Genomic DNA, 144179 nt, shown 5'->3' with positions numbered 1-144179 from the left:
GACCCTTGATTATCACTCGATACAGCACTGCTAAAGCTACTGCGATCTACTGTACATTAATGTTAGCTGTGCACATGGCTTTTCATGTGGAACAGGAAACAGTTTAACGTCTTGGCTTTCTTCCTGACAGCTTCATCAGGAGTTGGGAAAGGGCAAGAGCTGGTGAAAGTATGTGAAACTCCTATCTGGTAACCTGTCTGTGTAAGCAGACTGGAAGGAACCAGCTAACTGTAATCAATACGTTCCTGACTGAACTCCAGATTTGACTCATATCATAACTACATATCTGGTTTCCTCAGATGTGCAGATGCCAACAGAATGAGGCATAAGGCAAGGAAATGATAAGAATTGCCTTTACTTACCACATGGCGAGCTCCATTGTTCTTCTGGCTCACTTGCTTTCCCTGGTCCAAATAATCCTGCAACAAGTCTCCGATCTCCGAATTGGCGTGGCAGTAACCATAGCCATTCTGATGACTCACTGGGTAGCTGTACCCACCGGTGCTATAGTTACAGCCGTTACTATAGTGATGTGGCACAGTTATAGCTCCAGGGCGATTCTTGCTGTGATGGCCGGGCGCAAAAAGACCATTTCCATGGTGCCCTAGGCCGCACTCCAACTCGCCGCCATTTTTCTGGTTGTCAGTATTGATCTCGTTTGCTCCTCTTCGGGCCTGAACTTCATTGTACAACTGAAAAATGAAAAAAGAAAAAGAAAACATAAACAACTTCCTGCACATATTCTACACAACTACATGCAAAACAAAGCTCAACAACAGGAACACGTCTTATAATTATCACAAAATCGTTACAGCCTAACCTATATTTGTGATTAGCACTTGGTATTCCACTTTGCGTAACCATCTGTTTCCCATCGCAACCTTTAATACTCCTTTAGTATCCGCTTTCAGACTGTGTATGTGTGAGTGAGTGAGAGTGTGTGTGCGTTCAGCATGTCTGTTGGCACGTCAAAGTTTAATTAGCTTGTTAACATTTGTCTGTATCATTGCTCCAACAAGACCATGACGTTGAGTGAGTCGGTTCGCTGCCAACGGTTTATTATGGTGCACTAGCACACACACACACACACACACACACACACACACACACACACACACACACACACACACACACACACACACACACACACACACACACACACACACACACACACACACACACACACACACACACACACACACTAATAATCTGTAAACAAAGCTATTAGCATGGTCACACACCCTGACAACGATGTCATGTTTGAGTTTGACAATTTAATTTTGTCCGAGACCTTACCTCTTCGATTTTCTTCTGGATGTCCTGCAGCTGGTCTTCCCACTCTTGCATCTCTGAGTCAAAGTTGTCCATCAGATCCGGCCTCTCCTGGCCCCAGCCCCGGCCACTGTGTTCCAGCCCACGCTCCAGATCAATGGCTGCCATGACGCAGGCCGTTCAATACCCAGAGGCCCCTTTAAATGTCAATTTCCCCTTTCTCCTGTTTCGCTTTCCTGTCAGTGGTCTATAGAGTTGGAGGGATCGATGGCCTGGAAACACTATAAAGACAGATACATAAGGGGGAAAAGAGGGTTGGCATACTTTCTAAAAAGAGGCAGAATAAAACATACTACAGCACCAGTGGTAATAACACCTAACTGAGGTTAAATTGCAGCAAGTGAAACCTATTCATCCCAATGAACTTGGGGTTTCTTGTTACTGGTCTCTGTTGTTTAAATGACTTGTACTATTGGACACTTTCCACCCTGACAAAGGTCAGATATTTATGGTCCTCTCCTGTTGCATTCTTCAAAATTCACAGGCATGTTAGCCTACCTATGCAGCACGTGTGGACAAGAGTGTCGCATGCCCGCTCTTGGTCACTGTGACCTCCAGCCTGCCCGCCTCGCCACACAGGGGAAAGTAACTCAACACAAACTGTTTATATGAAGGGTTCAACATCCAAATGTCCTCTGTACTGTGTCTTTATCTCAGATGCAATCAGGGTTGCCTCCTGAAATGCATCCACAAACACTGTTTATTTGGTTAACATTTATTAATATCATGGTTGGGGGGGGGGGAGCACTAATTGCCTAACTATTATTGCAGCCCCCTGGCTTTTTTGTTGTTGTTGTTGTTGTTGCCATCATTAAATATGACATGTACCCTGGTCGAAATTGCCCGAATGTACCGTCCACTCCCCTCCCACCTCTTATGCAAGTGTAGAGATATTAATAATCGTGTAACTACGCATAGTAAACTGCAGCCGCATGGTCTGTGCGCATGGGAGAGTAACGGAGAGAGTCTATGTCAGAGACAGAACCATAGTAGGCTAAATCACAACCCAAATTTGTTTAAGAATTTAAAAAAATGAAAAAGAAAACGTACATAACGCATATGTATATATCTCCATAGGGTTAAACATGCCGGTGGACTGTTGCCATTCATGCCTTCTAAATTTTAAAGTTATATACAATTAATATAAAACTATATCGTCCCATATGGCATCAATGCATAATTATTTACCTAAATAATAACCGACTGCCCTTACCTCTCTTAACTCAAAAGTGTTCACTGCTCCAGTATAAATCCTCAGCCTGCTCTAGTTCCTGCGCGCTGTGCGCTCCGGGCTCTCCAACGGGTTCACTCCCCACGGCGCCTAATTGTCAAGTGCCCTCTCTCCGGTGCGTCCCCCCTCTCGCTTTTCCACCGCTGCGTTACGTAAAACCCCGCGGACTGGATTTGAAGCGCTTGGTGTCGGGGTTAACTCCGGAGCGTTGAGCTGAAGGGTAAACAACTTCTGTTCCAGCCGGGGGTACCCAGCCTTTATACCGCTCCGCACTGTTTACGTGCGCGCGCCATTGGAGCCAGGATCGGATATCATAATGTCAAATTTATTCCAGCATTTTAAGTCTCGATGGGACAACTGTCGTCACCAACATCCTGGCTATAATTACCGGGGCTCACGGAGAGAGGGAAAGTGTTTACATAGCTATTTCAGCTGCTGCGGTCTCTCGGCCAATGGGCTTCTCTGTTGCTACTCTGCTTTAGGATGCTCGGGCAGATTTTGTCTTGTGACCATGCCCCACTCAGACCACTGCAAATCATTTTTTCCTGGGGATGCCAAAATGGGTGTGTGTGTGACACCGTGAGTAATAATGTGTCACACAGTCACTAATATCTTTATTGGAGGTAGTCACGAAGAGGAAACTGCCAGGTGGATGACTGGCATGTCTGGCAAAATTTCACTTTTTTCCTTTTTTTTTTAACTTTTAAAGTCATTACACTTCACATAGTCTTAACATTTATATTGTTTTACAATATTTTCTGGCATATTTATGTTTCAAAAGAGCAAAATATGTGAAATATCACAGTGTCCTGGAGTAACCCGAACATGCGCCCGTGTTCATCCCAGTGTGGTGACATCTTCAACAGTTGTTGATTTGACACACCATCAATTACTAATGCCTGCCTATAATCAGGGGTCGCACTGGGACTTTTGGGGGGCCCCCCCTTAGACAAGATCTGACATTTGGCACTCATGATCATCAGAGTTCCTTCCAGTTTGAACCCCAGAGATCACCACCATTATTCCTGCACCTGTTGTGTTCCCTAATAAATGACCAATCCTCACAAGTTAATAAGAGGGGATGAAAACAAACTTTATCCTTACTTTACCTTGAGGCAACAACTGCCGGATGGTACAGCAAGTGTTTTCCTGAAAAAACAAAGACGAGGCCACCGCTATCATAATCCTTTAAGACCTCAGATATATTTAGTAACAAAGTTAAAACAGGACATAAAGCTATATGGAAATATAATTTAGGTTTCCTCCCTTATAGCCTTTTGACCTTGGAGCTGAAGTATTGCCTCTGGTCCAGACCCTAGAGCCCGCCCTCTCCACAGAGCTGACAATTGGGTCTGATATCAAGTCCTGTCATATTTGCTGAAACTGTCACTGTATCCCGATAGTATCAAATCAGACAGATAATCTGTGAAAACAACGAATCAGAGCCAAGCTGTCTCTAACCCAAGTCAATGACGGCTTGTGTGATCAAACTGGCGGTGATGTACGTTGTTTTATCACCACGTCTTATTTACATTCTGTGTGAAATAACTCATGACACAAAAAAAAACATTGCAAATATAGTACATGCAAATTAATCACATGAAGAAAATGCCCCCAGTGTGTAAAGGCCTTTACTCTCAAAAACAGTGCAAATAACTGTATTTTCCAAAATATCATAATATTCCTTTTTAGACCGACATCTCATCCGACTAAAGCCAACATGGACGAGAGGTCCTATAAGTACTTCGGAAAATGGACATGAGCATGCTCCATAGACTCTTGAGTTGAAGTGATTTTGATACTTCACCTATTTTATTCCAGGTCTGTGTCACAGCAATCAGGGCACTTTGTTTATATGAACGGTGTTTATACATTGCCGTGACATAGAGCCAAATTAAAATCAGCAAAATACCAATTTAACTGCTCCTTATCTAAAGAATAAACCTTTATAATCAAATTATTATTGGTTTAGCCAGACTTATATCCTGAAACTATGAAAATGTCCAAACACAGAAGACATATTATATGCCTCTTTGATGATTGCTGCTATGCAACAATCTTGACCCTTATAAAATGTTGGTAATTATTCAATTCCTTTCTTTTTTTTAATCATCATTATTGACATATTTTTGCCGTACGCTCTGCTGCACTACAAACATCAGATCTGGGACACATTGATAGGATCATACTCGGTTTTTATAGGACCGGGATAGAATCAGCTACAGTTTTATTAAAAAGTAATAATCTTCCACAGTTACAGATTGTAACTCACCTTCTTAAGGGACTCATTTGGACAGTGATGTGTTATGGATGATGCAGACTCCAGTGTTGAATCTAGCCACACTCTCTTGAATGTGCCTGCAGCCTTGGCAAGTGCTGGGCTTTTCCTGTGCTTTTGGTTACCTTGGCAACAAATGATGCGGGGAGGAAAGAAAAACAACAGAGCAAAAGAAACAAACAAACGAGGGATGATGTGAATTAAGGGAGGCGTACATCACAGAACAAAGAAAAGAGTAAAAAGAAAGACTAGTTTAAAGATGGTGGCGTAAGAGAGGGAGGAGAATAGCACAAGTATGAGGATGAGCAAAATGATGGGCTGGAACATCTGGGCGGAGGACGAGTGGAGTGACAAACCCGGAGGTTGGATTAAGTGAGAAAAGGGAAGAAACAGAATCAGCATTGAACTCTTTGAGAAACTTTATATTCAACTCGTAAACCTTTTATTTATATTTTGTCTCACCGACAGTGGCTCCTCTGTATCCCTGTCCTCGAGCCTCGGCACTTCCAGTCTGTCTATGAAGCTCTGCAGTTCTTTTCGGAAGGCCTTCATCTGAGCGTTAATGCGATACAGCAGCTCATGTTCCCTGATCCTGCCCCCCTCTTCCTCTCCACCCTCCTCTCCTCTCCCGTACATCAGGTCGCCGTTCGAAACGTAGACCCTCGCCTCTGAAATGATAGTGGCCGTGTCTGCGATGAGCCGGTCCATGGTCCGAACAAGCCTCTCCGCCTCCAAACGGATGTCACTCATCTGCTGCCTTTCACGCAGGCTGCACCGGCCACCAGGCAGGAAGCGAGCCAGGGGGGAGGAGGCGGCACCCTCGGGCCCAGTGGGGGTGTAGAGGCCCCGTGTTGGCGTCAGGCAACGGCTGCTTCCGTTATTGTTCCTGACCTCATCTGAGTCACTTTCCCCACCTACAGGACCCTCGCGTTTGCGGTGCGGCGGGAGGAGTCGGGAGGAGTTGGAGTCCTCGTCACTCTCGCGGCGACCACTTGTCGCACCGCCTGCATCGCTCTCTGCGTCGCTGTCCCGTGGGCTGGGCCGCAGGGAGAGGTGGGAGGCAAGGTCATACCGCTGCATGTTGGAGAGGAGCACACGGTTCTCGTACTGCAGCTGCATCACCTGAAGAAAGATAGATGTGTTACAGTGATAACAGATTTATCAGATTTTTACAAAATAGGACATACATGGCAACATGGCTCTATGGATGGTGAAGTCAATTCATTTTTTCCAATACTTTGGTTTATGGCCAAATAAAATAATGACCTTCCCGTGAGCTTCAGCTGTATTTAGTGTATTTAGTGCTGATTTGAAAAAGATAGCATGCTAACATGCTACATTAAGATGAAAACAGATTATATCTGCTAAACTTTGACGTATTAGCACTGCAATTGGGAGCATATTAGCATGCTGATGTTAGCATTTGGCTCAAAGCACCGCCGTGCCTAAGTACAGCCCATGGGTACAGCATCACAGAGCAGTTTCAACAGCTGGACACTGTTTTGTTTTTTTAAAGCAAAAGTTGAGTTAGTTACTGGAGTAAATATTGCATTTATTGCATCAGTATAATGATAATAATAATAATCAATAAGGAAATTTGCCAATATTATCAATCAGCTTGTAATACCTTGCCACTTAGGTCATTAATCTGTAGCCTTGCTGCCTTTAACTCCTCCTGCAGGGCTTCTGCCTTTGCTCCATCAATCCCTCCGCCTCCTGCACCTCCCCCGTGCCTGGATCCTCCCTCGTGGGTGCCGGCTTTGAAGCGTAACTTGTTCAGCTCAGCAGTCACTCTCTTGTTTTGATCTTCAACATCAGCTAGGTTCCTCCTCAGCAGCTCTGCTTCGTCTTCCACCAGCTGCAGCTGCTGTCGGAGCTCCGTCAGATCATCACCAAGGCCTCGCCCCGAGCCTGAGCCACCCATGGCTCCGCTCCCAGAACTCCCCGCGCCCTCTCCTTCACCACGGAGGTCGTCGAGCTCGGCCCTTAGCCCACGGTTCTCAACCTTTGGAGGGAGAGGGAAAAGAGCTCAACACTTGTGACGCCCACTGAGTTATTATTCCCTTAATTAACCCAAGTAGCATTGTCTTCTCTTACCTCCAACTCGACTATTTTCCTCCCCAGGATGTTGGCCTCCTCCTCCACCAGGCGGAGCCGCAGCTTCAGCTCTGACTCGCGGGTGGTGGGTGGACCCCCGGCCTCACCTTTAGGATGGGTGCTGTCCAGTTCACCATAGAAGGAGCGGTACTTCTGCAGCTCCTGCTCTAGACAGTCCTTCTCTTTGTCAATCTTGGCCGTCTTCTTTCTCATAAGCACTGCTTCCTCTTTGATGAAAGCTATCTGGCACTTTAGGTCCTCATTGTCCTCCTGGAAAATAGAGACAACACAGACTTAAAAATAGTCGAGTGAATTTAAGTAGAAACGGTTCAAACCTAATCCCAAAGTTCAAAGTTGGTCACTGCGATAAGACTTATAGACGGAATGACTTAAGAGTCTTAAGAGTCTTTCTAAGTCAAAATGTTTGGACGTCTGACATCTACTAAGCCGAAAGTAATTTCTGGAGCTCTGCAAACTTTCAGCTTTCACTTAAAAATAGAGCTGGAAAAACAAAATGTTTGACTGGGAGAACATTTTGTGAGGGACAATGTGAGTTTAACCAGCAGGATCTGTCTGGAATTCATATGTATATTCATGACAAGACTTCTCACAAATATTCACCAAGGTGGACAAAGTGAAACAGCTGATGAAAGATTTCTTAACTTGTAACGAACTCTCACCTCTGTCGGAGTCTGTGCTGATTTCTTCTGGGTATCCTTGCTTCCTCGTCTCTTTTGCGACTATTGGAGGACAGTAAATTGAAAAAAATGTTTGTTCAATTTAGTTTTGTTTTGTGTACACGTGGTGGTGCATGGTTTACAGCTTTTTGGGGGCTATGATGACTTTTTCTTTAATAGACTGTAAGTGTATCCTCACCTCTTTGGTTTTGTCTAGTTCATTCTGCAGGGCTTGTTTGGTCACTTCCACCTCGATGAGTTTCTGTCTCAGTTTTTCATTCTCCTCCTCCGTCTTTGTGCGCTTCTCCTCCACCTTTTCCAGCTCGTGGTGCAGCCTCACAGACACATCCTTCGCTACCTGCATTGTTTAGTCAGTGTGCGGATATAATTTAAGAATTTTTTCACTCCAACTTTGGGGATTTCCATGTTTTATCTTCACTTTAAGTTTTATCTTACAGTTAAGTTTACTATGTTGGGCTTTTTATACCCTTTAAAAACAAAAAAATCCATAAAAACATACATTTCTAAGACAGTTAAATTCATGGGAGTCAAAGCTACAACCAATAGTATTTGTAAAAATGCAATTCTTTTCACCTGTGCCAGTGTCTACATCGAAAGCTTGCATATGCATCCTTTGGATTGCTCAAGAACAGACACACATATTTCCCCTCCCCTCTGCACCTTCAGGTCCTGCTCCAGACTCCTGAGCAGCTCTTCATCGATCTCTCCTGTCTGGGCGTAGCGCAGCCTCTTCCTCTCAGCCTTCCTCAGACGGTACTGCAGGATCCGGCAGTTTTTATTGGCTCTCTCCAGCTCTCGCCTCATCTCCTGCAGCTGACACGTGTCTTCTTCATAGAACGTGTCCCGCATCTCGTCCATCTCGGTCCTCATCTCCTCAATTTCACACTGGTGGGTGCATAGTAGAGATCGTGTGTCATCATTATGAGATGGTAACAGATTAAGATCAGCTAATCTCTGCTGTTTACGGTTTTAGAATCTGACTTTTGACTCCACTGAGTTAGTAATGCATGTGCTGAACTTGAGCCAAATATAGTCCACTTCAGAGATGTGCATGTTAACACACACAAAATGATCTGTATTTGAATGTTTTTTATTTGCCAAAGACCGGATGTGAGTTCAATTTTAATTTTATCACTACGTTTTATGCCAGCGTGGCACATACACATGCAAATTCCAGCTGTTCACTTGCTGTCCCTCATTTTGACACAAGATATCATTGATCCTAGCAGATCCATACCATTGGGATCAATAACCAATTAGTCATATGTAGTCAGTGTAATTTCAATTTAGGTCTTAGCTTAGCTTGCTCTGTGAAGACATGGAGGATGTTCAACAGACAAATCCATTGATGTTTGCTTGTCTATGACACTGCAAACATAAGATTTAGTCCAGACTTATGTGGCCCCTGGGTTTTATGGGCCCACAGGCTTCAAATAGGCCTACTAACATGTATTTTCTGTCATTCTAATGTGAACAACAAACTGCTTTGCATTGGATTTTGGTGAAGTGACACGTTGTATTTCTAATTACATATTACATATTTTGAATCATCCTTAGCTTACGGAGAACAAGCACACATACAAACACATATCAAACCTTAAGATCTTCATTTTCATCGAGCAGCCTCTCCATCTCGTCTTCAAAGGCCTGGTCCTGCTGTGTGACGGACCCCGCCTCTGTCGCGTCTGCAGCCGGCTGCGGCTCTCCCAGAGCGGCCTCCTCTGTCCCCATGTTTTCCGTCTTGGTTTGCATCTTCGCACCACCCCGTCTCAGTCTCCTCTGCAGATGGAACTGGATGAGTTCAGCCTGTAAGCATCCTCCTCTCCACAAACCCAAACCGAGGCCCGCGCCGCAGCCCGCAGACGCGCCGCTCTTCTCCCTGCGGCCGCCTTCTTCTCCGGGGTTCCTCCCTTTCTTTGCCACGGAAAACGAAGACGAGGCTCTGTCGGGCAACACACGCAGGGAGGAGTCGCCTTTACAGCAGGGCAGGCGTAAAGTGGAGCGACGGGCCGGTGCTGATGGTGAATCTGTCGGATCTTCCCCGACAGCATCCGCCCTGTTCGGTCTGTCTAGATCAGCTTCAGCACCATCCGGGTGAACAGCTGCCCCGCCGCGGCTCTCGGGCTCCCTCTCCCTTCCGTCAGCGGACCTCAAACTCTCCCTCACCCCGATGTTTCTGCTCCTTCCTGCGGGAAGAGGAGCCCTGGACGCGCCTGGGTTTCTTGGAGCTCGCTTGGTTGTCCCTTCCTGGGCTGTAGCCGGCGAGGGAGCCCGGTGCTGCCGCCTCCTCCCTGCGCTATTGTCTGCTGATGTTGACGATGATGGGGGATCTGTAGCGCCGCTGGCGGCAAGCCTCATTTTCTGCTCCACTGGAAACAAGCTTTAAATACAGGCTTTCGTTTCAAGTTGTTTATCACGAGTGACAATGCACATAGCTGCACGCAGAAGCCCAAACTTATTAAATGACATAAACATGAACTATATTGTAACATTCTTACAAGTAGAGTTTCAACTTCTTCTAGGCGCGCCACTAGAGGCCGCTTTTCTGCAACTGTCTTACACCTCCATAACACTCACCCATAACTGTAAAGGGAGGTGTGGGCCTACATGTTTCATCCAGGACCGTTAAAGACGCAATGTGTACTGCTGGACCGACAGCCCCTGACTGACCTACACGTTTATTTAAACTCATGCATTCAGGCAGAGAGCTCCGCATAATAGGAGCATTAGGGAGAGTCGCTGACACAGGGCACCACCAGGCACTGGTCATATGACGTGTGATGTACGTCAAACCAGGAAGTGACGACCCCCCCCCCCCCCTTCTATCTCTCTGCCACTTTCAAATCATTGGCATTTTCAGTTCATTGGTATCATAGTATTGCTAAAGCAGGTTGCACCAGGTTGATAATGTAGCCTAAGTATGCAAATATAGAACAATGAACAGAATAATATCATTTAAAAGTAACTCCTACACTGCAGGAATAGGAGTTCGATGCATTATAAATAAACACAGTTAAAAGCAGAGCTGGACTATTTCTCTTTCCTCCAAATCACAGCAAATTAATTAACTTCATTAAAGGGAATTAACTTCATTGCACAGGTATGACACCTAGTGGATTTTTGACATGGAGTTTAGAGAAGTGGGCATTTTTCAGGGCAGAGGGGTCTAACAAAAGAAGGGTTTGAGTTGCATCATGGGAATGGTAGGATCCAGTATCCAGTTTTGGAGCTTGACCCACAGTAGAGACTAAAAGTTGAGAAGTCTTGTGACCATTGTTTTTAAAAATCCCCCATCTTAAGAAAACAACAGTGCTAAAATGGTGAAATTTATTTATTTTTAAATATGCACACAATAACGTTGTTGTTTATTTCTTGACAATAACATTGTTTGATACATAAACGATGACCATCATGCATATGCCTCGCCCACTCTTGCCAGGAATCACATAATGTGTTCCCCCGCATCTCATCTGTTTCTGACCTGATACATGTCCTACTGTGACTAACTACTGTGGCCCAGCAGAGGGTGCTCTCCACAAACAAAACCGCGTCAGTACAAGCTCCCAAGGCAATCTGTCCCACACAGACGGAGAGCCAGTAAAACGCTGACTGTTTCCACTCCGTTAGGCTAGAATGAGCTCCTTAGTCATAATTGCTAATGAGATGAGTGAGTGTCAGGTTTGTAGAGATTTAACCCTCGCAAACTGACCCTTCAACCCTCTTCTCTCTGACAGACCCTCTCAGAGTACCGCGTGTGTTAGTTGACTGTGACTGTAAGTGAGCTAATGAGATGAAAGGCTGCATATTGTCAAAGACAGAGAGTATCGTGTTTGGGAACCAGCCATTTATTTTACACATAGATACATTTTTTCAGTGGGTTGCATAATGATGTAGTAGGTTCTACATCAAAGTGTAGTTGCAGTATGCATATACCTAAATGTTATATGTAATACCAAATCTGTGCCCAAGCTCTGTGTGCATACAGGTATGTGTATGCACATTCCTGCAGCAGCAGGGATGCCGGTTATAGTGACCTGTGCTAAATGCATTTGATAGAAAAGCCTTGGCCCTTCTGCAATCCTCTTAGTCCCTGGCTTAGATCCCTCTGTGTCCCTGATGGAGGACAAATACTTCTCTCACCCATCTCATCCAGTCTATCATTCAAATCTATACCGTAGACCTCCTTCCTTTTCACCTCCACCCTGATGCCACGGGTGCAAAGACAGGTGGTGGTGTGCCGGGATAAGGTAGAAGACTGCAAAGTCGTGCATGTGCTGTACATTAGGTCAGAGGGTGGAGGTTCAGGAAAAAGGGTCTGTGCATGAAAATAAAAACCCTCTGTGGCCTGAGACATGAGATATCAGGAATACCGGAATGGGTGTGATCGGAGGCATTTGGACAACAGGAAAAAGATAGTTGGTGAATAATTGAACACGAACCATTAGTGGATCCATGTGTGTGGGGAAAGAGCAATAGGATATAGTGTGTTCGTCGCAGGGTAGTGAAGAAACGGACGCAGAGTGTGGGAAAAATATGTGGATGAGAGGCAGGGTAAGTCTTGAAATCAGCCAGGATATTCAATTCACAGCACAGATAACACTTGGTTGTTTCTTTTAAAAGATAAACCTGTATTTGCTTAAAGGCCAAATGTGCATCTCTTTATTCACCCTGCACTCTATCACACCTAAGTTCATGTATTGTACAGTCATTTGCACACTAAATCAACACTACATCAAAGCCAAATGTTAACCAATCCATACAGTTTGAGATTGACAGCGACCTGGTGGCAGATTAGTAAAGGCTTCTCTTCCAGTGACCTGCTTTCTTTGGTATCTCCTGGAGTGACGTGCAAATAAGCTCTTTTGCAGCTAAAGCCAATTTACCCCCAAAGATTAGGGCAGATCTGTCTGGACAGGCCAAAGACACAGCCTACCCCTGTCTCTCTCTCTCTCTCTCTCACACACACACACACCTAGAAGAGCCCTTTCCACCATGCAGTTACTGGGATGCAAGAGATGAAGGGAGTAGAGGATCGAGCAGAGAGAGGAAATGGGAAGATGGGGGATGGAAAGGTTACGGCTCCAGATTAGGTTCCTAATTGGTGACAACTTGATCCTATATGTTGAGTTCCTTTAGGGTTAAAGTAGCTGACTTACGACTGATTTTGCTCAAGACACCAACACAAAGACACACAAACGTAAACTATGGGGTGCTGACATTGTCTTTATTTCATTTATACGTGCAGCCAGAAGCTGTGTTGCTTTCAATCCTAATAAGACAATGAAATAACCGTTTGTTTTTCTTTAAAAAAAAAAAAAAAAGCTCTTTTTAGGAGGAGTTTCCCTTCAGTCCTACATGGCAGTGAGACAATATTGAGCTGTATTTCAAAACTCTTAATCTTGCACCTCGGCTACATCGCACAGCAAAAAGAAATAAATCAGGACCCACAAAAATATTATACAAAGATACCCACAAATTTCCAGAAATACTAAAAATAAACTACAGTCGCCCTCCTCCAAAGTGTTTCAAACCAGGTTTTTAATTCACAACGAACACAAAGAATATAGCATGTCATTCTGTCAATGCAGCACAGTTAGATCAGTTTGAGACAGCAGAGAAATGTAAAGTCCATGACATGTTGGATTGGTAGACGTTGTAGATGAAGTACTTTAATACAGTAGATGGCAATTGTGAGAATGTCATATAATGATTTTTTCCCCGTTCGCTAACTTTGCTCAACTCTACGTATTTGTAAACAAAAATTTCCTCCCCTGAACTGAGAAAAATAAAACCTTTGGTATAAACATCTGCGTGTTCCTTTGTTGGTAGTAGTTAAATTCATTAAAAGTCTATTAGAGCACTAGAAAATAAAGTAGCATATTAAAGACTATTTAAGCTCTCAGTTAAAACAATACTGGGATCCAAAGTACAAAAGTTGGAGGTGAATTTTGGTTGACAAGTTAGTGGATGCTGCGCGGTTAGTAGGTCCTTTTAATATTTTGGTCCTATCGGGTCCAAACCACAGCTGGACTGAACAGCATATGGAGCCTACATGATCAGCATCTTGCTTTTCTCGATTAAAAAAAACTGTTATGGAGACAACCAACAAACACCAATCTTCCTCTCAAAAACCCCTTACAGATACAAACACACACTTCTACCGTTTTTACCTTTCCAAGTTGGTCACAAATCACCTCCTTCTACATTATTTGCAGGGATGATGAAGCCAGTCTGGTTTCTGTTTATCCCTTCCCTACCCCTCCTTCCTTCTCTGTCCCTCAAAACAACTGTCCTCTTTCTTTTAATCTCCAAGCATGCCCTCTTCCTTCTTTATTCCCTTTTCGCTCTTCCTTTCTTTTGCCTCTTTCCGTTATCCTCCACTTCCTCCACTTTGCTATGACCGTTAGTTACCGTAGAGGTGCCGTTTGACACAGGCTTGCCTCCCTTCTGCGTGGAGGAAGGTTTGCGTCGGTACGCGTGGTAGTAGAAGTTGGCGAACAGGATGATGAAGGTGACGGCGTAGCCAATCAGAGCCCACTGCATCCAGGCCGGGAATGGACACCCTGTGTAGAGGGAGTAGCCGGCATGGCCGATGGTCACGTGGAACTGGATCTGTTGAACACACAAATTGTATACATATAATGAAACACAGTAAAATGCAATGGACTTTCTTGCAGAATGTACAACATGAGACGACAAAGCATTTCTGTGACCATTGAGTGTAACAGTGTAGTGCTAATGAAAAGGTATAATTCACCAAAAACTCCGTCAGTACGCAAAGAAAAGGTATATCATTAAGTCATACCCACCATCTGAATAATGGTGAGGTATTTCTTCCACCAGAGGTACTTCTGCATCTGAGGTCCCAAAGCTGCCAGACCGTAGTAACCGTACATGAGGACGTGGATGGAAGAGTTGATGGTTGCACCAAAAAAGGCTGTTGAACGATAAAAGGGTGTAATAAGTGTCAGATATCACGGTGGTTGTGTTATTTATACATTGCTACTGCAACATGCAACTGAATGCCAGTGGTTCATTAGTGGCACAAAGAAAAGACCAATCTGATCCGATGTACTCAGATCCTTTTACTCACACTGTCCACCGGGGACCCATTTGATGCCGATCCACCACAGGATGAACATGGTGCAGTGATGGTAGACGTGGAGGAAGCTGACCTGGGTGAACTTCTTCCTCAGAATGAAAAAGACTGTATCCAGGAATTCCACTCCTTTGGAGATGTAGTACCACCAGAGAGCAGACGCTATCTGAAGACATAAAACAGGCTGGAGTGATTCATCGCATCTTGCTGCGGTGGATCTTCAACACGAAAGCACTGTACGCGATAGCATCTTTGATAGATAACAGCTTAAGACTGCCAACACAATGTGCAGACATTTGTGTAGTACTCGTTACAGTCACTTAGGAGGCTTTCACATCAGGAACCCAGGCCTGGATCCAAGTACACTTGACCCCAAAGTCCATTTTGTGTGATGAATGTGAACACTGTGTACCGTACCCAGGCAAGGTTAGACAGTAAGTGTCGAAGTCTGGGTGCAGTTAGATACCAAAACACGTAAATGGACTAGTATTTAACGAGTGGAGTTGTGAAGTCATTTCTCAACAGTGCCTCTCCTAAACCTGAATATGCTCACAGCATACACAGATCCCATCCTCTGGACTCAAGTAGGAAGGCAGGAGACAGGGTCATTCTTGACATCGTCTTCAAAATACAAACAATAGTATTAATGTGAGGGTCGACTCCATTATATGGGCTTGGGATCTTGCAACGGCTGTGCTTTCCTACATTGTAGTGACAACATAAACTAATACGGAACAACATTAAAAGGCTGAATGTTGGGGGAGTGGAGAGAGGTGGCAATCATATTCAGACACTGTATGAATAAACTGTACCTTATATGAAAACACAAGTGTTTTAACTGTTTAAATACATTAACATTAACTAAAATTAGAGAACAAATTATTAATACTTGATTTAATCTGAAATACTGTTATTTTTTTATTGTTCAGAATTTGATAAAGTATTCACTGTGGCTATACCACTGCTGTACTAGCATTGTTTTTAAAATAACCAAGACACTTCACCAAAAACTTTTATTTAAAAAAAGAAAGAAAAAAAAAGCAGTGAGCAAAGTTAGAGAACACTTTCAAATACCTCCCAGTTATTGGTGTTAATCTGGAAACTGGTGACAATTTACGGAATTGTTGGACACCGCTCTAAGGTGACTGAAACCCTGGGACACCAGGTTGTCCAGATGAAGGCCAAAGGCCTTTGCTAAGGAGCATGTTGTGTGAACAGAGGAGAACTGGTCCAGAGTGACTTCAGTAATGAGAGGACTTTCAATGTATTTGTGTCTGATGGAAACATTATCTTTGAGGTAGGACTAGGGAAAGACTGAACCTTAAGTGTGTAAAGAAGTCAGTTAAATTTGGAGGAGAAAGTGTCATGGTTTGTGGGATGTTTTCTGCAGCAGGAGTTGGGCCTCTTGTACAGCTACATGGCAGGGTGAATGCAAATGTTTATATGAACCTCCTTCAGCAATATTCAATAACTCCACTACAACTGTCTCCCAGTCAGCTGCAATTTTCATGCAAGACAATGCCCCCTGAATCTCTGCAAAATGGGTTGAGCAATTCCTTGCAGCTAAGAATATTGTAACAATGAAATGGCCAGCCCAGAGTCCAGATCTAAACCCCATAGAGAATCTCTGGAAAATCCTTGGCGACAAAGTAATGGCAGAGAAACCCACTACAGTTACCAAACTGTGGAAGAGACTGAAGAAGAATGGACCAAGACCAAACCAGAGTGTGAGAAACTAGTGATGTCCTGTGGGTTCAGATGAGCTGAAGTCATTCAAAGCTGTGGCCTCTACACTTCCTGTTCATTTTTGAATCCCATAGCCCGAAGACAACATGGTTTAAATCTTCTCTGCTGACACAATGGTTACTGTTCTCTAATTTTGTTCACTGTGTTTTTTACAAAATATGTTCGTACAGCAGTGGTATAGCCACTGTTGATATTCTATCAATTGCTGAAGAATAAAAAAACAGTATTTTAAAATAAATCAAGTTTTAATAATTTGTTCTCTAATTTCGATCTCCAGTGTAAATATTGCAGATGTATTCACTATTAGACATCCCACTGTCCCCCATTAGCATGTCACAATTCTGTGTGTGTTCTCCTATTTATCTTCATTCCTCACAGCTTGAGGCCACATAGTACACATGGTCCCTAAGCCGTAGCTGTGTGGCATCATGCCATCATGGAAGAGCAACGTCTGAGGGTGTAGATGGGGGTGGAGTGTTGCGGTGGCGAGACCAATTACTCCCGCCTATCTGAGTGCAGGCCACACCCAGCTTGTCCTGAAACCACTAGAGGTATAAACTTTTAACTCTCTCCGTTTGTTTCCTGATTTAACCCCCAGACCAAACTCAATGCATGGATCTCCTCGAGATCTCCCGAGATAAATTTAGTCCCTGTGCACAGAGGTGTGTGAATGTGCGTAGATGTCTTAGGGTGTGTGTGTGTTGGAGGGAGCTTACCCTGACTTCATTGTCATCATTGGAGTAGTTGACAGGCTGACAGAGGTAGCTGTACCCTGCTGCTCTAGAGGCTATTAGGAGCTGATAGGAAGAAAGAAAAGACAAACTCAGAACATGAAGGAGAGGAAAAATGTTGATATTTCCTGACATATGGAGAAATCCAAAACAACTGCAATGAACCCTGTGTGATCCCTGTTGACACATTCTACTACTAAAAAATGCAAACACTAAAGGATGTTTTGAATTTTGAGTAAAACCAGCAGGTTGTTAGACACAACTAAGAGCTATTACACACCAGGGAGTTCTACATTATTTGATGTATAAGGAGTAATCAGATGTACAAACACTTGCTATGTGCATGGTTGAGATAATATGTAGAGAGAACGTCCATACATGAGACTTGCTATTCAACCATTTAAGTAGCAAATTAAAGTGGTTCAGCTGCGAGGAACTATCGTGTTTCTTTACGCTAAGTAGTAGGTGTCATTTTCTCTACACCATCTTTATCGTCTTTTCTTGTCTCTTTGCGAATTCTATGTGAGCAACAAGCAAAATGAAGCATGCATAATTAGCCTGTGCTAGCTAGTTAAAATTACAGTTAAATTATAGTTTATTGTAACCTGTTAGACCTACAGAGTCTATAAACGGTCCATGACAGGGTCCTTACCTCTTTGGCGATGTAGAAGTTGAGGACCACCATGCTGAAGTTGTAGACTATGAGGGTCTTCCTGAGTGTAAAGGGCTGGCGGTCCTGCATGTATCTAGGCCCCGCCCACAGGAAGAGCAGGTACAGGCAGCTGATGGCCAGAGTGGGGACGGGAGATGACATCATCGGCCAGCTCTCCACCCTTTTGTCTGGAGGGAAAAGGGGTTTGATTGAACGGTGGGAAAATGGGAGGCGTGATGGTTAAACAACAGAACTGTTGTCAAAGTTCACACACACGTGATGCACGGCAGGCAGTATCAAGCTCACGTTCTACAGCTAACCCTCACGTCCACATAACTATATGACACTTGAGGAGATACAAGTACTAGATAATTCCATTGTAGCATTAAAATGAACAGCTCAGAGAAAAGTGATTTACAGCATACGTTTTGCAGTATTTGCCCTTTTGTTTCTGCTATTATTCTTATGGGTATTGACAACAATTTACATACCTGATGGTAAAGATACAGGGACAGCGCACAAGGCGTCACCACATGAGTAAGCTTACAATATATAAACTAGATATTTGAAGGTGAAAACAATCTCAATACCTGCGGCTGTTTGCTGGTGACTAAAATCGTATCTTTCTCCCTTACTTGATCATTTGTATGACAATGATAACAACAGACATGGTTCAATAATCATGCATCCGAAGAGACACGCCGCTCTTGTGTGATTTAGAAACAACACCAATAAAAAAAAAAAGTAAAGATCTTACCTGCTATAGTAAGGCCCCATTTGTAAAATTCTACAGTGTCATTCACAAAATGTGTTACAGCCTCCATGGCCCTGTCTTTGGTCCCGATTACACTGTGGCAGGGAGAGAAGGAGAGACAGGCAAGAGAGTCAACGTCGGTAAGAGCCAGCCAAATTAAATTACAGGCCATACGTATCTTATCAGTGTAACTATGAGCATGAGGAGCTCCGCTATAACCATTCTAGTGTGTGGACGCATCTCTGCCGTGATTAGGTTGTAATTGTTGTTGTGCACATATTTATCAGGCCAAAGAAATCTAGACTGCACCCAAAGATAACACCCTTCAGCATCATGTCAAACTGACTGTTCAGAGTTTTTTTTAGAGAAAGGTTTTATTATGCTGTGTGATATTATAATAAATGAAAACAGATATTCACATCACACTCTTTTCAGCGTTGTTGTTAGCGCTCTCTCTTCTTTTGCCTTCAGTTGAAACAGTATGGTAACATTAACCTCCACAAGATGCTGATGCACTTTCACAGAACAGTTGGAGATAACTGTAGCAAATAGGACGGAGGAAAGTGGGTAATTCTTTGTTTTTCTTCTGTTTTTGCCCCATTTCTCTCTCACATAGACTTATTATCAAAACCTCCATAACTCACTAACACTCAAATGTGTCATCTAAAAGTTACATATCTGAAATGTGCACCTCATTAACTGTAACTAAGCAGCATTACACAACACACACTTCTTATTCACCTGCGAGCTGAGAGCAGGTGTCCCCATATTAATGTATAATTAATCCCACCTGTCAGATCAGATGCCCTTTCAATAATTAATTGCCCTGCATATAGTGACTCCATTGCACCAGTGAGAGTTCACAGACAGGGACGCGCTGAGTATTTAGAGCGATATTGCACATTGTGTGTGATCATAGAAAATCTGCAGGATGGACTATTTCTGCAGGACTTCGTGTAAAAACATACCCGCCCCGTAGAGTTATGGCTGCAGTGGGCCGCGGAGGGAGATCAGATTGAGAGGGTTAACCGGGTTTGAGCGCATACAAAAAGACAGGGGCGCATGTGTCAGCAGGTTTTCGCTCTGGACGCTCAAGAGGCTTACGTTCAATTGATCAACGAGCTTAAATGTAGGCCTAAGTACAAATGCCCAACGACCCACGAGCCTGGTTGATGGTTATCTGCCTGCATGTGCTATGGCACACTAGAAAAAAACCCAAACCTTGTTCGTGAAGAAAATAGGGAATAAAAACTGCGCACTGTTAGAATAACACTGCTATTGTGATTTTGCAATAATAATAAAAAAAAAACACTCGTAGATATCCTGATTGTTTTTTTGTTTTGCTTTATAATTAGCTCTCCCACAGACAATACAACCCTTTACACTTGTTTCATCATTCATTCATTCATTCATCCATTCATTCAAGGATTTTTACATTCAAATGTATTTCAGATGTGCTTTTTTTCTGCCCAGGCTGAACAGGTGGGAGGGTGAAAGGTGCTATAAACTCAACTATAACAATGTATAGTGTCTCCCTCGACCCGCGTAGAAATACTTGATTCCACGCGGACAAAGGGCTTGGCTCTTTTTAAAGAAAATCCCAAAACAAGAATAAAAAACTACGGATTATCTCCCGTTTTGTAATGCAAACGCATGAATAGCATTTGGCGTTTCCAAAACCAAATTAGGACACCGCAGCACACACAACGTTAAAGGCACAAAAAAAAGCACCATATCGTTACTTACGTCCTCGATATTTAAGAGCGTGTAATGACATCCGGTGCAATTTGATGCCCAACTCCTCTCAGCCGCTGCCCCGCTCCTCTCCCTCTGCCGTTACTGCGAATCAGTTCCTACGCCGCTACGGTTAAAGATCCACATTAAACAGCTATTTGGCAAGAAACTAGACAAAGGCAAGTGACAATATATGACTAAGATAGGCCAATTATGCATGCAGTCCGTGCCGGCCGCTCAGCAGCATCATCTTCTCAATCTCCTAGACGCCCCGAGAAGCCAGATGCCACTGCGCATGCGGGGATTCACCCCCGTGTCTCGCGTGTGTGTGCGCGCAGACGCCGGGCAGCTCATGGCTCTGTGACAAATATGCTGCATCCTCCTGTTCTTACTATTACTGTATAATTAAATAACAGATGAACCAACTAACTAACTAACTTACTCCATGAATCTAAAGCATTTCCCTTTTTGTGTGTGGATACAAAGCAAAATCTTAAGAAAATAATTGTCTAAATGTATGTATTTTGGCTCTGCAGGTACAGCTCATGGCTCTGTGACCAAAATGCTGCATCCTCCTGTTCTTACTTCTACTGTATAATTAAATAACAGATGATCCAACAAACTAACTAAATCACTCCATGAATCTAAAGCATTTCCCCACTCTGGGCTTTTTGTGTGTGGATCCAAAGCAAAATCCTAAGGAAACAATTGTCTAAATTCATGTATTTTGGCTCTGCATGTACAGCTTGCGTCTCTGCACGGGTAATCCCACTAGATGGTGCTGTCAAGCTATCATTGGATCTTCGTTTCGCCTGCCCATGCTGTTACAGTAAGTCAATATATGTACAGTACAATGAGGTTCTTTTTTCCCCCAAACATCCTGCTAGAAAAGCACATATTTTGTCATTCAAATCTCCACTGAAAGTAGAGTTTATATACCACAAACTGTACAGCCACTGTGCAAATTATCAAATATATATGGAGTGTAGTTGGCTTTGATGGTAAATGTAGCGCCTTGTGCCTCACGGAGCCTGCATTCAGGGTCTTTTGGCACAAATGTTTCAGCAGCATGATGTGTGCCATCTTTGAGCACCTGGTTCATTCAGAACAGGTGCTCTATTCTTCTCCCGTGTCACATGTGCAAATATCAACGCAATAAGGAGTTGTAAAGACATCTTATCCGCTCAGTATCGAATGAATGATAGTATATGTAAATTCATAGGTAAATTATGTAACCAGCGCACACTGCTAGAGAAAAAGTTTCCTCTGGCACAATTTATTCCACATGTGCGCCTTCACGGATCAGTTCAGGGCTGCAGTGGCACTGAAATCATGGTATTTGCAGTTATTTGCTCAGGCAACAGAAAAGCTCTCATTTCTAAAACTCTTGAGAGGATCCTCCCCATCCTGGCCCAGGGAAGCAAGAGAACGCTTGGTGCTGGAGAAGAACACCATTCAGGCTGTCTCACACGTACAGTTTTGTCACGTTTCTTTGTAGGTTAATAACCTTTTTTTGTGATTGCAAAAAGCAAAATATGTCTACTTTATTGAACTAAGCTGACAAAGTAGGTACATCTCATCTCATCTTATCTTCATCCGCTTATCCGGGGTCGGGTCGCGGGGGCAGCAGCTTTAGCAGGGGACCCCAAACTTCCCTTTCCCGGGCCACATTAACCAGCTCTAACGGGCCAACAGCAGCCTTTTATGCTCATTACCTGCAAGTGTAGTCGCTACATGCAGCTCAAACTGCTGCTGGTATTTCTGTCCCGTCCTCTAGGTGGTGCAGGCTGGAATGTGTAGAACTCCTCTGACAGTGACCGGACAGATCCACCACGAGGAGAATTTGCAGTCTGCTTAATGTGAATGTGTGAGTTTGTGAGTGAGCTATAACTTAATTGGCATGAGATGTTTCACATCAAAAAGAAAGATAGCTTTACTTTGCTGTTTGAAAACCAAAAAAATCTGATTCACCTGCCTGCTTGCACAGTATTGGCCTTACCTCTCTTGCACACACAGACACACACAAACATTCATCATATCTGTGTGGTCCTTTGGTTTGGCGTATTCAGAATGTGGCAAATGCAGAACCCGAAGGAGGCACGTTGGCGGTTCTATAATGAGAAATGTCTTGACTACTGCTCTCTATTTCCTCCGACCACATCAGGCCAACCTGGAAGGTAGGGGTTGGCTGCAGATTGCAGGGATGAATAAATACACTTAATATTAGAACAGCCCTGAATAGCGCACTAACAACTCTCTCGTCTGTATTACAGCGAGGCAGAGCTTCTACGGCTCATGTGGCATCTGGAAAGTGAGTTTCATTGAGTTGTGGTTGTTCAGATATGTGATGTTTAAATGCTTTAAATGCCTCTTTGACTGCACGTTTGACTGCCTGTATCTAAAAGGTGCGTGTGCGTCTATGTGTCGAAGTGGAGTAGAGTTTAAGTGTCATATGTTGATGACTGAACTTCCTGTTTTCACCCTTCACTTTACTTCACTCTAGGTCCCTCGTGTAGTGTTTTCACGGCTTGTAAACTCAGTGTCTGTTAATCTTTACGGTCTTCATATTTCATTTACATCTGGCAGGGCCTTTTTTCAAAAGGGTACACATTACACAATTTCCAACCCAGCATAGCCATCTCCTTTTAGCGCCCAAAGCATCCATCAGAGATATATTAGCATATGATTTATGCTGGAACACACTGTGCACAGACCGCCAAAATCTCCGTAAGGGAAATTTCCTTCTGTAGGCGGCATTCACGGCCAACCACCTGGGACGAACCATTTTCCACATACCTTTGGAGCGTTGTACTGCTATAAAAAAAAAAAAGATCCTTTTGGGAACTTTCCAAAACATTCTCCAAGTAAGGTGGTAATTTCTTTCACGGGCCTCCTTTAAGTGGGAGGTCAAAATCTTGCAACATGAAGTATCTGCTTGCACATATTTTCACAATCCCTGCAACCCTGGAGGACACATCAACGCGTATTTGTCACTTGGGTGATTTCTGATGATGTGTTAGAAGTAGCAGGGATTGGAAGCACTCCTATCCTGCCGCTTTTTTTTCAGCACGTGCAGCCAGGAAATTACAGGCTTAGGGAGATTTGGCTCTTAGAGTGTGTATATACACTTTTCTCAATGGTTTCTCTGTGCGTATGGACTGTAGTTAAGCATGCATGTGAACCCATGTGTGATGACTGAAACATGCACATGCTTCCTCAGGCAGGACTAAATCATTGCATGCTACTATAAGTTCATTTCAGGTTAAAAGCTGTGGATTTTATTGTTCTCACGCCCAAAAAAGTACAATAATTAACCATGAACCTGAGTTTGTTCCCCTTTCATTAGCAGCCTGCTCCTGCCCTAACTGCAGTTTCTCCAATTGCATCTAATTGTCGTGAGTCGTTCTCTTTTACAGTGTCTGTGTAATCTGGATCAAGTCCTTTCCATTGGAGTCTTTTCATATGGTTTTAATTTGAAAGGCATATGCATCTGACTGGCTTCATTCAGTAGCTGATCCATCTCTGTCTATAGTGGCTCACTAGATGTGGCATTAGGTCACAGCGTGTGTCATGTTGAGGATGACTTGGCTTTTAGCTGCGCAGATACAGTATATATGTACTCTCAACACACACACACACACACACACACACACACACACACACACACACACACACACACACACACACACACACACACACACACACACACACACACACAGTGTTTTGTCCTCATATGGCCTCTGCATAAGGGGAACCCCTCCCCTGCTGTAATGTGCGGCCAGAAGCACACATGCAGAAAGTACCTTAAAATGATGTATCACTTATTTCCCTGTTATATTGTTCCTGTTCGTTCTTTTTTCTTTCTTGGTCGTTCTTTGCATGGACATTTGTTTTTCCTTCTCCTCTTAGCCAAAACCTCCTGCTCCAGTCAGTTTCCATTTATTCACTTTTCACTCATTCACTGTGTTATGCTTCACGTCTCTCAACTCTTGGCCATTGTCGTTCATCATCTTTTTAGAGGCAGCGTCTCTTCAGTTTTTCGTCTTATTTTCTTCCCTATGCCACATGTGCATCCACAGTCTGCTTTTTCACACACACACGCACACACGCACACACACACGCACGCACGCACGCACGCACGCACGCAGGCATACAGACAGATATACACACACACACACACACACACAGGCATACAGACAGACACACACACACACACACACACACACACACACGCACACACACAGACAGACATACACACACACACACACACACACACACACGCGCACACACACACACACACACACACACACACACACACACACACACACACACACACACACACACACACACACACACACACACACACACACACAGGCATACAGACATACTCAGACAGGGTAAGTTGACTGAGCATGCAGCAACACCATGTTTACAGAACTGGAAATTGGATAGAATATTGCAGAATGACAGGAACAGACACAAACAGAACTCACACATAAACAAACAGAATCGGTAAAAGCAGTTGCAGACAGGCAGAGTCCGTAGAGGGGTATAAGTGGCCTCGCGTATAATTCCAGTAAAAGTAATCTCTTTTTAAAATCACTTCCGGTAAATGGTTTGCAAAGCCTCGGCTTAATCGTTGCAGCAAGTCAAATATGAACCGCAGTTCCAGAAAAGTAAAGATGAAATGTGAAGATGGCGATTTTCTGATCAGGGCTTCTTAGAATAAAAAAAAAGACCAGTAATTATTACATCTCGCACACAGGGAGGGCTGACCAACCGTATGATTTGAAATGGTGAGTATTATAATTATCTCTCCAGTAGTGAATCTAAGACCTGAATGGTTCACTCAAGCTAAGTGTAGAGGCAGGCAACTGCTTCAACGATCCTCTTCTTAGAACTCGGAGAGAAGTCAAAATATAGTTTAGTCTGTTTGAAACTTATAGAAGGCATTATTTCCAAAAGGCTGCAAAACACATGCACAAACATGAAGATATGCGCACCCTGCGATAAAAGCAGTGAGCAATATGAAAATGTGGACACTTCATTTAAGTGTGTGTGTTTATTCGTGAAGGTACAGCCTACTCTGCAGTAAGAAATCTGGGATACATGCACTTGTAAGATCATGACTGCTGATAGCGCTAAGAAAAGAGACTTTTTGGTGTAGTATAATATTTTCATTACCTGTGCGACCTGTCAGTCACAGATGAGTGCAAACCACAGACATAATATAGGGGGAGCTCTCTGGGTGATGGCTCTGTGGGGAGGGGGTGCTTGGCTCGCCTTCTTCTTCTTCTCCTGTGATGAAATGTGAGTCTCGGCTCTAAGCTGCAGCCTCTGTTAATAATGAATGACATTCTTCGCCCCATACCGTAACCTATGCAGTGATCCTAAAAAACTGTCACTTCATGCACTTAATGAAAACCAGGTCTGTAAAAATAACTGCTGGACATTCCAGATAATATCACAAAGATTGCTTTTCAACTGAAGTAGTTCTCAAAATGTAATGCTGTGTTTTATCTTACACTGTTTGTCGTTATGAATACGTATTCTCCGTCACGCTGTGGTGATTCGTTCACAAATCCACTTGTTATACTATTGTATTACCGGTTTAGTTATATACGGTGAAAAACACAGTTACAAGCTTGCTCATAACCCACTTTACGGGCTCTTACATAGTGATGAATGTGCATTCTTAATGTGAACAATTGTCTGTAAGCGTATGATAATATTTCGAAGGAAAATATTTTTCCTCCTCAGACTAAAGTTAGCTGGAAGCAGTTACTCTTTGTTCACTGACTTGGCGTTTCTACAGGAAATCTGATCCCTGGGATTTTTCCTCACTGGCACTCTGCGCAACCACTTATTCTGACTGTGAAACAAAATTTGTCATTGTGGATGGTGTAATGCAAATCCATAAAAAATATGGTTATTTAAAAGAAGTTATTAGATCAGTTTTAGTGTTATAAGAAGTTTGAAGTGTAGCCATGTGAGAGGGTCTGCAACTGTGGCCTGGAAAGCAGGAGTCAACAGGAGGCACTTCCAGCACAATGTGGTCACTAATTGTATTTACAGCTGGTTCAGGACCAGCTCTGCCAATAAGCCCGCAACGGAGACATGGTTAATAGGCAGATAGGCTACACTGCCGATTTAAATTAGCTTGAGCTCTCATTTCTGGCCTGTTTTTGTTCTGACAAACATTTCAAGTCACACTCAGTGAAGATCAGAAGAAGAGAAATCATTAATGAAAAGCACAACGCTTTATCAAATGTAATGTACACATTTAAAGAAATACTGTTAAAGCTAGTGCTGTTGGGGTGGAAGAAGTACTTTTGTCAAAGTAGCACTAACCACAGTCTAAAAATACTCTGTTACAGCTAAAAGCCCTGCATTCAAAAGTGTACTCAAGGAAAAGAACAAAAGTATTAGCATCATAAAAATACTCACCAAAAGTAAAAGTTCTACTCATAATGCAGAATGGCCCTTTTCAGAATAACACATATCATATTACTGGATTATAATTAGAGATGAACTAATGTGTTACCTTCACTAATGTTGTAGCTGCTATCAAACTGGAGCCAATTTGAAGTACTTTATAAACTGCTGCGTGGGTAGCCTAATATATAATGATACATCATCATTTTTTATTTGATTTTGTATTACTAATCTGAATTTGCCTCTAAATTGTAGTGGAGTTGAAGTATTAAGTAGCAGAAAATAGAAATACCTAAATAAAATCCAAGTACCTCAAAACTGAACTTAAGTACAATACTTACATTCCACCAATTATTGAAACTTGATGCCCTCTAATACCTGATTGGTTAGATGCTGCGTGACATTGCCACTAGTCCTGCTTATTTACTTTCATAGAAATTAAAAATGTATTGTAAAAAACTACATATTTATCAAAGCCATTGGTTGTGTGCCTAGGGGCCTACAGCAAACTACAGGCAAATATTGATACTACACTGATACTATACATGTGCATAACTTACATGAGCAACTATACAAGCAACTATACATGTACAGTACTATTTCTGCTAATAGGAAATTACACAAGACGTGCACTGGCGTATGTCAAAGTGTAGTGTGGCTCACCGGACGTAGGCACCTTCTGCTATCTCAGCTATCTATTTAGCAAGGGCACCATGCACCCGAGATGATTGTGATTGGTTCAAAGAAATACAAACACATCAATGTGTTGTTTTTCCTAGCTTATCTCTTTAGGAGCCGCCATTGTCTCATAAACGAACGGTTGCCTGTCAAGTTGTCGTCACCCCCCGCCTCCCCCTCAACTGCCAGTAGCTCCTCACAGGACACCGATTGAACGAAACACAGACCTATTACTCTGAGCCTGACAAGATGGTTTATCGCATGACATGTGAACGCGATTCTCGCATGATCTCATGTTAACGTTAGAACTCTGCTGCTGTGCAAGGTAACAAAGGTGTGTGTGTGTGGAGGGGGCAACTCAGTAGCATCTGTCATTAGACCTTTCTGGCATGTTTAAATGCCCTCATCTTTCAAACTCAACACCTCTAGTTTATACAGTGGGTTTGCTGTCAAATATTTTGAAGTCTCAAGCCTACAGCAAACCTTATACAAGTGCTTTCACAGACTGAGTAATACCCTCCATGACGAGTAAACTGACCTTTATGTTTCAAATCAGTGGCGTGCGTCTTTCTTAACAAAAAACAAAGCAAATAGCTTCATCAAAGACTCAATATTTTATTTATTCGTTCCTTTTCAGAGATGTTCCTGGAACCGAATCACCTGTGTTGGGAGCCTGGGATTTGCATCTGTGAGTACTAACATCTTTGAGTATACTTAATTTAGTCATATTCCCAGTGTGACTGCACTACATACTCTAAACCCGCCTATATTAGTTTGTACAGTAGTATGGAATTGGGACAGCATTAGTTGTAGGTAGGCACTGCAGGTATAGCAGTCGGTAGTTAATCCTCTGTCCCAGAGATTGTAAATCCTCTCAGCACTGTCACGTTCTGTTAATGTTAATCTGAACTGGATACACTGCCAACGGACTGACCCACTGCCTGTGACTCTGCCATGGCTGAGGTCAGCATCTGACGTCACTTAGAGAGGCAGGGGCGACCTATGCCAGTGTGCTGCACTGTGGGAGTTACCGCCAATTATCTGGGTTTAAAATGCCAATGACCTTTGGTAACATTTTGAAACTGAAAGTTTTGGAGTTCTTTTTGTGCATTTGAATTATTTTCACATTTCAAAGGCATAAAAAGAGCACATAATGTATGTATGTATTTGCATATGGGCTATTAGCTTGATCTGACTTTGCTTAAGAGACAATGAATGACAAACTGAAACAAAACTTCATAAACAAATTTTGTTTTGATAGACGCCCTGAGGTGAGTTCACTACTCAGAGGGAAAGCAGATGTCCGCTGTTCTGTGTACTTCTACTGCACAACATTTGTCCACTCACGCTTTGTGATGGACAGTCTGAAATGACACATGAAAAAGACAGAAGCACTTTAAGGACACATGAAGCCACTACAACTTAGGAAAATAAGCAGTCACTCATTGAAATGTCTGCATCGAGGAGGAACATTAGAATTTGACTGTTTGAGTGGGTCTTGTTGTGCAAATTACTGTCACTCAGAGTTGTGTGGGCTCACAGTACAGTACAGCCCGTGTGTTCACAGTATAGACCAGACATGTAGGAATTTGCAGCTGTCTGTGTGGATCTAATGTACGAGACCACAATGTACTCCAGTGTGTTGTCGTGTTTTCATGTTACTAGTGGTGATTGCCCAAGGATGAGTATCATTACCCACAATCCTTCCCTTTTTTGCTGGTAGATGCTAGATCACACCTGCTGAATGTGTCAGCGTAAACCAGTCTATACATGGGTAATAAAGGGTCACAGCTAAGCTGGCTCCTGGCTTGAAAACAGCCACAGAAATAAAGGTTAAAACATCCAAGTTTGAAAATCCTCTATGAGACAATTATGATGAAACCCAAGTAGTTTTCCCCAAAGAGGGATAAGTCTGGAAATGTAGAACAGAACAATAAAACCCTTCAACTTCTTCCTGTAGGACCTGGCCTCTGACATTTTTACAGCTATTTACCATATATCTAAGGCTACGTACCAGATGTCAGCTGATCAGTCATGAAGGATACATCTTCAGATGGCAAAATGCCAAATGTTCTATATGATCGCACACAATGTTTTTATGTTTCATTACTGTTCCTCTTTTTTTATCTAGATTCTGATCGTGACTACAGCAAAGCCAAAACACACACAGCCTAAATCCCCAAAAGATTATCACATTTCATGTAGAAATAATTTATCGACACAGGCACTGACTCAGTAGAAGAGGATGAGCAGTTTTGGGCCGTTCGGTTTTCTGCGTTTAATGTGCAGTTCTGACGGGGATTCTTCTGAAGAAAGTGGCCTGTTGTAAAGTCATGCTTTTCAGTTGTAATGGATCAGCACAAAACTGGTTGTATTGTTGCTTTTGCATATTTGAAAGAAAGTCTTTGGAGTTTGTGGCCTATGATGTAATTTAAGAGCTTTGCGTTTAAGCAGACATCATTAGGGTTTTGCTTGTTTGTTTGTCATTTCCTGTTGCCCTAAGGACCTTTGTATGTTCCACAAACAAATTTCCATTGTTAGTTTGATGAGTCACATTATATTGTTCTTGCAGTTACACTGACATACGTATATATGGTATTTGTTTACATGAATAAAGGGCTGAATGAGACAGGCAGAAAGTCTGAGATTGTGTGTATGTGAGCTTGTTCGTTCGTGTTTGTTGTGTGAAAAGATGCTTTTTGCATATTTTCCAGCCTGATGCCAGCTGGTTGACTAACCCCATTCTACCATAACTCTTACCTACATACACTAAATCTGTCAAGTAATATTTAATGAGAGCCTAAATAATGCCAATTGCTTATTTGAATTACACCCGACATGTATGTTAATTGACCCTTCCCTGACCAGTTAACCAAAACCTCTGTTTTCGTTGTGTGATTGTGGCTGGGGAAAAGCGCAATTAGCATTCCTTTGGGGAGTTGAGTCTTATGGGTTTTTATTTAGCGACAAAGAAGAGGATCTACATGTAAGAGTCCTTTGAAGCAACAGTAGAAGAGTGTTTACATTTTAGGAAATGCACTTAATCACTTTCTTGCTAAGATAATAGTTGCTGCTCGGTGTGATGGAAGGCAGCAAGTGTAGCCTCGATGGGGATCAACGCTGCCCGGTCCCACATGCTAAGTGCTAACCACGAAGCTGTGATAAGACGCAGATAGCAAGTTTCTGCATTTCTTTCCTACACCACTGTTCCTACCCACCGCCACCGAAGCAACTACAATGGCTGCCAATCCCTCAACCCGAATGACAGGATTTCAGGTCTTTTTCAAGCAATGTTCACGAAGCAAAGACGGTCGTCTGTGGAAAAGATAAAAAAGGGTACATTGTCCGATTTGGTTAGACCCTTACTTCAAAGAACAGCTTGTTGATAGGATAAAGAAGGCTTGGCCAGGTGTTTGATATTTGATGAGAGCTTAAATAAAGCACGAAGAAAAACAAAAAAATCAAATGGACGTTCACATTTGTTATTGGAGGATGGCCGTGTCTGGGCCAGGTATCTTGGATGTGGAAGAGCTGCAGACTTGTTGCATAACATTCAAGTAAGTATCGCATTTTAACTCTCATACATATGGACATTGTGTGATTGTCACGAATCTTACTAGTTTTGCTAGATTTAGAAGTCTGCGATTGCTTAGTTCTATACTGCAGTAACAATCTACCAAGCCAGCAAATTGTCTTTATTCTGGGGGATGCAGTTAGCTAACCAGTTTAGCAGGTGAGATTGGATGGCTTAGAACAGGATGATGTAAATAATAACACAGCTGTATCAGGTCAATAAATCCATTGAATCAAGTTAATTGTTCAATGATTGTTCAATACCAGTAATTAGTTTTAATTATTAAAATGCATAGTTTTGTAATCTTTGTTTGTGAAATTTAAGTGACAAACCTATAGTTGCATCTCACTGTGTGTCTGAATGCCAAAATTTCATAAACAAAGTTTTGAGGACTGTTGTTATTAAAACATTTATTATTGTCAATTCACAAGAATATGTGCACAACTGAAGATGAGACAGCTTATGTCTGTCAGCATGGATGGATGTGAACTGAAAATTGGTGTATCTTCTACAGAAAGACTATGCAAAGGTGTATGGAGGTGCTCAGCTTGACCTTATTTGAAGCTGTGGCCTTCACACACTTCACAACGTGGTAGCTCGAAGGGCTTCTGAGAGCAATGCACTACCTCTGACACAATGTTCCTGCAAGGAGAGAGGACTTCACCAGTCTGACAGGGTCCTCCTGCTACCCACTGCCATTCTGCAGCTACAGATGGATTGAAAATGTTCCTGTGGCAGAGAGAGTGGTTGGGGTTTGGCCAATGCTGCACAAGTATGTGGATGAGGATTTTAGGAAAAAGAAGACCCCAAACCTTGCCAGAGCCTCTTATAACACCATTGTAGCAGCACAAAGTTTTCCACTAATTGTAGTCACACTGGAGTTCTTCATAGATGTGTCCGGGGCCTGTCATCAAGGTAATTTGGATGGATTTAGACAGTTAAGGGTCTATTATACTGTATATTTGCTCTACCTGTACAATGACGCAGCCAGTATAATATTATTAAATTGACCATTTGACCATGGGGTTATGCTAATGAAGGGATATTTGTTTAAATAAACGTAACTTGCATTGGGTATTGTGTCTTGATATTGTTTCAAATTAATGCACATTCAGTCAGTTCAGTGAGAGGTGGATACAAACCTTCTTTTGTAAAGTGTCCATTCTGCACAGTTTACTGTCCTTTATTAGTCAGACGCATCGGAGCAAACCGGGAATCAGGGTACGCATGTTGTTTGCTCACATTCAGCATGGAAGGGTCAGGGTCTGGCTACCAGGGTCAAGAAAGTGCGGGATCCAAAGTAAGTTATGCATTGAAAAGATGAAGAGCATAGACTAACACCCTCAGGGAGATGCACGATGACAAACGCATTGAGCTGGAACAAACCGAAAAACACTTGATGGGTATATGTTAAAAGGGAGCTCCTATATGACATCACCCCCATGAAGTTCACCAAAGTTACCCTTTTCATCAAAGTCTATTGGTCCAATACTGGTTATAATGTGTGTGTTATATGGAAATATTTAGTTTGCATTGAGTCAAATAATTCTCTTATGCTTTGTTCACAGTCTGCCTAGTTGAATTATGTTGCACTGATACAGTAGTCCAAAGAGTTATCACAAGTTTAGCTGTGCTGAAATCTTTGTATAGTAAATGTAAGCTAAAGTTTGTCACCGATTCCTGCATGCACTGATACCACTCTCAGGTCTGTACATTGAATAATGAAGCTAGAGCACAACACAAAGACTGGAAATGGGGAAACAGAAGGCTGTGTCCAAAGGCAAAATGAAAATCTGCTTACCAGCCCCTCTAAAGCTCACTTACATATCATATCTCCTTAGTTTATTCCTTACAAAACCCATAAAAGACAAGCAGTGATTGTGGTACGGGATTCTTTCTGGAGACTCGAGAAAGTCATCACGTTGCAGGGGTCAATGAGTAGAAGCTGCTCTTCATCATCATTTTATCCTGAACAAAAATCCTGAATTAAGGATATGAGCTTTTGTTGACAGAACTGTGCATGAAAAGGAATTCAGCCAAAATGCTGTAAATGTTGTATACGTTCTTTGAAACCTATTTTTTAAGTCCAAAAAAGAAAGTAGTGAGTAAGTAAAACCTTCTCTTTGACACAGAACAGTATGTAACCTAAGACAAAGGGCTGATACTGATTTTCCTGCTGAGATGCTTTAAACATGACACACTGTAGATGATCTCCAATATCCGAGAAGCTCATGTTGGAAAGCTTTAACAGAAATACAATGCATTAGTGTCCCATTTTCTTCAAATGTTTCACAATACTTCATATTAAAGATGATAAAACCCATTATCAATCACTATTAAAACCAATGCTCTTAAAGTTTTGCAAGAATAACCTATTGTCTCTAAACAGGAAAATGTGTGCTGGGATTATCATTCTTTGTAACAAACAACCGGGCTGTCACAATATCAGCCAAAATGAATTATTGATTAGGTATGAGATCTCTGGGAGACACAGCTGCCATTGGAGTGGTTGCTGATGTTATTGAGCAAACATTATTGCTCCAAGAGTTAGCGAAGGAGAAAAACGTGCACAGATAGACAAATAGTTTAAAGACTCCATTCTTGAATTGATTTTCTCAACTGACCAAATTCAAAAAAAAAAATAATGCTGGATTTGGCCTTTTCTCCATTTTCAGTAGGTGCTTAATTATGCATTTCAGTCCATTATTTTAGTTTATTTGATACAATTCAAGTTGATACTTACCTGGGCAGTTGGTTCCACTTTCTTTGCACTTATTCTTCTTATCGACTTGGTCCTTGAACGTCCCTTTTTAAAGTTTTCCATTGCCAAACTACCTCACCTGCCCTTTATATGGGGCGGTGTCAATGCATTGGTTCAAAATGTCAGAACATATTACAAAGATTAATACATCTAAAGAAAGATAGTTGGCAATGCCATGGATTATTTCCTCCCTTCAGCTGAATTTCACAAATACCAAGATTCAAACGACTCCCACGGCGACATAAAATACCCTTAAGGTCTTTCCTCAGAACACAAAGGTCACACAGATTTCTGTTACAGAGGATGTTACAAAAAACCACATGCCCACTTACCCTCACACACGGATGCACATGCACACCATCTAGACTCCTCAGGGATGAATCATCCGGGGTCTGATGTGGTTAACGGCGACCAGTGTTTCCGTGTTTGCTCAGATTCCGCCCTCACAACCACTTGGGACTTGATAGGCTAAGAAGTTGTGTTTATCTGAGTCATCGTAAAGTTTCCTTTATTCCCACGATTTATCCTGTTTGCTTACTCAATGAAAGACGCCATCTTTCTGACTGAAACAATGCAGCCAGACTTACAACCAATCACAACAACGAAACACGACCTACAACCAATCACCTGCGAGAAATATGCAATACAGTAACAGAATATTAAGTCTTATTTGATAAACATTGCCTAGTTTGACAGTTTGATCTGAGTTTTGTGACCATGAAAAAACAGCGCTGAATGGGCCTGCAGACCGTGGCGTCAGTCATCGTCTCAAACCTGCCCCCCAAAAACAAATGTGATTGGTTCGAACGTCCAGCTGCTTCGGTATGGGAGAGGGGCCAGACCTATCCACCCTAAGTTGCATTACCTGGGTAGACATTATTTATTTGGCATCGCCCTCCTAAAAGATTGCTTGAATCTTAATGAATTTTTTTTAAAACAAATTGCTGCTGCAGAATATTTGATATAGTTTTGGTTTATTTCATGGATTATTTACATTACCAACAATTCAACTTGATTTCTGACAATTACGTCAGATATTAGATGTATTATGTTAGTATGGGCTAATGTAGCCTCGAGCTGCTAACCTCAAGCTAACTTCAGAGATGATGATGATGGGAAATGGGCTACAGAGGTCTGCTAAGTCCACACCCCAGATTTTTTAAATTTTCAAATTGAAGGTCTTTAGCCCCAACCGACACAGCCTCAGGTGACACCACTTCTCCAGTATGCTGTCATAACATGTGCATACACCATACAAACATGGACCATACCTCTATGTGTACATTATATCCCCTTCTGTCTCTCTGTCTTACTATCTTTCTGGTGTGTGGGTCTCTCTCTCTCTCTCTCTCTCTCTCTCTCTCTCTCTCTCTCTCTCTCTCTCTCTCTCTCTCTCTCTCTCTCTCTCTTAGCCATACATGCACACAACCACAGGCACATGCTTGCTCACAGTCTGGAAGAGATTGTGCTAAAATAAGAGATGATTGAATGCATCACAAACATCTGCCGTCACTGGAATTTATTTAAAGTTTCTGACCATACCTTTGGTGGTGGTATGTGCAGCTCTTTCATTATACTAACACGTCTGAGATAGGCAACTGTGACTTTTGAGCCAACAAACTTAAGCCTGTGGGAAAACAATCCGAGTGTTACACTTTGTTTTATTGTCAAATATGCATTTTCCAAACCAATTAAAGATCTCAACTGGAGATAGGTCTGTTCTTTGTTTGGTCAGTGGAACATGTGCCCAGACAGTAATTTGGGGTCTGTTAAAACAGGCAAATGCGTGTGAAGTTTTGTGGTCATCTTCTATTTTGTGTGACATACAAGTACAAGAATGAATCTTAGAACAATTATAATCAGCAACCCTCCATGTTAGTTACTTTGATAAGCCCTTTTGTTTGTGCAGAGCCATTTCGGAATTAAGCTCTGCAACGTTTGCAGCATGTAAAGATTACTGCGATTAACAGTCAAATAGTTATACTGATCCAGGCTTCTCCAGCAACACCAGGACACGAGTTGCACCACATCAATCATTCATCTCTAAATGAGAACCAGATGAGACATATTGAACAAATAATACGGTCTGGAACGTCACGATCGCTTATGTAACATCAAGATCTGCTAAGTATGCACATCTTTTTTTGTGGTAAAACTGCTTTGCCATTGTCACAAATTTGTGGTGGTCCAAAGTGTATGGTCTGCCAAAGGCAACCATATTGTCTCCGGTGATGCCAGTTTCACTTAGACTAAGTGACAGAATCCAGGACTTTGAAGTATCGTTGCCCCCCTAGCTGCAAAAATGTGAATGTGAATCAGACAGTCAAAGTGGTTCTTATCCTGTTTTGTCTTTCACCCTCGAGTTATTTCACAAATAGAAAGACACCTGTCCTGTTTCTGGTAAACTCATTGAAGCAAAGAACAAAGATAAACTTATCTGAGGCAGTAAATCATGTCTGTTATACTGACAAGTGACAGCACAAATTGCGACTGTGCTGAAGGAAGGTAAAGGCTGTAATTTGGGAGAGGAGAGGAGTAAATGCCATGTTTTTACGGCTCTTCACACCAGCTATCACCACGTTATTTATGAGTCAAGTCAAAGCATGGCACATGGGAGGCGTTGGTATATTTTTGTCAGGGATGTCAAAAGAATTCTCGAAGTGTTACTACCAACAGGAAGGAGATGGCCAACTATATATCTATATTTCTGGAAATGTCAACAAATCCCTTAAGAAAACAAAAATGAATCATGTATTAGTCTGTCTCTCAATACTCGTGTGTTGTCATGTGTGTGGCTTTCAGGCCCAAATCCATTCATTCCTACTGAAGACACAAGTATTTAAAACATTTTGTAATTTTAGCAAACATTACTTGAATAGGAATAAATGGTGCATTCGTTAAGGACTATTTTCAGCCGCGGATTAATACACATTACGTGAGCTAGTGAGTGATAGCAGCAGGACGGTGTACGTGGGATGAATTCAAAATAAACTACAATGTCCATGTTCATTGTAATAAACAAACATGCTGTGGCTCACTGGTTCATTTTTAATATTGTCTGGGCAACAATGGAGCTCAATGGCGCAGATGAATAATAAATATCAGGCTTTGGATGCAGTGATACTTGTTAATAGCCTACATGCATTGTTGGTTTTGGTCTTGTCAGGAATTTCTCGAGAAGATCAAAATAATAATAATAATTCTCTCACCAGCCTTATCCTAATTCATTTTTCAGTTAAATGATACATGCACATTTTTTATTTCACATGTGTGGTTTTACAGTCTATACTACAAATATTTCACTCAAATAAAAAAAAATGGTTCCTTTATTTACCAGAGCCAATTCAATACACATCATCTTTTTCATAATGTTTGATGTAACAGATGAAAATACTTTCCATAAATATAAAAAAAATCTGTTAAATGTCTTGACTTTGCTCACTTCTTCTGTTGGTTTTCAGATAAGACAGAGACGAAAGTCAACAAAGTAAGGTTTCTTTTACATTTTCGGCTCATTTATTTGCTTCAAAATCCTGAAATAACAATTAAGTTTTGCATATATTGAGTTGTACAGATGATGTTGTTTTTTTAACGTGTGCCACTAAAATAAAAATAAATAAATAATCAATATTCAGGTGGAATTAGTTCTTTGTCTCAATACTGTTAGCATTGAGTTTCATGACCATTAGGGTGAATCAACGAAGCCAAACATGAGAACTCACCAGTTTTAAAAAGACTTTAAATATTCCAATAAGCAGCTGTATTAAAATACAAATGTCAGTGTAAATTGACATTAAAATTCATCATGTTTGTAGTTAAACTTTATGGGGTGTTTTGATGACCTTTTATATTTGATTTCAAATGGTCATGTGCCATAAAAGCAAACGACTGTAAACAGCATGTAAATAACTGTAGCATTTCCATCACGCCACGTTTTATCATGTGCAGCGCTGTTGTCATCTCTTTTTTTTTGACATCACGTCTCTTTGCGAGAGGAAAATGGTTCAGCAGTGATTTCAGCGGCTTCATGTTTCAGATTGTGTTTATTTTTACCAACTCAAACATTGAAATGGAAAAACCTTCTGCCTTTTCAGACCATGAATCATCTTTTATGTGCTTTTGTGTTTTTTCCTGATAAACAATGGCGTCAGCGCTGGGAGGTAAAGCCTGCTCCTCATCCTCATCGCTCTGTCGGTGTCTTACTACTTTCCTCCTGACAGTAATCAGTTAACTCCGGAGGCAGTACAGCTCATTTCCTTCTCTTTCCATCTTTTTGAATCCATTTTTTTAATGACTTTGTATTGGATCTTAGTATGAAGTTTTCCATGGCAGTAAGTCAGTACACTAAATCAGTGACCAGCAGCTTTTCATTGGCTGAGCTGTCTTTATCTGCATATGTGTGTGGTATTGTGACATCATTAAGAGAGTGTTATGTCTTTGGATGGTGGCGGCATGATGACTTTTGGTTGCAACCTTTGACAAACTGTTTGTTGTTGGTGGAATCTCCTCGTATCTCCAGAGCTGTCTTTGAGGAATCAGGCCGCAGACGCTCACTCTACCCTCCGATTGAAATAGCATGCGCATAAACAAAACTGTGAGGGGGAGAGGAAGGCAGAGTGAGGGCGGGAGAAAAGAGAGTGGAAAGATCCCTGTGTGATCATGTGAAAGAGGGTCAGAATGTGAGAGAAACTAAATCTGAAAGTAACGGGTCAATGTGCTTCTTTAAGACAACCCTGCATTCACATCAGTTCAGCAATGAAACCAAAACTATAACTGAACATTTTCCCAGAAAAAATGTGATAATTGAAACTGCAAAACCCATCCAACCCAGAGTATTTAGGCAAGGCAAGGCAAAGCAACTTTATTTGTATAGCACTTTTCATACACAAGGCAGACTCAAAGTGCTTACTGTTTTTTAATCTTAAGTGAGCAAAACCAGAGAAAATGTGTAACTCTTTAAGCAATAAGACTAAATGATAAGCATGTCACCAAAGAAACTATTGTCTAAAGGCAAACCTGCCAATTTCGGGTCGCAGAACGTACTCGCTACAGTAGTTGGCCATTGGCTGTAGTCGTTGCGGTGTGGTCAAGTGCAACTGCAGGGGACGCAAAACTTGGCCTTCGTCGCCGCTAGCTCTTTGATGTTGGTTTGATGTGTCTGGGCCTTCACACTAGAAAGGAAATCGAACTCTCAAACACAGCTGTACCCATTCCCAGATGCCATGGCCCTGTTTGAACTCTTACGTACACATCCATATGCCCCAACTATATAAGTGCAGTCTGTCTCACCCTGACTTTGTCCCTGCTATCACCCCTTCTCTCTTTCTCTGTCTGCCTCTCTCTTCGTCCCTCTCTTTCCTTTCTGTCTCTCCCCAGATGTCTGCTCACCAGCTGCGCTCAGATGGCTGAGAGGAGCAGACAGGATGGGTTTTTATGGAGCGTGCACACACACAAACACCCTCGCATACATACATGCATCACAGTGTCCTGCCGTAGCAGGGATCCAGGACATTTGTCCCAGAGTTTAAAGATTTCTCTCTGTTCTTTTCCCTGTCTATGACCATGTCAATATGAAACAGATGCCCCCGACTCATACGTGACTGCAGACAAACAAGGGATACGGTCCGAGGAGGTCAGGAATTTGGCAGTTTCTCTGCTCTAATCGGATTAGTGTTTCTTTTTTTGTGTTTGTGACTAATATGAAAGTGATTAGACTGCAGCCTTTGGCCCAGAGAATGAGCAAAGTTCATGGTCAAAACAGGGGTGATCAAAAGAGTTTTATTAAGTCAGTATTTCTCACTTCATGTTTAAACTAAATATGAATGATCCCAAAGCTTATAAGACATATTTTTGCTCCATTATTAATTCCTTTTAATAGCTGCGTTTCAGCTCTGATCATCTCGGAGGTAACGCTGGGTTACTACTGTAGGTGGCATTAAGCTAGTTAGCCGGACATGCTAACTTTTCCAGCTCATGTTAGAACAGATAAACACCCTTACCATTTCCTTACACTACACACGACCCTTTCAAATTCTTTACAAGTGCCAAAATGCACAGCGCTTCAACATGTGGAGAAGATTTAAAGCTTGACAGGCCTGACTTTCTTAGTTACGGTTGCTAAGCTATGATTTGACAATCTCCTTTCAGGGGAGGGGTTTAGCAAACTGTCAACTGGATTCAATTTCACATTTTAGTGCTAAGATGGCAACCTATGTTTCCAGTCTGTGTTGTTGCCATGGTGATAGGAAGGCCTGTGTGATGCCAGCCCCTCTGACCTCGAGTAAACCGTGACCAGACCTTCTGAGGGGTTTCCCTCTGATCGACTTCTGATGGTGACATAACAGCTGGGTCGTTTTCTTGACCTCCCAGCACAATGATGAGAGTCTGTGTGTGAGTGCTTGGCAGGCGGGTAGGGGTAAGGAAGGGGTTGGAGGGGAGGAAAGAAAGGTGAACGTAAGGTCATAGGGTGAATGGATTGAACAGGTTTCAGAGGATGTGAAAGATGGTGGGCCTCATGAGTAAACATAGCTCTAGTGTGAGATGAGAGAATACTTTTAAGTGTATGTGTGTGAGAGAGAAGGAGGGAGAGAGAGAGAGAGTGTTGCACATCAGGAGTGCTTTCCCATAGTGCTCCAGTCCAGCCCCTCCTGACTGTCACCTTGGATTTCCCAGCTTTGAGATGATAAATATTGCGCTCAGATCATCAGTCAGGACATGAAAGAGTAAAGTGTTTGACCAGATCTACTGCTTCTTGCTGACACTTGGCTCTGTCTTTCACACCCTCGTCTCAGCTTTCTATCTCCCCTTTGTTCTACCCTCATCCCTGACCTTTGACCTCAAGGACCTCGCCTGGGTCATTTGAGAGCCCACACTGGAAGACCATAAATCTCTACAAACAGATCAATGAGTTTAGCTTCTGGACTTCACCTTCACTGATATCAGACTTCTAGGTTATTAAAGAAGGCGTATTTCATCAGTAGAGAATAAATGACAGTTTGTGTTGTGAAAATAATAATTATGAAGGATGAGTTGTAGGATGTGCACTAAATTTTCTCAGACTTTGCAGAAAGCTTTCATCATCCTCTGCAGTGCTCCCTTTCACTAGTTTTCTTTAACTTAAAGCTCACACACAATCACCTGCAAGACAAGTCAGGTTGGTTAATTTAGTCCATTATCAAATTTAGTCTCCCTGGGCTTTATGGTCATTCATCAACAGCATTGCCAGGCTCGACCTAAACTCTCTATTAAAACAAGGGATAACTCCACAGTTATGGGAGATGCCATTTTAACAGTGGGACATTACTCTCTACTGCTGGTGAGCTTTTGCACTGTCGTGCCAGTTGCTTTTCCATTGTCACTTCCAGTCTTAGGTTGCGCCATGTTGGGGCCTTGTTGGGTTTACCAATGAGTTTCCCAATGGGCTGAGCAGGGCTACTGTGACCTGAGGCAGAGTTGAAACCCTTTTGGGGGAGAGACGTGTGCAACTGCAGGTCATTTCTCACTATCGCTGAAGAACCTGAAAAAATGAAGAATGGTTAAAGTTACAGGAGTCTGAGTCTGTCTGTTATCTGCACAGGTGCTGGGTGAATGGGTGACTTTGGGTGGTTTACAATGAGGCGGCATGTTATGGTTTGGGTTTTAGGGCAATTCTGCTCAATAGTGTAAAAGCAAATGTTCCATCAGCAATAAGTTTACATGCACATCAGTAACCCTAAAATTGCCTTACCCCGGCTAAGGGATTAATCCAATTATTGAAGTTCCCCTTGTATACATGAAAGGGGGTTGAAAATGACAGGAGTAATTCAACATCCAGTACAGTAGGTGGCACTCCGCCAACGTAGAACTTTTTCTTTTTTCCGGTTCATCTTTGCCAAAACCACAAACGGCCGACTTTTGGACGGAGTTACCACAGAAACGGTTCTTCTTGGTAGTGATGTTACTTGCCATGGTGAAAGTCCTACCTAGGTTAAAAGGTAACGCTCTATTTTTCTTTTTTTTCATGTTTTTTTCCGGTGCCGTTGCTTCCCATTTTTTTCTATTTCCTGGTCAAAAGCCACTGCCGCGGAGTTAGGAGGGGGAGTTATAAGTGACGGAGCATGTGCAGATGCGAAACCCCATACTACCCGGAAAGGCTGTTTACGTGGACGAATAATCGGAGTACTGAAGGAGTTATCTAGGTCTGTTAACTGGGATATGAGAACTCCAATTTTCCAGGGGTATGGTGTTTACATGGTGTCTGAGTAACCAGAGTATTGCCTTAACCGTAGGTGGAAATTTCAACCAAACGGAGGAGGAGAGGCAGGAAAAGGTTCTAATTTCTGAGGTTATTTCTTTAGTCCTTGTGATGACAGGGATGATCATTTGTATACATTAAGAGGAGTTCTTTAAAAAGCCAGTGCAGGGGGACAACCACTGGAGTAATTTAGTCAAAAGTTTCAAGGCCTTGTTAGAATCCATGTTTGGACCGTGTATTTTCATATCCTTTGTGTTGTTGCACATTTTCTCAGTTAAAACCCCAAACAACAATTCCCTTTTAAATCTGCACAGCAATTGCTCTTAACATTTTACCATCCAACAAGTACGAACCACCAAACATACTTTCCTCACTGCACATCCAGCAGAGCCAATTTTCAGAAAAGAACATTTGATGAGCACAACAACCCAGTTCTTTCTTTCTGAGGCAGTCTTGCTTTGTGCCTGTAAAAAAAAAAAAATACAAACCAAAACAAAACCAAGCAAGAAAACCAAAACGTTCTCCATAAATCCCCAAACTTCCCTTGATTAACCATAACCACCCATTAAAAGATAGAAGGAATGCAAAGCAGAAAGCGAGAGAAAAACAGAAACACCAAAAGAGAGAGATATATACGAGAAAAGAGGGAGACAGAGACATAAGAGGGTCAGATGTGGAGGAAAAGTGAGAATAGAGAAAAAGAGGGGGGTTGAAAAGTCACAGTCTGGGAAACTTTTTCTATTTGAAATGCAAACATGGTGAACTTGGTTTGAAGGCCACAGTTGAGCTGCGATCGTCTGCCCATTACGGTCACACCATGGCTACGGTTTACTTGACTGCAATTAAAATACACATTGCCGTGCAAATTAGTCGTTCTGTTTTTTTACTTTTGTAAATTACTACCACCCACATCTGTTTTCCAAATCTGGCAAAGAACGGTCAAGAATACAGACGAACATCTTATCAGACAATCAGAAAAGGAACAAATTACCGGTCTTCATAAACTTCATAAATAAAGTCTCAGAAATTGTTTTGGAAATGGAAAAGAAAGAAAGAAGATGATTTCATACACTAATAAGGCATATATACTGTATGTTTGTTTTTTACCATGAAAATAGCTTACCCATTATGTTGTCTCTCCATATGTTATAATCTATAATCTAAGCACACTATTTACGTTGCTGGAAGTCAACAGTTCTTAGAACGTGCTCATTGCTTTTGATCAGTGAATAGGAACACCATCACAGACTTTACATGTTTGCTTTGTTTGCTGTGATAACAAGCCAGAGGACATGCACATGCTGTGGCTGCAATATGCACAGACAACCGATCACACACAGGCTTGGTCATGCACTCTGCACACTTTCCACGTATGCTGATGCTTGCCAAAGACCAGGAAATGGGAGGTGCGGCCACCCCTGTTGATGATAAAAAGGTAGATTAGCATTTGGCCGTCTCATTTATGGTCATGAGATCAGCCGGTACTCCTGATTAATGGTAGACTTGCAAGAGTTGTATTGTTAAAAAATGATTGTTTTAGCTGATTTTTGCAGCATGTGAAGTGATTAACACTGTGTCTGCAGGGTAACTCATCTCCCAGAAGCCAAGAAGGCTCAAGATGATCCAAGCTCCCCACCCCTTTGTGATTGATACAGTTCAGAGTTTACAAGGCTCAAACAGACGTAGTAGCGCTCTGTCAAAGGCAGCGCTTTGGCTGATTGGCTATGGATAAACAGCCTGCTCCCAGGGCGTCAAATGCTGCCATTTTCTCTCAGCCGTCTGCATTTCATACCAACACACAAGGCACACAAGGCACACTTGAGCGTCGGTATGAAGAGCAAGTGCTCCATAGGTAAGGGCCACAAAGTCAAACAAAGACAGGACTTTCACGTAGGAGGTCGTGACCCGTGTGTCCCATGTGTCCTGTGCCTCACTTTAGTTACAATACAATCCAATGCTTATTTTAACCCCAACCATGATCTCTTAACGGTAACGAAAGCGTGACGAAACGCAACCGTCGTTCAGATCCCTATTTCTGCCATAAAATAGAACGTCATATTTCGGGAGATATCGTACACATTTTTTGTACATGTCTTTTCATGTATCCTATGAACCTGTTGATGAGAATAGGTTGAACTGTCACAACAATAAATGCACAACAATATACAGTTGTAATAGCTTGACAGGTTGCATCTGTCTTGGTTGCCGCACATAAAGAGTAACAACTCAGAAGCAGAGACACTAGTGGCCTGACATTGTTATAGAACTGCAAAACCTCTTGGGTTGGGTGGATGGGTACACAAAGGGTCTGACTTTGATGCCAGTGACTGTGGTTTGTACAGTAAAGCCGTCCCTTTTCAACAGTCCAAGCTGGTTTCTGTTAACCATGACCATGATCCTTTCCCTAACTTTTAACAAGTAGTCTAAGCTGCCATACCAAACCCTAACTATAGAGGTGGCAGATTATAAAATTCTTATGTCAATGAATGGTGTGATGGCCATGTGGGTTAATCATAAACCTAGTAATTTGCCACATGGGTAATTTTACAAGCTTCACAGTGCCTGATTGGAGTAATTGTCAGACTACCACACAAAAACTCTGAGATAAATGACTGACTCAAAGTTTAAGTAAGATGAGTAATTAACACAGCTGGATCCAAACTGTGAGAAAATCGGAGTAAAGGCAGGGGCACTTATCTGATAAGGGTCATGGGTCCGCTTCCACTCAGCATCCATCCTGCAGAAAAGGCATTTAACATTACATAAACACATGTCAAGGTTAGCATGATAACATCTATGGTTTTATTTTAGGAGCCTAAAGATTTGTTTTTCTAGTATAAACATATAAACATCTTGGATTCATATTACCTATTATATTTAAAAATAAATAAAGTAATTCTAATTCTTCTTCTTAAGGCGGTTAGCATTTTGTTTCTGTTTGTATTATTAATGTAATTTACAAATGTCATATTGATGCAGCAGCAGCAGCTGAATTTGATGAGAAACCAGCAGCTGTGTCAAACTTTAGGGCTTTGGGTAAGTTTGTTTTGGTTTTCTCTGGCTGGGAACATTGCTGTGAAACTCGAACCAACAAACCCAGAGTCTGCAGACTCTGTCTGCTCGTGTTTTTCTGACCAGCAGCACTAATAATGCATAACCCCTCAAAAACATGTGCCTGGGTTGCTGTTCGGAGACAAGCTGTTGTGACTGCGATGGTTTCTGTGATTAATTACGCAAGTCCTTCATCTCATAGAGTGCAGCAGCTAAAGCATTTTTCCCTCTCACGGCTATTTCCCCTGTGAGGGGGAAAAAATGTTTTTTTCAAAGAGCCTTCAGAAAGTGATAACACATAAATGATCAGTGTCATACAGATACATAGATCTGATGATATATGACGCCATAAAGCTGAATACTTAACATGCCCACATATGCACTGCCATTTCTTGAGGCTAGGTATAACTTTCCGTTTCCCTATAGCAATAAAGCTATACTTAAACGCATACAGGTGTGTTTTTGGCATGAGCAGCAAGCTGGCAGGTGTGTTTGCTATTACAATGTGATAATGACTATTATTACTGCCCAGTAAGAACAGACGTGTTAGCAGGAGGCAGGGACAGAGAGGGAAGCAATAATGCTTTTACCAGGATGTGAGTGCACAATTGGCATTTCTGCCCCTTAAATGCACACAGACCCATAAACACACACACACACACACACACACACACACACACACACACACACACACACACACACACACACACACACACACACACACACACACACACACACACACACACACACGCATCAGAACAGTATGAGGGACATACACAAACAGAAATGGACACAAATTACCACCTTGGTGATTTAAATTTAGCTCCAAATGGACCCTTTAGGGGGGATCTGTGCTGAGATCACTGTTATTTTATTGAAGGAGGAAAGTGCAAGTCAGTGTTTTTCGACTAGGACTGCTTCTAAAAATATATGTGCAGCATAATGATTAAATGCTGAATCTAAGTTCTATTAAAATTCACACACAATTCATACATAGTAGTGTGCCTTGTAAAACGTGGCTTAAAACAAGAAGATGTGTTCAACATAAAGGTTTTTTTTAACTGTTACACTTGACATGGATCACACACACACACACACACACACACACACACACACACACACACACACACACACACACACACACACACACACACACACACACACACACACACACACACAGATATCCAGGTAACTGTAGTTAAGAAACAAAACTGATGTTCCTTCATTGCTGCTCTTCATTTCTGCTGCCTCACCATCTGGGGTCAATCAATCACAGCTTTTCAGCACCTCCTTGGGTGCCGTAAGCAGAAACAGACAGATGTGCCACACACCTTTGAATCATTATACTTATGAGGGCTTTTATTTGCTATGTTAACTTTACCTCATGATCTACTTTGACCCTCAATCTTAATTCCATGTCCTATCATAAAACTAACCCTTAAGGAGTGTGTCAGGATCAACAAAATGTCCTCATGTTTCTATAATTGCACACACATTTATGTCTAATAACTTTGACAACAAACTTAAACAAACAAAAAAACTTGGATGTACTACATTCATGCTCCGGGGAAAAGCTCCAAAGAAATGTGATGTTTTAATGACTGGACTCTGGGGGCCAAGATAAATGATCAGGCATGAAAAGCACTGATTGCACCGGGGATAACAGCTAAAATGTTTGCTTTTAACACATTTAAACTGTAGTTATGAACCGTGACCATTTGAATCCTGATGGCTCTGGTATGAATATTTAAGTGGGTATTATTGCTGACTCGTTGCACTCTCTTAGCAGCTTGTTTTGTTTCTGTAATGTTTTTTAAGTCGTCGTGCACTTAGATGGTAACACATACGTGATGTTTCGACACAGAATGTGACAATTTAAGGGTTTTCCCCATCGTTGTACTTTCATTACCCTCTGTCTTTTCTTGACTTCTCATTCTGACTGTTTGCTACAGTAAGTTCTACTTTAGTGTGTGTGTGTGCGTGTGCGTGCGTGCGTGTGTGTGTGTGCGTGTGCGCGTGTGTGTGTGTGTGTGTTAGAGCAATGTACCAGATGTTATTTTGCAGGAGAGAGGAGACAAGCCTCTCATGGCTAGTTGTAAAAAGAGAATTGTTACAACACTGGCAAAATGTAACTATCTCTGAAGTTAAAGCTGTCAGCGTCTAATTTAAGAACTGGTACACTAACAAACAAGGTACCTTTTATGAAGAGCTGAATGAATTATTGAATACATTACCATTTTCTAACCTTTGTAACTGCTTTTTAATTGCTGTTTACCACTTGAGTACCTTCTAAAAAGGCACCTCTTATAAAGAGTTAATTTGTAGTATAGAGATCATTTGTAACGAATGGCTTTAGTAATGGTTGAATGAAAATGCTTTATATGGTTAATTAGAAAGTGAGAAAACCATGATCATTCATAAATTGAGAAACTAACAGCATTTCTGCATAGCTTATTATCAAATAGAGACTTTTAACAACAACCAGGGGGATTTTTCACAACCTGGCAATCGATGGCCTCTAACTGATTTATAAAGCCTTAGTGAGGGTCCAGTTAATCATTACTGGCAAACCCTTTCAGCCACGATAGCAGCATGTGCCAAAAAGAAATGATGCACAAGGAACATATAGAAAAAGGAGAGCATTGCTCTCAGTGTACTATTATTAATTTTATCAGCTACATCTAGGCTGTTGAAACTGGCTGCCCCAGATTTACTTTTATACACTCTTTAAAATATGAAATATTATTCACAGATGGCTTATATTATGGTTATTATTTACTGAGAGATGTGCATCCACACTGTCCAGTATGCCCTGCTGACCAATATTTAGTTAATAGTCGATTTCTATCCATTACTTTCCATCTTACAGAGTACTAACTAAACCGTGAGAGACAGATAATGGATTACTTCATTTCTGTCTTTATTTATATTTGATTTTATTTGACAGGGACAGTGCATGTTAATAAACATTTCTGTAAATATACTTTGTATATACTAATGTATTTAACCAGAAGGCTAGTTTCCATCTGCGGTCCCTGGGCAGATGTAACAATAGGCTCCATAAAAAGCAAATAACAAGAACCCATTATTAGTTAATGGGTTCTTGTTAAGAACAACACTTTCTGATAAAACATTAATCCTAATCGCATATCATGTAGAAATATTCAGTAGTTCAGGGCATAAAATGCACCACATGTGCAGGATAAACAAGAGTCAGCATCAGACAAGTACAAATGAAGGTAAATAGAAATAGTCCAAACAACGAGGCAAGCATCAGTGCATTAGATGTGTTCGACATACGGGCAGTATCCCACCAGAGCAGACAGTACAAGCACACAACAGATACACAGATAGGACAATGAAACGTCATATTTATATTTTTTCCATTTATTTAGTAGGGACTTGATGTAAACTAGCAGCTTTGCTATGATCCGACATGTTTACAGAGATATGTTATTATCAGTGTTCATTAAGATGCACTGTCCCTATCCAACAATAAAGCATTATTACTTTTATTATTATTATTATTATACCAAAAGTGCAGATGTGTAAGACCAGGAAACACTCACCAATCAAAGCAGACTGGGCTTTTTCACAAGTTTTGTTTTTCTTAAAGAGACATGCGCTAAATCTGTGGGTGAATGTAAACATGTTCTAGAAGAAACCAAAATACAAGTGTGAACCTGAGAGTTATGGCACGTTTAAAGGGTGCCTTGTTAAAAATAATAAGAACTTAATTACTTAACGTAATTAAACTGAATGCTTGTGCAGCCACGTGCATGCCTGCAAACATGCAGACACATGAGAGGCATTGCAGATCTATTTATGGATTCATTACTGTGTGACTCCTCTTCCTATTGAGAAAACAAGCCAATCATTGTGACTGCTGTGTGTCAAATTACCCATCCGTCCCTTCCTCTCTGTTACCGGCTGGTTTCTGCACCACAACAAGCCATTCTGTATTCCAGCACCGGCCCCGCTCCAGCTGGCCAAATTATTTACACTGCTCGGCATAAACATTTAAGATTAGGGATGATTCTGATTTATTGCCCCAGCCGGTCAGTGGATGTCACCGTAAACCCCCTCTGTGATTATTATTATTATTGTGTTGCATAATAATCAAGAGGTTCGGGTTTTGCTCATGGCTGCCATTCATAATCTCTAAGAGCAACATCACCCACACATATCTCATAGACACATTTTCCTCTAACACAAATACACAAACAGCACAAATACACAAATGCAGACACGCACGCCCACACACACTCTTTTTATTTCCCTCCATGTCTCGCGCTCTCTTTCACACACAAGCTGACGCACATCGTTGTTTCTCACAGTTTGGTCTCGCCTTTGTTTGATTTACTCGGTGGCCTCTGACCCCGGCTGAGCTGAGCTGGATGGACTCTTGGCCCTGCTGCTGCTCCAACTGGTTCATCTCCAACATAACCCCGCTGGACCTGTGTGTGTGTGTGTGTGTGTGTCTGTTTGTTTGTGTGTGTGTGTGTGTGTCTGTGTGTTTGTGTGTGCATGTGTGAGTCTGTGTCTGTACGTTTAGAAAAACATCTTAATGTTCTATCAATTCCAGTGTCACCCTGTGGTCCAAAAGTGTCAAGTGTGTGTCTGTTGTTTTGAGTGTGTATGCCCGTTAAAACTTGCAGCTTCTAAATAACAGTTAAACAAAATTCAATTGTCTTCATGTACATCTACACAAATGAAAACCTCGTGTCTGCACTGCACCCGTATTTCCAGTGGTTTACAAGCTGCTAACTGACCTTTTGGTGCTATTAATTTCCTGTTGTTGTGAAGCTCAAATTAATTAAATGTGGCAACAGCGATATTCCATCCAATTTTTGCCTTTAAAAATGCACGAGCCTGAGAGAATAACACCGAAATAGGAAAGAGTAAAATAGTGAATAGTTTTAAAATGATGTTACAAATAAAGAATATTGCAATACATTTCTAATTATAACGTAATAAAACGTGACTTTAAATTTGACTGATCGTCCTCTGTGATGCCTTTTGTGCTAAAACTCACTTGTTCTTCAAACCACAGATTCAGATCCTAGACCCCATCTATCTTATGTTAAATTATGGATACGCTTCTGCACGGTGGTCCTTACAATTAAGATTATCATTTCATTTAGAAAGTCATTCCCTCTGTGTACTGTTGTTTTAAGTTTAAATAAATTACTCACACATAATAATTGGCAAAAACAGATCCGCAGGCACAATGTGGATATCTATCATCTTTATCAATTGGTGTATGAAAATCAGAAACTAAACAACGTGGTAATAGACATAATATCTTCCTGGACTGTAAGAAATAACTAAATCTGGAGTAAATAAATCTGTCAGCGCTTACTTGAACAGGGAAATCACAAAGGGATCTTTTGTTGTCATGTGTCTTTGATGGCTCCTCTGAAGGCGTTCCATAGATCCATGAGATTTTCAACAGATGTGGGATTCCTACTGTTCTCGAACTCACGGGCTGTCTCAAAATACTGAGTTAATAAAGACACTCACCGCGGGTTCAAATTTCTAAAACTATGGTTTTGACATTTCAGGAAATACGCTTTAGCTTTCTTGCCGCAAGTGAGATGAGAAGATTGATACCACTTGTTTGTTAGGTAATATGAATATGATAATATAATATGAAGCCAGAGCCAGCTATTGGTTAGGTTAGCTTAGTCAGCATAAAGACTGGAAACAGGTAGCCTGGCTCTGGCTAAAGGTTACAAAATACTATTACCAGCATCACTAATGCTCATATATGTGGGATATACGGTACAAACAATCCATATATAATTTAATTGGTGAGCTTTAGAGGTGCTTGTGGGTAGGTTTTGTTACCTTAAGCCAGAGCAATGTTAGATATTTACAATATTTTGCTAAGCTGAGCTAACCAGCTCCTAACTCTCAGCAAGTGTAGTGAATGAGCATATTTTCCCAAATTCTCTTTCCAGTCCAGAGACCAAAACTTTTAAATTTCTCATGAGGTGGAGAAGAGCTTTAACAAGAGTGACCAGAGATCTGTGTTCTGTCCCCAGCTGGAGCTGTTCCTGTTTTTAACTGCGTTAAAAACAAACTGCGGGGCACCCGGTGGCTTAGCGATTAAGCAGGCGGCCCATATTCAGCCCCTGTATAAAAGTCCCCACTGCAGCGACCAGGGTTCGACTACAACCTGTGGCCCCTTTGCTACATGTCATCCCCCTCTCTGCCCCATTTCTTGTCAATCTTCAACTGTAAGATAAAGCCATGAAAGGCCAAAAAAATTATCTTAAAACAAGAAAAACCAACAACTCTAAAGTGTAATAATAATTCACATAGCAAGATAGACTGGGCCAGTTGACGTCTCAGTCGAGCTGTGTTTCTTTTTATATAACAGATGCCTGCAGGGATTGGTACCAAAACCTGGTATTAAACAGGCTCCAAGTTTAAATTATTAAGACTGTCGTAAACACACTTTTTTAAAAAGCAAGTATTTAGTAATAAAAATAATCTATAAATAACCAAACTGATAATGAGTACGGATAAGAGTACTAGTATTGATACCCACCCCTTTACTTACCATGGTCAAAATGCAAGAAAATGGGAATTGCCCCCCATTTTTTATCTCATCTCATCTCATCTTCAACCGCTTATCCGGGGTCGGGTATGGGGGCAGCAGCTTTAGCAGGGGACCCCAAACTTCCCTTTCCCGGGCCACATTAACCAGCTCTAACTGGGGGATCCCGAGGCGTTCCCAGGCCAGTGTGGAGATCTAATCTCTCCACCTGATTTATACCTACATTTATATATTATTTATGATATATTGACCACCAAACTAGAAATATCCCAGTTTCATTTCATAAATCTGCACTTCCTCAGCTCAGCTCACCTGTCAAGACGCTGCACTTCTTGAAAGCAACATAGTAACACACTTCCAATACTGCCTGTGTTATTGGGTCAGCTCATCACCTCGTTGTGCAACGCACTAAATGCCTCAATCCCTTGTTCTCAGTTCCTTTTAAGCCCTTGATAAGGAAGTGGACTGATTTCTTTTGTCGATCTTTCCAGCAAGAATGACCTAAAAGATGGCGGAAGGTATGTGTTACAGTACAATAGCCAGTAAATCTCATGGCAGTAACCACACCGGAGCACCGAGCACATGCTTATGGAGCAAGGCTAATCAGCTTTCTGCAGATGGGCTAATGTCCTTACAGTGGGGGGGCCTATATTTAGCGTCCACTCTCTCCCTCTTAACAGGGGATAAGATTGGTCCTGTTCTCCTCTACATTGCGTAATCATCATCATCATCTCTCTCTATCTTTCTTTCTCTCTCTCTCTCTCTCTCTCTCTGTCTCTCTCACTCTCTCTCTCTCTCTCTCTCTCAAGATCCAGTGGAATAAGTGAGGACAAAAAAAACAGGGTAAAGATGGAACGAAGCTGTGTACTCACATTGACACTAGCGTGGCATTAGACTGGCACACAGTGTCTCATAAAAAGTGTGTGTCTATTAAAGAAATAAGGTAAAAGTTGAACAAATATCAGGATAACAAAGAGACGGAGAGAAGAAAGGGAAACAACATGAAAGAGATCATGGAAGAGAGACTTAGGAAAATATTTGTTCTCTATGTCAGCAGGGAAAGTGACATCTGGAGGCTGAGCTCTTGGGGCATTAGAGTACTGCAGACCTGGAGCCAATCTACTCAATCAGTTACAATGTGTCCCTGGAGACCAAGGCTCTGCTGGTAGTAAGGTCTGTCTAATACATGGCATTTACCTGCTGTTGCAGATACAGGCACAGCTAATGAGTTCTGGCAAACGGTGCAATGACAGCTGCTGGTGGTCAGTGACGCTCGTTGTGACGTCTCTTGGAGGGGAAACCCGCCAAGCTTAGCAGTCACTTGTTGGCAGCAGCCGTCGTGCCCGCCGGGATGTGCAGGTACCAAAGGATGTTGAGCTGATGAAGACTTTTCCTTTTCTGTCTGCCAAAGCCGGGGCACGAAACCTAAATGTCAAAGCTATTTGCCTCAGCTAAACAGGTTCAACAAGGTAAAATGTAAAAAAAAATTTTTTAAATGTACATTCACATACATTGTTACTATACTGTAGCAAGTATTTGCATGCGTGTGTGACGAGAGTGATGACAAAAAACCTGAACAGAACAACTCTTGTCTAGGATTTTCTTTTTTTCTTTTTTTGTTGCTTTTAATTCTCAGGTTGATCAACTTGTACACAGTTCATCAGATCATTATTTTCATGTCCGCACAGCATGGTAGTTAAAAACACACATACAGTAAAACAATCTCTTTAGAGCAACAGAAAACCCATATGAAACAGCACAGAGCACACATGCGATGAACACAAGCTAAATCGGCATCTCAGCATAGCTGCCGTGTCCACCTGCACTGCTCTCCGACAGCCAAAATAAAACACAAATTTGCACACACCACAAAATACTCAACGACACAGCTCGGAATCTGCCCGCTACATCAGCCAAACACCAACTGTACAAAAATAGAGATTGATAGAAAAATAGGAGATCTGACATGTTTGCACTTGTAAAGCTGAAAATGTGCGCCTGTTATTTTCAGGATTTTCACAAAAACCTACTTGTCTCGTTTCCCTTCAAATATCCACGTGACGGTCTTTACATGTACACTCTCTCTCTCTCGTTGGTTGGTGCTTTCTTATGCTAAGGAGAGACAACATTTTGACAGCCGTCATCTGCGCATATCCTAAACTTTGACTCTTTTTCACAACAGTGAAGATGAAATATACACCGGCTGATATTCACTGACCTTACATCATCTTTGAAGCTTTTCGTGCAACACATTTTCTGAAAATAATCCCCCCTATGGGGCCTCTGACTCTACTGATAGTATGCTTTTACTTCACTTCAATCAAGAGTTGCGCTGTTGCTACATCCCTGCATACACAATCCACCCTCCACCCCTCTGACAAACACGGCCTGTTGTATCACTGTGAGGCCTGCAGATGTTTGCACACATCTCTTTCCTCTAAAGTTAGTTTAAACTGCATACGCATTTTTGTAAAAAAGTGACCATTTCATAAGAAGAAAATGTAAAAGAATCTAATCATAGACAAATGTGTTAAAACTTCCCAGTGCAATTTGAGAAAACTGGTTCTCCCTGTTAAGGAATGCATTTCAAACACATTGTTGCTTTTTAATATGTATTTGAAACCAAGTGCCCTGTGGAGGTTTTTTTTGTTTGTTTTTTACCAGTGGGCCCCTGATGACACTATTCCAATAATTACTCTTCCTACCTTAAAAGGTGGTAAAGGAGAAGCCCACTGGCTAGCAAACATAGATGTAAACAGCTCGTGGTTTCAAATATTATCTTGGCAAATTTGTTCAGAGGAAGAACGCACACTCAACAGTTTTGTAAGAGGATTAAAGCGTACACACAATGCATTTTGGTGAGTAAGACTTAATTTTAGCATAACGTAAGTGTACAAGAACACTAGCATGTCCCTTGCTGTTGCTGTGTACGGGACAACCTTGCAATCCAATCTAACTGCAGATAAGAGCAGTTGATTCTCTTGTTATTTCTCTCGCTGCCAAAACTCATTCTGTCTCTGTGCAATTCTTTCAAAATCACGATTTATTTTAGTCTTCTAAGCATTTTCAATCCAACCTCCCCCTCCGCCCTCTCGCTACAAATGATGATGAGATTATGTTGCTACTTCCTCTTTGGTAATCAGGATGTGTGTTCGTTGAGCACGGCTGAAGATAAGAGCAGAGTCTTTAACTAAGCATTGTCAAAATAACCAGTTGGTCCAAAACCTCCCTCGGTGTAAGATACCCCACATAGCATGTAAACTCTCCGCTCCACCTTGAACGTCAATCTACAGTATACAATCACAAAGTAATTCTTCCCTTTAGGCTTTATCTAGGCACTTAAAGAAAATTATTCCTGTTCAGAAATAAAGCATGCATTGTTTTGTTGTTTTAAGTCTAAGAATTTAGATAAAGTTGAGTATCAAAGTAGATCTTTGGATTTGTAAACAGTATCCAGTTGCTCATTTTGCATTGTCGGTGAAAAGAAGTCCCATACAAACAAAGTGCACATAAACATGGTGAGAAGGTCACCGTTGTTTGACCATGAATCAATACGTCGTGTGTATCTTCCATTACTCGCTGTGGCTGTTTGTGAGTTTGCTTTGTTTCTTTAATGTGATGAGGATGTGGATATTATACATGATCATCGTTCCCAGCGTGAGTTTCTGTTCCTTGTCACAACAGACAAAAAAATATCATTGTCGTTTCCAGGCTGCCTGTCACTCCTGAGAGTCCACCAAATCGATCTTAGCTCTGATGAGAGAACCCCCAAAGAGATGAGCCTTTTTCATTGGCATCTCTCTCCGTGTGCACAGCTCCTCCCCCTGTGGCACCCTACCCCGGGGAAAAGCCTCTCGCTGGCCCGCTGCCTTGATCCAGGTTGCTTATCCTCATTTCCTTGATTCCCTTCTTTTATCTCTCTAATTTTGTCATGTTCTTCCCTTTCTCATTTCCCTCAATTTCCCATCTCAAGGAAGAGATAAAAAAAGATCAGCATTCATCCTTTTCGAGAAGGTTCTGCCAGTACCACGAAAGTGCATGAATGTACACAAAGTTTAGTTACAGGGCAACCAGGTGGCGTACATGGGATGGTGCTGAGGAGGAATGTACTGATGAGGAGGCATGGGATGACAGGGGTATAGAGGCTGAACCTGCGCCACGTAATAGTTGCTGAAGTTGCCGTCTGAGACATAAGGAGCTGGCTGGTAGAAGCAGGTGACGTTGGCGGCGTTGGGGATGGCGTTTTGTTCGGCGAGGACCCGCAACGCCAGTGAAGAGATGAGGCTAAGCGTCTGGCGCCTCTCGTGGCCCATCAGGCATACCGTGCTCTCCTGCACTACCTCGTACAGAGTGGCCAGATAGTCGTACTTCCTGTCCTCCAGTTCTACAAAGTGGTTCTGCAGATAGGACTCCAGCTTCCTCCTCTGCTCGCTCACATCGGGAAAGTCTATGAAGAACCGCGAGCACATGTAGCGCTGCAGCAGTTTCATCTCAGTGTCACAAGCCGCGCGGAAACCCCGCACCAGCAGGTGGCAGTACTTCAGCAAACCCCCTCCTCGAATCTCCTCGGGGCTCCTGGTGCAGATGAGGCGCCTACGCAGGTGATCGAGGGCCGTGGGGAAGTCGCCGTAGACGCTCTCCCCAAGGATTGTGGGGTGGAAAGTGGCAGCCATGGGGTGCTCCGAGCACTCGTAGAAGAGGAGGAGTGAGTCCAGGCGGATCTGGAAGGAGTCCACGCTGAACTCAAACTGCCGTCGAAGTGAGTCCACAAACTTGAGCTCCACATTCTTGCCATGGTTGTTGGAGAGGGAGATGAGACTCCAGCGGTCTGAGTCATTGCACACTTTCACCATCTTTTGTACATAGGCCTCCTAGAACATAGACAAGTGAAACATTAGTTGTCATAACACACTAAGTCTGATGAGTCTCATATTGGTGCAGGTTTTAAGTCAACTAAGTAATTTAAGAAATAGTTGGAGGTATAGGAGGAGAAGACATGCATATCACCATTAAACCATCATAAAACATTTGCCTCTGTGTTTCCTATATTTACGTTACAGAGGAAGCTGCAACATAATCAGAGCAAATAATAAACTACAGTGACGAGTTTCACATTCTCTTTTTTCCATCACACAGAGGCCTACTGCCCTCTGTGCCTGTTAAAACTCCTCCTCCTCTCCTCTTCTCCTTTCAAAGCTGCAAGATGGTGTTAATTCACCAGTGCATCAAACACTTTTTCATTCTTCTGAAAACACATGCACCCATGGTGATGTTTAAAAATGATTGCACTGCGAGTCTTACATGGAGATCTTCTTGATAAAAGAGCAGTATTAGTTTGAGCAGGCTTCAACAGCTGGACATTAATACTGTTTGCAATAGATACAAATCTAGGATTTGGTCTGTTAGTCGCGATGTTTTGCTGATCATATCGGTTGGTGGGTCATTAGTAGCCCTCTGTATCCAGGTAACTGAGGGCTGACTTATTAATGTGGATCCGACTGCAATTGGATTAGACAGAATCCTCTTTGAATTGGAAACCAACCTTTTCACTTTGTGAAGGTTTATATTTGTTCTGGTTAGATTTCAATCTTATTTTATATTTAAATCATTTCATTTAAGTGGATTTGCAAACAAAAAAAATGCACATAACTGCAGCAATAGTGAAAAGTAAAACTAATACTTAATAAAAATAATAAAAAATGTTCACTATCTATGTTGCCATGTTTGAAAGTTTGACACAAAATGATACGATCTATAAATGAGTCGTGCGTTGTAACTCCATATACCTTTAAGGTCACTGGTGTGATCTTTTCTTTATTCACTCCTTCGGGCAAGAAGTCCAGAAGAGAGTCCAGCACTATATCTTTCACTATCTGAAACTCCATCTCTCCTTTCAGCTCGGCGCAGAATATTAAGTCCAGATCTTTCCATCCCAGACCGCTGTCCTCGTGCAGGATGTAGCTGGCCGCGGAGCCGTTCAGTCGCACCTCCCGGACGTGTATCCGCTTCTCTTCCATGCGGCTCCGGACCACCTTGACGATATCCCGTGGCTTCACCTCCAGAGTGGGGAAACTCCACCGGCCGTGGATGGGAATGGAGCCGGTGAGGATGTTGTCCAGCCGCTGCACTTGCTCCCAGTTGAGCACGCTGAGGTTGATGCTGTCCCCGTCCGAGCATCTGTCGACCACAGCGGACTCAACACTCTCGTCCATGTCGAGAAGAGGTAGACAGAAGGATGTAAAGGACACAACTTTCCACTAACTAGCATCAGCTAGCTGCAACTTTGTGAAGAGTCGAACGTTTAAAGCTGGTGGCGATCATAACAACGATATACTGGACGACGGAACGTCTCTGCGCTCGGCGGGTAGAACTAGTTGGGCGGTGTTGTGCGCTTGTCCTACTTCTTACATAAAGTCTGCAGTCCAGACAAATTCAATTCATGAGCTTTCCAGCCGTAAGGATTAGTCACTGTCCAGCATCTGCTGCCCCGCTACGCGCTCAGCTCCGTTCCGCTCTGGGGCTGTCGCCGAACTCTGGAAAGCAAGACATCAACTGTTAAAGTCGAAATGATTATCTCTCACAGTGTCAGTTTCTCATTATGTCCGCAAAGGCTCACTGACGCATCCATCGCAAGCGAGAAGACGTTTCATCCACTGCAAAAACAGTTTCACTTCGGTCCTCTTTGACTGACTTTTACGCGCAGATTATTGCGCGTTTCTACTGCGTAATAACAACTTTACGCATTCGTTTTAAAAGACTGCTACGCGTCTCCACAGCACACCTACTTTCAGAAAGTGGTGTATGGCTTCTTTTTCTTTTACATTTTGGCCGTTTGATGCTCGTCGGTGCTGCGTGATGCCGCAGAGGTCCCACTCCACAGCTGCTGGAAAAGTTGTGAATAGGGCTTCCCGTCTGCGAGGCGTTGGGGCGGGTCGGTTTGATAGACAGCCCACACCTACTAATAGCTGCCGCTGCTTCCCGTTGTTACTGAGTGGCTGCAAGCAGGGAGACAGAGGCGTGTCTGGAGAGTAAGCGTTATGAGAGAAGAGACGGAGACAGTTAGGACGGTCCCCCTTTACCCAACTTTCTTTTCCCTGTGAATCGATTTCTCTGCACTCCTCTCTAATCTCTTTTCTGTTCCTCATTGCTGAGTTTTATGCAGTGATAGCTGACTCATTCAGAATTGTGTGCAGCTCAGTTTCAACAAGTATATGCCCAATCTGTGATGAAGAGTGTTATGGAATGGTCAGATCAGTCATAGGAGATGCTTTGCATGCTGCACATTGACTACTGAACAGTTACTTTGTTGTAATTTTCTCTTGATAACAGTATCAAAAATGTAAACTTTTTCACATTATACACTATATTTCAGTTCCACAGGAGTCTGATCATTCCCAGGTGAGGCTGGTAATGCACATGCACCCAATACCTCTAGGTTTTTTAAGCCCCTTAGCTTGGCCCTATATGTATTTCTGTGCAGCACCTCTTCAATCACTTTATTCGCAAAACTGCAGAAAACACGTACAAGTGTATACAATGTATGAACATCTAATGTAATGTATGTTCAGTTAACAATTAAAAAAACTATCTGTATTCACTGCATCTTTTTGATGACCGCCTCTGATATGTAGGATGTAAGCCACCTGTCCAACAGTATGTAGGGTGTAGGCCATATTCAGTAGTCTCTGCAGGTTAGTTGTCATGAGGAATCTATCAGTGCGGAGCTTGGCGCAGATATCTGCGTCACTGCAGACGAGCCCATAAACCAGCTTACTGCAGATTACCCTGTACGTGCAGTGTGTGGATGGGGCCCGCTCTGCACATGCTCAAATCATAAAACACTGAAATAAGTAGATTGTGAAAAGTAATATTTGTCATAAGCAACCTTAAGATACATTTTGCCCTACATTTTTCTTAATATACTCTGTATCTTTATCTGTCAAGCCTTCGAGCCATAAAGGAGCCATTTACCGTTACTCAGCTAAGGACTTTGTTCATTCAGTGAGCTGTGGGAGCAGTTTTCACTTCTGCAGCAACAAAAAACTATACTTTAAGTGTGTGATACCCAAAGTTCACATCAAGGAAGAATTCAAATGACAATATACAGTATTTCAGTGCAATGCGAAACCTGAAACTTTATTCAAGCCGAGTTAGAGACATATTCAGACTCTGTAGCTCTATAGTTTGGCACAAGACAGCGGGCCAGTCAGACTTTGTACTTTCCCCATTCACCAAGAGGCTCAGTGTCCGACTTACTGGTGGGGATGCTTACCCTGAAGCTGCTACTTACCTGACCTCTGACTTGTCAAGTGGATGACACCGGCTTGGTTTCCAATGTCTGACGACATCAGAGGATTGGCGAGGTGATTTCAGACGATCCACTTGCTTGGTTTCTAAAACGATCGATAGTTTGCGCAAAGGAGCTAAGCAATGTGCGTACATCCGTCTTTATACTTAGAAACATGATAGTAAATGAAACCGAGAGCTTCATTGAAGAAGTCAGAGGGACACATCACTTTGATCTCAGCCCGTCTTCTTTGTGATCACATCTAAAGTACATCCTTCAGCCTGTGCACCTGTCTTTTGCTATTCCCCCCCTTCCATCCTGTCCTACTCTTACTCTTTTTTTAGCACGTCCAGTTCCCATTACCTTTTCCACTGTTCCCACACGTAGAAGTTCATTAAGAGATTACAGTGAGCCCGTTAGCTGAACGTGCCTCCACTCTCTTACTCCTTCCCTATCCCACTTCGGTCCATTAACACCTACTATTTTTATTCCTTTGTCTGGATCCCCATTAGCACGTAAACTAGGATCTAAGAGTCCGTGTTGACCGAACGTGCACTCTTGGACCATCTAACGAGTACTTCCCTGTGCTTTTACCAGTGTTTTATTGCATTGCATTTAAATAACTGGTGTTGGTGTATAAAGTTAAGGGGCCTGAATCAATGTCATTTTTAGTATATTAAGAATTTGTGGTGCAGATATTTTATGGTCAGTTACCATGCGGCATCATGTCGACTACCAATCGAATCTTTAATCTAGCTAATTGCACGTCAGTAATTAAACGTTACCATGAGATAAGCAAGTTAACAGTTAGGACTAGATAGTTCAGGGATAATTGGTGTTTTTACAGTTTAGAGACATCAGAGGGGACAATGAAGATGTTAACATCAGCTAGTGGAATTTTAGCTACCTGACTTAAAATGGACATACAATACCCGTTGGGGTCTGTTTTCTCAACTTGATCCAATCGTACTCGCTCACAGGAGTCGGCATCTTGTCAGACTTTGACTCCGCCTCATTTCCTCTTACCAAAAAAGGGCATTGATGTGAAGTTGGGGTGAGGGAGATACGTCCATGTGACGAAGTGTGGGCCGGAGGCTAGCTGTCACTCAAGAGGCCTCACCCCTAATTATTCATAATTATTCATAAACTTTAACCTCCAATAAAATAAAAACTAGCCTAGTACAAAAAAAATTCCAAAAAATTTGCTGGCGTTGATGGCGTTCCTAGGTATAATGACGATAAGGCGTTTTCTGAGCAGTTTCAGAAGTGCTCGCCATACAATCCCCAGAAATTAGAATTCCTGCAGAAATCTCCAAATGTCAAAAGTTTTTGATCCCAAGAATCGAGTATATGTTGTACGGTAATTGCTTTCTGTTCTTCAAACATGGCAATGCGCCTCATTTACAGACCAACACACCCACGAGCACACAGATGACGCAAATACATTTGCTACTTAAACAACGTGAGTACTTGGCGGGAAAATGAAAACAACTGTGTTGATCTGAATCTAGCAATGGAGTCCATTGTGTTTGGTTATAATTTAGCTTGGAATCCAACATTTCTTTTCTGTCGTGTGTAATCCAGTTTTCAATATCAGAGTCGGCAGACATAATCCATACGGATTGCAGAAATAATGGTAGGCTACTCGTACTGGTTCATGCTGGTCGTCCCACAATACACTGAAATTTACTTACATTTTAGTACAAGTAATGATTAATATGTAAGCCGTTTTTGCTTCTATGCGAGAAATTCATATTGCCAGTCCATTGCCCTTTCACATATTTGCACCTATTATATATGTATCACAGGTGCACATAGTGGTGATAATGTAGCTCATGACACTACATGCAGGCAAAGACAAACCTCAACAGTATTTCCAATCAGTTTTAACCCTGACCTCAGTAAGGGACCTTTGTTGAGTAGTAGTGTAAGCCCCCACTAAACTCTTCCACAGCCGCTAATGAGATTCGCTGACGTGTCCTGCAATGTAAGCCATGCTGCAGCGCTCCGAGAAGTTGCTCCGTGTGGGAGTATGTTAATGACTCCTGTCAGACTCCTGTAAGAGTCATTAACTGTAAGAATATTACATTTAAATTTTGCAAGATGTTTCTTAGTTTATCACCGATTATCACACAAGATTTATTTCTGACCACATTGCTCAACCAAAAACACATTTATAAAAGTCTTCACATATATACGCACATTATAAATAGCATGAAAAAGGACTTTACAAATCGTAAATAATCCCACAGCCGATATTATTTTTATAAAAATACCATGTGAACTCAACACAACTCTAGAGATTCGTGCAATCCCCCGTTTCCCCATTTTTTAAGACTGTTCTGCTTTCCTGAACTAACATGACTGAGGGCAGCAAAATGCTGTGACAAAATAAACAGGAAGTGAACTGCTGTGACTGTGACTCAACTTCCTTTACGCTACTGTGGTCGGGGATGTCAAGACCACATTGATATTCTTGATGATCTCTGTCTCATGTAACCAGACAGTTGCAGAGACACACATTATGAATTCATGGCTGGATTATGGACCCGGCCTGTAGGGCGAGTGCCCCGAGGCCTCAGACTGCCAGGCGGCCGTCCAACTGCCTGGCCGAGCACTGTGTGTGGCCCAGAGCTTCTGAAGTCCGACCACTAGGCCCCGGGGGGCTAATGGCACAAGCTAAAGATCCCCCCACCCCCCGACCTCTTGGAGTTTAAACAAGACAATTAAGAGCAGGTGGAGCCTCCAAAAGATGTTTGCCCAGGGGCCCCATGGGACCATGATCCGGCCCTGCATGAATAGACTCCTGACACCACGGTGTGTGTCTTAAAATTTGTTTTGTTGGAAGTCTTGAAACCAGAGGTACCAAACCTAGGGGTCAGAGCCCCCTCAAGTGGCCTTAGGGGTCCTGAGATTATTAACAGGACACAAAAGCAGGGGGAAAATCTATCCATCTTCTCTTCTATTTGCTTTCCTCTCATCAATTATTAAGTGATTTCATAGTATAGAATAAAATATAAATACTTCATAGATTATGCATTTCAACCCTTGAAAAATATTAAAAAACAAAACAGGGAATAATCAGTCTTTAGTTGACCTCCTCTAAATGGATATTCAAACCTGAACTGCCAGCCAGGCAAAGTAGGCCACTGAATTCCAAGGGCCCAAAAATCTCGTTTTAATATAGTAATTATTTCAGTTTTGCGTCTCATGTGTTGTAAACTAGTGTGTTAAATCAGATTTACCGCACAGTAAAAACGGTGCAAGGTGGTCCTCTTACTTCACAGTCTCTTTTTAAAGAATTCTCCTAAAATTATTTGCAGTAGATTTACTGTCCTCTCACTTTTCTTCCAGTTTCATGGAGAAGCTGGAAAACCCCTGCACACTCTCAACAAAGGTCACGCACAATGAAGGTACTACGTTGCCATCTGCTGGATTACGGCAAACAACTCATGTACTGAATTACCAACCTCTGACATCTCACTAGGTGGCACTCTTTTCATACAGCTTACACAGCAATATACAGTACTCTTCCTAGCTCTCCTCTCTCTTATTCTCCCTTTCCCACACTCCCAGACTACACTGAAATGTCAGCACATGTAGTTGTACAGCTGTGCTGGGTAAACAATGTCAATCAAGAGCCAAGTTAGGTCATTTTATCCTTTAATGTGGCGTATTATGATTCTGGTATTAAAACCTGAATGAGTTAAATGAACTAATGAAATACATGCAGCTATGACAACACAACCCAAATTAGCCATCAATCATTCGCAGCATCTCTTTTTTTTCTCTTCACATGTGTAGAGAAACCCATCTCTGGTTCTGTTCAGAATAATGCTGACAGTCAAGATATCGTAGGTATCTGCTGTGGAAAATCTTTGTGTCATTCATGTTGCATGACTGATTCACTGGTTCAGCTCAACATTTTTATTCTTTGCAGCGTTTTTATTGTTGTCCAGACCTGTGTCAGCATTATTTTGTAGTCCCGGCAACATCTCACAATCTGTTTCTCGTCCGCGCGTGGATGAGTCAAATGACAGCAGAGGTAAATGTGAAGCATCAGCTTTGTCTTAACCGCAGAATGACTTATGCCGATGCAAAAGTAGAAACCGATGCCTTTGAGGTATCGGCCAAATTTGTGTGTGCGCACATTTCTGAGAGAATTATAATGTTTACTGATCATTGACCTCATCTTACAGTCCACATCGTCTGCATGTGCACATGTAAACAGGGTGAAACAATGTTTTCTACTGTGCTGCTCTTTCTGTTAGCGACCGTCATGAGTGGCCTCGGTCCTATGTTGAAATGTCACAGGAAATAACAGTAGCAAATAGTCTCCTGGTGACAGTCAAGTCAAAAGTTCAACATGTGGCAGTTCGCAGCTCAGATCAGATTAAGGATAGGTTTTATGGAGCTGTGTCTGGCTCAAGGGGAGCGAAGAGGATGCTAGTGGTAAGATCTTGAAAGAAATCCACCCTGGCTTGGTTTTTGTGAGGCCCTGTGCGAGCTGCAGTTGCAGGTGATGTGGCAGTAATTTTGCGCCGTGGTCAGTCATTTGGCTCTTTGCTCTATCATGAAAGGTTTCAGGGTGGAGCGCTCGTCTGGTCTTCTGTCTCAGCGTCTTTTAGAGTGATGAACGGTGATTTAGGATGAGGTGTTCTTGCTCTCACTCCCACCAGGCAGAACAGTGGTGGGCGATGGGAGGGAACGGGACAGTGATTGAAAGATGAAACGAAAAAGAATAGCCTCTGGTGTATAATTGAGGTCTTGGATGAAGAGACAGCAGAGTGGAATAAAGAGTAGAATAAAGTAATGGCTGCATGGAGCGATGATGAGTTGGACATCAGGGAAGGGTGGGAAAGAAGGAGGGGGTTGGAAAGCGTAAACAAAACAAGTGGAGCAGAGGTGGTAGATGATGAAGAGACTGAGATAAATTTGCTAACTCGAGCCCCAGAGGACCACGTCACCACCTCACATACAGCCTCCAGCCAGCTGGATGCATCCGAGCCTGATGTCACATACCACAGCTTTACCTCACATGAGAATGCTTTCCTTCCACAACCTACTTCTCACAATATTTCCTCTTTTTTTTTGGCCTTTTTGAGCTACATCCACATCGTTATCCTTCTCCTATTCCAACTCTTAGCTCCTGGCTGCACTTCCTCTTTTTGCTTGTAAATAATGTGATTCAAGAAACATCCAGAACACCTGGGATTTAATGCATGTTTAACAACCTTAATAGCCCCAGTTTGTTGGCAGACATCCAAACTGATGAAAAATATATACCTGACGATCTTTGAAAAAACAACTAACAAAATTCTCTTTTCCATCCAAGCAGCTGAGATCCATGACATATGTCCTTGCTCTTTTGGACCATACACAGTGGAGATCAAAATTATAATACAAGCTGTAAATATTTGATTTATTCTGAAATACTGTTATTTTTTTTATTGTTCAGAATTTGATAGAATATCCACTGCGGCTATAGCACTGCTGTACTAGCATGTTCTTTTAAATAACCAAGGCACTTCAACAAAAACCTTTATTTTGTAAAAAGAAACTGGGCAAAATTAGAGAACAGTAACCACTGTGTCAGAAGAGAAGATTTAAACCATGTTTTCTTCGGGCTATAGGATTAAAAAATGAATAGGAGGTGTAGAGGACACAGCTTTGAATCACTAGCTTCTCACACTGCTCTGATTTGATCTTGGTCCATTCTTCTTCAGTCTCTTCCACAGTTCAGTAACTGTAGTGGGTTTCTTAGACATTACTTTGTTGCAGAGGATTTTCCAGAGATTCTCTATGGGGTTTAGATCTGGGCTGGCATTTTCATTGTTTCAATATTTTTAACTTCAACAATATTTCAGAATAAATCAAGTATTGATACATTAATCTCTAATTTTGATGTATACAGTGTCTCTATACTGGGACAGACATCCCTCAGCTCTAGCTAGCTAACAAGAGACATGGTCTTACTATGTTCCTAGGGTCCTACTCTGCATTCTCTCATGCTAACAGATAATTTTTCACCTGTGTGTGTGTGTGTGTGTGTGTGTGTGTGTCTGTGCGTGTGTGTGTGTGTGCGTGTGCGTGTGTGTGTGCGTGAGCGTGCGTGTGTGTGTTTACATTCAAATCTGTGGCAACGCTCGACATGGCCAAGCGCCCACAGCTTTCAGAGATCATTAATCGACTCTTCGACCATTTGTACGATCCCTGGACTGTGTTTCTCGAAAAGCGTTTATTGGACTGCATTCTTTGCCGTTGCCTCATAAATAATTGCTTTGTGTTTATAATCAGAGCCTTTTCCTGTTTAGAGCAGAGAGGGAAAGACAGTTAGAGGTTGTGATCATAGAAGTGTGTCTGTGTGTGTTAGTGTCTTTGCATGTTTGTGGTGGGGAGGAAATGGCAAGCATTACACCAGCGGGGATATCTTTCATCAAAAATAATTAATGACTGAGATGAATTGATACCTTCACTTTTTCGTTCCAACAGCTGATTAAAATACAACTCAGTGATCCACGCTGTTATTTCTACCCTAATACTAGATAATTAAGTCATCACACCTTTAGACGCAATGGATAGCACACTCTAATGCATATCATTGTTTAAAAATCAAATCAATCAAACTTTCCTGCCAGCTGGCTGATGGTGTTTTGTTTTTTTTAACCCAATGGGAACGTGCATGGGAACGGGAAGTCTGTGTAAAAAGCAAGATTAAGATCAACAGCTGCATGTTATTTTACTCCATTATTATTATTCTTCCCAAAAAGTCTCGGTCGGCCACAGTTCAAGTATCATCACCAGTGTAAAGACTTGGTGTTTTGTTCCTTCTGTAGCCGTTTTTTTCTAATCATTTCTTTCATCCTCCTTCCTCTGTTCAATCTAGATTGATACATTTGCCTTTTCATCAGTCCATGTAGTTATTAGCACTTCTGATTGAATTGATTTGCCCCCTGACGTTAAATTGGTCGTGTGGCAGGATCTTGAATGTGTGCTCACGTCACATTTTCCTCACAGAAGCCAGGTTTCAATCCAAGTGTAGTGCAAATTTTATCTGGCCTGTCAGAAAATCAACAAAAGAAAATTGCAAATTCATGTTTGTTTTTCATCTACTGCTGTTATGTGAATGTTAGGAGTTGGTGAGTGAGGCATTTTGTACAAATCTGAGGAAGATTATTCCACCTCAGCCTGGCGTGAAAACGTATTTTCAATATTTTTCTCTCTTCACTTTCAGCATTTCCACTCAGGTTTTTGTGTGAGTGTGTAAAACAGGTGGATGAATACGTCCTCACTGGTTAGTTGAGAGATGGCCAAGGGTATTAAAAAAATTTAATTTCTGTTAATTTTGGCAAATTGAAGTCTAAAACTGAACGCAAGATCTGCACATTTAGGTTTTTGTGTTGTTTCGGTTGCATTTTAAGCAAAGAAACACACAACCAATTGTGGGTTATGAGCCTGAATATCTGACACAATATTTCTGTATCAGATTTATTATGATAAACTACAGTCACTGAGAGAACAAGGGGAGTACAACCAGAGGTCATACAGTTGTTTGTGTTGCGAAACTTGGCAACAAAGCTGACCATCTTCTCCGTAGAGATAGATCCAGACAGAGCAGATAAAAACATACAGTAGAGAGGTGGATGATTTATCTATATGTCATTATGTATTCAGTAACTTTGCCAAACTCTCTCCCACTGTCTCACATGACTGAGTGGAAGTTTCTGCTTCACTCCCAAAACAGTGAACCCACTACTTAAACAAGCCGTACGGCTGTCAAAGCATGTAGTATGATACGGCACACAGCTGCTACGCAAAAGAAGTAGAAAAGAGAATGACTAAATCTGGTCACTTAAATTAACCAGCCTACTGGTGGTCATATTTGAAGCAAGTTAGGTTGCACCCAAATTCTTTAATTTACTCTTTGCAAATAAATGTGACCACGCAGACTCCTTTTTTTCCGGTTACTGCGGTGAATTCGACAGGCTGCGCGCTGGTAAACCCATCTCATACTGTAGTAACAATTACACGTTCCAGTTCTTTATCCAGGCCAATTTAAAAGGGCGCATCGTTAATAGACACATAAAAGAGCCATGTGGCAGTGATTTCAACATTTCAATTAAATCTGAACTGCAAAGTTTCCACAAAAGTCGGTTGAAATTGAATGCCATCAACTCTCCTGTTTTTTCTTTGTCGGAGCTGAAACAGAATCACCATGCTCTGGAAATACGCCTGGGTGTGTGCATCTTCTGCTAAATCACGCCCTTATCTGAGCGCTTCACCAGCTAGAGGGAGTTGTGTCATAGGCGAGATTACCATGCTGCTAAATCGCCCTTAAATTACATTTATGCAAGCTTGAAGTGACACTTTTCAAGGTCCTAAATCATGATTGTGCTAAAGACACGCCACACCCTGAGATAAAATGCAGTTCAGGGAAAAGTCTGCCTCCTATAAAGTATTCATCTAAGGAAAATATTGGCCTGTGCCTTTGAATTATACCGTAACCGAAAGCAACTGGTTCTCATCCCAGACATGTTTCTATGGGAAGCTCCACAGACAGTTTTCCGTCCTCGAACTTAGACATGGCATACATTCAGGGCATATGCTATCAATATAGAACATGATGCATGATTTTATTTCACAAGATGTCAGATGTTGTAATTACAGCAAAACTACAACTCCCTAGCTGATGAATTTTTGTTTTTTAAATGTGTATTCAATTAACATCCCATTTTAACAGCAGTAAATTACCTCTCCATGAATCCTCTCCTCATGTTTTACACTGATGAGGCTTTAGTCAACTTTTTCACCTGTTTGGAAACACACAGAGCCATTTTTCAGCAAGGACACACTACATGGCCAAAAGGACGAGGGGCACTGGAATATCACGCATATGTGATTATTCAACAAGTCATTCCAAAACTATGAGCAAGAATATGTTGCTCCGACAGCCTCATCTCTAGAAGGAACCTGGATGCAGGGATTTGCACCGAATCAGCCACTGGAGCATTAGTGAGGTCAGGCACAGGTACTGCGATAAGACCTGACTCTCAGTTTGCGTTTCAGTTCATCCGAAAAGGTGTTGTATGGGGTTTAATTCAGCGCTCTTAGCAGGCCAGCCAAGTTCTTCCACAAGCCAAACAAGAGGTATGGGGTAGTCCCAATATATTGTCACTCACAGATCAATCCCGGGTAGGTTTCACCGGGGCTAAACCTGCTTTTCTGTAGTGGGTATGAAAAAGGCATTTCTTGCCATGTATCAGCATCTAGGTTCAAGATTCAAGATTCAAGAAGCTTTATTTATCCCGAGGGAAATTGTTTTGCAACAGTTTCAATACAAAGGTGGGAAAGGATCAGAGTAACAAGAAGCTAACATAATCAAATCAAAATAAGGCTAACATCAGATAAATCAAGCAATGAACTAAGTGTGACAGAGTGCAACAGACATCGTGGTTAAGCGTAGGTTTATACAACATACAACAATACGCACTGTTCAGTTTAGCAGCAGATTGAAATGAAATAAGTACAAACTAAATAAGGTTCATCTAGGGATTGCATGTCTTCAGACATTTCCAACTGTTAAACATATGGTGGTCAGATTTGTGATGCATAAAAAAGAAAGATAGTAAATACAACAACAGCACAAACAAGTGACCCTTACCATGGCAGGGAGTCTGTAAACAGAAACTATGGACCACACACACGCTTGTACTGGAACACACAGACTGATAGAAACGCACTCCAACCAACAACCTCACCAACAGCAGGATGGACGCCCAAGCCCCACAAACACGCCTTCACAGATGCACACATCTGTTTTGATTTGGAATAATAGAACGACAAAAACCTCTTCCTGGTGGAGTGATTACATGATGTCCGTCAGCACACTAGTCAGCTTGTTTATTAGAACTTTGCTTATTAGAGCACGAAGTGACGTGGAGGCTTCACAGATGTTTTCTGAATGAAACATCATCACTTTTTGATGGTTACTTTGACTTTAAGCCACCTTTTTGTGTGAAGCAAGCAGGTATGGCTTGATCCACTTAGCCTACATCGTGGCTCCTGTTGTGATCCGCTGAAAATGCAATTAAATGTGTGCTTAGTGACAAACTCACAAAAGATCAGGTCCAACTCTGCCCCTCAGCTCTACACACATCCTTTTTTGGAAGTTGGTAACTGTGATTTTGGTTTACTCTCAATAGCATCTCAACGGCTGAAGCCGCGACATGAGGCGAGTCACACCCTGGACAGCACGCCAGTCTATCGCAGGGCACATAGAGACAAACAGAGACAGACTACCATTCACACCTACAGGCAATTTAGGGTCACTCAGATATTTCCCTCAGGAGTTGATGGAGACCAAAACAGAGCTAAGAGGAGAATGACTGCTCTGTATGTGCCGGGCGTGTACAAGCAACCGTTTGCTACCATGTTTGTTTTATCAAATCAAATGTCTAATAAAATGTGAGAAAAATCATTGCCAAAACTTTTGTTCCCTATGCATTAGCATTTTTCACATGTAACACAACATGTAAATAATATCCACCCTGAATATTGGTATAATCGAATACAACACATCAGTGCAAATGTTGACGCCTAAATAAGCAGTTGATATGATAAGCATCTATATCTGGATTATTTGGCTAATACTTGCATCTAGTGGTCAGTGAATACAATTCTTAAAACCTTTAAATAACCTTTCCATTGTTGGAAACCAATCATGCACAATAGGCTTTGCTTTTTGAATACAATATCATTATGAGACATGAATAGTATGTGAGTAACATTACTCATTGTCCAAACGTTTACACATGTATCTATTGTCTGTACGCTGCTCGGTTTAGTCCACAGCAAACATTGTGTTCTGTCAGCTGAGAAGTAAACTCGGCACCTATTTCTACTTCTTCTGCAACATGAATCCTCCCCTGAGACTGCAGGAACTTGAAAAACACTGAGCTCAAATTGCCCATAATATTGATGTTCTCCATTCATTTCAGAGCTGTGAGTGATGTGTTTATCTTTCTCCGAAAAGATGACCATGAAGGCATCTACAGTATAGGCTGCAGTGGGAAAGTCCCTGTTCTAATTTACTGAGGGACTCAAGTTGAATATCCTTGAACTGATGTTTTAAAAAAACCTCAGATCTCATTCAAATGAAAACAGAGAGTTTCTGGAAAGCCGTTCTGTTGTCTGGGTTATTTCAGGCTAATGCGTGCTTGCTTTTTATGCCTGACATTTGGGATTTTCTTTATGTCAGCCAGTCAAAGGCTTACAGATGTCTTTACATCGTAGTGTGACAATAAAACTAATCTCAGTTGCTCAGCTAAAATGAGCTTAATCCACAGGCTTGTAGATTAAATCACCAATTTAATCGCTCAACACGGACTGTATTTAAATTACGGGGGGTGATGCCAAGCTTTTCTATTTCATTGATTAACAAAAGCAAGTATTGATCATGCTGAAGTTTACGGTTTCAAAATAGGAACTCGCAGCAGTACACTGAAAATGGCATGTCCATGAATGTGCTCACTCTTGATTATAATTGCAGCCCACATGCACATATAATGTATAAGTGGATGCACATGTGTTCTGTGTTTTTAATTTGTGCATCAATGCAAGCACATAAAATCCTGAAAAACACTGTAATTTCTGTCTTTTCGTATTCAAAAACTACACACATCTGAAGCCTGTGTGTCAGAATTTATGGGAATAGTTTGATCCGTCATCTTGCATTTGCTTGCATTGATGTGTCGTGCAAGTGGAAATAAACGCTCTGTGTCAATAACGCTCCAAAGTCAAGAGATCTGAATGAAAATGGAAAATGGATTATATGGATGCCCACAAGTCTCCCGTTTACAGACATATGCACTTCATGATAATCCCTTGCAGTTTGGGGCAAAAACATACAGTTTTTCTAATGCAGTACAAATGTGTTATTGTGGCCTCTCCTATAATGGCTCAACAATGATGTTGAAATAAAACAGAAATATAATTTTTAATGAATAATGAATGCTTTTAAAACTTTAACTGCGGAAAGGAAAAAAAACAAAAGAGCTCCCGGCTGGGATATTGTCCATTAGCCTCCTGTGGAGGGGTCTGCAGTGATGCTAAAATCGGCTGAAAATAGGATACCATACCATTTCTCTGCCATGCTAAACTGAGTACTGGCCTCAGCCTATAGCCACCCTAATGAAAACTTTCTGGATCCACCACTGACTTGCATTTTCCTTAAGCATTTTCATTATACGTAACTTTGTTTATCCCAGATGCAAATATTCTACTTTCTTGCTCCGCTGCTTTTGTCTGCCAGCTTTAGTTACTTTTTAGATTTATAATGTTTTTCATATCCTAGGATAAAGTGTTCCTGAGGAAATTATCCCAGACTGATCAAGGCTGTATTTCTGAGAGCATGAAAACTTGACTTAATAGGGCACACTCACACTGTCCGTCTGAACCGTGCCCTGGGCTTTAGGATAGTTGCCCCCCCCCCTCCCTCCCTCCCCCCCGGCAGGCCAGCCCCGTTTGTACTCACACTACCTGGGCCTCGGCACGTATGCTTCTTGCTGCCTATACGTCATCACGCCGTAACACGTCACGCGCATTGATTGACGTCATTGCGATACGTCGCTTTGTTTACAAATCTTTCCGTAGACCTCAGAGTTTTTGTGCGTCTTGTCGACTGTTTTTGAATCTTTTCATCGACCAAATCTGCAGTAAACACTCCACCTCCACATCACACCAACGTGAACCTTTCGCCGCCATTGTTTTAAATGTCCGTGCATGGTCCGTCCACAGTAAATAAAGTAGTTAAAATAAGCACAAACTTAAGCATCTACAGCTGCGATAAACTGGCGTCCTGTCCAGGGTGTACCTCGCCTCACGCCCGATGTCAGCTGGGATCGGCTCAAGCCCCCCACGACCCCGACAGGGACAAGTGGTTGAAGCATCAACAGAAGTAAAATGCATTGTACACATTAATTAAGCAGTAATATTTATCCAGAAACATCATATATGAGGGAACGTTTTACTGCACAGTGAGTTACTTTGAGTGAAGTTCTAAATGCAGGACTTTGTCATATTAGTACTATTGATAAGATTGAGAATCTGAATACTTCGACCAGTGGCATTATGTCTATGTGTGCTTTGTTTACCATGTCAGACATGTGTCCTTGCCTCATCGATGACATGACTTAACACCCTGCATATCCAGGAAAGTAAAAAACAAAGAAACCACTTTAGCGCCATCACTTCCTCCAGAGGTTATCAGAGGTTATCAGTGCAATACTATCAATGTGAACGAATGTTGTAATCATCTTTACAGCAATATCATGGTGTATTCTGGTAGGCACTCAATGCTATTGCTTAATAATAGCTTTCCCTGTCTGCCTCTTTGGCTCTTAAGCAAATCACTTGGAATGCTCTGTCTTTATAAAACTTACCCAACAACATGTATGCACACGAAGTATCAACCAAACATTCTTACACACACCCACACAGTCCTCTCAAGATATTTTTCTGATTGTTTTCAACTCACAAGCTTTTCGCCCAAAACTAACTTTTGAGAAAGAAAGCAGCTAATCACCGGTGATTTACGACTAGTCACTATGTTTACATAGCTTTGCTGATTTATACTTGCAGCTGGAGGTATCAAAGCATCCCAAGGCCACGTTATTAAAAACACAACAATCCCCCGACTAAGCAGGTCACACAGAGAATGGATATTCTAATTAGACTGGTGCTGAGTGGGGAACTTTTCATTTAACTGCAAAATCCCACTGGATAGTTACCAGTAAACCTCTATTACAAGACACTGGGAGGTGTAGAGAGCCAAGATACACCAGCTCCTCTTCTCCGCCCTCCCTCTAGCACCTGGCTTGAAGACAGCCAGCTGGAAGTAAGCTGGAGGAGAGTAGAGAGAGAAAAAAAGACGTTTTAATGAAACCTAATAGAAAGAAAGTAGATAGAGTGAAAGAAAAGGCAAGATGGGACAGGACAGATAACTAACTAAAGAAGGAGGAGAGGGGGAAAAGGACAGCAAACTCTAGATGCGTGAGAAGAAAGGAATGAGCAGGCAACAATGAGTCATCTACCATCCGAGCCAGGACAATAATGTAGCTGTTATCACTAGTCCTCCACAGACTTGACCCAACTTATTTTGAAAAGTTCTCATTACGTCACAGCATCAGCTCCCTTCCCATTGCTTCCTTCCCACGTCTCCACTTATTAAATTATCAAGGAAAATAAAAGCTTTTTTTCCTTTTTTTTTAATTTGACTGACTCCAGTAAATGTTCTAAATTGGCTGTAGGACTTTAATTAAAACAAAAAAATATTTCCAAAGACACACTGATAAGCCCTGTTTAATAAGAATAGTTTTACATTTCAAGAAATATACTTGAAAAACAGACGGTGAGAGTCTTGTGAGAAGAATGATACCTTGCATGTATGGTAAATATAAAGCTATTCTCCCAGGGAAGGTTAGCTTAGCTTAGCATAAAGACTGGAACCATGGGGAAACGACTTGCCTGACTCTTCCTGACGGTCACAAAACTCAAGTGTATGAACAGCATTTATCTGGACTATTTCTTATAGGACCAGTAACTTCCTTGAGTCGGCACTGCTAGCTAACTCATTCCCCTGTTTCCTGTCTCCGTGCTAAGCTAAGCTAACCGTCTCCCACTTCATATTAACCGTATACAGGAATGTGGTATTGATCTTATCGTCCAACTCTCAGCAAGAAAGCAAATTATGCTCTTTCTCAAGACGTAAAGCTACTAATTCATCATCAGACCGTTGAGCAAAAACAGGACTAAGCTTTGCAAAATTGTGAACACTCCCTGATTATTGAGTGATGAGTTTGAATTCATCATGGTGCAATCTGAGTGTCTAGAAACTAATTATAATTAGGTAAGCTGGATGTGATTTATAGGCATCACATAATTACACCATCATTCTTGCATGACTAAACTGCATCTTTTCACCACACTGTATGTCGTGCATTGACAGAGAAATGATAACATTAATATACTTTGCTGAGAGGTCATTTGACTGATACACAAGCCTTTCAGCGTTCACACACACTTAAAAACATTCTAACCCAGATCTCTTTCTTCCTTTGTCTGCCAAGGTTCAGATAACTCCATCTGATGACCCCAAGTGTGTTTTACAGATACTGAAAATTATAAGCCAGCATCTTGGCAGCAGTACATACTCTGAATTTAGAGTAGAAGTCATCCTTGCATGTTTTTTGTAGAAAACCGGCCTGAGAAAACCCTGCCTGGGCCCAAAGGAGCAGCCGGAGGAAAGACTGAGTCACAAACAGCAAAAATCCTCTCCCGCAGCAAGTCCTGACCCTCTGGTCGGACTGTTTTTTATTATACAGTGGTGTCTAGACAGAATTCAGCACTAAAAGGGTTATGAGTTGACCCAGCCTGCTGTTCACACAGCCTGAGGAGAGAACATAAATGGCCTCTGAGGGAACGACCGTCAGAGTTAAAGCCCCTCTTCTCAGCCACACACACAGGGGAAGACCCCCCTGGACCTCCTGGTTCACCAAACACATCAGTCAGTTCCAATCACGCCGGAAATTAATGAAAAGAAAGTACAAAAGGTTGAAGCCTGTAGAAAGTATAAAGGAAAGGAGAACAAAAAGATGCAGGGATGGATGTAGCAGACAACATCTCACATCAGAAGAACAACAACAAAGAGCTTTATTGAAAATGATTTGTACAGTGACTAAGCACAGTCACAGAGGCCATAAAGGAAATGAAGTGAAACATTTAACAATAACAGAGAACTTCTCTGGAAGGATGCGGGGGACTGTTCATAAGGAAGACGTTACAATGACCAACAAACCAAACGTTTTTGAGGTATTTGTACATTACTTGAGAATTTCAACTTCATGCCACTTTAAGCTTGTACTCCACTGCAATTAAAAAGAGAATATTGTTCTTTTTAACCTTGCAGTTATTACAGCTGTCATTAACATACACGTATAAAAATGTTACATTGTTATAGATAAAACTACAGCAGTACTGCTCTAGTTCAAAATTAGATCCACTTCAAGCAACACCTGCTTGATCAGTTATGCATCTGTTAAAGATATAATCATACACCGTAACAGTACCAGGGGGCTTTTTCTGCACTGAATACTTTTTACTTTTCACACTTTAAGGGCGTTCTCACACTTGGCATTCTTACCGTGCCCAAGCATGATTCAAGGCTAAAGACTAGTTCGTTTGACCAGTGTGAGTGCAACCATACGGTGCCTAGTCACGGCACGCTTCCTGGTCCTGGCTGAGAGAGGTGTGCTTCTGCCATGGCATGATTGCACATGTACAAGAGCACAAGAATAGAAGGTATATAGGGGTATTGGCAAGAAGCAATCGTGCCTTGGCCTGGATCTTTTGAAGCAGGTGTGAGTGCAGACCAGGCATCGCCAGAGGACGAGGGAGGGGGGACGATTTCACTTAAGTGTGAGTGCGCCCTAAGTGTTGATAATACTTCTGTACGACTAATACTACAGTAATTCCTTGAGCATTTACTTGATCTTATATGATGGCTTTTCATCGATCATCAAATGATTCGACTTTGTGGAACGGCGAACTTCTGCATTGACGATAAATCATCTGCTGCTGTCTGTGACAAATGAGAGAACCACACCCTCAAAGTACAGTATGTATCACCATGGGAGAAAAGATTGGTTTGTTTTCAAAATATATTTATTGGATTTTACAAATAAAACAACAAAAAAACAAACAGAACAGCTCGGACAAGAAATTAACAAATGAGAGGGTAACAGACAATAGAAATGAAGATAACAGGCATTAATTTCATCCCCAGACCCCAAACCACCTCACAATATACATCACATGACATCAGAGAAAACATGTAAACAGAAAAGATATTTTAATTAAAACACCTTTTTTTCAGCTCCAGAATGACAGCAATCATTTCCTCTGACTTCAGGTTCTGCACTCGGTACTGATATTTGGTGTTTTTTCATCCATCATACTTTATCAAATGACTCGACGCGAACGGGAACAGTGAGATTCTGCCAGCCTCTTTGAGGAACGACAGTATTAATGTTCCCTTTTCTGGCACATAGTGCACATGTTTCTAGAAGCAAATGCATAAAGGAGTGGATTCAAGCTGCTATTCACAATTATCAGCGCTCCGACAATTTCAACGGTATCATTGCAAAACTTCAACAGGCCCTCATTTTTTAGCAATATAGCTGCCGCTTTAAGCATGACTATAACATGATATGGCATCCATAGGACAAAAAAGGTCACAATGATACTTGTGAACAGCCGGGTCGTCTGTGGGTTGTTGAAGAAAGCTGCCTGGTTCACTTTTCTGTGGAGGCCGATGTATGCAAATGCCACGACAGAGATTGAAAGAATTCCCATCAAGGACTCTGTCAGCAGCACGGCCACCCGCTGGGTCTGGGAAGAGTGGTGAGATCGGCAGTTTGTCCGTTGCTGGTCCGTGGTCAGCTGTTCAAACACTAAAGCAGGGATGCCGAGGATCATCACAACCAGCCACAGCAGAACCAGCAGCCTCCTCCTTCCTGCCTGATGGAAGTGTTTCTGCAGGTGCACCACCTGTAGGTAGCGCTGGACGCTCAGTCCCATCACAGTCAGCAGGCTACTATAAATACTGCAGTACATCAGATACTTTAAGATCTTACAGGCGAACAGGCCGAGAGTCCAGCTATACAGTAAATAATAAATCCACACGGGCAGGAGGAGCAGGCAGAGCAGGTCAGATATGGCTAAATTCAGCATCAAACTCTGGCTCAGACTGGACATGTGCTGCCAGTTCGGTTTGAGGATGATCACAGCGATGTTTCCAGGAACTCCCAGCAGGAAGCAGAAGGACAGCACCAGCGCAGAAGCCAAGCTGCTGGAGTCCCAGGAGGCAGGAGGTGGATATCCAGGAGAGGAAGAGATGTTAGAATTGACCACAGTGGAGTTGATCTGTTCCATGCTGCAGACTTGCTGGCAGACAAGCTGAATGTTGTGCACTGAGCGAGTGATGACGGCAACTCTGTCAGTGGGACTCTGTCGGATGAACAGGATGTTGTCCTTTTAAGCATTCAAAGGGGAACAAATTGCAAATGAGCTGTCTGAAGCTAATCCTGCTATCATATCACAAGTTCGTCATGGCTGCATAGTTTTGCTTGTCTTCGTTATCTGATGCATTTCCCCCTATATTTTGTTTCCTGGAAAGGGAACCTTGTTGTTTTTTTGTTTGTTTTTTTAAAAATCATATTTCAACACCCGAAGGGAAGTAAAAATTAAACCTGAGCACTACTTTAATAACTAGATACTCCACATATTTAAAATGTTTCAAATGAAAGCATTGTCTTCCTAATTCCCACACAACATCCCTCATATGACGTGTTTATGCTAAAACAGTAAAGTGTCCTTCCCTTGTGCTATTTATCAGTTGAACTTGATATTTACAGTTGAATACATATTTATATAACCACTTGCACGTTTTGACAAAATAACCTCCCCACAAAGTCTGTTTAGTAGCTGTATTTCAAACCTTCAGTCATATGATCTTCATCCGTAGATGGAGTTTTCCCACTTGTCACAGCACCACAGATGTTTAGATTTCTGTTTTAGGTTGAGCAGTGAACATTTCCACTGCACAAGAACCTTATGAAAATAAAAGAACTGCCTTTTTTTTCACTTGCACGGCATTTGTGAAAATTAGGAACATAGTGTCTCAAAAAGATGCAGAAAAACTAGTCCATGCATTTGTAACTTATAGGCGGGACTATTGCAACTCCTTATCATCAGGCTGCTCCAATAAGTCTGTTAAGAGTCTCCAAGTCCTGAATGCTGCAGCTCGTGTACTGACACGAACCAGAAGAAGGGATCATATTTCTCCTGTAATAGCTCCGCTGCACTGGTTCCCTGTAAATCCAGAATAGAATTTAAAATCCTTCTCCTTACCTAGAAAGCCCTTATTGGTCAGGCTCCGTCGTACCTTAAAGAGCTCATACCATATTACCCGACTATGGTACCCCATAGGGAATCTCTGGAATATCCTTGGTTACAAAGTAATGTCTAAGAAACCCACTACAGTTACTGAACTGTGGAAGAGACTGAAGAAGAATGGACCAAGATCAAACCAGAGCAGTGTGAGAAACTAGTGATGTCCTGTGGGTGCAGATGTGCTGAAGTCATTCAAAGCAAGGGCCTCTACACTTTCTGTTCATTTTTTAATCTTATAGCCCTAAGACAACATTGTTTAAATTAATTAAATTGTGAAATGCATGCAAATGTAAATGAAAGGTCCTAATTTTATTTCTCTGGCAAGTGAACATGGTATAAGCGGGATAATGCCCTTCGTAGTGTCCATAGTCAGGAATTAATAGCCTCCCCAACATCCATTAATTCCTGATAATGGACAACTCATCAGATATTATCTCATACATAACCCCCATTAAATGGTAGTTTGTCTTTTTTACACTTTGTTATTAGTAAGGATTAAACAATAAGATACAACATGTTCATACAGGCGCTGTATTTATTGATTTATTTGTACTTTTGGACGGACCAAACAAGCTGTTTCCCACTGTTCTCCAGTCTTTGTGCTAAGCTAAGTTAGCCCGCTGCTGGCTGTAGCTTCATATTTACAGCAAAACGTTTGTGTAACATTTTCAATGCAGAACTTTTATTCGAAATATTTTTACAGTTTGGTATTATCGCTGATAATACCACTTTTAGTAAAAAACAAAGCACAAAAGCCCATTCATCATAAAGGAAGATAATGCATTACATCTCCTTTTTAATATGTTTTGTAATTTGTATATTTTTAAAATGACATATTACAAATGCATCAACTCAGTCTGTTGGAGATAAAAATATAAACGATATGAAAAATAAGAGCTGAAATCATCCGCCTGAAAAGGAGTCTATATTCCAGTGGTGCTTGACAAAAGAAGATGAAGTAAATCAGTAAATGAGTTCATACATCTGCGTGTTTCATCAGTACAGCACACTCTCTCCTTATCCTTCCTCTTGTCTGTCGGATGATAAACTGTGAAGACTTATGGTCACTCCTCTCGTTGGATGATGTCCAAAACAAACACTTATTCAATATTTTCATTAACTGTTTTTTTTCCTTTGACTTGATTGCTCCCTTAAAAGCTATTATTAAAGTTATTATAAAAGCTAATATACTTGGCTGGACATTGTCATTCTCAGTTTAAAAAAACAAACAAACAGCATATATATTAAAAAGGCATTTTTTCACATCGCTGGTTAAGGCTTATCACACATACATCGGCAACAACACAAACAGAAAGACAGATAAGTCATGTACTCTGTGATGAACTAGAACATTTGCTGAAATTTAACCTAAATTCTCTAATAATATATACTGCAAACAGTTTTGTATTTCAAATGCAATGGGACTTATGATTTCCATGATGATCTTCTGACTCTGTCCGATTCATTTTTAACATTTATTTTTACAGCTGTGGCTAAGGACCAATTATAATCAGCAGAGTTGATCTGAAGGAGTCCTTTGCCTAACCTCAAAATTCCTCCTTAAACCAGAAATGATGTGCAGCTCACTTCGACAAATGAGAGAACCACACCCTCAAACTGTTTGTCAGCAGGAGAGAATAGATTTCTTCCAGTTCAGCTACGACAACAATCACTTGTCTGAGTTATCATCATTGAGGTTCAGCGCTCCGTTCTGATATTTGGTGTTTTTTCATTGATTATACTATATCAAATTATTCCGCTTCCTGGGTCGGGGAGCTTCTGCGAGCTTCTGAGTCACAACTGTATTCCTTTTCCCTTTTCTGGCACATAGTGCACATGTTTCTAGAAGCAAATGCATAAAGGAGTGGATTCAGGCTGCTATTCACAATTGTCAGTGCTCCGACAATGTAAAAGCTGTCAACGCCAAACTTCAACAGGCCCTCGTTTTTGAGCGAAACAGCTGCCACTTTAAGCACATTTATAACATGATATGGCATCCATAGGACAAAAAAGCTCACGATGATACTTGTAAGTAGACGTTTGGTCTGTGGGTTGTTGAAGAAAGCTGCCTGGTTCACTTTTCTGTGGAGGCCGATGTATGCAAATGCCACGACAGAGATTGAAAGAATTCCCACCAAGGACTCTGTCAGCAGCGAGGCCAAATGCTGGGCCTCGGAAGAGAAGCTAGATAGGCAGCTTGTCCCTTTCTCGTTTCTGATCACCTGATAAACCACTAAAGCAGGGATGGACAGGATCATGGAGACCAGCCAGAGCAGAACCAGCAGTCTCCTCCTTCCTGCCTGATGGAAGTGTTTCTGCAGGTGCACCACCTGTAGGTAGCGCTGGACGCTCAGTCCCGTCACAGTCAGCAGGCTACTATAAATACTGCAGTACATCAGATACTTTAAGATCTTACAGGCGAACAGGCCGAGAGTCCAGCTATACAGTAAATAATAAATCCACACGGGCAGGACGAGCAGGCAGAGCAGGTCAGATATGGCTAAATTCAGCATCAAACTCTGGCTCAGACTGGACATGTGCTGCCAGTTTGGTTTGAGGATGATCACAGCGATGTTTCCAGGAACTGGCACACTCTCTCCTTATCCTTCCTCTTGTCTGTCGGATGATAAACTGTGAAGACTTATGGTCACTCCTCTCGTTGGATGATGTCCAAAACAAACACTTATTCAATATTTTCATTAACTGTTTTTTTTCCTTTGACTTGATTGCTCCCTTAAAAGCTATTATTAAAGTTATTATAAAAGCTAATATACTTGGCTGGACATTGTCATTCTCAGTTTAAAAAAACAAACAAACAGCATATATATTAAAAAGGCATTTTTTCACATCGCTGGTTAAGGCTTATCACACATACATCGGCAACAACACAAACAGAAAGACAGATAAGTCATGTACTCTGTGATGAACTAGAACATTTGCTGAAATTTAACCTAAATTCTCTAATAATATATACTGCAAACAGTTTTGTATTTCAAATGCAATGGGACTTATGATTTCCATGATGATCTTCTGACTCTGTCCGATTCATTTTTAACATTTATTTTTACAGCTGTGGCTAAGGACCAATTATAATCAGCAGAGTTGATCTGAAGGAGTCCTTTGCCTAACCTCAAAATTCCTCCTTAAACCAGAAATGATGTGCAGCTCACTTCGACAAATGAGAGAACCACACCCTCAAACTGTTTGTCAGCAGGAGAGAATAGATTTCTTCCAGTTCAGCTACGACAACAATCACTTGTCTGAGTTATCATCATTGAGGTTCAGCGCTCCGTTCTGATATTTGGTGTTTTTTCATTGATTATACTATATCAAATTATTCCGCTTCCTGGGTCGGGGAGCTTCTGCGAGCTTCTGAGTCACAACTGTATTCCTTTTCCCTTTTCTGGCACATAGTGCACATGTTTCTAGAAGCAAATGCATAAAGGAGTGGATTCAGGCTGCTATTCACAATTGTCAGTGCTCCGACAATGTAAAAGCTGTCAACGCCAAACTTCAACAGGCCCTCGTTTTTGAGCGAAACAGCTGCCACTTTAAGCACATTTATAACATGATATGGCATCCATAGGACAAAAAAGCTCACGATGATACTTGTAAGTAGACGTTTGGTCTGTGGGTTGTTGAAGAAAGCTGCCTGGTTCACTTTTCTGTGGAGGCCGATGTATGCAAATGCCACGACAGAGATTGAAAGAATTCCCACCAAGGACTCTGTCAGCAGCGAGGCCAAATGCTGGGCCTCGGAAGAGAAGCTAGATAGGCAGCTTGTCCCTTTCTCGTTTCTGATCACCTGATAAACCACTAAAGCAGGGATGGACAGGATCATGGAGACCAGCCAGAGCAGAACCAGCAGTCTCCTCCTTCCTGCCTGATGGAAGTGTTTCTGCAGGTGCACCACCTGTAGGTAGCGCTGGACGCTCAGTCCCGTCACAGTCAGCAGGCTACTATAAATACTGCAGTACATCAGATACTTTAAGATCTTACAGGCGAACAGGCCGAGAGTCCAGCTATACAGTAAATAATAAATCCACACGGGCAGGACGAGCAGGCAGAGCAGGTCAGATATGGCTAAATTCAGCATCAAACTCTGGCTCAGACTGGACATGTGCTGCCAGTTTGGTTTGAGGATGATCACAGCGATGTTTCCAGGAACTCCCAGCAGGAAGCAGAAGGACAGCACCAGTGAAGGAGCCAAGCCGTTGGAGTCCCAGGAGGCAGGAGGTGGATATCCAGGAGAGATAGAGATGTTAGAATTGACCACAGTGGAGGTGATCGGTTCCATGCTGCAAACTTGTTGGCAGACAAGCTGAATGTTGTGCACTGAGCGAGTGATGACGGCAACTGTGTCAGTGTGTCGGATGAACAAGATGTTCCTCTTTGATGCATGTAAAGAGGAACATCTTGCATATGAGCTAATGCTAATCCTACTCTAAAATCACAAGTTCATCATGACAGCATAGTCTTGCATGGCTTCGCTATCTGATGCATTTCCCCATATTTGGCTTCCGGCAAAGGTCATCTTTTGTCATTCACGTATCCAATCTGAGGACTACTTTTCATATAATTCAACAGCGTCAATTCCTCATGTTCAAATGGGATGACATTATTTATCAAAAATGATGTCAAAGTAACACAACAATCCCCCCCAAAATAATATATGTGCAAAGATGCTTTCATTCTAAATGTAGTATATATTGTATACTATGTTATATAATATTCTTAATCTAACATACGATAAATCTTTCATATTTTGACAAAATAATCTCACTAAACGGTCTAGAAGCTTTGGTGGTTTAGAAGCGGGTCGAGTTTTAGATCTGTCGAGTGTGATCTTCATCCGCAGATGGATTTTTCCCAATTGCCATTTGTATTTTAGTCTAATTTCCTTTTAGTGTGGGCTCTTTCAGGACTTCTTTTCCGTGCTTGCCCAAATGTTAAGAGTTCCTTCTTGACCTTGGAAACAGCAGCTGACAAAGCAATTCTTGTGACCAAGCTACAGTGGGCCAAACTCCACCTGCTGATGAAAACGATATGATAAGATCAAGAGCTCCAGAAAGCTCTCCGAATGCTGTTCCTGAGACCAAAATCCCATATAGCACATTTTTGTTTGCAAAAGAAAATTTAAAGTGTTAAATCACTTAATCCTGCTGTCAAAAACATCATGTGTCAGTATATTAACAGTAATAATTGAGCCTTTGTGTGTGTGTGTGTGTGTGTGTGTCTGTGTGTGTGTGTGATCAAGAAGTAAGATCCTGCACTGAATGAACTCTTGTTGCACCAAGCAGAGAGACTCTTTTCAACATACACCAAACGGGTTAAAATACAGGTTGATTTGTGTGTGTGTGTGTGTGTGTGTGTGTGTGTGTGTGTGTGTGTGTGTGTGTGTGTGTGTGTGTGTGTGTGTGTGTGTGTGTGTGTGTGTGTGTGTGTGTGTGTTTGTGTGTGTGTGTGTGTGTGTGTGTGTGTGTGTGTGTGTGTGCTTGCGTGCCTGCGTGTGTGTGTGGGTGTTCATGGACTCACTTCAAACGTCACCTGACATAAATCGAAAATTAAATCTTTGACCGTAAAAACACAGATAAACACCGTCTCAAAGGCACCATTCTCTCTGCAAATAGCTTTACATCTAAATTCATTTCCTTCCTTTGAAAGCATCACTGTTCTGTTCATATCCCCAATGGAATCAAAATATTTATGCACATGGCTCCACTTTTGACCCAAAATGTAACATCATCACATGATCAAAACCTTCATTCATGCTTGCCTCCTCCGGGCTGGCTGACTCCCCTTTCTGCTTGTTTGCCCGTTGCCTTTTTCTGCAACAGAGTGGGATGTAGACTTCTTTAAGGATCTCGCACACAGCTTTTTCCTTGCGATCCAGTTTTTTTTTTTTAACAGTAAATGGTGGAAGCCAGTCTACTGGAAGCTGTTTGGATGGGGGTGATCTTTTATTGATGAGAAGGAGAACATTTCCCTGAAGGTCTTTTTTTCCATGAGTGCAGGTATGTGGTTTGTGTTTCTTGATAATCTTTAAAAATAAACCACTGTCTCTCCTCTTAATATTGTTCACAAAAGCTGTATTTTTATTAGTTTTTTTTACTATTTATGAATTATCTTATATTTTCAGAGTGTCTTACTTCTTTTCTGAGATGTATACCTCTTTGAATAAGCTCATAAAATACCTACAGTAATATCAGACTTCTAGACTTTGTTAATATCTGTCAATAGCCTACAGATGTCAAAAACGTTTCTTTGTGTCATTAAATGACTGTTGCATGTAATAATGATAACATTACCTGTATTTTTAACTATTTATTATATTTAATCTAGTAATTCAGTGTCAGACACCTCTTCTTAATTTAAAGTAAAATATCACAGTTACAGTTTGCTGCTCAGTGGTTTATTGTTAAGAAATGGAGCTTGTGCGCCCTCTGCTGACGCTGAAGTACGAGCTATGGAAACATTTTTCTCTGGATGAAAAACAAAAAGAGGATGTGAAGAGGTTTGGATCTATTGTTGTTGTCTATACAACCCTGGTCTTTTGCAAATGATATCTCTGTGTGTCTTTCTTTTCAGTGGGATGGCACCCAATCTCTTCCTGTTTCTGCTGCTCTGTGCGGCAGCCCTGACAGTTTCTGGAGTTTTCGGTGAAGATGAGAGCAGCGAGGCGTACAGGTGGGCCAAGCAGAGCCTCCCTGTGCTGCTGGACACCCGCACAGAGCCCTTAAACGCACCTTTGTTCAGAGGGCAGGAGGAAGATGAGGAGAAAGGAGGGATGAAGATGCTCTGTGGAATAGAGTGTCAAAGCGGTCTGCCACCTATGGACCAGACTGAGCAAGAGAGGATTCTGGGATATGAGACAATGTATGAGAATGGCACTCGCACGCACACAGATATCAGTTTGCAAGGTTTTAACAAGACGTCTGCAGGAACGCCGGCCCACCCACCAGCTCGCTCCCGCAGGAAAAGACAGGTATATGGAGCAGATGGACGCTTTGTGATCTCGGATTCTCATTTCATCACCAACTATCCTTTCTCTACCGCTGTTCGTCTCTCCACGGGCTGCTCTGGAGTCCTAGTATCCCAGAAACACGTGCTAACAGCAGCACATTGCATCCACGATGGGAGGGACTACCTAGAGAGCGCGAAAAGGATTAGGGTTGGGGTGTTGCAGCTCAAGACTAAAAGAAGAAAAGGGGTTAGGAGGAGAGGAGGGCGGCGAAGGAGTGGTATGAAAGGAGAGGGTGAGGAGCAGGTAATGGAGGAAGGTGAGGAGCAGAATAGTATAGATGGAAATGTAGTGAGAGGGAGAAAGGGAAGCAACAGCAGGAAGCGCAGGGGAAGAAAAGAGGGTGAGGAGGGTGATGCTGTAAGTCTCAGACGTATACGACGCAGTTCTGAATCGAGAAAGCAACCGGTCTTCCGTTGGACACGAGTTAAACAAACCAGAATCCCTCAAGGATGGATTCACACCAAGAGCTCCACTAACTCAGTGTCCCCCGACTACGATTACGCTCTCCTGGAGCTCAAACGCCCCCTCAAACAAAAGTACATGGAGCTGGGAGTGGCGCCCTCTGCCACCCCCCTGGCACGGATCCACTTCTCAGGCTACGACGCAGATAAAAGCCTGTCGGACGGGCGTGGAAATGAGAAGGTGGTTTACCGGTTTTGTTCGGTGACAAACAAGTCCGATGATTTGATGTACCAGCACTGTGACGCGCAGCCGGGCGCCACGGGTGCAGGTGTTTACGTGCGTCTGAGACAGGAAGCGGGAGAGGAAGGCAGGAAAGGGAAGTGGCAGCGGAGGGTGATTGGGGTGTTTTCAGGCCATCAGTGGGTGGATGTGGAAGGAGGCGAGCAGAGGGATTTTAATGTTGCAGTGAGGATTACTCCGCCCAAATACGCCCAGATCTGTCACTGGATCCATGGAGACCCAAGTCTCTGTAAAGAGGTTTGACTGCAAAGTGATGGAAAAGAGAGATCTAGGCCTACATATATTACATTTTTTAAAAACAAGTCTTACTGTACGAATGGTCCTAAACTTTGATTTAAAGAGTTGAATTTATTTGAGTGAAAAGTAGGACTTTGAAGCTTTGTACAAAGAGGCTAACCTTTAGAAAAGTATAGATGTGAATCCTAATTAAAGACTACAATCAAAATGCCCTTCCTCAAGCACTTAAACAGCCAGTAGCACGCCTCCAAAGGTTATGTGCCATGGCTGCATCACGGCTTCATGCACAACTTGTCATTATCAAATCTACCCATCATTCAACAACACAGTTTGGGAAATTGTAAAAACCTTAAATGAGTTCAAAAATGATACAGTAACCATTTAAAAGGGAACCTGGACCCTATTTTCCCATGTTTGAGTGTCTAACTCCAAAAACACACCAAGCAGCGGTGAAGTGCGGCCGGTGGAGAGCCACCATGCAATGTCTCTGGAAACCCATGGCACTCCACGGTCTGCAGCCAGTCGTCATAGTAACGAGTGAGGTTGGTTGGAGTACAGAAAGCGTACTTCAGTGTTTTCTAAAGGATTTTGCTCGTTCTTGCTCAGTACTGGACTTTCAAAAATGGTTGTTCCCATGAGCTGCTTACACAAACACATGAGAAAACAGGGTCCATGTGGAAAAACACCAAAGTTCCCCTTAATGTGCAATACTGGTTCAAAATAGTCCCATGGTCTTTTTTTGGCACTTATATGGATCAAATAAGCCATCGAGGCAGTTTTTTCATGTATTAAGTATTGACGGAGAAATCCTGAAGAGTCGCTAACAGTCAAACGTGGCTAGCACTGATTAGCTCGGGGCAGTACAGTGAAGGCATTAAAAGGGCTTTTTAAATATTGCTCAAAATAACACCAAACCTCTGCAGTAGCATGATAAGAGTCCCTACACAAAAAACGAAGCACCAATGAACTACAAGAGGAGCTTGTACCGGGGCCAGTAGGTAAGTCTTTCAAAACTCTCTTTTAATAAACCCCGGGTTCACTAACTACGTTGTTGATGATTTGTTTTATGTGTAGGGACTCTTCTCATGCTACTGCAGAGGTTTGGTGTTTTTTTGATTAGTATCAGTGGTAAAAAAAAAACTGTTAAATGTTTTAATGCGTACACCGTACTGCCCCAAGCTAATCAGTGTGAGCAACGTCCGGCTGTTAGCGACTCTCCAGGAATTCTCCGTTATATATACAAAAAACTGTCTGGATGGCTTATTTGATGTATGTAAGTGCCAAAAAAGACCATGGGATGATTTTGCGCCGGAATGGGATGATTTTGCGCCAGAATTGCACTTTAAATACATGATACATTGAGAGCGACTTAGCTGGAGGTCCCATAAAATGTTTGTATGTGAAGTAAAAACGTCTTTTTCCCAAAACGTTATGGTGACATTATCACCACCATGCCATTAGCTTTTTCATGTTTATTAGGATAGATGTATGTTTCATTGATTTCAAATATGGAAAGTGTGCAGCCGCTGCCTCTGCTGGTTACAAATGTAGCAGACCTCTGCACCTGTCTCGCTGGAATAATTGTGGGAACTGTATTATGCATGGCCCTTGTTCTTAACTTAGATAAGAGCAAATTACTGCATGTCATTTTTGAAATGTTGATACTTCTAAGAGCAAAGTTTCACAACTGTATACATACTTCCCAGGAATGCTGATCTGAGACCAGCTCACCTCTTCAGTGACAGTTTGTCAGGCTGTTCTGGATGTGTGGCATATTCAGCCATTTATCAGTTCATTTAGAGGCTGGAGGAAATCACGTGAATGACTCAAAAATGGCTGAAAACATGACACAGTATATGAATTTGACATTAGAGTTACAATATTAAATGTTCTAAACACCATATTTGTTTGTCTGTCTCCAAACACCTAACGAAACATACCCTGAAACTGTAACTATGTAAAGTAAATGATAAAAAAAACTCATGCCGTGTTCCATGATGTAAACATTTTGATACATAAGTACAACCTGTTGATCCTCATTTCACTTCATATTCAAGAAATACTGTATCCACACAGTATATACAGGTTTATATGTGTATATAGTATATACATATATATATTTTTGATGTTTAAAATATCTTGCATTGCTATTCCGTCTGTTTTTGAACTGACATTGTCATGCCACAAACACATTTTCCTGTCAAACGAAATACTTCATGCTGATAAAAAAATGTTGAATTTCCAAAGAACAAGGCGACAAAAGCAGAGCGGAGATAAGTGACGAGCCGTGAGGGTAGTTTGGATCAGTGTATTTGTCTTTTATTGCATCTCATTTAGACTCACATGCAGGTGGGGGTGAGGGAGAGAGAACGATGCCATCCATAACGACCCCAAAAGAAAACAACACAGCCTTCGTTTGAATACTTAGCAAACATTATTTATCCACGTTCTTTAAGTTTTTTAAACGTGTCATAGTCATCTTTATTTTTCTTTCAACACTTTGTTAATGCCACAATTGATTAAGATACAGTCACTTTTGGAAATAAACAACACACAGAACATCCAGCGTATACTTGAGTGCTTTACAGTGAGAGTCCTCAAGACTTCCAGTGGCAGTACATGAACAAATGCTGCTGCTTCACTCAGGGAGGACTGAGGCCGCATCCCAATCACATACACAAATGCATCCTTGTCCCTTTGATTTCCACTGTAACATTAAGTCATCTTATGTGGAGACTGAGGCCAGGAAAGGAGCTCTCGGAGAGTATTAGAATGCATCCCAGATTGACCTGTCACATGCTACGATGCAATATCACTCCACACCAGCTGAGGGTGCAATAGTAAACACTCAGGGCGAAGTTTCCTTTTCAAAACTGCCTCTGATTACAGATCGAGGGTATGTACAAAGAAGGCAGGATTTTTTTTTTCTGTCTACTTGCCTTATTTTCAACCATAGAATAATAATAACTAAAAATATATGATACAATTTCTTTTCTCTCAAAATAAAGATTAAAGAAAATATGTATAATCTATCATTTAAAATGGTCTAAAATGCATATGTCAATTTGAGTACAGTTCACATTTCTTTTTTTTTGCATGTTTCATACAATCCCTAAAACGAAAAAGAAAGAAAGTAAAAATGAAATCGAATACAATTTGATGTGTTTGATGATAAGTCCAGATTCGCAGTGCAAGTTGTTTTCCGGGTACATTTTGAATTGTTCTCCGAAAACCTCAAAGTAGACAGGCGGGAGGATGGACGGCCAAGCAGATATAGGTACAACCAAGTCTTTAGTGACATAAACATAGCTCAGTATTAGTTTGGACAACAGGGGTAGAAGAGTGGGAGTGGGGGTTGGCCAGTGAAGTTACACACACTGAACACAGTCCACATTTAACAACACGGTCCTCGTCTGGGAGATGCGCAAAGAAACCAACATTTATCCACCATTCCAAGTCAGCTGATACGTGGAAATCCCCAATGAATCTAAATACACATTTATTATTTTTTTTGTTCATTTTTCCATAGTATATTAAGTAAAGGTTAACACTGAATTACACGCACACCCACACACACATAAACAGAGTTTTGTTTTTCTGTATCTAGGGTTCACATTCACAGTTGTGCTACAACATTAGATAAGGAGGAGAGGTTTATTTTAGGGGTCGCAGCTGGTAGGAGGTCGGAGGGTAGAGATCGTAGAAGTAATGGCTGGTTGGCTGAAAGGGGGCTGGGGCATGACTGAGGGGAAGGCAGTGGGGGGGAAGTGCAGACATCCACGGAGCTCCAGACACAATGACAAACCTACAGGAGAGGAGAAAATGAGACTTGATTGAAACAAATTTTCCCAAAAGAAACAGTTGAAATCGAATTATTAAGACGGACAGAGAAGGAAATTCAGAAACAGGTTCAGACTGGCAGCCCAAGTCAGATTCTTGACATGTGTAGATTTTGCACTTCTCATATTATGCTAATTTTCAGGTTCAAAGTAGTATTTTAGGTTCCTTCTAGAGCTTGTTTACATGCTTAAATGTAATAAAAACAAAACATATTATCTTTCTCATACTGTCTGTGTGAATAAAGCTGTATTCCCCCTCTGTCCCAAATGCTCCACTTTCATGCCTGTGACTTTAAGACCCCCTCCCCAAAGATTAAAGTCAGCTCTCATTGCTCAGCATTTCTGGGTCTTTCGAATCTGCACTCTCATCATCTCTGCACCGTCACTGCAGCCGGGGACTGACTATAACGGCAATGTAGCAGCACTTTCTATTGTGACATCACAACCATCCAGAAGTTCTGATGACTCGTTTAAATACAGTTTCTGAATACGGGCTGGGGGCATTTATCTGTGGATTGAGCATTTTGATACTTTCACAGTAGATAAAAAACTTTGAACTGCTCTATATAAAAAAAAAAAGCCATGAAATCTTGCTTTTACAATGCGGGACCTTTAAGTTGAGGGCACGAGATGGAAGGAACGGTCAAAATCAGCAACAGAGGTCGAGATATCTTGACTTTTAGACTGTAGTGTGGGTCAAGCTGGATCCTATATTTCCTGTAGTGCAGTCAGTAGAACCAGACCTGGTATATTCACATCTTTTCACACCTCTAGTTAGGAACGGCAGCTTCCTGTTATAAATGATTATTACGCCGAGCCGAAACAACCCGGACAACAACCCTTTATCATCAGAGGTTATCCTCTGAGACCTGACAAAGCTCCCTCCAGAGCATCAGCGTAGTACTCCTGATGATGAGTAAACTGACCTTTAGAAATCCCTCTTTAAAACAAGATGATGTCTATTCATGAGCTCTTGTCAGAGAGGATTTTTAGTGCAGACACGGGTTGTGAGCAGTTCATTTACAAAGTCGTTTTTCTTCTGAGATTGTTTCACTTCTAGTATTTTTAAAGGCCTGATGCAGGTCGTGTCTACAGTGTAACCCTAGACTTTCTGCCCGACGACTGACCCTGACCTTGAACCTCTTGTGAGACTTTCATGAATATTGGGTACCATCTAGACACAACCCCTGAGTAGGTGATGGTATCCAGTATTTTTGGACATGATAAATAAAGGAGAAACATCACTTCCTTTAATCGTCTTGTGACACTGCAGAATCTTCTTGGAACATCAAATACAGGGCGCGTTTATCCTGTTAGACAACTAAGACTGCAGGATGAAACATGTCTCATGTGGCTAATGTTTACTGGTGTGACAGAGGATTCCGCTCCATAACATTTGCTATGACATGACAAGAGAGTACATTTCAATTACTTAAGTTGCAGCTTTCTCATTTCTGTTACCTTGGGGTTTACAGGTCAGTCAGTCTACATGAAGTCCTTAATGTTGAGGTCATCCAGAGCGTTCCTCGGTGGTGGAGGCTTTCTGGGGCTCTGGGCCGCTCCGGGAGACATCTGCAGACAAATCTACTTTCAGCACTTGAACTCCTTTTGTCAGAGGAGCTGTAACCTTTATGTATCAAATTGCCATTACCGGTGCTCCGGGGGTTGCTCCGGTGGCAGGGAAGCTTGGCCTCACCATGGGCATCATTGGAGCTCCTGGTGCCCCGGGCTTACAGACCGAAGTAAGGAAAAAAGAAACAGTAAGTCACAAGGTCGGACATCTGATGGGTGTGAGGGACACCTAAATGGGTATTTGTCCATCAATGTCCATGTCCACACTGGTTTATAGACATAGACCGTACTGGACTGGTGGTCTTACCATGCTGAAGCTGGGGTGAGTCCCCATAAAAGGAGGAACACCCATGGGTACAGTCTAAAGGTGTGGAGGGCAGGGAGAGGAGGAGTTGGGATGTTACTACACTACATATAAGACAGACAGACACACGCACACTGCAAAACAATACACAAATGTCAAAATGAATTGCACAATGGATGAAGGATTTCTAGCAACACACGGAAGTGATAGTGAGGACAGACAGACATGCCAAACCTGGACAACCACAAAAAACACAAGAAAAACGACAAAACCAGAGCCCTAACTTAACCTATTACTTAATAAAAGTCCTCCATTTACACATGCATGATTTAAAGAGCAGAGAGGAAGCTTTTTGCAGGTAGCCTTCAGATAAGAGTTTCATATCTGTTGTTGCCAAAAAGACAACGGAAATATCTAGAAGAAGCAAATGTGTGAGTTCAGCTATGAGGAGGAGAACCATAGGATGGCCTGGACACCAACAGGCTTAAGAAGAAAATATTATCTTAAGAGAAGAAGAAGTTTCCAAGCAACAGCTTCTTCATTTGGCACTACCATTTGCCATTTCATCACTCTCCAGTTGGCTATTCCAGAAATACAAAACATATTTTTAGCCAGGCTGCATGTTGAAATGTGCTTAAATTTTAAAATGTGCTCTATTAGAGGTTCTATGACATGACCCCTTTAAATAAATTACACCAGTAATTAAGAGTTTGCTATAGGTGAATATAAGTCTTGTTTCCTTTCTTCACTGCCACGCCTCTCAGTTTCCTGGGTCTATGATCGGACCTGGAGCCTGGAGAGCCAGATGAAGGCAATGCTTATGATTGCTGCTATGCCCTGTCTTGTCGCTGCCATGCGGCTTCACTCCATGCTATAAGACACAGACAACATTTACCATGGGAGCACCCCAACAGGGGGGAGCTACCTGAGGTGCCGCTGGGGTTCCCATTGTGAGATCTGAGAGAAAACAGAGAGGGAGAGAGAAAGGTACTGCAAAATCACTGTTTTCATATACAGACATTGTAACGACATGACACATATATGGTCAAAAAAGTTGTGGGTTGCAAAAGAAGGCAAATTAATGATCTGGTACCGGGGGGCAATTAGCTTAGCTCTGTACAAAGACTGGAAACAGCTAACCTACCAGCATCTCCTACCAGCATCTCTAAAAGGTAAATGATTGACAGGTTGTATCATCTTTTTTTTAAATCTACACACAAACAGAAATACATAATTGCTTTTTTTGTAGTTTATGGGAAAGTTAAGCGCTGCAACTATTCATTTACAGACATTGGACAGAACCAACGGTTTCAGTCTTTATGCTTAGACAAGCTAAACGCCTCCTGCCTCTTGCCCCATACTTTACGGACATTTAGGAAAATGCGCCTATTTAACCATGCTCTCATATGATATGAGAGTGGTGTAGATGTGGTAGATATGAGTCATATCGGTCTGTTAAATATAAAGCTACAGCTACAAATCATTAGTCTAGCATAGCAACAAAATGGGACACAAGGCGAGCCAAATGCCATAGCCTGGCTCCGTCTAACAGTAATGAATCCACCTGCCACAGCCACTAAAGCTCACTATTTAACACATTATATCTTGTCTATTTAATCAAATAAAAAAACTGTGTAAAGATAATTTTTTTACAGCAGGTTATTTGCAACATCGGTGCACATAACTTGAATTGTAGTTTTAACACTTTGGTTATTGTATGTAAAATATCAATTAATAAGCTAAGGGTGCTGGTAGGCAGATTTTTTATTTTTTATTTTTTATTTTTACAGGTGACAGAACCAGTCAGTATGTTTCCACACTGCTTCCAGTCTTTATGCAAAGATAAGCCTCCCAGCTTCTGGTGGAAGCTTCATATCTAACGGACAGATACGAGAGTGACATCAATCTTTGAGAGAGGAAATAAGCGTTAATATCTATGACAACTAGGTGACTACTTACTACTTGCCATGTTAGCCATGGAGGTGTCAACATCCCCTGCCTGGGGGGTCAAAGTGGGCTTCATTACATCCCCTAGTCCATCAAATACTACAGAAGGGAGGGATGGGAGGGGGGGAACAAGGAGGGAGAGTCAGGGAGATATTAGTGTCCTTCAATGCAAGCAATCCTTACACTAGCAGTCCTCCTTACTATTGGAGATTACCATGACAACCAACAGATATCTCCATGACAACAGTGAGAAAGAAGAGGGTCATTGGGATGTGAGCTATAAAGAGCAGGTTAATATTATAAAATAATACATTAAGTATCCTCTTTAGCAAATAGCAAAATAGACAATTGAATTATGTATTAAGACGAGGAAAAATGGTTTGTCTCTGAGTGCAGCCTGTGTGTAAAATAATGTCATATGTGCTACAGGAGACATCTGTCAGGTCAGCTGTTTACTACTATGGTAATGCAACATGGGCATAGGAAATGCAAAGTTTAAAAAAATGTCTGTGGGATAAATAAAGAGTGGAATACCAGACCATATATCTATGACAAATAGTACTGCATCGTACCATCATAACAACATGCACAGTGTCAAGAATACATTTTCCGTACTTCTTGGTAAAATTGAATTATTTCAAGGCTTTCACTGTATGTACGTGATTGCTGAAGGTATTGTGATGAGGACAAAAGCACTGCGGCTACAATGAAGCTGGATAAATTGCTAAAGATGCACTAAACAATACTGCTAATTCACACTCCCATCAAGCATCTGGTTGTGGAAGAGACAGCGCTGCTGAGCTTGCCTTGCACCACCGCAATGCAGCAGTGCACTGTGGGAAATTAGCGTGTTAAAGAGCAGGGAAACTCACCCAATCAAATGGCAGGAAGCAAGCAATGAGCCAGCCCAAGAGCCAGATGGAGAGGGAGAGTGAGGAAAAGAGAAAGGGGGGGGAGCACAGATGCCAGAAAGAGAAAAAAATGCAGTGAGGTTTTAAAGGAGCGGTTGACAATGAAACCATCAGAGTTTATTGCATGAATGATAGAAAGGGAGGGGAAAGAAAGAGTTAAGCCTTCAAGCAGCAGTATTAGAGACCGTCAGTTATAAGTTATATAACATGAAGACCAATGGCACAGGACAGGAGATGACTGGGAACCAGGTGAGCGGGGTTCATGTTGCCATGGAAACAGTTACCACAGTTAGCGGTCGTGCGGCTGTGAAAAGGTGGCAAAGATCGGAGGAATTCCACGGGGACTAATAACCACACAGTAGCACTATGCAAATGTGGTGATGCGATGATGACGTTAAAATATAACCGTGTACGGACATACTTTGAATCTGTAACAGTGACTTTGCTATAATGCTGAACCAATGACAAGCAGCCAAAGCTTTAAACTGAATAACGAGTAGGTATTCAGTATGATAATCAGATACCAGAAACTATTTCATTAACGATTACCAAGGTTAATAGAAACAGCGACTGACTGACTCCAACAAACACATTATTTGACAGCAAACACTGTTGTACGTAAACAGTTGAAAGGAAGACGCTGTAAAGTACACCATATTATCAGGACAGTTATGAGGCCACATGCAAATGCTAATGAACTACCAATCGCTACAGTCATGGATGGATTATGAGGCAATGGGTCCCAGAAATGTAAAATACCCCCAACCCATTCTGCAAGACACCCAGAAAAACAACAGTGCCGTATCTCATTCAACAACATTTTGCGGATGAACCAGAGCTCTCAGGTGAATGGGTTTACAGCCCATGGTCTGTGCCCTTTAATCCACCCATGGCTACAGCACATGTTGCACAGAAATGGAAATATTTCTGTGAAATGTTGGTATTCCCTCCACTGTACACACTATGCATGCAACGTGACACGTGTTTTCGTTTCTCTTTTACCTGACATGAGCTCAGCGGCGGGGGCAGCGGGAGCAGCGGCGGCGGCGGCTGTGGCATCTCCTCCTGTGGACTCTGGCAGGTCAAGCCAAAAATATAACAAACCATGCCATGCCAGGCCAAAGTAAGTTGATGAGCCATTCCCATCGCAGCATAAGGGCAAAGAAGGGGTAATAGTCAGCCTTCTGCTTCACGCTGGTAATGCCAAACAAATTGCTCAGAGTTAGATCGGAAGGCTGAATACGCAATGACATATATATTTAAAAGAGCCAGGAATCATTGCTTTTGAATCACAGCACTCATATGTACACATACATCACAGCATAATGCCATACTGATTGGACGGTCACAGTAAAGCATCCATGTGCATTTTAAAATACACTGAGGCCAGAAAAAAAAACAGGAAAGAATTTGTAGCTCACAGTTCATAAATAATTTGACTATTTCGACATGATCAAGCTTCATTTCAGGCATCTGCTTGCACACTCCCATCGACCCACAAACAAATAATTCCTATTGTTACGAGATATCTTTGTGTTTCAACACAAAATTTAAATATGCAACAACACAACTACTCAATATTTATTAGGGCTGATAAAGCCTAATGTCAATATTAGTTCCTCCCAGATTCTACTCCTCTTCTCTGGGGATGCATTCATGAACAGAGGAGGAATAGTGAGGGCAGGCAGTCATGTGAGTTACCCACCACCAAACAGGTTCATGATGTTTCCCGTGTCAATTATGGGTGAGGGTGCGGAGGAGAGGATGGGGGCAGGGGAGCTGAACACATCCCCTAGGGAAGGGTAAGGTGGAGACGGTTGTTTAGAGCCCAAACACGCTCACCCAACAAATACACAAAGTATTGACTGTGATTCCTTATTAAGAACATCAACATCATTATCAATTGCAGTCACAATGCACGCAGTACATGCTGGAATAGGAAAGTCAGTAGGAGTGATTTGGTAAATGTTTCAGACAGCTCAATAGCTTTGAGCTGACCCATAAGAGAGCAATCTCATTTCCTTTTTTTCCCCTTCCCTGATCAAAGCCAAAGGACAGAGCTGAAAAACAGACACGGCAACACAGGATATGAGAGTGCTCGAGAGATGGCGCGGGAGCAATAGGGTACCTGCTGTAAACAAGTCAACACTGGGAGCGGGGTCTGCTTTGGTGAAGCTCGTGTCTGGCATGGAATCAAAGAGATCTACGAACACATGCGCACCCAGAGAGACAGGAATATTAAAAAGCTCAAACACTTTAAAACGGTGACGATGCTCTCACAAACGGCAAACCAACTGAAAAAGGCCTTCAATACGTGCACATTAGTCTGATCATACCAATGAAGAAGAATAGAGGAGAGGAGAGGATGACAAGCAGCATCAGGCAGGGAAATCAGGAGGATGCTGATCAATATGAATGAGAGACATTAAGATTACTACCGGACAACACTCGTCCCTAAAGTTTACCGCTGAAAAGGTCAGTCGCAGGGTTGGCGGCGCTGGGAGCTGAAATGGTTGCAGTGGTGGTGATGGTGCTGGATGCGGAGGTGAAGAGCGGTGAAGGGCAAGGGGAGGGGGAATGTTGGGGCACCACAGAGCTAAAACAGGCATCCAGCGAACTACCCAGGTTATTATTCTCCACTGTCATCATGCCGAAAAGGTCGAGACCCGAAGACGCTGCGTTGGTGCTACCATCTGAGGGAGCAAAGGGGTCTTTGGGGGAAGAAATGGGGTAAGGGGGTGAGGAGGAGATGCAACACATGAATAGGAAGGGAGGATGTTAGTCAATGGCTTTGATACAATATAGAGTAGACATGTGATGATGATGGAAATAGTGCTATAAACACGAAAGCTGAGGAGAAAAAGAGAGGAATGAAGGAGGAGAATGTGCAGAGCTCCGACACACTCCTGCTGTCAGTGGAAATAACTAAAGATAACAGATGTGATGGGGGAAAAATGACAGACAAATGTAGCGAATATTGAAAACCTTCACAGAATACGAACCCGAGGAACAAACCACCACTAAGATACAACATAAACCCCACAACGGCCACGGGCAACCGTCTCTTAACAGAAGATGCACAAATCTTCTGATGCCAAAAGATGAGAGACAAGTAAGAGTATTGTCCTGGCTTGATCGCCATGGTAACAACAGTAGTAGGCTACTGTCCAGACACCAGCAATAATGAATAACAAATCTATGAGCCTGCTGTCCTCGAACAAAGCTTTGAAATGAAACAAATAAAACTCGAGAGCAACCAGAAATGCACACCGACGCAAACAGGTCAGATCTTTACTTTCACGGTCACGGCATTCAAACCAGTGGTGGGTGTTCAGATATTTTACTTAAGATAGAAAATAGAATATAGAAATATTCCACTATGAGTAATATTTTAAAAGCCTTATTTAAATCCGGGGCAGGCAGTTTTTTCTTTGCGTCATTGGGGGAAAATTCCATAACAACCTTTCTGCATATTGTAATTCAAGTGGACTGAGAGAAAATAATACTTCCACACCTCAGTGCATTGGCAACAACACCTGCCCACACTGCAAATACAAGCCAAAAAGGAAGAAAGAGCGAAGCGTTTCAGAGATGGAGAGAAAATGTTGCTAATACTTTAGCCTTCTGCTAACCGTAGCTGGAGGCTCATGGCTGTGGCTAAAGTTCATCTTTATGCAGCTACCTCGAGCCTCAAACCACAGTTTGTCATCTCAAAAGGCTTTACAGAACGCAGCCTACACAGGGATCAGGTAACATTGCATGATATTGTCAGTAAAATTGATTTAAAAGAATAGTTCTACATTTTAGGGGAAAAAAAGGAACTACCACTCTGGCCTCTTGAGAGAAAGGGATATGGGATAAAAAGAAATATCAGAAGTTACATACATATACTGAGGCTAAAGATAACAGGTGTCTGGCAAAAAGTCAGCATCATCACCAGTTGGTGGCCCTTGTAGAAACCATGGAAATGAAAAAGCAGCACTGTAGATACCTCGTATACGTACACATGTACTTAGTTACTCTCCACCACTGACTCAAACACACTCACACAATCAGACGCACACATGGACAAACTTTCTGTCACCCACCAGCTCCAGCATTGGCGGCGGGGGCGGACGTAGCGGCGGCCCCACCTTCAGCGGCTGCTGCGGAGGCCTCAGTGGCAGGAGCAGGTGTTGCAAAGGCATCTGGGGTTCACACAAACCCCAGCAGAGGACAGAGACGCCCAGAGAGACGGAGACAGATGAGGAGGTAAAGATGAAAAGAGGAAATAAGGAGTCAAGAAACACGAAGAGGAACAGAGAGCATCAGGAAAGTAAACTTTGAGCATTTGTTAAAGAACGGAAAATAAAGTTGTTACACTGCACTAAACTTCACTACAAGTATTCATCTGTAAAAAAACAAATGGTAGCTTGCAGCATTAATACCGGACATTGACTGACAGGTGAATGGACGAATGGAAATACAGACAGGAGGCACTACAGCAAGGTTTAATCTAGTGCACAACGAACAGAATAAGCCTGACATCTACAAGTGTTACAGCTGTCTTCTGTAGCTGTAGCCATGTGACAGGGTTTGATAGAATTGCTTTTCACTGAGGTCAAAGAAAAGCATGTCTACCTATCAAACAAGACGCATGTCTGTGGAGAATGGCTGTGTTTATGTGCAAGTCGAAGGTGAGTGTGTGGATGCACATCATCATAACATAATGCAGAAGTGTCTGTGACTATGAAGAGCATTTGTGCAGGAATATTTTATTTGTGTGTGTGTGTGTGTGTGTGCGTGCGTGCGTGCGTGCGTGCGTGCGTGCGTGCGTGCGCGTCTGTCTGTCTATGTGTGTGTGTGTGTGTGTGTGTGTGTGTGTGTGTGTGCGTGCAAGAGAGAAAATTATGTGTTTCTGTATATTATCCTATTTTGTATGGAGCCCCAAAGTGGTCGTATTAAATATATAAAATAAATGTAGGCAACAAGCACATGAATAAATTATGTAAAACTACTAAATGAAACAATAATAATTTGTGAAATGAAACAACTCATTTCTAAGAAATGTTATTTTGCCATTTTTATTGGACTTCATTTGTTGTCTGTTTTTCCAAAAGTCTGTTATTATTCCATACACTTTCATTTCATAATGTCACTTTTCATGATGGCTGCGTTATCACCAGTCACAGCCCGCTCATCATTTTTAGCCAATCACATTCCCCCTTCCTCTAAACCTGTTCAGATCCCCGGACCATCTCTTCTCTGGGCGGTCTAGATCTATGATAACGGACATCTGACTCCACCCAAATGCACAAACAGGTGACTTGACTGGTTATCTGTGAGCCAATCACAGTGTTCCACATCATCTAAAGTGGACTGCAGTGGAGACATGCCCCCTTTTTCAAAAAGCATTTACAACTAAGAGGCAAGGAGGAAGTGTAAGGCACATTTTAATCTACTGATGAAATTGTTAAAGTCAATAATGTGTGTGAAGAAAATGTGAGATGTTTTGTTACTTATACATACACAGGATTCTTTTCCTGTGTAGTTCCTGAAAGTCCTTTGTTCAATCTGAAAACGGTGCACGGGTCTGACGACGTGGGCGACAGGCTTTGAGACACGTTATCTCTCATTGGGCTGTGCCTTCGCAAACACAATAACGCACCACCGTTTCAGTTTAGACGTTTTGTCAGGGCTGAAAGTGCCGTTGTCGGGAAAAAGTGACTTCATGAAATAAGTGTTTTACTCTTCAAATGTCGTTCTAAAATCAAGCATTTTGAAAAAAGGAAGTACAGTTTAATAAAAATGTCAATGAAATAACATTTTTGAATTGAACTCTTCAAATATTTTACAATTTATCCGTTCATTTATATATTTTACACAATTTATTTCACATTTATTCATATATTTAATATTGAATACTTTAGGCACGCTAGGCAGTTGATAGCTGAACATGATGGAGCGGTGCATCGATGCATAACTGAGCCTTCAGTGTTTTTGATGATGCACCTTTGTTAGCAGAGCACAGACAGTGTCAGTGATAAATCAGCATAATTCTCTCTACATGCTGTGTGTGTTTGAGCATGCAGTCGTCTTTGTGTTAGCATATTTGTGTGATGGTTTTAGGGTCGAGCTTCCCAGAGTGATTCTTTCATAGAGAATTTTCTGGAAGCCCACTGACCTCCCAACAGATCCATATTGGCGACGCCAGGGGAGGTGGCGGCTGCTGTGCTAGTGGGAGGAGCTAGAGAGACTCCGGGTTCAGCTGCTGCAGGAGTGGGCGTTGCTGCTGCAGAGGAGGGGGCGGCCTCTGCCGTGAGGGTGGGTTCAGATAGCAAGGAATCGCCCATTTCTGCGAGTACCAACGGGGTGTTTTTCGAAATCCCCAAAGAAAGGTACCAAAATAAAACCCCAAAAGAGCAACCAAAATAACCAGTTTTAGTCACCGTTCACACAGTGAACAAAAAACAAGCCAAAACAAAGGTCCAATTCAAATTAAAGCAATTAAAAAATTTAAGAATTGACCAAGCAAAGAAAAATCCAAATTTTTAACCAAATTAAAGTTAAATCATCCAACGCCATCCGGTCATAACAAATAAAAAACAACCAACCAAAATAGCCCCCGTTGTAAACCAAAAACAGACAATGGAGTATGTGGAGGGAAGGGAGAGAGAAGGCAGAGAGAAACAAAGACACTACTCAGACTAAAGAGAACAGCTCAGGACACAAACAGGGAGGTAACTATATGGCATTTGTACATAACAGTTTATCTTCATGTTGGATTTGGATTAAAACACTTACAGTGTTTCCAGGTCACTTCGATTTCAGAAAGAAAGTCAACGAAATTGAGGGGTCCTAGAGCAGTGGTTCTCAAACGGGGGTACGAATACCCCTGGGGGTACGTGAAGGCACGTGAGATTTTAAAATATACATATATTTAAAAAGTAGCATCCATGCAAAAATCCTTTAAAAATAATATTTTATAGAAATTTCAGGAAAGTATAAGTTCATAAAATTAAGTTTATATTCAATTTCATTATCCTAAAGTCCCAGAGTCTACCCCATGCCGGGATGGTTCGACCCAAGCTGCCATATGCCACCTGGCTGGCGTCGCCTGTCAATCACTTGAAAACTCACATGATGGAGTTGTGGTTGAAGCGTAGCAGCAATTCTCTTGTAAACACGGAGGGACAAGTGAAAAAGAAGGCCTTCAAATAAATCAGACACTAATTGCACAGTGCTCTGTTTTAAGTCTCTTTTTTTTTCAACCAAAAACGCTTTGCACTGGTAAGGGGGTACTTGGCTGAAAAAATATTCCACAGGGGATACATCACTGAAAAAAGATTGAGAACCACTGTCCTAGAGGATGTTTAACACTACACTGGACTAGAAGTGAAGGTACACTGGAGGTGAAGTCAAGAGTAGAGTGACACTCACCTGATCCAAGAAGATCTACGGAAGCAGAAAACAAGGAGACAGCTTTTGACATTTCACTAAAAGAAAATATATTGCTCATATGGTGACTTAATATACTGTAAATGCTATAATGGATTTTCATTCTTTCAGATGAATCAGCAGCTGAGTTTACAGGAAAAAGGGAGACTTACCTCCCCAAGACGTGGGGGCAGCTGATGGTCCTGAGGGACCCGAGGAGGACAGTGGATCCAGGTCCAACAAGGAACTGGAGAAGGAGGCAGAAACAGAGAGTGACATTCGATTCGCCATCCTTTGCCAAAGGTAATTCTTTTCTATTTGCTTGCTGCAGAAAGAAGTAAATATTATTGTCATCAGTGATGGCCACAAACGAGACTAAAGGTCTTCAACCACACAGAGAGGGTGTAATTTGCAAATTGAGCAAATTTCATGGCAATCAATCCAACGTATTTCACTCAAAACCAAAGATGTTGACCGCATGGCACTCAAGGAGAAGTCACGGGATCACCAAAGTCGGTACGATTCATCCGCATGAATGCAATCTAATGGTTGCGTCTATATCAGGGGTGGGTAATTACGGTCCTGGAGGGCCACTGTCCTGCATGTTTCAGGTTTTTCCCTATCCTGACACACCTGAGTCTAACAATGATCACTGTAACAAGCTTCAGCTGCTTGATAACGAGCAGAGCATTAGAATCAGGTGTGTTGGAGCAGAGAGAAACCTAAAACATGCAGGACAGTGGCCCTCCAGGACAGGAATTGCCCACCTCTGGTCTATATGGTAACGCTAGATTAGAAAAAAAATGAGTGTTACCAACGCTGCCTGGTGGCCTATCCTAACCTCAACCATTTGAGGTAAATGCCTAACCTTTAAGGTCTTGGACCAAAGTGGTGGATGGTCTAACTGACATCCATCCCTACAACATCAATGCTACCATGGTGAAAAATAAGACAGGTGCATCCAGAAACTTTTGGGGGTTTATCAAATACTATATCAGCAAAAGGTCCAAATAATCGTTGCAAAATGAGCTCTTAAGCATGGTTTTCAAAGGTTTCTGGGACCATTAATCACCAAATGTCCCGATTCATAGAAAGGCAGAGAAGAGAGAAGACACAGACTTGATAGCCACTTACTCTTCAACCGGCTCAGCAGCAGCAGCGGCAGCACTCTCCCCAGGAGGAGGCTGCAGTGTGGGGACAGCATTTGAAGATTTGGACGGGGTCGATGTTGGAGACACGTTGTTTGTCGGAGACCCCTGAAAGATAAACAGAGAAGCCCCTTTTCCAGTGTTGCATCGGACTGGAAGAGCTCAATAAAGTTACACTGTTTTGAAAGCACGCCTCACCTTTGTTGGAGACCTGAAAGAGTGAAAGAGCAGAAGGAATTGTTAGTTCTTTTGCTGGAAATAGACAGAGCTCCAGGACACAGACTGGAAATGATTCGATGGGGCTATTTTTAAAGGTGGAAAGAAAAAATATGCACGACAGATTGCATCATATGTGATCAAATGAAGAGCTATTTTCCAAAGCAATACACTGTATGCCCAGTCAACTAACATTTGAAATTGTATGCAAATAATCCATTTAACTTTGGAAAAAAAGCCTTCATATACTTAATCACATTGCCTGGGCGGATGAGATAATACACATGAGGTGACTCACTGTTGATTAAAACATGTTTTCCTCACAAGTAATCACATCTATACACACATTTCCACAACCGAGTATACTGTGGTGTAGTTATGTTTCCATTCACATAGAGATTACCTACAAACTGTAGTTCACATGTGAATAATGTGTAACTTTACCTGGCGGAGGGGGGGATGACAGTAAAATAAATCTACAGTTTTCTAAGAAGTTAATTAACTCCAAACAAAACATACAGTATATGCTCACCCTTCACTGGTGATTCCAAATGAACATAAAGGGGGATAAAAGAGAGGAAGGGTTAAAGGAAATTATAGAAATAATGCACGCGTTTAGGCCGGTTTCGACCAACATTTCTTTTGATTACATACTGTTTTTCATGAAAAACAAAGAGGGAGCTTCTCAGATCTCTTTAACATCTTTTAATTTAGTTATGTGATCCTAATTCCTCTAGTCTGTCTTCCGTGTCACACTGAGAAGAAGAAGAAGAAGCACCAACAAACTGGCAATGTCTTACCCCTTCTTTCCACCCTTCACATCCTCCAGACCGTTCATGTGCGTTTCCAGACTCTCTAGGATACTGCTGGGAGCCTGACGAAAAAAAACAAAACAAAAAAAACTAAAGTGGAGTAATATATAAACAATCCTTTCAAGTCCATGTTGTAGAAAAAGTGGTAAAAATTAAGTGACAGGGCTTTGGAAAATCTCACTACAATTCCCACATGCATGCACAAACACACACGTAATTAGTGGGTCCGAAATTCAATTAGGATCAACATGCCAACACTCCATCCTGTAAACAGGCACTCAGCCAGGGCACCCTGTGTTTCTATGGTTACCGGGTCCTCTGGAGGTGTAAAAGGACAGTCTTCGTCATCCGAGTCTGCTAGATCCACTACTACCCCCGGGTGGAGACACTGGGAGTGGGGAGATGGTGGGTGAGATGCGGGTGTGTGTGTAACCTCTTTCTCATATGAACTCCGGACAATGTCTGACCAATCAAGTGTTGACATTGTCCAAAGTCGCCCTTTCGCACATATAGCACACAACAAAAGATTGTCCATGTCAGACGCATTGCTGTATAATCTACTTGGAATACTTTGTGTGGTTTAGACGAGGGGTGGCGCCTGGGTAGAGTGGCGAGCAGGAGGACATGACGCAGGTTACACCTCGGTCTAGTAGCCGGTTCCTAATTTGGTCATTCAAAATCGAATCTCTTTGCTCGAACATATCTGACAAACTTTCGTATGCCCTTAATGATGTTAGCGCCTTCTTTTAAATGACCCTTCTTCACCCTCGAATGTTTGTTTTCGTCTAGTCTTTTCACAAGCCGCATGATAGAAACATCATCGACACGCCCACTCGCTTGCTGTGAATTCTCCACACAATGACCTGCTCTATTTACAAGCGCTCGATCGGACATTACACAGACTTTGTGCTAGAGAGCTGGCAGGGTAATGTCCGATCACATACAGCTCCTCCAGGTAATGTCTAGATAATGTCAGGTTTGCAGTGGATGTGTGAAAGGGGCTTATGTGTGTGTGAAGTGGGATGGGTGGTATTTTTTGCATGACATTCTTGGTTGCAATCTTTCCAGGAAAACTGTAAGTTTTAACTTACATAGTTGATGTCAGGAATGTCGTTTTTTTCGACTCCGACTGTCTGTTAAAGAAAAAAGAGATTTAAATCAGCATGGCCACGCTGCACAGTCCCCACACTACTAATTTGCGTCATGGTGATATATGGATTGTTGGTTGCCTCTTACCTCAGCCAGCTTCATGAATTCCCCAATCTTTGTCACCCTGGTCAGAAACCTCTTGTAGATCTCCAAGGCCTCCTTACAGTCACTCTTCTTCATCTTGAAGTATTTCTCTACACACGGGAAACAAGACGTTTGCAGGTTCAAATTTCGTTGGGATCCACATTTCCATCTTTGAGATACCAGGTGAAAGATATTCATGAACTAGCGACCTAATAAGTTGATGACTCCGTCATTGTAGGATGCGAACAGTTTGACCAGGTCCTTGAAGAGAAGCAGGAATGCAGCGTTGATGATCCCATTGTTCAGCTCCTTGGGATGAACCTGGGAGAAGAAAGATGTGATGAGGTCTATCTTGTGTTGCTGCATTGTACTGTAAATAAGCACAGATATCAAGCCAAAGTCTGACTCACATCGAACTCCAGCAGTGTGTCAATCTGAGTCTGCAGAACAGGCATGCCTTTCAACAGCTTCTCCGTGGTCATGGTCCTCATCACGCCCTCAGCACTGAAAGAATAAAACAGAGCGTTCGATGCTCCACAGGGATGAGAACAGCCATTGAATAGCACAAGTGAAAACCCGTCTAGACAGTAGGAAGTAGAGGTATGAGGATGCGAAGGCTTATAAGCACCACTTCTCTGAGCACCAGGTTTTGTTTGACGTACCCTTTCTTGACTCTGGTGAAATCAAAAGCCATCTGGCGGTAGGCAAAGGCTTTCTCGTTCAGATATCGTCCATACCGTCTGATGAATGTAGACATGTCATAGCCTAAACAGGAAATGTACGTCAGAAAGCAGGCAGAGTTCATTTTGGTTGCTTTTTATTGGTTTGAGATATTGGCACATCAATTGGTACTGGTATTGATATTAAAAGGGTGTTCATTTTTAATTGGAGGACTTTTATCATTTGGATATAATTCATTTAATTAATTTTTCTTTTCCTTGGTCCAATGGGACACTATTTTCTATAAACTGGGCTGAACAGTGGGTTCTTGCAGCAAATAATATCTGACTTTTTGAGAGCAAGGGAAGATACAATCTGGATAAAAAGCACTTTCAACTAATCTGTTCCTTTACAATCTTTATTAATTCTCAGTTAATTCTCTTGTTCATTCAATCCTCATTCTTTCATTTTCAATGGATAACCATAAAAAAAGCCTTAAAATTGGGCTGAAAACGAATACCACACATGTATCCCAGATGCTGTGAAATTCATCTGAAATAATTAGGAACGGCAGATTTGGCATGAGTGCCAACCATTAAAACATCTTTAAATTCTTTGCAGGTGCTGGGTAACAGTTAAATGCACAAAACGCTGCGAAAATACCTCCACACTACTTTCTTGTTACCAATTTATTCTTTGTTCTCACACAGACATAACATTTCAAGCGCAAATTACAGTTTTTGGGATAAATCAAGCTTTCTTTCATTTTTCTCTAGCACATCTAATGGAGGTCTTAGAATAATTTTCTCATATTTAAGAAAAAAAGCACAAAATTTGAGGGCAACCCAATACAGCTGTGTTGACTAAGAATGTAAAAAACATAGTAATAATGTGGATGAATAATATAAGAGCGTCATTTTGCATTGAACATTAGACATTCGAGACAGAAATCCCAGCATCTGTTTGCATGCATGTGTGAATATGTGTGAGTTTGTGTATGTGAGTATTTATGTGATCAGGTCCAGCCCCTCATTCATATTGGCCAGATAGCTCTCATTGTGTTTATCTCTTCCCGTTTCTTACCGTGAGAGCCGGTTTTGTCGATAAAATTGCTGAGGTTGAACAGGGAGGTCCTGGAAGCCAAGTACTGAATGAACCTCTGAGGAAGAGAAATAAACAGTTGTTATACCTACAAATGGCAATGGGGGAAGAAGTACGATATGTTACGTTACAATACGCTATAATACTTACGTTCTGTATGTTACGATATGATACGTTACGATATGATACGTTACGATATGATACGTTACGATATGATACGTTACGATATGATACGTTACGATATGATACGTTACGATATGATACGTTACGATGTGATACGCTACGATGTGATACGCTACGATGTGATACGCTACGATGTGATACGTTACGATGTGATACGTTACGATATGATACGTTACGATATGATACGTTACGATGTGATACGTTACGATGTGATACGTTACGATGTGATACGTTACGATGTGATACGTTACGATGTGATACGCTACGATGTGATACGTTACGATGTGATACGTTACGATGTGATACGTTACGATGTGATACGTTACGATATGATACGTTACGATATGATACGTTAAGATATGATACGTTAAGATATGATACGTTAAGATATGATACGTTAAGATATGATAAGATATGATACGTTACAATATGATACGTTACGATATGATACGTTACGATATGATACGTTACGATATGGTTCGTTACGATATGTTTCGCTATAACACTTTACGTTCTGCCATTCTGAGATGATACGATATGATATGATATTATAAGATACGGTACATTACATTACGTTACGTTACATTACGTTACGTTGCGATACGTTACGATACGTGCGTAAGAGCGTATTGCACTTGCCCAGTAATAAAAACACATATTGCACTCACCCTGTTAAATGTTAAACACTACAACAAAACACTGAAACACCTGTAATTTGAACTTGTATTGTACTTTTTGTACAGTATTTCACTCTGCAGCATTTACAGATCTGATTGCTGAATGAATGATTCCTACAGGAATCATATAATTACTTTGTGGATATGTGGTCAAACCCTTAATTTGTCTAGCTCCCCTCAGCACCACACACAACCCTCAAAGCACTCAGAAGACCAATTTCAGCTCTCCAAAGTGACCTTGCAAGTTAATTACCAAGACATTTGACCCTCACACAATTTAATCAAATCTTTGCCTTTATCTTACATATCTCTTTATTCAGAAACAGAAGATACGTGCAAAGGTTTGATTGAACTGCGTTGCACCAGATGGTATTGGTCTGGGTCTCACCAACTAACCTCGTTGCCGTGGACACACATGTGATGACTGGTGACGAGGGCCTTGAAGACGACCACCCAGCTGGCATTGGTGGCTCGCTCAAACAGTGTGTCAGCCATCTGAGGGATGTTCACGTTGGTGGTGTTGGTGGCTGACACCAGGTCTGCAACACAGCCACGAAGAAGCATTATTAGCACTGATGACATGAGGAAGATTTCTAGAAAGGGACATTTCATACAAGGTGGTATGTAAGAGGAGATGCACTGTTAGTTTAGTCTTAGACATAACTTCAATAGCTCTGATTAAACCTGTGTTCACTGCAGAGCTGCTCTAGACACCCATGAGACCTAATGTACATATGAAATTAAGTTGGTGCCCCCACACACACATATTCAGGCACACACCCACGCACGCTGAGAACGCAGAAAGACCGCTTTGTCAGCTCTCCTCCCTGGAATCCAGACACTTGAATAGACAGAGAGATGGCCAACGGTAAGTGTCCAGAACATTGCATCAGTATAAGGTGGAATATAAGTGAAGTGTGATGCTGTTCATTTCTCAATATATTTTAGACACAATTCCTTTCAGTCTATTCTCACGTGCAAAAGGCCAATTTTTAACAGGGATCCAACCGAGACTAGTGAACCGGCCGACTATGCAATCCCTCCGCACCTGTACCGACAGATTAATAAAGGGCATACATTTAGTCACTTTTCTGGCAAGGTGGATGGTACCCCCCTCCCCTCATATTGCCCACTGCTCACATGTATCTGCAATACTTTTGAATAATATTTATGAATTGGTGTACTGTATCTGCTTCTGTGGTCAAACAAGCCACTGCTGCTTAGAGGAAATGCTGACTAAACAGCTAGCCAGTGACTATTCCTACATTAAGTTTATTCTTCCCCTTTTTTTTTTTTACAATGGATAACATACTTTATATTAGACATTACACTGAACTGAACAATAATTGTACTGGTAAATATGATGGTTATTTTTTTCTAAATAACAGTTTTGGTCCAAATTGGTCTAAAATGCCAGACCAAGTCCAAAATCAAAATATTTTCAGTTTACTATCATATAGGACAAAGAGCAGCACATCTTCACATTGAAGAAGCTGGAACCAGAGAATGTTTAGGATTTTTACCTGAATTTTTTGTAGTAAAATAGCTGCCAATTGAATTCCTATCAATTCACTAATAACTGTCTAATCGTGTCAGCTTTATACTACGGTATATACAAGATGTTGCAGGTACCCAATTTGCAAAATGCTAGCTGCAAATTGCGACATGAAATATATTCCTCTCAATCATATGCACTAACTTGCAAAAATAACTGTATTAGCGACATTTTGTAAGGAAATGTTGCCTGCAACTTGACCCCCTCCTATGCACCTGTCTCATGACAACATCATACATTTTCCACATTTTGATAACTAGATTTATCGAAAATGTTTGACCAACAATCATTTGTGTAAAATGATGCGTATCTATTTCTTGTCTGATGTGAGAGTTTCTTATATAGAGAGACACACAGATGTCATGCAACTATAAAAAGAGAGCAAGAGGATTTCAGGCGGATAGATTATTGTTTTCTAACATAACATATTACATAGTATATTACAGATTACTGAACACACTAGAGGCCCAGAAACATGTTTGACATACATGGGTACAGGGGCACATAATGCCTTTCCTGAAAATACATTTTTGTACATCCCCCTGACATTGACAACCAAGCAACAAGGGCAGGACTGAGTGTATCCATACAGAGTGCCAGAGAGGAATGCAGCAAATATTGGCAGGCACCTCTGATAATGGAAGGAGAGGAAGGCCGTTATATCGAACAGGCCTTGAGTAGTTAGATACCAAACTGCAGTAGACCAAAAATACAGCAAGTGGATGAGCAAGAGAGGGGCAAGAAAGAAGAGGAATAAGGGTCTGTTGAGAAACAGTATGGATGTGTAAGAAATGCCATTCAAGGTCATAGCATGGCTGGACAGAGGGGTTGAGGGGGTTGCAAAGAGATTATTACTAATCACTGGTCCTGGTCTTTCTGTGGTGGCTCTCTAACTGCCCATCCCCCGTACTGCACACATACATACCTCACTCGACACCACCTGTGTCACGCCATGCTCACCATCTAACACATCTCTATTATCAGCTTGTCAGTATAACGATTGAAGTTTATTCAATTATCTCCCTACCATAAAAAGGAGTAGACAATATCGTCTTGAAAGTCCCCGCATTAACGTTTTGATTCCATTCTCTACTTCAGATTTTTCTCAGTTTTTTTCCCCGTTCCTCACTTAGCTTCACTTCTTTGTGAAATGGCTGATTTACACTCCCCTGCAGCCTTTTCAAATGACACAACAACACACACACACACACACACACACACACACGTTCCACAATGGCTGAAATGTGATTATGTAACATTACCATGTCCCTGGCACAGCTACAAGTTAATATTCAGACTAGCATGATGAACACAGCGCTGTCCACAGCCATTCTCAGACATTCAGTTATGATAATGTTTATCACAGAACTTGACTCACATCAGATCATGTAACGTCCCCACAGAACTGGTGTCAGTCGGGTGCTCTTGAGATCAACATTACTATATAACCAAAGAAAATGTCATATCCAGTAAATATAACATTCCAGACTTGTGTCAACCCCTAACAATCATAGGGTACCCTGTTGAAAAGGTTAGTACTTTTAACTTCTATAGAAAGCCACTTTAATTTTATAGATAAAACAGATTTTGTCTTTAAAAAAAGCTACGCTGACGTTCCATCTACTCGGGGAACGTAATGACTTCAGGGTGAGCTTGTTGTCTTTTAACATGGTCGAGTGATTTGGACACTTGAATGTTGAACGTAGAGGGAAACTAAATGTGTATGTAGATATGGTTTTGTATCATATGTTATTATATCTCTTTAATTGTGTTTAACAGGCCATATCATAGGATGTAATCCAGGCTTTCTTTTGTGGTATAATTACTTGTAACAAACACAAAATTGACATACTGTGAGTATGTGTTTGTCTAATGAGGATTGGCTGAGCTAAATAAAGACTGTAGACGGTAATCCACGGCCCACAGGAGAGCTCTAAGAATGAACTGAGGCCTCATACTGTGCAAATGTATGTTTATGTGTGAGGCTGTCTGTGAAACTGTGTCTTTTTCTAGTTTCGGTCTGCTGTAATCTTTATTTTAGTTACACAACAAACTACTCTAGAAGCCAGAATATTACAGATAAACTTAGACATAACTCACATGTACAGTGTGTTGATGCGTAGATTCAGAGCCTAATTCCTGTCAGCTATTTAAGGCGCCACCGTGACAGCCCTTCTTAGAAGGTGTCACACCAACTGAGCAGTAAATACAGATTCCAAACACATGTAGAGTTGTAAAACTGTGGATCTATGCATTTATAAACTGTGACCAATTGTACGGGAGAGTTAGCCCAAAGCTAACATTGCGAGAAAAGAGCGCAAATCTCATTCTTGAGAATTCAGACTCTCAAATAAATTGCTGGAATAACCTGCTGTAGTAAATAGGAGAGCGTACCTATGTCCCTATGTTTGCATGTGACCGGAGAACATGTCTGCACACTATCTCCTCACGATCTTTTGTGGCTGTGGAAATGGTATTAAATCCTGTATTTAGAGTTTCTTGTGAGTGAAGTTTTGCCTGTAATTTAGCCTACAATGAGGTTCTGCATTTACATAGCCTAACACAAATACTTAAGTAGTGTATATTTTGAGGCAACAGTATGTTTTTTCGTGCATATTATGAATATACAGTAATAACCAGATAGAGCGAGGTTCTTGTGCATCGAAATTTCATTTATGCTAACGGTACTTCTATTTTTAAATGCTAACCTTTTTATGTGCTTATGTTAGCCTATTTGTGTGGGGGCTTCTGTGTTTTTAACCAGTGCTGCCAATTGATGTTTTAGGACACACGGGTCATTTTTCACAACCAGTAGACCTAACAGTTAGAGCTATCATTGTCTGTGTTAGCATTATCACTGCCAATAGCAACTAGCTCACTGGAATTATATGTCTCTTTTTGGGCCCTCCTATGTTCCCCGCCTTGTATGTGACCGGGGAACGTCGGACCTGGGGAACATAGGGATGACCCAGTAAATAGGAGGTTATTTCATTGAGCTAGCAACCAGTTAGCTTAGCTTAGCATAAACACTGGAAACAGGAGGGAAACAGCAGTTGCCTGACTCCTTCTGAAAGTAAAATTTACCAATCAGCCTTACAAGGAAGATACTGCTCCCTGCCAAGAAATGGTCTGGCATATAAACCCTCGTGAAAACAGCAGTCTTTTTTGTATCCATTAAATGAAAGAGATGCAACATGTTAATGAGTGAGCTTTAGAGATGCTGGTGGGTGGATTTTGTTACCTTCAGCCAGAGCTAGGCTAGCTTTTCCCCTCATAGGCTACTTCCTCTAGGCTAAGCTAACTGGCTGTGGCTTCATATTTACTAGACAGATATGAGCACGATATCAAATCTTCTCATCGGTCAGCAAAAAAAGTGAATAAGAGTAATCCGGTAAGGACTACAGCCCTATTTCATTTAGACTAGACATCCGGAGATGCTAGTGGCTCCAGCAGCTCACACATGCACACACTACTATAGACTGACATGTCATCCTACTGCTTTATGTTCATGCACATGTTGTCATCAGCTTCCACTAATTCCACTCCTCAGAATAGCTATTTCCACACTCAGTGTATTTTCAACATGACCTCAGATGAATTTAAACCTACTGCCTTTGGTGTTGAATGAACTCCGCTCTTTTAGTTGACCTTGCACGGACTTCACGTTCTCTAGAAATTAGTAACAAATGTCCTCCAGTGTTCTTTTCACTACATCTACTGTGTCCACATTTAGCACACGACTAAATAAACAGAAATATGAAATTCAAGTGTGATTCACAGCTAATACATTCAGGTTTCACCCTGCACTGAAATCAAATGCAGCCGTCAAAGCCAGAAGAAAATGAAATGTTTGCTCTCCATATAGAGGAAAGCCCTGCACATAATATAATATTTGAGCTTTCTTTTGTAGTTGAATCATGGGTCAGAAGTCAGTGATGACACACCTGCATTCGCACCAACCATTTCAGACTGTCCATCATTTATATTTTTTACCATGTATCAGAAGTGAATAATTAGCCATGTGTCCTAAAAAGTCACACTTGATGGTACTAATGTTTACAGAGAATAAAGAATCATACAGCCATTATGACTGTCTCTGCACTCTAGAGATCACAGGCCTGTCATTTGTTCTCCTCCTTCACACAATCGCCCTCTGCCATTACAGTGCCATCCCCTGACACTCTCAATCTGTTGCCGTGGCAACTGCACTGCACCACCACTGCCGCCAACAACACACACGCCCACCCACCCACCCCAAGGGTCATGACTGTGTCACTGTGAATAAAAATATGACCTATCGGCTTTTATATTATGTATATGTTCTTATCATCAAATGTCGTAAATCAAACATACTGAAAGATATCATTATTTAGGCGTTAGCCCTTACGTGCACTGTTTGATCGTTACTTTGCAGTAACTTCCTATTTTCTGCCTAAACGTTATCATGACATGAAAAATGAATCAGCAAAGGAATTTCCTCCAGCCAAGACACACAAGAGAAGCACAGTGGCCTACATACGAGAGGCTTGTTGAATCGCCCTGGAAATGGATACAGCACAACCTCATAGACTAAAAACCTCGTCAAAGACAACATGTCCATGAGTGTGTATATACTGTATCTTGCCAAACTGTGTCACAAATAAAGTGTAAAGGATATTTCCACGTGTCTGGAGTGTGTGTGGTATCAAGAGGTCAATAGAAGCCGTCTCCTGTAGCTTGGAGAAAGAGGTTGTGGCTTGTACCAGTGTTTTTTGTCTTTACAGTCAAAAGTTAAAGACACACAGAGAACAAACACGGGGACACAGCAGAGAGTGAGGGAGCAATGGTCTCTGGGGCATTGCTAGCATTAGCATTGTCACCTTTGGCTATGTAAATAATGCAAGGCAGTCATTGGCTGATTATTAAATTATTCAGCAGAGAAGCAGATCACAAGATACAAGGTCCTAGCCCAAGACACAGGACCAGACCTGCACACACACACACACACACACACACACACACACACACACACACACACACACACACACACACACACACACACACACACACACACACACACACACACACACACACACACACACACACACACACACACACACACACACACTATATGCAGTGCCACGCCACTGCTTTGGTCTGACTCACTTTGTGGTACATGACAGTGATTAATCACGACTTATCATAGGGTAGCCCCTGCTGTCACCCAGAGATGTGTCAATAAAGCTGTGAGGCTCGATCCTGTTATGTTCAGACAGCATTTTTTTAATTACATTTTTTATTTAACCTTTATTTTTCCAGATAAATCATTAAGAACAGTTTCTTATTTGCAATATTGATCTGATTTAGTCTGTGAGACACTTAACCTCCCTTCATCATGCAGACTTGCAGGTCTTCAGCAGTTCTGTTACAATAAAGCTTCAGTGTGAAGTTAAGGGAAGTGGCTCTGCAGGAGAGAAGTGGTCTTGTTCTGAGGATGACTTGTCAGACTGCCTTTAAAATACGACCTTTCCCCCCCCTCCCTATCTCCTACTCTCCCTTTCTTGCTCTGGGTTGCCATCATCTTTTACTGGAGGCTGACACAAAGGGTCACCAGATGGGTCATCGCCATGGCTGCATACATTCATTATGGCACCACACCCATTTAAGGTAAGGGAATTAGGAAAGGACCGGTCATAATTATTGGCCTGTGTTGGCATGTGGTCTGTGGCGTGTGTATGTATAGCTTCGTACAGCTTACGCCCTATAGGACCGGCCAGTGCAGCAGGAATAAAAAGGACTCCACTTACACTCCAGGTGCTTTTTCTTGGGCGCCATCACTTCATGAGTGGTGGCTTTGCAGACAGCCCGGGCCATATCTGATCCCGTTAGCTGGTATTGCGCAGCGGCGATGCGATCCGTGAGCGTTTGCCCCGACATTTTCTCTCCGTTGAATCGACCACCTCAGGAATGTATTTCACCACGGGGTCGATGGAAAAAAGAAAATGTATGAATTATCACCCGGCTGCTTCCCCGGTGGTTCAGTGAGCTGATCCCGTGCTTTCCTCTTCCCCGATTGATAGGCCTGTGACCTTCTGTGTGGGCGGAAAAAAAAGGCACATAAAATGAGCTCAGAGCCACCACATTCAGGTTATTCTCGCATCAAATCGTGCGGTCACGTTGATGATATGCGCGGTGACATGGGTAGACTTACGCAAGGTTGTGAATTCCCCTCGGCTCGTCCCGTTAAACAGGCAACGTTGAGTTCAGCACCTTGGACAGCTAATACCACTCGGTTATGTAACGCCAAACTGGCAATGAAAGCTATTTTCTCAACCCGCAGCAATTTATCTAAAAAAAAAAATAGGCCGATGAGAAACGCGCTGCAAGCGAGGCTCCTCCGAAAATGACGGAATGTAAATCAACACTCCATAGATCGGTCAAATGTCCCGTTTGGAGGAGAGGGCATCAGGTTTGTGTGTCTCCTCCCTCGTCAGTGCATTTAATAAAAAAAGATTTCAAAATAAGACCCCGCAGTTTCCTCTAGGATCTGCCCGTCTCGGCTCAGAAATGCCGCTTCAGACGCTGTGCTCCTGTCCTCAGATCCACGGGAAATGCGCACCGTTCCCAAGTGGTGTCGCTACCACTGCGCAGCGCAAGATGCTCGGGAAGAGGAAAAGACAGAAGAGAATTTCCTTTTTCTCCCCCCACCCCCATCCCTCTCTCGTTTGTTTATGTATTGGGCCTATCTATACGTCCATCTAGACTCTCCTCCCCCCCAGCGGGTGCTTGGACAGGGTTGGATGACACACGTCGCATCACACGTCTCTTAAAGGGGAGTCACTTTATAAAAAAATAACTCACATCACTATGCGCCAAAGGGTTAATATATGAGCGTGACTGTGGCTTATGTGCTGCTGCATGTAGGCACACACACATACACACGTACACGCACATACACGCACAGCATGCCGAGTGACATGAGGGTGAAACACTTTCTAGATAAGCAAATCCTCCTTATCCTTATTTATTTAGGTATCCCACGACATGTTAATATTTGTGGTTGTATTCAACTAAAGTAGTTCATTCACCCGGGTTATATCTTTTCACAATACTGTCACTGAAATGTGTCCAGACTCCATATTTGTGCTATGGACCTAAAGTAGCTTATCTATGTTCTTCTCTGATATATTTTATTCCTTATGTGTCTAACCGGAAATGCACTAAACGCAATATTTTTATTTTTAATAACATGTTAGTGATAAATAAAATGGGAATAAAGTCTAATTGCATAGGCCTATACAGGTTTGTCTTGGTTGTGGTGTTGAGGGCGTCCCTGCATCTTGTGTAGAAAAGCACGCTCTGCGTACTTGCGTCATTGCGTGACGTACGCGGAACTGTAGCCACGTCGTCAATGAAGGAGAACCCGGAAGCGTTTCATTTCAGCTGCTGAACATCCACAAAGCACAACCGTAAGTGAATAAAAACACAACTTCATGCGCTTACATTTATCATTTAGGTTGTCACGTACGTCGCAGCGCCGGGAGCATTACCTTTGCTGTGTGTTACTATATTTTCAGCGAGTTTATTGAAGTCTAAGTAGGTTGCTCTCTTAATGAATTGACAGGCTATGATTCAGTTTATGGAGTTTATCTGTAGCAGGACAGGCTGCTGCTGTAATGTGGTGTACACTTTGCCCTCTTCTTGTCCTTTGATATGTTCCATAAAAACAAGCCCTTGGCGTTGTTTTCAGTAGGTGTTATAGCCTGAAATAGACAGTATTTATTATTATTATGTTGTATCAATATATATGCTTCCTTATTCTCTTTTATTACACTGTATTTGGGTAAAACCCCAGTTGGACTTATGGCCCACGACAACTATCTTTATGAAGTGCACTTGGCTGCAAACAAGAAGGCCATCACACAAAAATGGTTGCAGAAAACTTTGCCATCAAGGAATGACTGTTTCACCATTGTTAACAAAATACAACGCATGCAAAGACTGACCCTCGCTTTAAAATTAGGGGCTGAACAGTATACAAAGTACTGGGAAAGGAGGACATACTCTTTAATGTGTAACCCATTGTCTGTGTGACTGATCTCTCCATTTTGAACTAATGTATGAAGGAATGAATGAATGCTTTATTTCAAACATGTGAAAGATATATTACACTTGAAGCACTAGTCATTAAAACCCTTTGTATGTTTGTAAAGGAGTAGGAAGAAGCATTAGCCCATTACCTCCTACCCCTTCTCCACTTAGTACCTAGTACTATAGGTTTTCTTACTTCCTGTGTATCCTGTATTTTTTTTTTTTTTTTTTTAATACACTCAACAAAGCAAACAATAACCAACAAACAACACAATGCCCGCCTGTGTAAAAACAAATAAATGACAAGTATGGCAAAATGTGAGAACCCTAGTGTTTGTCATCCCCCTCTTCTTCTCCGTACCTTATAAACACCATCCGTTTGTACCGCTGTTTGAATTCGCTCATGGTTGCATGACCTGTGTTAGCCTAATCAACCTGTCTGTTCACTTTTCTTCTCTGTTTATTTTTGTTTTCATTGTTGAAAAAAATGGGAAAACTTCGATAGAACAAAGTTTAAAATAGTAAAATGCAGTAATTATATTATTTAGTATAAATTTATAATGAACCTCTTATATGATGAAATTAAATTATCTCTGTACTTGAACATTTGATTGATTGAAATGTATTTTTGCATTGTCGTTTTGGATCTTACGATACTTCCACCACTGACTGTTTGATATGTCTTTCAAATGTCTTTCAGTGATGGCCCAGTTTCAGGAAGTATCAAAGCAGTCCGCTCTGCACCCGAAGCCTGCAGGGTTGGTTTTGCAGTATGGTACCGCTGGGTTCAGGACCAATGCCAAACAGCTGGACCACATCATGTTCAGGATGGGACTTCTGGCCACTCTCCGCTCCAAAAAGACCAAAGCAACCATCGGAGTCATGGTCACCGCATCACACAACCCTGAGGTAAAAGAAGGCATTCAGAAATATTAACGTATCTTTGCATCTTGCCATAAATATATGATCTAGTTGTTTTTGTGTGTGGATATTTTAGGTTATTGGTTTTAATTTGGCACTCACGCTAAATGTTTCCAGTCATACCCTTTGCTATTTGACCCCAGGCTGTTAGTTCCCTCTCATATTCTACTGATATGTCTCTTTGAATGTGCACTATAGGAGGACAACGGAGTGAAGCTGGTTGACCCCATGGGGGAGATGGTGACGCAGTCATGGGAAGCCTACGCCACCCAGCTGGCCAACGCTGAGCAGGAGGATTTGCTCGCTGCTCTGAAGAACGTTATAGAGAAGGAAGCCATAAACATGAGCCATGAAGCTAACGTATTTGTGGGCAAAGACACCAGGTACATGATCAAAAGTCATTTATTTTTTTGTGTTACATAGATACACCTGTGTCATCCAGGTAGCAGGGCAGACGGGTTGACTTACATGCACTTTTTAAATGTTTACCTTATTATTATTATTATTATTATTGATTATTTCTACGGCGGCAAATTATTTCACTCTACAAAAGACTAAAAAACAAATGTCTTCTAACTATAGAAGCAGTAGTGCCAGCCTTTCTCAGGCAGTATTGGATGGAGTATCTGCACTTGGGGGTAACAGCAAAGGTAGGGTTACTTTAACTTGTGTACCCATATATTAAATTAATCTGTTCACTTTCTTTTTCGTTTCATTCATTTCTGTGATCCTTTTCTTCACGTGCTGCTCTTTAACCGCCTTTTGATTCCATCAGACTATGGTTTGGTGACCACCCCACAGCTCCACTACATGGTTTGCTGTCAGAACACACAGGGTAAATATGGAGAAGCCACAGTGGACGGCTACTATAAGAAACTCTGCCAAGCTTTCATTCAGCTCACAAAGAATGTAAGAAACTGGGGTGTGTCATATATTCTTGTGACTTCATTCAAGCCCTGTACATTTGGGTGTGTTTGTGCAACATTTCCATCCATCCAGGAATCACCCCTCTCAACTTCCCGTCATCTGTTTCTTACCGGTAGGCATCCAATTGCACAGACGACCAGAAGCACCTCTCCGTGGACGGCGCTAATGGTATCGGGGCTCTCAAAGTACGTGAGATGGAGAGTCACCTGAAGAGGGAGCTGCATATAACGTTGTTCAACGACGGCAGTGAAGGAAAGCTCAACCACCAGTGTGGGGCTGACTTTGTCAAAGTGCAGCAAAACCCTCCAACAGGTGAGACTGCACTCTCTTGACTTGTCAGAAGAAGCGACATATGTTGTGATGCAGATGGAAATGATTTCTCTCAAAAGAAAAATACTTTTTATCTACTTACTAAGTATAGTATCATAGATCATCTCGACAAATCAGTAGATATACTGTGTTGTTTCTGTGGTTTATTTCATCTGATTTCACAGATGCAATGTTTGACCACAAGGTGGAGACTTTTAATCAAGAAATGCCAAAATAGTTACTCTGATCTTTGGCCTGACACTCACTCTATAAGTGAAACAACATTTCAGTGATGGTATTCTTCGCAATATGACTTTTGTATCAATTTCTGTGTTGTTTTTGTTCGAGAAGTGTCAAACAAATGTGATGAGATTAAAAGAAAACTTGAATATTAGAAAGAAAGATTCTGTTTTTAATTTGCCACTTCCATCTTGCATCTCTCTCTTCTCTCTTTCTGTAAAGGCATTAAGATGAACCCGGGGGAGCGTTGCTGCTCCTTTGACGGTGACGCTGACCGAATAGTTTACTACTACGCTGACTCTGAAGGACGGTTTCACCTGCTGGATGGAGATAAAGTCGCGACTCTCATCAGCACTTTCCTTAAAGAGCTGCTTACACAGGTATGCTCTCACTACCCACACAGCAACGAAAAGGCGAATATACACAAACCTTTAGTAAGTAGTTGCCGACACTAAAAGATAAGCCTGTTGTGATGTTTTGATGTTATGATAAAATGTTGTGATGTTTTATTTTTTCTTAATTGTATATTTAAGTGTTTGCATATGTATTTTCTATTATATTGTACATGTATTGTGTGCTTTTTTCTTTTCTCTTCTCTCTTATCATGTCCAGGGGACTACAGATGAAAAGTAGCATTCTGGCTAATTCTGGCTTTCTTAACCATGTGTATTCACGTGTTTTATGAAATTGCACTGTCCCCTTTTAAATAAACTAATATCTATACCTAGTTTGTTTCTGTTCATACAGGCTGGTCTAGACTTGGAGATAGCAGTGGTGCAAACTGCGTATGCTAACGGGAGCTCAACAAACTATTTGGAAGACACTATGAAGGTGAGTAAAAACAAGTGCGATCATTTTGTTTCTTTTTTTTTTATCTGTATAAATTCACACATTTTCATTGGATTTAGGTGATAGTGAAGTGTACTAAAACTGGAGTGAAGCACCTTCATCATGCAGCCCAGGAGTTTGATATTGGTGTGTACTTTGAGGCCAACGGTCATGGAACTGTGAGTAGATCAGATACACAAAAACAACCGTCACTAGTGTAGCATAATAATCCATTCTTTCTTGTGTTAATGTTGTAGAATATCTGCTGTTATCAATAATTTAGTAATATCAATGTAAAGGTCCCATATTGTGCTAATATTCAGGTTCATGCTTGTATTTTGTGTTTCTACTGGAACACATTTACACTATTTAATGTTAATAAACACGTTATTCTTCTGAATATCTGAATATATCTGTATATACTCTATTTTAGCGCCTGTCTCTTTAAGCCCTCCTCTTGAAAAAGCCCTGTCCGCTCTGATTGGTCAGTGTTTTCAGGACTTCCTCATCCGCGCTCTCTCATTTCAAGTTTCTAATTTCGGTCTTTGTGTATTTCTCTGTGGCTTGAGTGCTTTGATACTTTCACTGTAGTTATATAGCACCTCAACCTGCTTTATAATATAAAAAGGAAACTCATGTTTTACAATATAGGACCTTTAACATTAGGTGATGTGTTGAGGTGCGTGTCATGATTTGTCTGTGTGTCGTTCAGGTGTTGTTCAGTAAAGCAGCTGAAGAAAAGATCCAGCAACTAGCTCAGAACTCCAGCACCGACGACGAGAGGAAGAGAGCGGCTCTCCTGCTGCAAAACACTATCAACGTCATCAACCAGGTGGACACACACACACACACACACACACACACACACACACACACACACACACACACACACACACACACACACACACACACACACACACATACACACACAAACAAACATATTACAATGGAACATTTAAGCAAACACAGTACTGTTGTTACACTCACTGGCAGTTCTGATTTGTGACTTTGTGTTTTTATCCTATAAAGACTGTAGGTGATGCCATTTCTGACATGCTGCTGATCGAAGCTATATTAGCTATCAAGGGTATGACTATCCAGCAGTGGGACGCCATCTACAGTGATCTGCCAAACAGACAGCTCAAAGTCAAGGTACTCATTAAATAATGTGCTGTAATGAACAATATTTCTTAAAATAAATCCCTTTGGGGAAATTGTTTTTCTTTTCCTTATTCAAAAGTGCAGGGGCAGCTACAAAACAGGGCATTGCATTTTAGGGAAACTGTCTAGTTTTACAATTTAATGGATTAGTGATAGACCGATACGTCGGCCGGCCAAAATTATCTGCTGATATTTGTATTTTTAAGGTGTATCGATGCAGGCTGCTGCTGCTGTGTCTACAGGCAGCTCTGTTTTCCCGGAGATGCCTTTTTAAAGTGTATAAATGTTCCTTTTTTTAAAATAAAGACTCATTGTGTAATTTTTATGATGTAAAGTGAAGGAGCAAAAGTAGTATGGGCTCCAAATATCAGCTCAAGAAAATCAGCAGTCCATATCGATCATCGGCTGTTCGGCTGATGGAAAAAAATCGTTATTGGCATTGGCCCTAAAAAAATCCATATCGGTCGATCCCTATAATTATAATTGATAATTATATGTACACAATATTCTACAGTACCTAGATTAATAAGTAGGCCTCAGTCCTCTCCCGCCATCATTGTATCAACACTCGCTTTACATCCCAAAGAGCTGCTTTTGATAAAAACCAAATTATTTATATTTTTTCTGTAGGTATCAGACCGCAGGGTGATAGACACAACGGACGCAGAGAGACGGGCAGTGAGCCCGGCAGGACTACAGGAGGCCATCGACACTTTAGTGAGGAAGTACAGACTGGCCCGCTCCTTCGTGAGACCCTCTGGTACCGAGGACGTGGTTAGAGTTTACGCCGAGGCAGAAACACAGGTGAGAATTTCATTTTGGTCCTCTTCTGGATATTTTCCTGTCCTTTTGCTTTTTTTTATCTGATATATGTTTGTGTTTTTAGGAGAGCGCTGACGCTCTGGCACATGAAGTCAGCCTTGCGGTTTATCGTCTCGCTGGGGGAGTGGGGGGTGAACCCAAACCACTGCACTAGAAACACATACACAGACGGCACAACATTGACTAATCAACTAATTTTGTACTGTTAATTACACTTCGCTCTGGTTTTCTCTGTATTTGTCAGGCATTGTGAATATACTGGACGCAAGGAGGGAGACAATGAATGGATTTTATGCTGTTTTAGGTAATAATGCTATTTATGACTCGTAATGGTATCTCCAACAGGCTGCCAGGTGCCTGTAAAATAATAATACATATACAATAATAATAAACTGTCTTCGCACGCAAATTACGAAGGTTTAACTTTTGATCGTGTAGCTTCCTGCTAAATGAAATCTTTCCGACCAGTTACTGTGTGTAATTTCTTTACAATCTGAAACGGTGCAATCACAAGTTTACATGAGGGGAGTTGTGGCAATTGTTCTTCTGTTAAAAAAGCCTTTGCTGCTTTGGTTTAAATAAACAAACAATGGAAAAGAGAAAAGAAAAAGTGAAACTTGTCTCGTTTGATTTAAATGAAAACCACAACTATGATTGATTGCTGTTTATTTTGTTACTTTGCCAGACACATTGCAGACACGCAGGAGGATTAAAAGAGCAGAAAGATAGTGTGAGGCTGACGGGGGAGGTAGGAGCAGGCAGAGCAGAGTGAGTGGACACGGTGTACAGCTTTTCTTAATGTAAAGTCTCCACGGAGAGAATTCTTGGACTTTCGATGCTTTGGAAATAGTAGATAGTTAGCAGGCGTCGTCGCTCAGTGAGATTTGGGGTTGATAAACGTTCTATTCTTCATCTGTGTCGTCCGCTGCTCCAGAAATGGTAATGGTGCGCTCATGTTGGTCGCTCTCATAAGTGTCCTCATCTGTCTTAACTGTTCTGGGGAAACAATGGGGTGGAGAAATAAGAAAGTTTACCATATCAGTAAGAGAATCTGACTGAGAACAAATCACAAACATGTCAGGTGTCAAAGTCACAGTCTACCTGATGAGGACAGTCTTCCTCTCAGATGTCTCGGTCGCCTGCTCCTCTAAGTTTCCGTCTGTCTGGGTGTCTGATGAGGCCATCTCCACTCGGGCGGCACCTGGAGCTTTCTCAGTCACGCTACTTTTCATGTCACTGGGGGATCCATCTTGCTTTGAAGTGGCTGCAGGGGCTGAGCTATCAGAGGCCGAAGCTGAGGCAGCACGCACGCTCACGCTGGAGGTGAGATGAAGGCCTCCAGTTAGGGACAGGTTTCGGACCATGGAGCTCAGACGGCTGTCTTCCCCCTCGATCAGCTTCCTGAAACAAATAAACGGCAGGGAGTGAAGTTAGAATGAATGCTGCGTACAAAAAGAGAACCGTGTCTTATATTTCCTATTAAGTAGAAGACAGTCAGGTTTACATACTGTGGAAATGACATGAGGTTATGTTTTGTTCACCTGTAGGTGGTGATCTCAATCTCCAGAGCCATCTTTACATTAAGTAGGTCCTGGTATTCCCGCAGCAGCAGGGCGATCTTCTCCTTGGTTACCTTCAGATCCAATTTAATCGCCTCTATACGCTCCTGGTGCAATAGAACACAACAGAATTGCTTTATTTTGAGGAGTTTCAGGCCAGAGGATGACTAGAAATTTTATTTATATTAATGTGTATTTGTCCTGCAAATGGCACATCATGTCAGTCACCTGCAAGTTCTCCTCCTCCTTCTTGTATTTTTCCGCTGCATCGCGGATCTGAGCCTCCAAATACTGGTTCCTCGTCTTCAGCGCCTCCAATTCACGTTCCTTGTTGAGAAGCTATACACACACATAGACACATCTGTTTTGTGCTGAGAAGTGGTAGCAGTCACTGTATCAAGAACCGAAATTCATACTCACATCCTTCTTATAGCCTGCGATTTCTTCTCTCACGCTTCGAGTGCTTTGAACGTGTTTGGTGGAGGCGCTGCTCAGGTCCTGAAACTTTGTCTTGTACCAGGTGTCCATTTCCTGGAGGACAGACATTAACAGTGTCTATGACCCAAACACTAATGAACGCGTGTGTCAGTAATGCTAACACAATACCAGTACTTGTCACAGTTCCTTCATATGCTTTAAAGGGACATATCATGCTCAGTCTCAGGTTCATACTTGTATTTTGGATTTCTACTAGAACTTGTTTACATGCTTTAATGTAAAAAGAACAACCTATTGCCTGTCCCTTTAAAAACCCCTCCTGAAAAAGCCCAGTCTGCTCTGATCGGTCAGGGTTTCCAGGTCTGTCACATCTGCGCTGTCCCTGCAGCCGGGGAATGACTGTAATAGCACTGCAGTCGCCCTTTTTTTATCTATATATACTGTATAGTTGTGACATCACAACCGTACAGAAATCCTGACGGCTTGTTTAAAGACGAAGTTTCTGAATATAAACTGTGTGCATTTCTGTGTGGGTTGAGCGTTTTGATGCTTTCACAGTATTTATGTAGCATCTCGACCTGCTTTATAATAAAAAAAACATGGAAATGTATTTTTTTTCTACAATATGAGACCTTTAAGACTTCCGTGTATTAGAGGAGTTGAAGTGAACGTGATTCATTGTTGCACATTACCTGTAGGTTTTTAGCTGCAATGCTGTCATACTGAGACTGAATCTCTCTGACAGCAGAGGAGAGGTCCGGGAGGCCAAAGGTCAGTTCCACCTTGGAGGTTGCTGAATAGATCTGTTGCATCAGCTCCTCAATTTCCTTTGAAAAACAACCAGTTAGAAGAATAGTGATATATGCAGCACGAAAACAGTGTGGCCTGTATCTCAGATTAAGTTAAAGGTGTAGGTCTAGTGTGTTGCTTTCTTTGATAATATAACTACGTTAGGGTTCACTCCACCACTCTGCACCAGTCAGCTAATTTGCTTCCATACGATGCTGATAATGGCCATGTCTGTGGCCTTACTCACTTTATCCATCAACAAGGTCTTGATCTAAGTACAACCTGTCATTGCAATAATTACAAGCCCATTAAACCATTAATGATAAAATGAAAGGCATGCCAGCCCACCAGACCTGACTCACCAGTGGCTGACTCATGGAGAAACACACGTTACCTCCTTTTGAACTCTCTGCAGGAAGGCGAGCTCAACCTCCAGGTTTTCCAGCTGTTTCTCTAGCGCAATCCGCACTGACGTTGCTTTATCCACATCCTGGGACATTGAACCACATGAAGTATGAATGGTTTGGTGAAGTAAAAGCCAAATGTGCACATGTCAAAGCTTTGAATTCTCACTATATATTCCAAGATGTGAAAAGACTTTTTCACAGTTTTTTTACCGGACGGAGATTCTCAATGTCCTGCTCTGTCTTTTTCCGGGCCTCCACAGCCTCATCGTATTTGGCCTTCAGCATGTCCAACTGGCCCAACATCGCCTCCTTGGCTGCTAAAGACATATCCTGTATAGAGCAGATATATATTCACTGATCAGTAAGTAAAATGCTCAAATGCAGCAGGGCATGGGGTAAGGAGGACCTGCTCTTATCACAACTAACCATGATTGAAATATGTTTTAGCATTGAGGTATGACCTCCCTCACCCTCTGGACTCTCATTCTCTCTGCGTCCCTGTTGAGCTCATTCAGCTGAGACTCGTACAGCTGCCTGAGGCCTGATGGTCTGACATGGCGGCTGTTCAGGGCCTCAATCTCAGTCTCCAGCAGCTTGTTTTTGGACTCCAGGTTTCGCACCTATATGAAGAAATGCAGGAGACATAGTGTAGACCTATCTCATAAAAAAAATGTTATGATGCTTTATGTAGGAATGATTGAAGAAAAAGGTTCAGGGTGGAGAAAGTAAACAAAAAGAGGTCAGATTGCAAAGTTCAAATGGTAAGAAATTAAACTGATGATGATTCGTGTGCCATTTAAGAAGTGAAACAAAGAGTAAATGCACAAGTGTGTCTGTGGGGTTGGTCCTCTTGCCTTTTCAATATACACTGCCAGGCGGTCGTTGAGGGCGACCATCTCCTGCCTCTCAGTGGTGCGAGTCATCATAAAGGCCTGGTTATCTGCTGCAGCTGCATCAAGGTCCAATTTGGGCCCGAGCCCCATGGACATACCGAAGCACAGCGCTCCCATACTCGCGCTGCTGTGGAAAACCAGAAAACTATTTTCAAGATTCAAGATTCAAGAAGCTTTTTTTATCCCGAGGGGAATTATTGTGCAACAGTTTCAATACAAAGATGGGAGAGGATCAGAGCGACAATAAGCTAACATAATCAAATCAAAATAAAGCTAACTTAAAATAAATCAAACAACAACTAAGTGTGACAGAGTGCAACGGACATTGTGGTTAAACTTGGGTTTATACAATATACAACAATACGCAGCGTGGAGTTTAGCAGCATATTGAAATAAAATAAGATGAGGAGCGATAAGTGATAACATTGTTAAAAATGTAGCAGCATATCCTCCAGAACTAAGTTACAGTAAAGTACAGTGAAGTGCAGCAGCATTTCTTACTGAAGTAAGTTACAGTACCACTAAATAAAGTGATGTGTGATTTGCGGTATTATGTTCACACATTGTAACAACTATAGGATTTGTCTCTCGTTAAAGCTGCACTGAGAGCATGAAAACCTTGGATCAGAAATTTAGTGATTCAGAATAAAGTATTTAATTTTGCTCCACAGTTAAAACGATCGAATTGGGGAATTTGTGTCAACATAAGGACAGTTACAACAGAGAAAGACATACCATGAGGCCCTTTCTCCCAAAACTGGACGTTTTAAACCAAACATCATGTGAGTGAATATAACTCTGGACACTTCATACTGCAATTTGAAATCATACATTTTGAAATCATGACTTTTACTCATGACTTTTACTCGTAAAAGAGTATTTTTACACTGAGGTAAGTAAAATATCACCTGGTCATGCGAGACTTGGAGTTGGCCCTACGACCCATCATCCCACCAATCCGGGTGAAGCTGGCAGACCGGTGTCGGGTGTCTCTGCGGGTGGGAGAGGGACTGGACACCCGGAGCTGGTAGACAGGCTGGACGGCCAAGGCGCCCTCGAAATGCCGGCGGTATGAAGACATCCTTTCTGGACTGCGGCTCATGTTGACGCTCCTGTAACTTCTACAACTTCAACTGGAGACTGAAAACTCCCTCACACACCGTTGAGTCAGTAGTGGGGTCTTTATACCCTCAGCCCTTCCCTAAACACTACAGAGGAATGTTGAACCTTCCCAACCCGAGGGTGAATGTCCCTACAAACATCTATCAAGGTTACGTCAATTCACTTATTGGTGGTTGAAAGAATAAAAGTTTTAGAAGGATGGCATGACTTTATCTGTGACGAGTGCCCACATTAACTGCACATAGGCCTACTAATGTATAGGCTACATTTATTTACATATAATATTGTACTTTTTATTGTCATTGTAGCCTACAAAGAAAATTGAATGCAGTCCTTCCAGTGCAAAATGGCAATAAATTTGCAAAGCAGGTCTACAAGTCACTATAAAAAGTTTTTAAAAAATAGCTATTATAGGCTGTAAAGAGGTTAGGAGTTTGATCAAAGAAGCTTTTGTTTTTAATGAAAATCTTTATTTCACAATTGAAAAAGTACAAAATTCTGAATGTTCATACAAACAGACACCGACAGATAAAGGCATTAAGGAATAAAATATATAAAATTATATATAAATAGATAAAGTAAAACATTTTTTAAAAATATATAGATAAGGCACTTCTTATTCTGGGAAAATTAGTTTAAGTATAATAATATATAAATATATAAAGGCATTTCAAAGCGCTAATATATTTATATATATATATATATATATATATATATATATATATATATATATATAGATATAGATATAGATATAGATAGATATTAAAAATGACATTAAAGTCAGGAAGGGACTTAAAAAACTCCTTCTTGTGGGTGTTGACTTTTCAAGAGGTTTATTATGAACTGATTTTTCATCATGTTCAAATATTGAAGTAATATCTTTGGGTGTAATTTTTCTGTATTGTTTATTTTTGTTGTAGACAAAGTTTTCCACGTCCCTCCTAAAAAAACAGATGACAACCGGCAAATACAAAATAAATGTAGAAATGTTTCTGGCTCATCTTCACAGAAAGTGCACATTTCATCGACATCAGCAAACCTAGAAATTAGTTTGTTACGAGGGTAAATACAATGCAGACTTTTCAATTCAATTCAATTAAATTCAAAAAACTTTATTTGTCCCCGGGGGGCAATTCAGGGCACACAGAGCAGCAAATAACGACAGTGCAACTATACAAAAACGTTTTTTTTTTTTAAAACAAAAACAACTTTTAAAGTGAATCTCTCCGAATACAGAATTGAAAGGGGCAAAACCAGTCTTTGTGCAGAAACTTTCCTCTTGGTGAGATTTTATGTGTCTGTAATACTTTCCTTATAGTCGAGGACGCATTATTATTATTATTATTATTATCATTATTATTATTTGTATTTTTTTAATGTTTTTTAAAGGCGGAACTAAAATTCCGGAACCATTCTACTGTGTCGTCTGTCGGTCTCCGGGACGTTTTTAACGTCACCCCAGTGTCTGCTTAGCACAGCTCCTTTCCCTGTGCTATCCGCTTCTCTGTAGGAAAGTAACATCAATTTAAAGTGTCCTTCTCTACCTCAACTGCTACAAGATGGCGGGAAACTTCTGGCAAAGTTCTCATTAGTAAGTTTTTCTTAATATCGCGACACGTTACGTCTTTGTTCAGTGAATGAGCGTCTGTGTTGAGAGGCCTAACGAGAGCTGTCTGTCGAGCTGTCCCTACGCTTACACCTCTGAGCTGCCGCTGCCAGAAAAGGGCAATTTAAACAAAGTCAAAGATGAATCAGACTAACTCCATTTTGTATTGTTCGCACTGACATACTCGTGTTACCCTCTGGTTTGGTTGGTGCCAGTTTGAATAACAACATAAGAAAACCCTGTATGAGCCTGTGGGAACTTCAGCTGTTGCAGCAGCACAAAGACAGACACAAGTACAGATGCACAGATAAGTAAAACTACAATAAGAATACACGTTAGAAGAAGTTAAACAGCTAATGTAAGATAAAGAGTAAAATTAATAACTATAAAAGAGCAATTAAAGGTTAAATTACGAGGTAAGTGGACAGTTAAGGGGGCATCTGTGGTTGTGTGGAGGTTTCTCCTCCTGTCTACATGTCATCTGTGATTCTAATCTTACCTTTCACAAGTCACAAATACAATACAATTTAATTTATCAAACTTTAAACATATAAGACCTTTCCTGTAGTGATAGACCGATATATCGGCAGAGTGATACAGCGGCCGGAAGATATTATGGGTTGATATTTGCGTTTTTTAAGTGTATCGTATCGGTTGGTATGGATGCTGCCTTTGCCAATAGTGTTTTCCCAGCATTATCTACAGACAGGCGTCCACAGGCAGCTCCGTGTTGCTGGTGAAGCCATTTTTAAGGTCTTAAAAAACGCAAATATCGACCGATAATAACTACCAGCCACTGTATCGGCCTGCCGATGTTGTCAGTCAATATTTGCATTTTAAGTGTATCGGCCGGTGCGGGCTGCTGCCTTTGCCGATATTGTTTTCCCGGCATTATCTACAGACAGGCGTCCACAGGCAGCTCTGTGTTGCTGGTGAAGCCATTTTAAGGTCTTAAAAAACTCAAATATCGACCGATAATATCTAGCGGCCACTGTATCGGTCTGTCGACGTGATCGGTCGATATTTGCATTTTTAAGTGTATCGTATCTGCAGGTGCAGGCTGCTGCATTTTTCCTGCATTATTTACGGACAAGCGTCCACAGGCAGCTCCATGTTGCTGGTGACGCCATTTTTAATATCGACCGATAATATCTACCGGCCGCTGTATCGGTCAGCCGATGTGATCGGTCAATATTTGCATTTTAAGTGTATCTCATCGGCCGGTGTGGGCTGCTGCGTTTGCCGATAGTGTTTTCCCGGCATTATTTACAGACAGGCGTCCACAGGCGGCTCCGTGTTGCTGGAGAAGCCATTTTTGAGGTCAATAAATGTTCCTTTTAAAAAAAACAAAAACAGTATCGACTCAAGAAAATCAGCAGCCTGTATCGGTCATCGGTATCAGCCCTAAAATATCCATTTCGGTCAATCCCTACTACCCTGACCATGCGGACAGCAAAGACCTACTGAATACGCGTGCAGTGATACTGACCCTTATTTCTTTCTGTTATGCAGCATGGTCACCTGCACCAGAGAGTCCTCTAAAACCAATCAAGTCTTTCTTCAAGAGAACACTTAAAACTCCTGACCAAAAAACATACATTACCATTATTGTTATATTATTAATAAGTACAAAAGGTTGATAGCTCCCATTTGTTTTTGGATGTCTGCCTCATTGTTAAGGTTTTGAATGGACTACCCCTCCACTATTACGGCCTTCATGAAGATAAAACATGCCAGAGTAAACACCAGAGCACTGAGTACAGAAGCCTGTGATGAACAACGGCGCAGGACTAAACCAAATGGTGGTTTCCATCAGAGGAACACAGTCTTTGAATACACTGACGGCTCGCCACCTTTAAAAAGAGCCATAAACAGTGGTTGAAAACAAGCCACACCTGCTCTCATGAGTCACCTTTTCGTCGGTTTTTCTACCTTTTGTATTGATTTGAACCTTTTTGTGAATCTGGAATTATCTTTGTGTAACATTTCTAATGTTTTCCTTTTCTCTCTCCCTCTTGGTGTTTTTTTTTTTTTTGCCATGGTGTGTTTTTATAATACCTGCCTTAGGACGAGGATGAAATTTAGCATTTATACTAACTCCAGCAAATTTACATTGATGCCCTTTGATATGTTAATGAATGTGCATTGTCTTAATCAAATAAATAACTTAAAGTAAAATAAAATAGAAATGTCCTTGAGCGAGACACTGAACCCCTTATTGCTCCCCGGTGTTTTTCAGCTGCTCCTTAGGATGGGTTAAAAGCAGGACTCAAATTTCACAGCATAGTACTAACAATTGTACGCGACCGCACTGATCAATAAAGTGACAGTGTATTGAAATAATAATGTATTTTATTTTATTCCTCAAAGTCTGCAGTGGGTTCTGGACAAACAGGACCTGATGAAAGAGCGTCAAAAGGATCTGAAGTTTCTCTCAGAGGAGGAGTACTGGAAGCTGCAGATTTTCTTTGCCAATGGTATTTGTTGTGTAATTGTGTAACTCTAATTTCATATTGTGATTTCTGCACTCATTTACAGCCTGTAGTCTACATCATATTAAAAAAACACAGCATCATATGTACTTTACGTATGCAGTCCAACTGAAATATATGCTAATGTATATTCTATTATATATATTTATATTGCCTTTTTAAAATTCTGTGCACTTATCATTCACAACCAAACACATTTGTACCGGATAATGGAGTCAGGCTATTTGTTATTTAAATATCTTATTCTGTCTCTTTCAGTGATCCAGGCTTTGGGGGAACACCTGAAGCTGCGGCAGCAAGTCATTGCCACGGCAACTGTTTACTTCAAACGTTTCTATGCCAGGTAAGGAAGAGGTGTCAGCATAATACTGATGTAGGGATATTTGAATACATTTCATCTGCAATTTATTCTTTTAAGGCAATAATATTATGATGGTAGATACTGTCAGTATAACAAGGCCTGAGTTAAAACCTGGAGCGAGTGCACACGGCTTTCCTTTTCCCCCTCAATTTATGATTCACAATGTGGCTCTGAGCAGTGTACTACGATCTTCATCATCACCTCATTTTTGTGTCTAAATCCTCTCGTCCAAAGCTAAATTAATCCACACCTCCTCTTATTTGCAGGTATTCCCTGAAAAGTATAGATCCGGTGCTCATGGCTCCCACCTGTGTCTTCCTGGCTTCTAAAGTTGAGGTATGAAAGTTTCTGTGGTGCCAGTAAGACAATCATTTTACACTAGTAAAGTAGCGCCTCCTGTTGTATATGTGCTATATTTATATTTATCTGATCTGAGCTGAAACTTTTGTGTCCTTGCAGGAATTTGGAGTTGTGTCCAATACCAGGCTGATCTCTGCAGCAACATCTGTGTGTAAGTCCCCATGTTGAGTAACGCATTTCTTAAACCTGTAAGTAATACAAAAGTGTGTTTGTCCTGCTGTGGAGACAGTGTAATCACGTTACGTTTCACGTTGTCCTCAAACAGTGAAAACAAGATTTTCCTATGCCTTCCCAAAGGAGTTCCCTTACAGAATGAATCATGTAAGTAAAATGGCTGTGTAACAATTTGCATTTTAGTCATCTGTTATTCAAAGGGACTTACACACAGTGCAGTATAAAAACTAGCATTAGAAATCCCATTCATTAGACAGTAAAGACAAAGACAAGTTAACTCATAACCCTGTCTGCAATCTAATAACACAGGAAAGTGATGTTTTAGCTTAATCATGAAAAAGCGTGGACTGTAGTTCAAACTTAAACACACAATATGTTGATATATCAAAACGCTAACAAATAATGGAGTTTGGTCACGTTTGAGAAGAAGCACGGGATCATCTTCCACCACCATTGTCGTCAGTGCAGTCAGCCTCAACCGGTTAGGATTCCTTCAGTGTTAATCGCTCAGGACGTTTTAACAGGAGCAGAATTATCAGCAGAGGTCAACAAATCAACAAACTGACCCGGTAACTTAAAGGTCTGAATAAATCAGTTTCATGTTAAAAATCAGTGCTTCTCCAAAGCTGCTCAGCGGACACAGGAAGTCCCGTAGAAGCTACTCAGCTTGTTTCCGCGTTAACTTAAGATCCTGGCATCTGATTACTAAAATCCTTCATCCTGTTAAAATGTATTGTTAAAAAGACAGAGATCAAGTGTATCATAAAAGTGTGCCTCAAAGCTGGATTGAAAAGTCAATTCATGACACCTCAAGCAGAAAACTGCAACGTTGATATGACGCCATTGGCAGGCGACCAAAGGAACCCGACCGTTACCTTGATTCCTCTGGGTTTGACCCGGTGCGACTTTTTGCTGCCCATGGAGGAATTGTTGGACCTCGGTAAATCCTAAGTAAGTCAGAGTGGTCTTGACCTTCTCTATATGGAAAGTGTCTTGAGATAACTTTTGTCATGATTTGGCACTGTAAAACAAATTTAATTGAACATTGTTTGACACATTTGGGATAATCGAAGGTCTAGTAGTTTTTAGTCAATTTAATGTGGAAAAAGTTACATATTACCTTTTTAAGCGTGGTGTGCCCATGCTAACACAGATGCTAGTGGATGAGCTATGCCATGAATCAACCACCTGATTGTTTTCCTGCTTCCTCTGCAAAGTTATTTATGCACGGCCGCGCTACATTACAGCATCCACTGGATTACACTGTTGCCACGTCGGTGTCTATCGACGTGAGATTCCACAGCTAATGTTCGCAAACCTCCGATGAAAATCTTGTTGCTACGGGATATGGCTTTGACCCCTGTTACCCTCGTGCATGCGTTAGTTGTGCGCAGAATTTCTCAACTCAGTGTCAAGTGGTGTCCACCGTCAGTATTTCATTTAACGAGCATCTCCACTCAGTTGCCAGGGCGTCACCAGGGCTGTTCCGACACGCCGCCTTGTCTGAAAGCTGTGTAAACTATTATTTATAGTGAGCCACCGCAGAGCGATAAAAGGAGGGAGTGGTTCACACAGCAGAGAATGAGTTAGCGGGATCATGCTACTCTCAACACGTCATTTTTCATATTTAACCCGCCGACGTAGTCACAGCGATAATGGGAGAGGGACAAATGGGGGCAAAACAACAGCTGCATTTGTGGGCTTTTAAGTATTTGCCAGTATTTCTTAATCTGAAAATTTCAAAAGCAATTCAATTCAAAATATACATTTTGATAGACGTACACAATAACTATTTGATGTGATATGATTCAGTGAGTGTAAACTTTGAAGGGCCTTCACAACAGACTGTCACGTAAAAATACATACACTACACACTGTGAAAGAAACATAGTAAAGTACCCTAAAATTTACTCTACTTCATTTTGAGGTACTGTTTTTCCCTATAGTAAGCCAGACCCTGTGAAGAAGTTTTTTTTAGTATTGTAAAAACAGGTTGATATGTTGAAAACAGTTTTTAATTTGTGTCTTTACAGATACTAGAATGTGAGTTCTACCTTCTGGAGTTGATGGTAAGCGGATCGTCGCTAACTATACCCATAGGCTGCGTTTTGCTTGACATGATAACATTGTTGATATCATCTTATTTTTTCAGGACTGCTGCCTGATAGTGTACCACCCTTACAGACCACTGTTGCAGTATGTTCAGGATATGGGACAGGAAGACATGCTGCTGCCCCTGGCCTGGTACGATACTGCCTGTGTACATTCATCGCTCTCATTGAACGTCCTTGAATACTACATTTAGCTGCTGTTGGTAGGCTTACTCAGTGCTTACTGTGCTGTCCTCTATCTGAACCAGGCGAATAGTGAACGACACATACAGGACGGATCTGTGTCTGCTCTACCCTCCCTTCATGATTGCCTTGGGTAGGATTTGTACCCGTGCATTTCTCATCGCAGCTATTTAACGCAGTTACTGACTTTAAATAAGATTTATTAGATGTAACATGATCAGTTCTCCTCTTCCCACAGCCTGTCTGCATGTCGCCTGCGTGGTACAGCAGAAAGATGCCAGGCAGTGGTTTGCAGAGCTCTCTGTTGACATGGACAAAGTAAGAACGGCTTCAGTTACAGTCTCAAAACTCCTTTTTAAAGGTTTCGGTGTTGTAGAGTCTGAAATAATTGAGAGATACATCCACATGCATCCTTGACACATTTAGAAACGTTTCCCACAGTGTCACATTTGAGGAGAAATTAACACCCAGAATCGAACACGGCAGTCTACCCCTTGAAGAGAAACTGTTACATGCAGTGAGCTCCCCAGTTGATCATCTTCATAGGTTGTCTTCAAGCTGCATCTAGCCTGAGGCTGAGCTAACGGCTACTCCGAACGTGACCATGCAGGCAGTTCGGGTTTTAGAAAAATAGGAGATGATCATTTCTATTTGTAATTGGTTTACATATTTAAATTCACAGTTTTTGTGACATTTGACACTTTCTTCCTTTTAATGCATTTTGTAGCAACAGTCTGGTTCCTTGCTGTCTGTGTTTTATGCTAGTGTGTTTGTTTAGGATTACAATCACACTTAAAGCTGGATGGACAGTTTATTTTGGGGGGAAAATTAAAAGAAGGAAGACTTCTGCACCTCCTTTTGGCTTTAGAAAATTGACTCATGACGGGAGACTTTGGCCAATCAGGTTATTTCTGAGAGAGAGAGAGAGAGAGTGAGAGAGAGAGACTATTGCCTCGGACAGATAGGGGAGAAGCAGAGCTACAGAAGGAGGTCTCACGTTGCTTCAAATTCAAGCGTTTTTAAATAAAAAGCCAACAGGACAAAAAAAGTTAGATTCAAGCATTTAAAACAGAGTCAGACAGCCACAGACGGATCATATACTGTATAATATATCTACTTCATTGTATACATATTTTAACATTAGAAATGTTGTTTAATAGTTCTAATTTAAGAACATCTTACAGGCCGACTGGTTCACTGGTGGATTAAAGTGATAGTGACATTATTCTGGAGGAGACACTGATCACTGCATCTCTGGGAATGTGCTGTGTGAACAATGAAAGCCTTGTAAACCAGTGCGTGTTGTCCATCTGAAGGGGCTTAGTGGGCACAACAAGAGGAATATTATGTAGAAAAACCAGAGCATGGCCTTGTGTGACTTATTACTTTGATGTGATGACATTAAACTTTATAGAACTTAGGACTGGAACTACAGTAGCTATTTACAAACCTCATTGTACTATTTATATACACAGGAAGAGAACCCATTTCACTTCTTGACTATGTCGTATTGAGCATCTGTTGATCCACATAAGTTAACTTGTGTTTTTCTGTCAAGATCCTGGAGATCATACGTGTCATTCTGAAGCTCTACGACCAGTGGAAGAATTTTGATGACAGAAAGGAGATCGCTGCCGTGCTAAACAAGATGCCTAAGCCCAAACCTCCTCCCAACAGGTTAGCCTGGCTCAGTTCTGTGTGTAACCCTTCCGTCATATACACTACATACTTTTCCAAGTTTTGTACACCTTGTACTGTATCTGTCTGAGCTGTATGTAACTATTTATTTCATCTGTCTACAGTGAGAGTGACCAGAGCTCCAACGGGAACCAAAGCAACTCCTACAGCCAGTCTTAGCACTGAGTCTTTATTTCCGTGAGAATCCGTAATGTTGACGTAGAGACGGGTGGATCTTTTTTCTTTTTTTTTTAAATGTCACACAGTACGACCTTTGTGGTGTTGGCTGAAAAAAAAGAAAATCACATTTCAGCCAGCCGAGATGTCCCTTCATCTTGGACCAACACCCCGACGGCCGACATTTACCTTCTCTGATCATTATGGGTTTATGGATCGAGCGAGCAGCCGCTGAAACATCTGCAGAACAGTTTTGTCCTCTCGATGAGGCTCTGTACTCTACTCCGGACTTGAAATGAACTAAAAACTGAGCAACATTCGGATGTAAGGGGGGTTCAGTAGAAACCTGCTTTAATGTCATTGTGATGATCCTGACGTCCTTGAACAGCCCCGAGGAGCGAGTCCTTTCCTGTGGAGCTCCGTGGGAATCGAGAAAACTTGATCACAAGTACTGTGTGTGTGTGTGTATGTGTCTGTGTGAGTGAGTGCGTGCGTGTGTGAGTATGTATAATGAGTGGCCACTCTGGGTGGGTTTTCATTCCTCAGGGACTATAGTAGTCTTCTCTGTAAAATAGTTCGATCCTGTGTGGATCTGATTGGATATCGCCCTGTGCAACTGTGATGTGATTGGATAACGCTGCCTTGTCAGGTCTCTGCTGGTTGATCATGAACCATGGCAGGAAAAATCCCAAGAGAGGCTCCCCGTTATGGCAGAAATGAACTCTTTGAATACATGAATTTTACTGTTTTGAATCATGACAGCTCCACCTCCTTTATCCCGTTCCCTCTTCCCTTTTGTAAATAAATTCTATTCATTGGCTTAATTAAGGAAACTTAAATGGAAATCATGAGCTCGGTGTAGCTTTGTGCTCGTGCTTCAAATAAAAGTGCCCCTGTTTGTTTCACCGTCATGATTCTGTTTGTCTGCTGCACAGCTTATTCTTCATTTTATTGTAATTTTTTTTTGTTTTCATTTATCCTGCTTTAGTTGTTGAATAATGTGTTGCGTAAAGCTATATATTTTATAAAACTGTTGTTTTTAATTGGTCAGGAAAGGACTTTTGTTTTGACTCAACGCAGCATTCTTTTTAATCCTTTCCATCTGTTTGACCGCTGAATTGTGGCGACATGTGTTCATATACCTGTAGATGTCTATATTTTTGTGATGTGATACAGTGGGAGCTGTGTGTGGCTGTATACTCCTAACAAGGTGCTTTGAAAGCCTTACAAAATGGAAGCTGCTGGTTACAGAGAAGACCCTTCACAAAAGCACACTGTCCCTTTTCAGGTGAACCGTAAAATGCATTTTCTTGGATCTAGTTGTATTGCTTTGATGCATCTTCATTTTTTCCCCTTACTGGCTTCCTGACAAAGGTACAACATGGCACTAGCATGTCACTTTCTCGTGCTGATTGACAGAGACGAGTGAGACAGAGAAGCCACTGAGGAAAGTTGGATACAGCCTTGTTCTGCTTTGCCATCTGGCATTTTCCTCCCCTTCTGTTCCCATTACTGGGCGTGGACATTTAAAGGGCTTCACCCAACCTAAAGAATCCTGCTTGTTCTGGTAAAAAAACATCAGCTTAAATTGTTTTATTACTTGAAAGTCTCTGTTTATCATTTTTGGAGGATAATTTATGGTAATAAAAATGTACGGTGTGCGTAACAAAGTGGTCCACTGCTGTTATGTTACAAAAGTCATACTCAGCCCTGTTACCTAACTTCAATGTCGCTTCAGCACTGGCTGTGGTGGGACCCCTGCTGGCAGAAACAAAGAATACATAACATGCAGCCTCTTCCATATCAGTTTTGGCAGATAAAATATATATTTTTGCAGAGTTTGCAGGTAAAGTAGGCATAGTACCCTTAATTATGTAAATGATATATTGCTTCTCCTGTTTGTGGTTAAGAAAACTCAAGTTAATTTACTGATTAGCCTCAGAGAGTGTATTTACCTGTAATTGTCTCCAGGAGATGGTACCATGGGGTGCAGTCAGTCCCCGTGACGTCACTTCAGAGGGTAACGTCAATGCTACCGCGAGCTGGAGCGGCTCCCTTTCAAAATAAAACCATATATTTTCAAACTTCAGGGGACAGAAACGTAAAACGGCAAAACCAGAAGAATGATCAGATTGAATGGGATTGGAGATAAACTGCTGTGCCTTATTCATGGGCGACAGTTTCATATGTCACAGTGGCGTAAGTGTAAATAATAAAATGAAAGGGCTATATAATGAATGCCATATTAGTGGAGAATTTGAAAGCAAAATAATATTTGCAACAGTTTTCCCCAGTAAAGGGATAACGGATAAAATCATAATTTTCCAGAAACCCCTCAAATATTTGTGTTTTTCCTAGATATTTTCTATAGGCTTTAAATTTTAGTTACTTTATTTTTATTATTATATATTATATTTATATGTTTTATTCCTTAAACTGGACTAACAAAACAGTCCTTCCTGTTTAGGTGTTGTGTAGAAGACAGCTTGGCTATAAGGTTATTGTTACATGTTCCTATCAATAGCGGTCACATTGGGCCTTTTTATTTTGAAAGAAACAACCGGAAGCTCTGTTATTTATTCGTCTGACTTGATAGTGACAGCAGGGAGGCTACAGACAGCGAAGCTCCGTGCGGGCTGCGGAGGATGTCGATCCCGCTGAGGGGACCAGCTCCGGGCGGGACGCTTGTGCCCAAACCGCCGTTCCTCACCCAGTCGCCCCGCACCCGCGACCCTCTGCACCCATGAAGCCTCCGCTGATGAAGCCCCGAGCTGCCAGGGTGAGGCGGAAAGTGGCCGGAGACCGAGAGCATGTACTGGCGCGTCGGGTTTGCCTGGACGCGGTCGTTTGTGGTTGATCTTGGCCAGAACCAGAGCTTCTCCTCCGGCCTGCTGGGCTCAGATGAGCAGCTCTCGTTTTATGGGTACATCATCGCGGAGCCACTGCAGGACTACGGCGGGATAATGTCAGCTTTGGGCTCGGACTCGTGGTGGCGGAAAACGCTGTATTTGACCGGAGGGGCTCTGCTCGCAGCCGCTGCTTATTTGCTGCACGAATTGATGGCGATCAGGTACAAAACAACACAGAGGAGTCAAGCTGCGGAGCTCATCACCTCCACGCTCGGGCCTCTTGGGCCACATCCACAAACAACACTCATGCTCATCTTATTCTGTTCATATTTCCACGCACAGGTCTGCTGTATTTCCTCTGGGGTTGCATATTACTTAATCTCATCCTACAGGGCGGGGTGAGAGCAGAGCCAGTGGAGAACGAGGAGTCGTGAGTGGGTGGATTGTGATGTAACAGAGCCCCCCCCCCACCCTCCTCACACATTATGCATCTCTTTATTGGCTTCATTTGTGGCTCGGTGGGGCCGTGTAATTCCTGGGTCATTCAAAAACGATTACAAAACGATCGTGGCTCGTTTAAAACGCCGTTTCCAGAGCGGGCGGTCCGTCTCAAACAGCTCTCGTCATATGAATTGACACGATAGACTTTGACAGCGGGTCACTTTGGTTTTATTTCAAGGACGAGAGGACATAATGTATAGATCCAGCTTGTGTGTTTGCTTTATTGTGACCCTCCGCTGCTGCTTCACACGGTCGCTCCGGTGTTTGGTTTCAGTCTAAAGCAGCACTGCAGATGTGTGAGAGGAAGAAAAACAACCTCTGGGTAAACAGTCCAACGCGCAACATAGGCTATTTATACCTGGTGGGTAGGGCTCATGTGGCGGAAATGGTCATATATGTATAAATATATTGGTGTTCATTATCATTAGTGGTTCAGGGGGTGAGGGTTCGAGTCTGTAGTGCTAAATCTCATGTCACAGGCCCACAACAACACTGCAAACACAGCCAAAATAAAAGGAACTGACTGTGGATGTTTACTTCTGTAGGAACATTGAAATGTTTAAGTGCAAGGATTTGATCTCAAAGCCCTGCACACATCACACATGTTGACTAATAGCTTTTATTAACGCGAGGTCGAGTTTAATACGGAAATCCAGGCTGATTCACATGCAGTGAAATAATAACATGGATGGAGTTCTCCCCCTTTTGTTTGTTATTCTTCCTTGTTTGGGTCTCGTCCATCGTGAAGTATCGCAGCCCTGTCCCAGGCTGGATGCTGTGCTCCATTGTGCGTGAGGTTATTGCACCAAATACACGAGTGAGCGGGCATTTCAGCACCTCACACGGTGGACAGCTCCCGTTCATTTCTGCAGCGGGCTCACGTGAATGTGTTGCCATTCGCTGGCCTGCCCGCGCCCGTGCATCCGCGTGAATGCACCACGGTCTTGTTTTGCACGAGGCCGGGTATGAATCATGCTTTTGACATTGCAGAATCCCCTAGGCTGTTATAAGTGGCTCAGGGCTGAAGATCACCCAGGGCCGGTTAAAGGACCTTGGCTGCAGATGAGTTGTTAAATCATTTAAATGCAATAACCCCATCCACACACACACATGCTTATCTAGTGTGTTTTCCGGTGTTATTGCCAATTCAAACCACAGTGGGTCAAAACAAAACAAAAAGCAGAATTTGAAGCAGAGTGAGACCTCTTCCTGTAGTCTCCCTCCGCCCCTCTCTGCCCTGAGCCAATAGGAACGCGCTCTCTCTCTAAAATTATCTGTGATTGGCTTAAGTCTTCTGTCACAGGCTCGGGTTTCCAAAGCCTGAAAACAGCCAAGAGGAGTTCTCAAAGCAATTTCAGTCAAAAGCAACTGGACTTGGTTGTTTGTCTAGGAAGACGTTTCACCTCTCATCCAAGAGGCTTCATCAGTTCATGTACACATCTGACCAGGCTGGGACTGGACCGATCCAGTGATGAAGCCTCTTGGATGAGAGGTGAAACGGCTTCCTAGACAAATAACCAAGTCCAGTTGCTTTTGACTGACATTGCTTTGAGGATAACAACGACCTGGACAAATGAGAACATTCACAGGCTTAGAGCCAAGAGAGGGTTCAGAAGTCTAGCATTCTCTTTAAACACTTGTATTACAGCGGGATGAAAGATTATTTGGGATATTTTGCCTACATCACCAACCATAAACTGCTTTAAGCTATAGTGCTGCTTTAAGCTTTAGTGCCTGACTTTAGGGTTACATTGAGCCAAGGGACAAATGCATCAGTACCAAGTGTAGCCCTACATCACAAAATGTCAAACAGTGATTTTTGGCGGCTGTGGATTAAGACTTGGAGAGGCGCCAGTTCTTCCTGGACACTGCCGGGACTAACCTAACACGTGCATGTCTTTGGGCTGTGGGAAACCCACGCATAACATGTAATCTCCACACAGAAACGCCCAGGCCGGGATGCGAACCTGTAACCTTCTTGCTGTGAGGGGACAGCGCTAACCACTAAACCGCCGGGTAGCCCTCACTTTAACAGGCCCTCTCTGTTCATGTGTGTATTTCGGGCCTGTGTGCGTGTGTAACATGAAAAATAATAATAGAGTGAAAAAAATCCCGTTGCGGGACAAATAAAGGAATTCTTCTTCTTCTTCTTTAGCCATATCTAGAGTAAGGCTGCAACTAACGATTCTTTTTAATAATTAATTGATTAGTTGTTTTGTCTATAAACGGTCTGAAAATGGTGAAAAATGTTGATCAGTGTTTCCTGAAGCCCAAGATGACATCATCAAATGTTTTGTTTAGTCCACAACTCAAATATATACAGTTTACTGGCAAAGAGGAGTTAAAAAAAACACATTTAAGAAGCTTGAATCAGAAACTTTAGACTTTATTTCTTAAAAAGTAACTCAAAGAAATTATCAAAATAGTTGACAACAAATCAATCATTTAGAGTTGGTCGAAAAACGGATTTGAATCTCTCTTTATAAATAAGTAATCATTGAAACAATTTAAAAGCAAAATGTACACTGTCCACAGCTTCTGAGAAGAAGAATCCCCTGCAGGCGTATTCACAGCTGCTGAGTACCTGAAACAAAACCCTAAAATCTACTTTTCATTGTCGTGGGGGCCTAATTTTTGTCCCCAGATAGGAATCAATGCCCTTTAATCCTGCAACCTTAGTACACACACACACACACAAACACAAACACACACACACACACA

General features: G+C 41.8%; 12 protein-coding genes and 1 pseudogene across 15 annotated transcripts in view; 4 read left to right on the top strand and 9 right to left on the bottom strand.

Moving 5' to 3' along the window:
- The window catches only part of LOC310961961 (uncharacterized protein), a 4882-nt gene extending 2080 nt beyond the window's left edge, over positions 1–2802 (bottom strand). Inside the window, exons 1-3 of the mRNA XM_083934276.1 lie at positions 2546–2802; positions 1297–1553; positions 363–692 (exon numbers count right to left, since the gene is read on the bottom strand). Coding sequence (XP_083790402.1) covers positions 363–692; positions 1297–1440 — 474 coding nt within the window. The 5' untranslated portion in view covers positions 1441–1553; positions 2546–2802. The remainder of the gene's footprint in view (positions 1–362; positions 693–1296; positions 1554–2545) is intronic.
- A 2255-nt stretch (positions 2803–5057) lies between these two features.
- On the bottom strand, positions 5058–9994 carry LOC310961867 (microtubule cross-linking factor 3-like; the record flags this gene model as incomplete). Its single annotated transcript, XM_083934144.1, has 8 exons — positions 5058–5168; positions 5304–5963; positions 6469–6846; positions 6939–7208; positions 7619–7678; positions 7815–7973; positions 8297–8521; positions 9233–9994. The coding sequence occupies 8 exons, from the start codon at positions 9992–9994 to the stop codon at positions 5058–5060; spliced, it is 2625 nt and encodes an 874-aa protein (XP_083790270.1).
- Positions 9995–13966: 3972 nt separating this feature from the next.
- On the bottom strand, positions 13967–20517 carry LOC310962268 (very long chain fatty acid elongase 4-like; the record flags this gene model as incomplete). Its single annotated transcript, XM_083934670.1, has 7 exons — positions 20365–20517; positions 18622–18713; positions 17865–18052; positions 17198–17278; positions 14730–14901; positions 14446–14573; positions 13967–14248 (listed from the first exon to the last, which is right to left on the bottom strand). Exons 2-7 carry the CDS (start codon positions 18686–18688, stop codon positions 13967–13969), a joined length of 918 nt encoding a protein of 305 aa, XP_083790796.1. The 5' UTR covers positions 18689–18713; positions 20365–20517.
- A 32806-nt stretch (positions 20518–53323) lies between these two features.
- On the bottom strand, positions 53324–58530 carry LOC310961907 (terminal nucleotidyltransferase 5A-like). The gene is made up of 3 exons (XM_083934200.1): positions 58435–58530; positions 57436–58182; positions 53324–56520 (listed from the first exon to the last, which is right to left on the bottom strand). Exons 2-3 carry the CDS (start codon positions 57859–57861, stop codon positions 55705–55707), a joined length of 1242 nt encoding a protein of 413 aa, XP_083790326.1. The 5' UTR covers positions 57862–58182; positions 58435–58530; the 3' UTR covers positions 53324–55704.
- Positions 58531–77015: 18485 nt separating this feature from the next.
- LOC310961714 (C-C chemokine receptor type 4-like) lies at positions 77016–77924 on the bottom strand (the record flags this gene model as incomplete). Its single annotated transcript, XM_083933925.1, has 1 exon — positions 77016–77924. One exon carries the CDS (start codon positions 77922–77924, stop codon positions 77016–77018), a length of 909 nt encoding a protein of 302 aa, XP_083790051.1.
- A 2771-nt stretch (positions 77925–80695) lies between these two features.
- On the bottom strand, positions 80696–82216 carry LOC310961713 (leukotriene B4 receptor 1-like; the record flags this gene model as incomplete). The annotated part of the gene is made up of 2 exons (XM_083933924.1): positions 80696–81543; positions 82201–82216. The coding sequence occupies 2 exons, from the start codon at positions 82214–82216 to the stop codon at positions 80696–80698; spliced, it is 864 nt and encodes a 287-aa protein (XP_083790050.1).
- Positions 82217–82278: 62 nt separating this feature from the next.
- On the bottom strand, positions 82279–83241 carry LOC310961712 (leukotriene B4 receptor 1-like; the record flags this gene model as incomplete). The annotated part of the gene is made up of 1 exon (XM_083933923.1): positions 82279–83241. One exon carries the CDS (start codon positions 83239–83241, stop codon positions 82279–82281), a length of 963 nt encoding a protein of 320 aa, XP_083790049.1.
- A 1549-nt stretch (positions 83242–84790) lies between these two features.
- On the top strand, positions 84791–88879 carry LOC310961618 (inactive serine protease 35-like). The gene is made up of 2 exons (XM_083933751.1): positions 84791–84958; positions 85533–88879. Exon 2 carries the CDS (start codon positions 85537–85539, stop codon positions 86911–86913), a length of 1377 nt encoding a protein of 458 aa, XP_083789877.1. The 5' UTR covers positions 84791–84958; positions 85533–85536; the 3' UTR covers positions 86914–88879.
- Positions 88880–89208: 329 nt separating this feature from the next.
- LOC310961461 (clathrin coat assembly protein AP180-like) lies at positions 89209–117042 on the bottom strand (annotated as a pseudogene). The gene is made up of 24 exons (XR_014593860.1): positions 116672–117042; positions 116268–116552; positions 109323–109465; positions 108049–108124; positions 106968–107070; positions 106716–106809; positions 106515–106626; positions 106309–106415; positions 106164–106205; positions 105061–105134; positions 104243–104255; positions 104031–104152; positions 103070–103143; positions 102900–102914; positions 101644–101814; positions 99569–99667; positions 97609–98191; positions 97186–97272; positions 96483–96554; positions 94582–94668; positions 93518–93579; positions 92398–92475; positions 92208–92318; positions 89209–90712 (listed from the first exon to the last, which is right to left on the bottom strand). The product of XR_014593860.1 is annotated as a clathrin coat assembly protein AP180-like (transcript).
- Positions 117043–117872: 830 nt separating this feature from the next.
- On the top strand, positions 117873–124425 carry pgm3 (phosphoglucomutase 3). The gene is made up of 13 exons (XM_083933606.1): positions 117873–117929; positions 119252–119460; positions 119671–119855; positions 120055–120122; positions 120248–120381; positions 120516–120711; positions 121171–121328; positions 121696–121779; positions 121857–121955; positions 122489–122608; positions 122806–122928; positions 123568–123741; positions 123824–124425. Exons 2-13 carry the CDS (start codon positions 119254–119256, stop codon positions 123911–123913), a joined length of 1638 nt encoding a protein of 545 aa, XP_083789732.1. The 5' UTR covers positions 117873–117929; positions 119252–119253; the 3' UTR covers positions 123914–124425.
- ngs (notochord granular surface) lies at positions 124419–128990 on the bottom strand. Of its 3 annotated transcripts, none has more exons than XM_083933607.1 (11): positions 128754–128990; positions 127807–127972; positions 127423–127572; positions 127163–127282; positions 126940–127035; positions 126449–126583; positions 125739–125849; positions 125547–125657; positions 125301–125425; positions 124861–125160; positions 124419–124755 (listed from the first exon to the last, which is right to left on the bottom strand). In XM_083933607.1, the coding sequence occupies exons 1-11, from the start codon at positions 128945–128947 to the stop codon at positions 124662–124664; spliced, it is 1602 nt and encodes a 533-aa protein (XP_083789733.1). In that variant the 5' UTR covers positions 128948–128990; the 3' UTR covers positions 124419–124661. The 3 variants fall into 3 exon arrangements, with proteins under 3 accessions (XP_083789733.1, XP_083789735.1, XP_083789734.1); XM_083933609.1 differs by having other exon boundaries at positions 124419–124750; XM_083933608.1 differs by having other exon boundaries at positions 127807–127969.
- Positions 128991–130419: 1429 nt separating this feature from the next.
- ccnc (cyclin C) lies at positions 130420–139634 on the top strand. Its single transcript, XM_083933749.1, has 12 exons — positions 130420–130558; positions 132944–133050; positions 133324–133408; positions 133693–133762; positions 133886–133937; positions 134052–134107; positions 135994–136029; positions 136113–136204; positions 136320–136387; positions 136493–136572; positions 137813–137931; positions 138057–139634. Exons 1-12 carry the CDS (start codon positions 130527–130529, stop codon positions 138109–138111), a joined length of 852 nt encoding a protein of 283 aa, XP_083789875.1. The 5' UTR covers positions 130420–130526; the 3' UTR covers positions 138112–139634.
- A 1284-nt stretch (positions 139635–140918) lies between these two features.
- Positions 140919–144179, top strand: part of faxca (failed axon connections homolog, metaxin like GST domain containing a) — a gene marked incomplete at its 5' end in the record, with an annotated part of 6932 nt that continues 3671 nt past the window's right edge. Inside the window, one exon of the mRNA XM_083934621.1 lies at positions 140919–141178. Coding sequence (XP_083790747.1) covers positions 140919–141178 — 260 coding nt within the window. The remainder of the gene's footprint in view (positions 141179–144179) is intronic.

The sequence above is a fragment of the Echiichthys vipera genome (assembly GCF_963691815.1).
Source record: "Echiichthys vipera genome assembly, chromosome: 19".
NCBI lineage: Eukaryota > Metazoa > Chordata > Actinopteri > Perciformes > Trachinidae > Echiichthys > Echiichthys vipera.
This window is presented reverse-complemented; position numbering and strand designations above follow the sequence as displayed.

Excerpts from the sequence above, each read along its gene's own strand:
- LOC310961907 (XM_083934200.1), bottom strand. The coding sequence starts at position 57,861 with ATGGACGAGAGTGTTGAGTCCGCTGTGGTCGACAGATGCTCGGACGGG. Across the intron at positions 56,521-57,435 it reads TCACACCAGTGACCTTAAAG|GAGGCCTATGTACAAAAGAT; the intron begins GTATATGGAGTT and ends TCTATGTTCTAG.
- LOC310961618 (XM_083933751.1), top strand. The coding sequence starts at position 85,537 with ATGGCACCCAATCTCTTCCTGTTTCTGCTGCTCTGTGCGGCAGCCCTG.
- pgm3 (XM_083933606.1), top strand. The coding sequence starts at position 119,254 with ATGGCCCAGTTTCAGGAAGTATCAAAGCAGTCCGCTCTGCACCCGAAG. Across the intron at positions 120,382-120,515 it reads TCATTCAGCTCACAAAGAAT|GCATCCAATTGCACAGACGA; the intron begins GTAAGAAACTGG and ends TCTTACCGGTAG. Across the intron at positions 123,742-123,823 it reads ACGCCGAGGCAGAAACACAG|GAGAGCGCTGACGCTCTGGC; the intron begins GTGAGAATTTCA and ends TTGTGTTTTTAG.
- ngs (XM_083933607.1), bottom strand. The coding sequence starts at position 128,947 with ATGAGCCGCAGTCCAGAAAGGATGTCTTCATACCGCCGGCATTTCGAG. Across the intron at positions 126,584-126,939 it reads TGCAGAGAGTTCAAAAGGAG|GAAATTGAGGAGCTGATGCA; the intron begins GTAACGTGTGTT and ends TGTTTTTCAAAG. Across the intron at positions 124,756-124,860 it reads AGGAAGACTGTCCTCATCAG|AACAGTTAAGACAGATGAGG; the intron begins GTAGACTGTGAC and ends TTGTTTCCCCAG.
- ccnc (XM_083933749.1), top strand. The coding sequence starts at position 130,527 with ATGGCGGGAAACTTCTGGCAAAGTTCTCATTA. Across the intron at positions 133,938-134,051 it reads CTCTGCAGCAACATCTGTGT|TGAAAACAAGATTTTCCTAT; the intron begins GTAAGTCCCCAT and ends GTCCTCAAACAG. Across the intron at positions 136,388-136,492 it reads TCCCTTCATGATTGCCTTGG|CCTGTCTGCATGTCGCCTGC; the intron begins GTAGGATTTGTA and ends CTCTTCCCACAG.